The sequence below is a fragment of the Asterias rubens genome, chromosome 3, assembly GCF_902459465.1.
Source record: "Asterias rubens chromosome 3, eAstRub1.3, whole genome shotgun sequence".
Taxonomy (NCBI): Eukaryota; Metazoa; Echinodermata; class Asteroidea; order Forcipulatida; family Asteriidae; genus Asterias; species Asterias rubens.
This window is the reverse complement of record NC_047064.1, coordinates 18,634,083-18,778,261: the sequence shown is the minus strand read 5'-3', so window position 1 is coordinate 18,778,261 and position 144,179 is coordinate 18,634,083. Positions and strand designations below refer to the sequence as shown.

General features: G+C 39.4%; 3 protein-coding genes across 5 annotated transcripts in view; 1 reads left to right on the top strand and 2 right to left on the bottom strand.

Moving 5' to 3' along the window:
• The window catches only part of LOC117288159 (atrial natriuretic peptide receptor 1-like), a 62,243-nt gene extending 13,274 nt beyond the window's left edge, over positions 1-48,969 (bottom strand). The window contains exons 1-16 of the mRNA XM_033768880.1: positions 47,765-48,969; positions 39,929-40,093; positions 37,277-37,407; positions 33,205-33,337; positions 28,834-28,942; positions 20,668-20,786; positions 18,542-18,620; positions 15,791-15,920; positions 11,156-11,332; positions 9,956-10,057; positions 8,654-8,725; positions 6,948-7,113; positions 4,091-4,240; positions 2,850-3,024; positions 2,148-2,288; positions 1,296-1,419 (exon numbers count right to left, since the gene is read on the bottom strand). Of these exons, the coding sequence (XP_033624771.1) occupies positions 1,296-1,419; positions 2,148-2,288; positions 2,850-3,024; positions 4,091-4,240; positions 6,948-7,113; positions 8,654-8,725; positions 9,956-10,057; positions 11,156-11,332; positions 15,791-15,920; positions 18,542-18,620; positions 20,668-20,786; positions 28,834-28,942; positions 33,205-33,337; positions 37,277-37,407; positions 39,929-40,093; positions 47,765-48,515 (2,724 nt within the window). The 5' untranslated portion in view covers positions 48,516-48,969. The remainder of the gene's footprint in view (positions 1-1,295; positions 1,420-2,147; positions 2,289-2,849; positions 3,025-4,090; positions 4,241-6,947; positions 7,114-8,653; positions 8,726-9,955; positions 10,058-11,155; positions 11,333-15,790; positions 15,921-18,541; positions 18,621-20,667; positions 20,787-28,833; positions 28,943-33,204; positions 33,338-37,276; positions 37,408-39,928; positions 40,094-47,764) is intronic.
• Positions 48,970-68,555: 19,586 nt separating this feature from the next.
• Positions 68,556-100,099, bottom strand: LOC117288271 (glutamate decarboxylase 1-like). 2 transcript variants are annotated; one of them, XM_033769055.1, is made up of 16 exons: positions 99,282-100,099; positions 93,616-93,693; positions 90,954-91,187; positions 86,807-86,897; positions 85,967-86,073; positions 84,901-85,019; positions 82,891-82,970; positions 82,203-82,257; positions 81,273-81,389; positions 80,067-80,131; positions 79,147-79,225; positions 77,266-77,415; positions 76,049-76,098; positions 75,265-75,319; positions 74,403-74,492; positions 68,556-69,858 (listed from the first exon to the last, which is right to left on the bottom strand). In XM_033769055.1, the coding sequence occupies exons 1-16, from the start codon at positions 99,700-99,702 to the stop codon at positions 69,685-69,687; spliced, it is 1,965 nt and encodes a 654-aa protein (XP_033624946.1). In that variant the 5' UTR covers positions 99,703-100,099; the 3' UTR covers positions 68,556-69,684. The 2 variants fall into 2 exon arrangements, with proteins under 2 accessions (XP_033624946.1, XP_033624948.1); XM_033769057.1 differs by lacking the exon at positions 93,616-93,693 and having other exon boundaries at positions 69,685-69,858.
• A 17,769-nt stretch (positions 100,100-117,868) lies between these two features.
• Positions 117,869-143,432, top strand: LOC117288607. 2 transcript variants are annotated; one of them, XM_033769526.1, is made up of 12 exons: positions 117,869-117,961; positions 126,590-127,016; positions 129,455-129,666; positions 132,647-132,908; positions 135,722-135,766; positions 136,918-137,051; positions 138,282-138,651; positions 139,197-139,318; positions 140,260-140,401; positions 141,076-141,273; positions 141,811-142,063; positions 142,459-143,432. In XM_033769526.1, exons 2-12 carry the CDS (start codon positions 126,665-126,667, stop codon positions 142,622-142,624), a joined length of 2,256 nt encoding a protein of 751 aa, XP_033625417.1. In that variant the 5' UTR covers positions 117,869-117,961; positions 126,590-126,664; the 3' UTR covers positions 142,625-143,432. The 2 variants fall into 2 exon arrangements, with proteins under 2 accessions (XP_033625417.1, XP_033625418.1); XM_033769527.1 differs by lacking the exon at positions 117,869-117,961 and adding an exon at positions 127,863-127,992 and having other exon boundaries at positions 126,936-127,016.
• The last annotated feature ends 747 nt before the right edge of the window (positions 143,433-144,179 follow it).

The following is a 144,179-nucleotide window of genomic DNA, read 5'->3' as shown; positions in this document are numbered from 1 at the left end:
AAACTACATCATTTATAAGGCGCACTTTACAGAAAAAAGAAAAACATTCAAAGGCGCCGGTTAAGATTGTCAAGATGTTGGAAAGCAAACTGGGACAAGTATGGTTTGAGTTTCTGCTGGAAGAGAGTGATGTTGTGGATTTGTCTGAGGTATTCCGGAAGTGAGTTCCAGAGTATTGCTATGTTGGAGTAAGCTACATTGAAGTTACACACGGCTTACAGTAAGCCTTACTCGGTTGTTTGGGGATAAATTGCATTATTGATCACGGTACGGTATAAATAAAGTACGCCCTCTGTGCCGAAAATGCACAGTTGCACACGCAGTAACGCATTGAGTAGACTGACCCCTGTCTATATCCACTAGGATGGTCTTAAAGGCAGTGGACACTATTGGTAATTACTCAACAAATTACTCAGCATAAAACTTCACTTAGTAATGAGTAATGGGAGAGGTTGATAGTATAAAACATTGTGAGAAACGGCTCAATCTGAAGTGAAGTAGTTTTCGAGAATTTGATTTCGAGACCTCAAGTTAAGAATCTCGAAATCAAGCATCTGAAAGCACACAACTTCGTGTGACAAGGGTATTTTTTATTTCATTCATATCTCGCAACTTCGACTACCAATCGAGCTCAAAGTTTCACAGGTTTGTTATTTTATGCATAAAAAATATGTTTAGATACACCAAGTGAGAAGACTGGTCTTTGACAATTACCAATAGTGTCCACTGTCTTTAAAAGCACAAAGATTTCATTGAATATAATTATTTGTTGTAAAAATGGTGCGGTGACGTAAGCTTTTCATATCTGTTTTGTGATTGGTCGAAGATGATGTTAATTGACATGATGTTAATCGCTCGCCTGCATACAATGTGTATATAAATGGAAAAGTGTCGCCCCATACAGCAGTAAACCACTCTGGTTGAATACGGGTACAAATCTATTCAATGGTGTGGAGGCAACCACTTGTAACAGCGCCCTCTGGAAATTTTTTGTTTTATGTACCATCAAGCTCGTAGCCACTGCAAACAAAATGGCAATCCCACTTTACGCTGAAATTCATTTAAGGCTGTAAAGTATATGCATTATTGTTTCCCATTATTTCCATCCGGATCGGAAACGGGTAAACTTAGGTGGGACATTTTTAGACACTATTTCGAGTTATTCATCTGCTGAAAAACGAATGCTTGTTTTAAAATCGAACGTGTTGTTCTCGTTTGCAAAAATGAGAGGAATGACCTATGACATATATCTGATAAATTTACCCTTTTGTTATTAGTTTATTTGCGAACTATACCTGCAGTGGAGAGCTAGCGGCAGCTAGCCGTGTGAACCCCACGATGTCACTGAAGAACACGCTGACTTGTTGAAACGTTTCAGGCTCGGCGCATTTGCCTTGTTTCAACTCGTCTGCGACAGATCTATGAGTAGTACAAAAAAAGAAAACACCATAAACATTCCATTAATTTAATGCACGGATTGTGTAACTGACTCTAGATTTGTCACCTGCATGGATTCGGTACCATGTTTCCATGTGCTTTGCTTCTAATAAAAAATAAAAAAGGTACTTTCACGTTGGGATTTTTTGTTTCAACGATGAACATATAGGCCGACCATAGCCTTGATTTGATAAGGCAAATGAATTTGAAAAGCTAACTGTACACGTACAAACAAGGTTGAAAGACGCCAGTCGCTCGGTATTAAAGTACAATTACACAAAATTTCGACACTTCCTGCCAAAACTTTCACCATAAAAACAATGAGTTAATGAATTGACCCCCTTGCACGCGCGTTACATGCGGCGACTGTGCAACGCTCACAATTTTGGTGGTCAATAGGTTTACGTGTACACGCCGCGTCACCTAAAATGTGCACTTCGCTGAATAACGCACAATTAATGACGTTGCCCACCAATACGGCGCACTGATGATGACGTCAGGTGAATTGGGTTAATAGCTGTTTTTCCCCCAGATTTGGATACTGATCCTTCTACTGTTTTCTTCGCTCTACATCCAGTACTTGAAAGTGTCATAATACTAAGTGTGGAACCCTGTACCTGTATTTCATTTCATTAACCATATTCTAGATACCAATCAAGGTGACTCCACTCTGTCTAGTATGCACTGACCCAACCTTTAATCACACCCACCTTGGCAATATCTGGTACAAGAGTTCGTCTGTTTTCTTCTTTTCCTCCTCGAGTTGTTTCGTTCTTTCTTCAACCATTTCCTCCAGCTGGTCTGTGTATTTCTCCATCATGTCAACCATGTTGTCGATCAGGTTTCCCTTCCTACACAGGTGAACGAAATCGAAATAGTTTAACACCAACATGGCGGTAGAAATTAACTTGAGGGCGCTGTTGGTCGTTCGTACAACCACGGGATTTTACGTTGGATTGTATAATAAAGAGTCACAGGTGTCTTTCAACATGAAGCTCGTTTTTCGGCAACGAACGTTTGTGTTGATTACCGCATTACGTATTGTGTCCATTCTGTAAATTGTCTTCTCCCTTGTATCATCCGATTGGAAATCAATACTGCACATTTATCTAAAAACTGTTTATTTTTTGTTTCAATCAATACTGTTGATTGTTATAATGTTTGTTTTTGTGTAAAGCGTTGTGGTAACATTTCTGCGCAAGAACGCCATATACTAGCTTAGATGTTTATTGACTATACTAGTAATTATCTTGTCCTTTTGAGTGTTAGCGACTCGAAGAGCTAGTAAGGTCAGCGGGTTACATACTGGAGCAAACCATTGCCCTTTTCTAAAACAAAGCAAATCCAAGTAAAGAGATATCTACAGTTGAAAATCATTTTGAAATGTATAGAACCATCATTGACCATCATACCTCCCATGTGAGCACTGCTGTAATGCTTTAACAATTGACGCCACATTTGGTCTGTAGTCCGGCTCAGCATCCCAACACTGCCTCATGAGTTTGATGACCCGACTGTCCATAGATGACTCCGGGACTACAGGTCTGTACGGTGGGTCCTTGCACGCTTTTACCAACTTGATAATATCTACCAGGAAAAACAAACATTAAACGTCCCAGTTTAGGTTTTACTCTAACGAGAAGCTTCTCTCGTGTATCTTATTTTTACTAAAAGGTGTTAGGTTGTATAATTGGGGCACGCAGTATTCTAAGTGCTGTAGCCATTAATATCGACGAAGGCTTAATTACTTCTTATAATGAAATTAGCATACAAACATTATGTGAAGTCAGAAAAGGTGGATAACGTTATTCTGTGCAACCTGCCAGAGTTTGTCCCACCATACGGCGAATTGTAGTACATAACTATTATGATAACGCCCTCTGTTGAGTTATCCACCTTTAGCCCCGCATATCCATTTCCAAGGAGATCCTACAAACGTATGGCTATAGACTAGTCCTAAGTTAGGTTGAGTAACTCGTCCTGACTCGAGATACAACTAGTCTTAATTCTTTGTGAAATCGACCCCAGCATATTTTTGTCAATTACCCCGCACAATAATGATGGGCCTGATTATTGCGAACGGATTTAAATGGAGACACGAAAAGACCAGACTATTACATTGCCCTTCCAGCCTCGCTTTAGTTACACTGAATTGAATGGAAACAATACAAGGTGGATGCCCTATGATCAAGTTCGATTAGTTGACGCAGATTTTACAGAAAAAGAAACGAAATTTGACATGCTCTTCCATAATTTGTTGAAGATGATTCCCTCAGATCGTTTTATGTGTATATATACAATCAAAATCAAACTTCTGTAATGAAATTGCAGAAGTTTACTTTTACTTTACACAGACGAGTGTTACTTTGTATCCTCACTGGGAAAAAGGATACCATTATCTCATCCCTATACAAATTGACTGCACTTCCGTAAAGTTGTTAAGAAGATTCCCTCAGTTCGTGTGATTGTGTTTATAAAATTAAATTAAAGTTATATAATAACATTACAGAAAGGTAATAAGATAATTTGGTTGTGCACACACGAACGTAATTATATAACCCCACTGGGAAAAAGGTTACCACTATTGCATTCAGTAACTCTCATCTCTATCCAAAATAAACTTAATCATCAAACATCAGATTGGCAATGATACCTTGAGCAGATAGCTCCACCATGCAATAAGGCGAGTCACGGAGGAATATTTCCTGTAGCAGTATCCCGTAGGAGTAGCAATCACCGCTCTGGGTCCCTTGCAGCGGCGGGGTCGCCATATTCAGAAGCTCAGGTGCGACTATCAGCTTTTCTGGTGGTAAGGAGTACGTGGTACATGAATATAATCAAGTTAATGTTGAGTGGATTTTAAGAATGTTGACTCAAAACACGAAACACATGAGTTGTCTACTCGTCGCAGATGTTTGAAAAGAAATTCGGCAATGACAAAACACATTTGCAAGAAAAAAAACCAAAGAGTTTTCAGGAAAGGAATATACAACAAACTAGTTATCGTCTGTATTTAATATACATGCTTCTCCTTATTGAACCCAAGTCTCGACACTCATGGGGTGACAGGACTCTTTCTTCAGCCGCGCCCGATCTTGTCTTTGTACCGCAAAACTCAAGTCTCTTCTCAAAACTTATCTTATGTCACAGGTTTTCAAGGATTAATTTTGTTGTGTCTGTTTTTTTCTTTGTGTTATGTTTTTTTTTACCGCGCCTGAAATTTAAATGAAATTTACGGCGTGGGGTCCGGGGCCCGCTTTAGGGCCCCTGGATTTTTTTTTAGCCCGTAGATGCTCTCTGGTGCAATCTAGTGAATCTGAGGGGTGATGTTCCCCCCTCTCAGATGTTGGAATGTAATGCCTATTTCAAGCTATGATGCACCTATTCTTGCTATCATGGTTATTGTACCTAAAAAGCAACTCAATTATAGCTTCGTTATATCCATATTGTTTCTGCATTCTAATGCTCAGACGGCGTTTCATCCCTACCATCACCAGACCTAAGACACAAGTTTTATGGGGCAAATCTGTCAGAATGGAACAGAATATCTGTAAAATGTGAGCAGCAGTAGAACATTTTGGGTTGACGGCATCTTCAAGTGCGGATCTATGAACCAAATGTTAGGGTGGAAATCTGTCGAAGAGTGAGCTCACGATTGCGAAACCTTTACGGCATGAGTCCGGGCCAGCTTAAGGGCCCGGGAAAAGTTTGCATTCTAGATGCTCTATGGTGCAATCTTAGGCCAATAAGAGGCATACAGAACGAAACAGAACATCTGTAAAATGTGAGCAGCAGTAGAACCTTGTGGGTTGACAGCATCTTCAGGTGCGGATCTATGAACCAAGTTTTAGGGGGAAACAGTGTCAAAGAGTGAGCACGTGAGTGTGAAACCTTTGCGGCATGGGTCCGGGCTCGCTCAAGGGCCCGGGAAAATTTTGTATCTGTAGATGCTCTGTGGTGCAATCTTTAGGCCATTTAGCGGCCAAATGGCAAACGAAAGAGAACAATGACCTTTGGGAATATTGTGTTCCAGTGCTCCACAGTTCCACAGTGCAAAACACGATTTTCATGATAAAGGTGGTCAAACGACACGGGGAACATTTGATACTGTGTCCCCCACCCTTCGAAAATGGGGTAGGGTGGGGTGGGGTACACGTCCCTTCCACTCTTTAAAGGGGGAGCAAATCTGTCAACGATGGAGCATGCGTGTGAGAGGCCTTTACGGCTCGGGGATTGAGGGCCCGGGAAAATTTTGCATTTTAGATGCTCTGTGATGCAATCTAGGGCCAATTTGAGGGGGGATATTGTGTCATCCTTTGCCCACAGGATTAATGCCCATATAGGGACACATGGTTTTGTCTTACACAGTGCAAAACTTGGGCTTCATGATAAAGGTGGTCAAAAGGGTGGGGGACATTTGATATTGTGTCCCCACCCTCCAAAAGGTGGGGGGGGGGACATGTCCCCCTGTCCCTCCACCCGGATTGACGCCAATGCCTTGAACACCCAGCAGGGTGGATATGTGCGCATTACAAGTCTTATTATTATTATTGTTATTATTAATATTGATGGTTTGTTGTTGTTTTTTTGCTGTTGCTAAGCAGAATCAGTATGACTCCAACCCTTGGGCATGTTGAATAAAACAAAATAAAAGAAATCTACGAATAATTGAAACAATGAACTTGTTGCGATTAAAATATAAACACCTTTTTGTACGAAAACTAACTTGGAGAACCAAACACCGTTCAACATCCTGAGAAAAGATTTGTATTCCCCATTCAATTGTTATAACCGATAAATACAATTTCACTTAAAAAAAAGGTAGCGTTTTTGTAATATCACCTAAAGTCCGGAGTGGCTTTAGTCCAGGCAGGAAGAATAATTCGTACACGGAATTATACGAGAAACATTTCTGACAGTTAACGTTTCTCACATAATCACTATCTTGGGGGATAAAAACTTTTTTTCTGTTCCCAAACCACATCACTTTAAGGTGAAATTATTCTCAAAATACTTTATACTATCGATAGCGGCTGTACTTCTAAGTTCTCACCAAGTTAGTTTTGTTTTACCATTAATTTAAGAAGTGGTTACCAGTACACCTTCCATAAAAGGCAGTCGACACTATTGGTAATTACTAAAAATATTTTTAAGCATAAAACCTTTCTTGGTGACGAGTAATGGGGACAGGTTGATGGTATAAAACATTGTGAGAAACGGCTCCCTCTGAAGTGCCATAGTTTTTGTGAAAGAAGTAATTTTCCACGAATTTGATTTCGAGACCTCAGATTTAGAAATTGAGGTCTCGAAATCAACCATCTAAATGCACACAACTTCGTGTGACAAGGTTGTTTTTTTCTTTAATTATCTCGCAAGTTCGATAACCCATTGAGCTCAAATTTTCACAGGTTTGTTATTGTATGCATATGTTGAGATGCACCAACTGTGAAGGCTAGTCTTTGACAATTACCAAACAGCCAAACATTGTAACTGATGAGGTGACCACTCACTTGCGTATATCGCCTCTTCGCTGAAGCGGTTGTCCACCGCTCCCTCTCTGAGTTTGACCAGTCCGAAGTCTGAAATCTTGCAGACCCATCGACTGTCTACTAAGCAGTTGGATGAGCAGAGGTTGCCGTGGGAAATGATGGGAGAGGAGTGGAGGTGGTTCAAACCCTGTAGAATGAGCAACATAAAATGTAACCCCAATGAAATCAGTTCTAAGTAACACCTCGTACTTAATAATAATAATTATAATAATAATAACAATAAAACGGATTTATAATGCGCACTTCTCCAGAAAACCGATCAAGGCGACACAAAATGAAGACAGCATACAATAGAAATGGTTATACCTCGGTAACAAACTGTTTGATTGGTCGAGAACCAATCATGTGACGCGCAACAAAAACGCATGTTACATGGCTCGACGGGCCGGGTAACATGAAAAGTCATGTACACCCATTGATCTCATAATGGAGATCAATGTGTACACCGGTGTACATCACCTTGATCGTTCCCAGCGTTGGTCGATTTCCAGCGCTGTGTACGAAACAACGGCGGACTCGAGGGAATTGTTTCTTGTCGGTCTGCTTATTAAACAATGAATAAACCGTCGTAATAATGTTTGAAGATGACAACAGAACTTTTAGAAGAGGAATAACAATTATATAAAGGTATATCAAAATAATTGTTGCACGCTGTGATTGGGGTCCATGGGTTTTGTACACCCTCGGGGGGAAATTGCACCCTCGGCTTCGCCTCGGGTTCCATTTCCCCCCTCGAGTGTACAAAACGCCATGGACCCCGTCACAGCGTGCAACAAATGTATAATGAAGCATAAAGACAGATTCACATGGACAAAATTATAGTAGTACAATACAAGCAAAGAATCAACATGACCATTGATAATGATACTGACAAAAATTGTAATAACATACGTTGTGAGTAAGGAGCCTGTTCAAATAAGCCGAGGCAAAATACAAAAACAGTAGGCAAAGACAACATAACAAAACAAACAAACGGACGGGAGAGAATTAAAAAAATGGACCGGTATACTGAGCTAAATTCAATTCAATTCGCATTTATTTTAGTATACAGATAATAAACATTGTTCAAGACACGTTGTTCACCATGAAAATGATTCAACTTAACAGTAATGTTCTATAAAGCATCATTCATAATGACAGAAACGTATATTTAAAAGGATGTTTATAATTTGAATTGAACTGTGAATGAAGCCAATTCTGGAGATGCGAATGGAGATATCAACAATTCACACGCACACACAACTGTTTGCTTATTAATTGGTTCTTCGTCATGGTAATTGTGTATGGTTACATAATAGCACATAGTCATCCAAAAGTGTGCCCTATAAATGCACTATCCCCGGTCAATGGCCGATACTGACCTTTTATTTAGTTGGTTTATTTATTTTAAAATGCCATCGCAGCATACCGCTGAATTGCGGCATAATTTACAATAATTAAAAATATTACATTCGTTATTAAAAAGCTTTACAATAGAAAATACATAGTGAACATTAAAAAATAAAAATAACAAAAGCAACGGCCTACCAGATATGTACAAACAGGTTCACTACATTTGTATACATTTAAGACCAGAAAATGAAGTAATCAAGAAAGTGAAACTTCAGTACCTCTTCGTAAGTTGACTCTTATTATAATAATTGATATTGAATTAATTGTATTCTTACCCTGGCAACATCCATTGCAAAAGACCACTTGAAGAGGTAGTCCAGCTTGATATGATCATTGTTCAGCACATCCTAAGACACAATGTGAACAAAACAGACACAAAAGGGAATTGTTAAGTCCTGGCATGGATACCTGCATGGTCCTCCATGGTCCTCCATGGTTCAGCAGAACACAAAGGTAACATGAGGCGGATCCAGATCCCAGAAGTGATAGTTAAGGGCTGGACTTTCCTTGAGCTACTTCAGTGCAATTGTGTTGTGTTAAATTGTTTCAAGGACGTTGTCTCTTTTACCATGGATGAAGAAAATATTATTCCATGCTTCTACTTGGAACATCCCCTGTGTGATCCACAATTACAGCTATGTATAAACGGAAAGCAAAAGGGGTGCAAACATAATGCACAAATTGGCGTTTTTGTTATTAATAGTCATCCTGCTATTTGAATTTGAGTTACTATAGGTCAATAAGAGTGACTTTTCTGTGCACTTCTGGACTCGGGGGTCCGTCCTTTTGTCAGACTGTTTTGTTTGACTGCAATTAGTCTGGTTATGGCATTTAAAAACATATGTATTGAGTAAGAGCTTTCTAGAAGAAAAACATGTTGTAACTGGTGTTGTTATAATCGTACATTCGTACATCAGTGGAAGAGTTATTGGTTCTTATTGCCAACCCACTGTAGTATTGTAATGCTACCTTGATTGGAATGACGCCACGATTGTATTGTTTATACAAACCTGCAAGATTTGTTTGCTGATTGTCCCGTGAGAGTTTTTCTGGGATCTGAATGGGTTCGGAACTCTCCGTAGATTGAATTTTACTATTTTAACTATTCAAGACGTTTAGGCATAGTTGTTGCCTTTAGAATGCTTGCTTCCGTTTGACATTGAGTACTTCAGTGTCGAATGTTAAAGAAACATTGCAGAATCGGTTTTGCTAGCGAAATGGTTGCTGGCAGTGTAAGCACTTTATGTAATCCACCGTATACATAAACTGACAAGTTTGAGATCGATCGGTCATCTGGGTCACGAGAGAACAGTGACAGCCGATTACACTTTTTGCAGCGCATTGATGCCAAAACAAAAATGAATAAAACGCTCACTTGGCGATAAACTCCTAACGCGAAATTAGATTATTCATTTCTCGTCAAAATAAGAAATTTCAGACAAAAATATTTCAATTTTCTACTATCATCATCACTAGACCGTGTAAGTTTTAAGTAAATCTGTAACGAGACCTGATTCTGACCAAAAATGAATCTACCAAAAACATCAAAACCTTGTGTGCGAGTTGGACTATCTTACCTGCAAACTGCCCCGACTGCAGTATCTATACACGATACAGATGGGCTGTTCTACGCATGCTCCCAGAAATTGGTTGATGTTCGTGTGTTGGAGATCGCGAAGCTAATAGCAAAGAGAATAAAATAGAGGAACACATTATGACTATTAAAAAATGTGTGATTGGTTTGATGTTTCAGTTATGGGGACACCAATGGGTGTGGATCCACCCGAAGAGGACGATATGCTTTCCACTGAAATAAACAGTTTATAAAACAACATATGTACATGATAGGTCTTCAAAACCTGTGACACTGGCAAATACCAATTGGCAGTTAGATAAGTAGGCAATCCCATATTATTGTAAACAATATCTAAAACAACTATGACAAACTAATGTTACTGGCCAATAGACCATGTGAGCCCTGTTACAATAAGTGTGACCTTGTACATTCTTTCAGAATTCTGGCAGGCAATATTTTACACTGGCCCTATGGGAAAGTTGACATTTTGTGTCATAACTTCCACATAAAACCAAGAGTTATGAAAGTAAAAGCTGGTCAAACTTTGAGATGTGCCCCCTTTCATCATATCAAAAGTTGATGAGAATTAGACAGTGCAATCCCCATTAAAATATATGATGTTATGCATGCCTGCAGGAAGTCCATGGCTCTGTGGCTCTTTTGTAAACATGTGATGTCACAGGTCACATCGTCTATAAAAATGGCAGTTAACTAAATTAAGCAACATAACATCATTGTATACTAGCGTCTGTTGCATCTATAGTTTTAAATCTTTAGACACCCAAAACCATGTTCGTATAGTGATGGACAGATGTTGTTTTTCATTGTAGGTTTACTCCACTGTTTCAAATTGTATACGCCATCTCGATACTCTCGTAGATGAATTAATGTTCAATGTTACAGATAACGGAAAAGATTTGTAAATTATGCCTTTTTAATTGTGTACTTTAGATTCATGGTAAAACTGATATAAGAAAAAAAAAAAACAATTTAATAAACTCAACCGATCTTTTGGTTTGTTTACTGACGGCAACTAATAAGAAATTAAAACAAGTTATTTTTAAGGGAAGATAACCTTCGGTTTAAAGCCTTTCAATCGTTTCTAACAAGTGCGAAAAAAACTAGGCCCCCTGATAATTAATACAAAATAATAAAAATATAAAAAATACACTCATTTCAAACGAAAACAAAAAGTATGTACCTCTTTAAAATCCTTCAGAATCTCTCTTGTAATGTGAACACTGGTTTTGTTGATGGATTTGATGGCCACCCATGATCCCTGGTAACGACCTACTTTCGTAAAGGCTTTGGAGCTGAAGAGAGACACGTTACTGCCGTCCGCCAACCCTCGTCCCTGGTCGTTCATTTGCGATGAAAACTGTCATGGTTATACAAAGATAGCTTGAAATAGTAAATACTTACACAATGCGGCACTATCATTCTTTACCTTTTCATACTGATTATTTAAATAAACAAAGACATACATGATTAAAGACTCTGCCGTCGATTTCACAAAGAGTTAGGACTCGTCTTATCTCGAGTTAGGATGAGTAACTCGTCCTAACTTAGGATAAATCTTAAGGTCCGCATGCTACAGTGCAGGGTTGGGACTCGTCCTAAGTCCTAAGATTAATATTAAGTTAGGAAGAGTTTTGTCGACGGCAGGACTCTATTGGTAATTGTCAAAGACCAGTCTTCTCACTTGATGTATCTCAACATACATAAAATAACAAACCTGTAAAAAATCGGTCATCAATCGGTCATCGAAGTTGCGAGATAATAATGAAAGAATAAACACCCTTGTCGCACGAAGTTGTGTGCTTTCAGATGCTTGATTGCGCGACCTCAAATTCTAAATCTGAGGTCTCGAAATCAAATTCGTTGAAAACTACTTCTTTCTCGAAAACTACACTACTTCAGAGGGAGCCGTTTCTCACAATGTTTTCTACTATCAACTTCTCCCCATTACTCGTTACCAAGTTAGGTTTTATGATAATAATTGTTTTGGGGTATATGCCAATAGTGTCCACTGCATAAGCAATAGTAAAGTGCTTTACGCAAAGGTAGTTTAATATGATTGGTTAAAGGCACGGAACATTATTGGTAACTACTCATCATTGTTAGCATAAAAAACATACTTGGCAACAAGCAAAGTAGAGCTGTTGGTAGTATAAAACATTGTGAGAAACGGATCGCTCTGAAGTAAAGTAATGTTCGAGAAAGAAGTAATTTTCCACAAATTTCATTTCGAGACATCAGATTTAGATTTTGAGGTCCCGAAATCAAGCATCTGAAAGCACACAGTTTCGTGTGATAAGGGTGTTTTTTCTTCCATTATTATCTAGCAACTTCGACGACCATGTTTGTGCATATTATGTTGAGATACACCGAGTGAGAGCACTGGTCTTTGACAATTACCGAAGGTGCCCACGGTGCCTTTAAGTCATACTATTATTATTTGCAATGTCCTTTTATTGTCGCCAGAAAATTGATGTCGATGTTTATTCCATCGACGAACTATGACAGATGATGTTCTTTCAAGACGAAAAACATACACACTTTCCAAAATGCCATGCACAATGCACACAATATGGATGTAACATCAATGCAACGTTATTTTTGTGCACGGCTGAAATCAAACGTGCTATAATGTCAGCATCCCAGCCCTAAGTCAAATTAGTTTAATTATTCGCGGATTTGCTTTTGTGCAAGATACGTTGAATGAAGGCTTATAACTGGCTTAAGGCACTGGACACTATTGGTTATTACTCAAAATAATTGTTAGCATAAAAAACCTACTTGGCAACAAGCAAAGTAGAACGTCAATGCAACGTTATTTTTGTGCATGGCTGAATGTACGCGCCATGTCAGGTACCCGAAAATCAAACTTAATTTGTCCCTTGCGTCTTTATGTTTTGTTGCAATATACGTTGAATGGAGGCTTGTTACTGTCTCAAATCTTTGAGGGAGACAACATATATATACGATGAATGATTGCCTGTACCTGTTTCAAGTATGCAAACAAAAAATGTTATCTAAAAAGTAAATCAAAATCAAACCTAGCATCTCTACGCGCACAAATGTGTTCCTTCACACCTTCGGGTTCGAAGCTCAATCTGGTTCAAACAAGATGTCGCGACGTTTACAAATTGAAACGGACATTGCAAACAAGTGTCGGGTTGAGACAATGTAGGGTGTCTCTAACCAGACACGAAGGGAAGCGTGTTGGTGCAATATTGACACTTATTGAGAACTTGAAACCCGACTGAGAAAACATCGCCGGGGTCTTTGTTTCCCTAATTGCTGATTGGGCCGCGTTCAAATTGATAGTGACTTTGGTTGCAGCGGCATGCAGATCACTATATTAAAGATGCATTCTTTAACGTGACATATACAGTTACAGGCGCTAGACACGTTTGGTATGTGTCAAAGACCAGTATTCTCACTTGGTGCATCCCCACATGTTAAAAAAATAACGAATCTGTTAAAATGTGGACTACATGGGAAATCGAAGTTGCAAAGGAACAATGAAAGAAAAATTATCCTGTTGCAAAATTGTGTGTGCTTTCATGTGCATAATTAAAGGCTGCATGCCTGAAGTCTTTAGATATTTGAGTGAGAAATTTACACATTTCGTCAAAAAACTACGTTACTTCAGAAGAAGCCGTTTCTCACAATAAATTTTACCACCAACATCTCTCCATTGCTCTTTATCAAGTACGTTTTTATGCTGATTTTTGTTTGAGTTAAATTTCCACGAGTTGCAGTGCACTTACGATGCCTCACTACCACAGGCACGGTCGTGGTCGCTCATTAGAACGCAATATCATTGTCGTGTCTTGCTGCGTGTGTTTAATATTGCTGCAGATTCTCTTGCGACACTGATATGAAGGGCGACTCGAATCTCGGTCACGTCGCCGGCTACTTAGTAATATGCCATTAATTGACAGTTATTAAATCCACAACCGCTTTGTCCTTCGAAAAAGCCAGATTTAATGCAGCTCGGTGTATGCTCTTTTTTTTCTTCTTTTTTTGTCATTAATTGTAAATCGGTGCCTTTCTAAACAATTTGTCAAAGCACACGTTTTTGGTTACGGTTCTAACGAAATGGCTGTGAAACTGACTGAACCTACAATCACAAGCCGTGGTTTTAGAAAGAGTCTAAAACTGGTACCTCTATATTTTGATAAGTCTGGATCAGGTTATTTCAGCTACGTGCTCTCGGTATCCGTTGTCTAGTATACCCTGCATGGTCTCATTAAAGTTCTGGTATACTACACCGGATATAATCTAACCCCGGGTAAACTCATTCACATCACGGCCTGGGGAAGCTTGCTCGTTACACAACCGGCTTGCATGCTCCTCCCAATCACCGACGGGCTGTGTTATGCTACGATTTACCCGTACATTAAAGGCATCAAACAATATTGGTATTATTAATGGGCACTATTGGTATTACTAACAATAATTATTGTAAGCATAAAACCTTACTTGGTAACGAGCAATGGAGAGCTGTTGATAGTATAACACATTGTGGGGAAAGCTCCCTCTGAAGTAGGAGGTAATTTCTCACTCATAATAATAAAATACTTCAGGTATGAAGCCATTTTAGGCATCTGAAAAAAAAAAAAAAAGTGTGCAAGCAAGGTGCTTTTTCTTTCATTATTATTTTGCAACTTCGTTGACCAATTGAGTCAACGTTTCCATTGTGGGAGGTATACAGCACTGTGAGAAACGTCACCCTTTGAAGTACGTAGTTTTTGAGAAAGAGATAATTTCTCACCCACTTCAGCTGAAGCCATTGCATCTGAAAACACACAAAGTTCTGCAACAAGGGTGTTTTTTTTTCAATCATTATTCTCTTGCAAATTCGATGACCAATTTAGTCCAAATTTTATCAGGTTTGTTGTTACTTTGTATGCATACGTTTGGATACATCAAGTATCAACAAATTTCAATTGAAGAATACTGGTCTTTGAGGGTTACCAAAGGTGACCAGTGCCTTTAAGCGCTTATGTACACGACGTTTCTAATTGATCGCGATAGTTTCGAAAATGCAACAGTAGTCACGATCGATTATAGTTTAGGCCAGGGCAGTTGGCTGCTGCCACATGCAGTAATTGTATTGAAAAATAATGACAGACTGCGTAACTCTGGACTGTATACGTCACTACACTTAGTGTAACAATTGAATCTGTCTACGTAAATCCATTATAAGCTGATTGAATATACGAAATGAAGGATGGGAGCACACTCTCAATTACTGTTTCAAAAGGGTGAAACAGTAATTAGTGTCGAATGTGTAGTGCTTCAACACTTATTATTGTTGTCAGTACAAACGCAACACCTACTGTTAAAGTCCAAAGCTACGCAACCTCGCGAAGTTACGTCTCAATCCACTACGGTGGCCCTAAAGGGACATTGCAGTCGGATTATCACCTGCGCATACATTTGCTATGTTGTGAACCTCGTTCTAAGTGTATTAGCGCATTTATATATATTTTTCCCTGTAGGCCCACTATTACATAAGACCTACGAATTTAACAGATGTTTCTATGTGATAGTGTAAACGTTTCATTGACCGCGCATTCATTTAAAATGGAGATTTGCAGTGAAATCCTACGTTTCATAAAAAAAAAATGCACGCTGCTGCCTGCAGACGACCAATCAAAACAAACACGAATGGCTTACGTCACTCCACATGTATCCAATTAAGTGATTGTATGGTTCTAAAACCCATACCTGTATTTATCTTTGTGGACAAAGACATGGTACCAGTCTAGTCTGCAGCCACTTAGCTATCCAAAGTCTCCCATTATATTACTGTTGTGTATACCTTTGCCATGCTGAATTCATAACTGGTGCCGATTTTCCTTCTTGAGTGTTCAGCGTGGGAACTGAAGATGATGTCATCGTAGTTTATCTTCCACACTTGCCTTCTCAGCTCTGCTTCGTATTTACGATTCCTGGCCAAAAAAAAAGAGAGACAAAATACTCGGTCTTAAGGTAAAACCATAGTTAATAACTATAATAGCGCATTTCACAATAAACGTGTATTAATTCATTTTACACTAGTGCCCTGGTCATTGGGCCAATAACGTCCCTTTAATCTGTTTCAGCTCCCTGGGAAGTATACAACCCGGGGGCAAACGTAGCGCTCTAAAAACTTTCTTCATACAAAATACTACCCTTGAAGGTACCCATATATACCCCCTGGGTGAAGAGAAGCAACTATAGTAAAGTATCACGACCGGGACTCGAACCCACACTCTGATAACTTTAAGTCGATGCTCTAAGCCACTCGGCCATGAAACCCCTATCAGAATTATATACGAATTATTTGGGCACTATTGCCATACGGTATACGGTTAGAAACAATCGGATATAGACAACAAAAGGCCCGGTCACACAGGCCCCGATAACGAGAACGATGACGAGAACGATAAAAATGCACGCCCTCGATTGGTTGAATGAGCGTGGGCGTATTCTGCGATGGAGCATTTCAACCAATCGAGGGCGTGCATTTTTATTGTTCTCGTTGTCGTTCTCGTTATCGGGGCATGTGTGACCGGGCCTTTAATCGTCGGTGTTTTTATACGATCTATCTAGAAAAGCAGGCACGTCAACACATTAAACGTTGCTTTGGCTATTTTTGCCCAGCCGTAAAACCACAGACTAGAATGTGTCCACACATGGCTTATTAAACTGGATATGCAATCGGCTCATTTATTTTGTGAGATTTGATTGTCGTTGTTAGGCAGCAAGCTGCTAGATTCATAACCATGTACGCCCGTTTTACGAGTTCCTTGTCAATAGAGAGAATTCAAGATCAATAAAATCAAATAAGTTTTGTGTTGGCAGAATGTAATGTTTCCTTACCACCCTTAGCAGTGTAAAGTTTGATTCTTTCCGGTATACGTGACAGCCATGGTGTCCAATTTCACACCGATTTTTTTTTTTTTTTAGTGACGGGTAGCATGCCTCATATGATACCATTTAACATCAATCGTGCAGTAACACTGGTAAGCATTTCAAATGAACGACTGTTCATGCAACACATAATTGTAACTTTATCGACTGTTACAAATGTATTGGGACAACCTCATGTTTCTAGTTCATGTGTGGCAAGCACCATTGTTTGGAGGTTTTATACGGCTTGCGAGCTCAGCTCACTTAATGAAGCATCCTTGGTTTTTGTTATCCAGCTTCCAATTTCATATAGCTGCTTCAGCCAAGTTTGCAAATATTGCTTGACACATATCTGCTTAGCAGTAAGGAGCAGGATACCAGTCACAAATTGTACATATGTCATGTGGTATTTTGGCCGGTAACCTTATTTTTGTAAGCATAATTTTGTTTGTGCTTAGCTAATTTGTTTTATATTAAAGCCTCTGTTTAAAATTGGGCCAAGGTTTTCCTAAGGTTTGCGAGTGATTACAGCTCACTTCACAAGGCATCCTTGGTTATATTACCAATGCAGGACCTGACGTCAATGATTGGGGGCGTAATTATTAACACAGTGTCTTTGTCCTATATTAAGCTTTGTTTGAATAATATTACTGGGTGCAGACAAATCAAACAAAAGGGGTAGTTTCAGTAAATAGATGAAACTATAAACCGAGGCCATTAAAGGGAAGGTACGTTTAGTAACCACTTATAAAATCAATGGCAATAAAACCTTCATTGGCAAGAAGTACAATAGCTTTTGAGAAGTGTAAAGCCGCGTTCGCACTGGACTTAATTTGTGCAAACTAACCGAGCCAATGGGTAACTTTACCAATTTTAAGTCCAGTGCGTACAGCCCAGGTAACGGTGGGAAAGTTTAATCCAGTGCGAACACGGCTAAAGGCTTTTTGAGAATCATTTTGTCTTCGAAGTAAATTGGTTATGGTATAATGTATCAGTTTACATCTCACCCACACGCTGAATTTGAGACGTTAGTGTTAGAAGCAAAAAAAAAATCTCAAAAGAAAAATACCACATTTTGAATTACAATTTTCACAGGTTACAGTTTGTCTGTAAACCTACATTTATTAATTGGGATTAAGAAAAAATGGACACTTGTCAAAGACCAGTTTTCCCACTTGGTGTATCTCAACATATGCATACAAATAGCAAACCTGTGAAAACTTGAGCTCAATTATTGGTTGTCGAAGTTGCGAGATAATAATGAAAGAACAAACACCTTTGTCACATGAAGTTGTGTGCTTTCAGGCGCTTGATTTCGAGACCTAAAATTCTAGATATGAGGTCTCGAAATCAAATTACTTCTACGTTCCTTCAGAGGGAGCCGTTTCTCACAATATTTGATACTATCAACACGCGTTACCAAGTAATATTTTATGCTAATAACTATTTTGAATAATTACCAATAGTGTCCACTGCCTTTAAATCAATCGAAGGATTCTAAAAACAAACGCTACCACCCTTTAAAACAAAATTTTACATACTAGGATAGATGTAGTGTATAGCTACACTTCGGACTAAAACAATCGAACGATTCTAAAAACTAAATGCATATACGTTCCTTTCAGGCAATTGATAACCACGGTTTGTATTAGCCCCCGTGTGAACGCAGATGGTTTACCTGTAGATGAATAATGCAACGATGCACGTGATGATGACGAAGGTGATGGACGAAACTATAATAATGGCGAGTTCAGGAGCTGTATAAAGGAAATAGAAACAAAATCAAATGAGTGTCAATGTAATGCAAACTCAGACAGAGGAATTCTAAGAACATTATTGAAACACTGATTCTTATAATTCTGCTATGGATTTTGATGCACCAATATCATAATTATAGCTAATTGTCAATGATGGACCATGTCGCAAATGCGGGGAGGGGGGCAATTCATGTTCTGAAACGTGTATTATTGTTTTCTTATCGGGATTTTTTTTTATTTTATTTTTTTCGTTGTTTCCATTTTATTTTATGAGACAAATTCCCAATATGCTGCAGCGGGAGTCCCATCACCCATTGATGCTCCAAATTCTTCGCGTTTAGAAGTAGAACCGACCCCAACATTTCCTAAAGAATTCCAAAGAATTCCGAAACACAATGAATGTACAATAGGAGAGGTCTAAAGAATTCCAAAGAATTCCGAAACACAATGAATGTACAATAGGAGAGGTCTAAATAATTCCAAAGAATTCCGAAACACAATGAATGTACAATAGGAGAGGTCTAAATAATTCCAAAGAATTCCGAAACACAATGAATGTACAATAGGAGAGGTCTAAATAATTCCAAAGAATTCCAAAACACAATGAATATACAATAGGAGAGGGGGGAGTGTACATAGGTACACCTTGTCACATATTGAGCACCTAGCGTCTCTTTAAACCAAAAGGTACACGGTTTTTATAAGGACCCTTTAGGGCCATAGACATTCAGCAATTGTGTGTATGTATTGTGTGTGGGTTTTTTTCAAGATGATTTTCTTGTGAACGGAATTCGGCAAACTCTAAACACCAAGCTGGCAACTCTGCCAATCTCTCTCCTACAAGCATCCTGTAAACGTCTTTTCAGCCAATCTGTATTTCCTACATGTCTGAATCCGTTCACTATGATTGATATGTTCTGGAATGCTTCAGGTTGGTTTTTGAAATAATCAATTTTTAGATACACAGCAATTTCACCAGCTGCTCCCTCTTTGTTCTGATCGCCAGTGTCGTCTGTAATGGGCGGGAAAAAGTCCAACACTCTCCCGCCCGGATGCAATATTTTCTGTTAGTAAAACGAGGGAAGGAAAACCCGGTCTCAAGGACGGAAATGCTACTGTCAACAATGTGGTACAGTGGAGCTGATTATGTGGTGTTGCTGAAAAATTGGTATTTTCTTCAGTGTCGCAAGACTCCAAGCGTTGTTTGTACAGGTAAGCCTATGCACCATGTCAATATTTGGAAGAGGTTGGTTTTATGGTCTTCAAGAACTCTGTGACAGTAACCTTGATGTTGAAACGATTTCCTAGTTCATCATTGGTGAACCGGGAAATAGTTATTTATTCACACGTTTCGCTTTGGTGAAATATATGAACAAGGAACTTTTATTGCCACACTAAGATTACATGGCGTGTTTATTATAAACTAATTATGTGGTATCTGCGGGAGTGGCGCAAGATTCAAGGCATACTTGAGAGGCCTCTATGGTATTGTCATCATTAGTGAACCGGGAGCCGATGTATTTACTTATTATGTTCCGATGCAATGTATCGAAACGGTGCAATGTGACGATTTCCCAGTTCATCTTTAGTGAAATAAGAGATAGTTTTTTGTTCACATGTATAGAGGCAAGGTATCGTAATTGTGTAATGTGAAGATTTCCCAGTTCGTCATTCGTGAACCGGGAGCTGAGTTATTTATTCACATGTACCGATGCAATGAATCGCAATGGTGCAATGTGACGATTTCCCAGGTCATCGTTAGTGAACCGGGAGCTGAGTTATTTATTCCCTTCTACAGAGGCAAGGTATCGTAATGTTAATGTAGCTATAACTTTATTGCCACACTAATTCTAAACTGTTGTCCATGGTGGAAACCTCCAACATAGAAGAGGTTAACACATACTGCCATACAACCTAATAACAGCACTTTTATAAGGGTATTGAGTCTTGTGCGTTTTATGACAAGGGACCCCACAAGGAAGTAGAATAACAATAGCAGGACCCCACAAACCCGGGATCCGTACGGCTGGCGAATAGTGACACTTACTTGTGAGTCCCTCCGGGCAGAATTCGCTGCTCCAACCGCAGTCGGGGCCGTTTGCTGGTGGTTTCGTGCCCCCTCCCGGCCAATAGATCGTCCTGTTGATGTCCTTGTATTGTGGGTTACTAAAATCGAATGACATCAAATATTTAATTGTTTAGTTTAACCGTTTTATGTTTAGCAATTATTAACAGCTGATTGGAAACTCGAGTAGGAAGCCATTAATAATTTATGTGACTTTCATTCGCCGTATAATTGTGGTATTAAAAATGACAAATGTCTATTTTTATGGCGATAGGTCAGGTTTTTTAGTAGTGGCATCTTGCCTTGCCTTCCACATCTAGAACTTACCCTGCTCAAATCCCAAATGGTGGCATTACATGGACTGGGTTTTCAGTCTGATTGCGTGTGTTTTCCCTATACAAAAATAACCTCTTGGGTTTTACCTTTCACATCTAAAAAAGGAAACTTCCTTCATTGTCATCTTTCTGTTTGGTTCCTGTGGGTAATTAAGTTCTCTTTTTTTCTGCGTGTACTTGGCTTAAAAACCAGAAGTAATAATGAACTTTAATGAAAATACAGACACGGATCAGAAACAGATTAATATGAGCCTTTCGGGGACGATAGGTGGCAGCAGAATTACCGGGTAAATCCATTGTTTTCAGAATTATGCGCATTTTCAGAACTACGTAAACAATGTAAATTTACCTGGTAAGTCTGTTGCCACCTAGCGTTTTTTTTTTTTTTTTTTTTTTTTTTTTGTGGGGGGGGGGTGAACAACACCGTTAGTATTGTACAGGATGGTATAAAATGATCACAAATATCAATATTTAATTTAGTCCGAAAGCTTACTGACTAAAAAAGTTCATCTAGAAGCTTTTGTTTCCTTTATTGAAAAAATAGCTCCTTCTGAAAGGAAGTAATTTTCAAGAAAACTGTATCTGCAAACTAGAAAAGGCCGCAACACCTGTTGCGCTTGTTGTACCAACAATAAATACAAAGCTTAAATCCTGGAAATTGTCCCCCGATTTTCTTGTGACTCTTCTTTAAACCCACATCTTCAGAGACCACAACAAAACAAAACTGTTATCGGCTCTAACCATCCCGTATAACACGTATAGGCTTCAACATTACACGCGATTCAGACTTTCGACTCGTTAAAGATAACCATAATATGACTTCCAAATTCCACAAATAAATTCATGGGTTTCTTCATTACAGTTTGTTACTGCAGACGCAGTAAGCATTGTGAAAAATGAAGTATCATTTGTACCAAAATGCAAGTTGCCGGCCGGACGTCATTACTAAATAATTGTGGGCGCCATTAGTCTATCACGATACATTATACTTTGGTGATTTGATAATCGAGCAATAAACCGCGGCAGTGCAATTTCCCCTCGGCTAAATGAGCACAATGGTCACGGGCCGCTTTGCGTTTTTTAGCAAAAGGCCGAAGACCCCTTGATGTTATTGAACGTTTTTAATGAGCGCATGACACACAGCAGTAGTTGCGTGATTCCATGCGCTTTTTTAATATTAATATCTAAGTCTTACATGGCCCACATATCTACCAACAAGGTACTGAAGGCGCTTAGTAGAAAGATGGGTTATTGAAGTTATGAATTTTTAGACCCAAGCAGCACCGTTCAAAGGTTAACAAGGTGCTACGGCGCATTCAGCAGCCACAGCTAGGAACACCGGGGCGAACCCCTTCTCTTTTCGATACGTGCACTGGGTTCTTTTACGTGCGTTACACAACACACGGGACCAACGGCTTTACGTCCCATCCGAAGATGAGCATACAGAACAGAATACAAGAGGAACAGAAATTGTGCACTGGGTCCATATTTAAACAAAATGTTTCACAAAATACTAAGCAGGCGTCTTTTCAAATTACTTCTGAACTGTTCGTATATGTCCCTGTTTCTTATGTATCCAGGCAAGCTATTCCATAGAACAGTAGCTGCATGTGAAAAAGACCTTTCACCCTATAATTTTGTGGAACACAAAACAAAGATTGTTTACTGGAGCGTAGCATTGTTGTTGGTTTATACTACCGTGTCAACAATTCAGTGAGGTTTAACGGAGCAAACTGATAGGTTAAAAAGGTAATTTCTTAAAGCAAAGAAGTAAACAAAAAAAACACTCGTTTTGTCCGCCATACCACTCCTGCAAAGAGCCATTGTCCGCCATACCACTCCTGCAAAGAGCCATATTGCGGGTATTTTCAACTCGATTTAGGGTGAAGTTCGTTCCACATTCACTCAGAAAGAGTGACACAGTTTCACTCTCACAAGAGCGAGACTAACGCAACTCGGATAAGAGAGTGAAATGTTCACTCTCTTACATTGAGAGAGTACTTTAAACCTGGATACGGGACTGGGTAGGTATAGCCAGTGTAAATGCCTTATGAATGAGGACACTAAATTCATTTTTATTTTGTGGTGTTGCAAGTTATTCAGAAACACTGTTGTGTTGGCTAACTCTTTGTATGCCAAGCTTCGTCTACCTTGCCTTATGTATAAACGGCCACCACTCAAAAGATGCAAGCTAGTGTACCAGTGAATAATTCATGAAAGCACCAAGCCGTCAATTAATCCTGACAGTAATTTACTCAGCGCAATCATTCTTCCTTTTCTTCGACCTTTACCTTTTCTTCTAACCCCACAGTGTATAATTGGTATGCATGATGACTAGGAAGACGCCGTGCATGTCATTAATCCGAATCTCCATTTTCTTAAAACAATCAACCATAATCAATCCACTTGTGGATTTCCATTTAATTAATTTATTCAGAGTTTTCAATCAGCGGGGGAAATCAAAGCATTGCCCCAGCGGTATCCATGGACGAAAAAAGACCACACCAATGACGCAGTTCGTTCTTCGGGAAGACGTATAGTCAATTTCCAAGTGATTGAATATAACCACTATTGGACCTCGCAATATGCCCTACTCAACCTCATCATTCTGCTGCCTGTTTCTCATGAGAAAACTATAAGCTGGGGTTGTCACTATAAGGTTTGTACAGTAGAATATCTAGAGAAAATTGGCAATACATGGGTTACCACTCAATAAATTTGTTCTAGCTGGACGCGTGTACTCGCCTTTTTTTGTTATTCACGGTCGAGTTCATTATTACGAGAGTATTCCATGGCCAGCCTCTGCATGTACCTGATGCTGCTTTGTAATCGCATTTCTTCGGCTACGGCTAGGCAGCAATGACAACTTTGGACAATAACACATTTCGACGATTCAAAAACAGCCACAGCTGAAGCCATTAATTCAAACTCGGCCTAATTCAAACATGGCCTAATACAAACTCGCTGCAATTATGCTTCAGTGAAAACGAAAAAATCTATACGTTATGTTACTCGGTTATTTTATATAAAGACAATAGACACTATTAATAATTGTCAAAAACCAGACTTCTTACTAGGTGTATCTCAACATATGCATAAAATAACAAACCTGTGAAAATTTGAGCTCAGTTGGTGGTCGAAGTTGCGAGATAATGAAAGAAAAAACACCCTTGTCACACGAAGTTCTGTGCTTTCATATGCTTGATTTCGAGACCTCACATTCTAAATCTGAGGTCTCGAAATCAAATTCGCTGAAAACTACTTCTTTCTCGAAAACTACACTACTTCAGAGGGAGCCGTTTCTCACAATGTTTTCTACTATCAACTTCTCCCCATTACTCGTTACCAAGTTAGGTTTTATGATAATAATTGTTTTGGGGTATATGCCAATAGTGTCCACTGCATAAGCAATAGTAAAGTGCTTTACGCAAAGGTAGTTTAATATGATTGGTTAAAGGCACGGAACATTATTGGTAACTACTCATCATTGTTAGCATAAAAAACATACTTGGCAACAAGCAATGTAGAGCTGTTGATAGTATACAACATTGTGAGAAACGGATCGCTCTGAAGTAAAGTAATGTTCGAGAAAGAAGTAATTTTCCACAAATTTCATTTCGAGAGCTGTTTCTCACAATGTTTTATGCTATCAACCTCTTCCCATTACTCGTTACCAAATAAGGTTTTGTAGTAATGATTGTTTTGAGTTATTACCAGTATAGTGTACACTGCCTTTAATCTTTCATATTTTCATTCCATTCTGAACCAATTATTTGTACTCTTTTCAATAAGCAACATTAGTGACAGTAAAACAAAAGCTATCATTGTCTACCTTGCAAGCAGACGGCAATGGTCAACTTAATGGTCAACCGATAATTGAGAAAAGCACGTCAAGCCGTTTCATACAGCTAATAAAAGGCATGGGTTGGTTGCGACATAAGGAAGCCGAAAAGTACCCAAAAGTTCATTTGCATCCGCTGCAATACTCCTCAACAACCTTAGTTGCTTGGTAGCTATTTGCTTGGTTCATGTGATCCAAACACATGGAGTTATAATGTAATAATTATAACTATAAGGAGTGCTCATAATACCCACTCGCGAATACAATGTCCCATAGGTTCGAATCCCTAAGGGGGAAATTCAATACAAACTCAATACAAACTCTTTATGTGTTTATGTGTTTAAAGCAATTTGAGAAATGCTTCACATCGAAGTAACGTGGTTATGTAAAAAAGGTGTTAGGTTGTTATGCCCTCAAGTTCGCCATTATCCGAAACTGAGAATCAGAGTGTGTATTAAAATGAGGGATTTTAATCCCTAATTCTTCGTGGACATAACCACTCAAAAAAATTCGGCGATATCTAAAAAAAAAAAAAAAAAAAAATACATGACCCCCTTTTAAAATGAATTTTTTTTATGTGAGTGTTATGGTTTACATCTTACATAGTTAATTCCTAGTTTAATATTTGTTATTTGTTTTTTGCTTTAGCACTATATTAATTTTGTTTACTTATGTAATGCGCTTTTGATGTTGTTATACATTTCTATGTAATGATTAATTCTCATAATTGATCTGCTTTCCAACACGTAATAAAGGTATTCATTAATTAATTGAAATGAATTAAACTTATATGATTGAAAAGATAGAAGGGTTACAACTTCAAGGCATATACTTTGCCTTTAAGGTCCTAAACACACAAATAATATCATTGACAAGTTTTAGGAAATTAACAACTAACAGTGAATGATTGTGGGGAACCTGACCATTTCTCATGTCCATCATCCACGCCTGTCACATTTATCTTGTAAATTTTCCTTTGCATTATGCTGAAGGTTCTGTACGTGTTTCGTTTAAAAAAAACAGCATCATCTGTCAAAATAACGCTACAATTTCTGCCAGCGAAAAAATCGTGACATGCGACTTTAATTAAAAATAGGCGGTCTGAGGTGAATTTCACAAAGAACTAAATATTGATCTTAAGTTTGTATCGATTTTAATATTGATCCGAAATGTGTGATGTCACAACACAAATCCCTATGATGATATTGACAACTCGTCTTGAGATGGAATTGGGCCATGTCCAGATTAGAAACAGTGGCCGAGGCTAGATGTCATCATTGACATGCGTTGAAGCAATCGGCCGCCCTTATAGGCGATAGCAACACCTTTAAAGGCACTGGACACCTTTGGTAATTTGTCAAAGACCAGTATTCACACTTGGTGTATACCAACATATGCATAAAAATAGCAAATCTGTTATTTATTTTACTCAATATTGGTCATCGAGTTGCAAGAAAATAATGAATTAAGAAAAAAAAAACTTGTAGCACAAAACAATGTGTGCGCTTTTAAAACCTGCCTAAAAACGGCTTCAGGTCGGAAGTATTTTGATATTTTATTAAGAAATTACCTCCTTCTAAAAGACTATGTTACTTCAGAGTGCGCCGTTTTCACAATAATGTGTACCAACAGCTCTCCATTGATCATTATACCAACTAACTGGTTGTGCTAACCATTTGTTTTCAGTAATTACTGACACTGTCCAGTGCCTTTAAGCAGCGGCCGCAGTCACCGCTTCTTGAAATCGGGCCATGTGCATTTTGATTAGAATATAGTGCGCTTCGTGCACATAGCTGCAGGCATGTTTCAAGCTACACCTGCGTTAATGTATCTTGCATGTTAAATGGTATACGTTTGCTAATCACTCTAAAATTAATTGCAGTACACAAATTGCTTTGTTAATTGCTCTGAAAAATAAATTGCAATAAAGACTGGGTGGAAGTTCAGTTGCTATCGATATTGGGCAGAATTTTGCGTTGAAGTAATGCGGTTATGGAAAGAAACATATATCACTGCAGGTTTTATCCCCAACATTTTGAGCTATGGAAAAGGTTACTGTGAGTCAGATTGTGCAATTCCCATTACGGACTATACGTTTTTCGTGGACATAATCTGGAGTTTTGGTGATACCGCATGAACATAAACGCGTCCACCTTTTGAAATTGAATTGGCACCAGGTTTTATTCAATATCTTTATTTTCATATTATCAAAACAGCCAAATAGTTCCAAACACCAAATTTAACATGTACTTTGCCGCTTTATACGGTAGAGGTGAAACATCTTTTACAATGTAAAATATTTATCCAAGCGAAGAGGACATGCATAATTGATGGTGTCCAGTTACGGACGGGAGCATCATTTGTCATCTTCATCAATTACTTATGATACACCTTTTGCATAAGGATTATAGGGCAATCACTCTCACTCATGTCAAACAATGAAGTTTCATAAAACACTGCTCTTTAATTATTTGCATAATCCAAGGGGGTATTAATAGTAGAGATTTAAAACCAAATCAATTTGGAATGCTTTTATTTATGACTATTGTTATCTGATGATTGTATAATCAAATTGTACCTCTTTGAAACAGTCTAATGTTACAGACTTTGTCGGCATGTAATGGAGACTTTAATTCAAAATGAGTTCAGTGTAAGTTTGAATAGAAAATTCTACCAGACCTAATGGCGGCAACTGTATACTGATCATACATCCTACACATTTTGTTTTCCTCCATCCAAAAATCTTACAAATTTCACTTTTTTTATCGAGTATCTTCTGTTAACAAGAGATGAATTATGTGGTGAATTTGAGCCTCAACAATACCTAGACGACAGGGGAGATGTTATCACGCGAACCGTAGACGTCTCTCTACCCATCTCTCGTCTTAAGATACCAACAAGACTAGTCTCGTCATCAAGATAAGGTTTTCAGTAGATAGCCCACGAAAGAACGAGCGTTTTCTGTTCTCGATGTAGACTCGTGGGTTATTATTATTGGGTGATGAATCTCCTTTATTCGCATACGGGTGTGGGTTATCTAAATAAGGTATCAAAGCAAGACGAGTGCTCGTCTTTTAAAGACTTCTGAAATGATAAATTGGATCTTAAAGCTTGTACAGAATTTTTATTTTAAGACATCTCCAGTTTTTTTTTTAGTCTATGGCCTACCAGTATATTATCACCACTGTTTCTGCCCAATATACCAGCATCACATAAATGAAGCCAACAGCCGAACTACTGTGAAAGGCACGATTATATGCATTGGGTGATTTATATTTTGCGACTATTGGACGAACGAAATTCAATGTTTGTTTTGTATAACTCACACATAACTCATCCTTTCATTTGAAGTGTGTTCACCACAAACACAATAGACACGGACAGTTGTTCACCACCACACCCTGAAAAAATACTGGTTATACCTTCCAAAAATTGTACCATATATAACATATTGCTCAAACATGTTTCGAAATATAGAAGGTTACCTGCTTGAAATTGTTTTAAAACATAAACAGCAAAAGTTAGAGGCACTGGACACCTTTTGGTATAAGATGTCAGAGATCAGTATCTTTAATTGGTGTATCCCAGCATAATATGAATAAAATAACACTTTGAGCTCAAATGATCATCGAATAAGAATTATGAGAGATAATTTTGAAAGATAGAAAACACACTGTTTAGATCCCCAATAAAAGGCTTCAAGCCTGAAGTCTTTAAATATTTGAGTGAGAAATTGCCTCTTTCACAAAAACTACATTACTTCAGATGGAGCCGCTTCTCACATTGTTTTAAACTATCAACAGCTCTCTCCATTGCGTGCTACTAGTTGTTATGCTAACAACTATTTTGAGTGATCACCAAAAGTGTCTAGTGCCTTAAGCCATAGTGACATTGTAGACGCAAACAAAAAAAAGTGACTTACTCATTTTCTATATCTTACTTCCACCATGCAAAGTTTCAAATCCTACTTACTCATTGAAGTAATGCGCAACGGTTTGGAACGCTCCATTACGAATGTTCTGCAGCATGTAATTAGGATGCCTGTCTCCAGAGTTATCAATGACGACATCACCGTCGATTCCTTTGAAGTAAAGAACAAAAGGAGACAATTACAACCAGGATCTTAAGGATCTTATTTTAATCGCTGTCTTTTAGAGGTTTTTACTTCAATCTATACATTAACGGGTAGCTATATTATTATTGATTATTTTAATGTGTACTGGAGATTTGTGTCTTCCGGTGACTCCTCTAATCCAATCTAGTTCGTCAACCACTGAGTATAGAAGTTGTCATCAACTCAGAGGTCACTGTTCGTTCACCAACTCGACTGTCAGAAGCTCAATTGGAAAACTCCTTATCCCCCGATGCAAATTGAACACCTTTTATATCAATTGGTAACATAAGTAACTGTTTAGAAATAGTTAAGCCTGATGTTAAGACCCTGCATGACTCCGCTGGGGAAACGTCAGGCCCATTCGCTAATTTTGTGTATCTACCATAGGTCCTTTTGGTTGGTAAGCAGTTTGCAACATTTCGTCATTTCATTTTTTTTTTTTTTTTTTTTTGTAAAACAGCTAGTTTTATTTTATCATCATGATAAACTATCACCAATGCGGTGGTAACACTTCGTCTATCATTGTGAGAAACTGTCATCCAATAAATGGTCCCATTTTAAGTTACAGCATTGGGACAAGATGCGTCTTATCTGACTTTCACTGCGTGCTATCTATGGAGACGCCACATCTGACATCGGTTGAGTTCATTGTGAAGATCTTTGCGTGAAGTTTTACATATATACTGTCAAACAATACCTTCATTTCGTCTAGGGTAATTTTACTTGTTAGCATTTGTCTTCAAATAAAATATGCACCATTCAAATAATATCACTTGAAACCTACGGATGCTTATAAATTGTCTGCAATTGTTTGCTTTCTGAAGATGTTCTCCGAACTCGCTGTGATTTTAGGTCCTAACTTAATAACAATTATATATGTTTGTTGTTGGCAAGGTGTTGTACACATGTAAACATTTTTTGGTGACAGGTTCAAAATGGACCCTTCCCGTGAAATATGCTAATCACATTCACGCATGCGTACAGACCCTGTTGGTTGGCAAACGCCATAGAGTTGTGCAAGACGCGCAGTCGCGTCTGCGTCACGCACCCATTAGCCGTGTACAAAACAGCGTGATGTTCCCTCATTTTGCCAACCAAAATGTTAGTGCGCAGGCGCTATGTGCAATTTACATATTTCATGGGAAGGGTCTATTGTGTATCTCTTGTCAGTAGGGTTTGTATTGTCATCTCGTAAACACTGGCTTTATAAAGACTTCTTGAGTTCATTCAAATGATAAATGACACGAGATTGGAATGCTGTGTATTAAATAACTATAGCACGGTATGATAGCTTGATTGTTGCTTGTATATCGGCCTATATTCGTCGTCTTTCGTTGTTATTATCACCTTTTTAGGACATAATCCAGTCATAATCCGTCTAGACGTACAACAAAAATCGTAAAACTGGAGAATCGATATGCAATGACTTTTGGAAGGTTTCATTCCAACACTTTTGATTATTGTCATTTTGGTCATTCTTACATTAGAAGATAAGTTCATGCACACTTCAAATGTCCCATGGTGGCACCATAGCGACGTGGTGTGGCACAGTGGATAGCACCAGACGCTAGCTCTTGTGTTTATGATCAGAGTGCAGTCAAGTCTCGGTCATGACACTTGTATCCCTAAGCAATACATTTAACCATTATTGATGCGTCCTTCGGATTGTACGTTAAGCCGTTGGTTCCGTGTGTTGTACAATGCACGTAAAATAACACTGTGCACTTCGTCCCGGTGTTCCTGGTTTGATCGGCTGCATCTTGCGCCAAAGCATCGTGTAAACCATAACATGGTGCTATGTAAACGGAAAAGGGTCTCATACTTCAAAAACGTAGCTTCACATGGGCTACCTTGCAGGAAAAATACCGAATGTTGGAGCGCCTTAAGTGTCACCGCCGAGTGTCGGTTTTGAGCGCAGTGCAATAATCTACCAATTTAATTTACCAATAACATGGTGCTACATTTACGTAAAGGGGAAAGGTGTCACACTTAAAAAAACGTAGCTCTACATATTTCGCAGGATAAGGTGCTACAATGCTGTAGCACCTTAAACGTCACCGAGTGACGGATTTTAACACTGTATAAGAATCCACTAATTATAAATCCTGTATCCAAGAAATAGCAGGCGAAAACCCAAGACAACAAGATTACTTCATTCCATGTGAAATTATCACATGAATATCCAAGGTCTCTTGGGAAGATTGAGGTTATTCTGCATCTATAGAAACGGTATGAACACTGGATTTTAATGAAAAGTAAGTCCAATCAAATTGTATTGACTTGAAGGGGAAACTGCTACAAACAGAGGTTACTGATTAATTGAATGGCCATTGGTGTGGAAAGGACATTGGATTAAAAGCGGTTCTGTTTAGAGGGTTTGGGTACTAACGTATTAACGTGTGTGGTCCATTGTTATGTTGTTGTCAGGACCCCACAAGAACCATTCCGTAAGCCCAAACTTTACGTCCACAGATTTACATTAAACTTACAAGGTTAAAAGGTAATTATGGTAGAAGGCTTCCCTTAAAACATTACCTGCTGTGGTGCTGTAGTTTTTGAGAAAATATTACAAACAATTCTCGAAAATAAGTTTTGTTTCAGTGAGATGAAAATTACTTTAGCATGTACAACGGATATACGTGACTCTCCCGAAAACATTGCTCTGTGATTTTCACTTTTTGTTCTAAAGAAATTGACGACTAATGATGTTGAAACTTCTACATGTAAATTAACATGCATCATGTCATATTCAAAAACTTGAACTGCAAAAGGTATCAAAACCCTTTTCAAAGAATTTACCTGAATGTATATACATGTAAACCTCGTTGTAACCGTACAGTGTACTTCCCATAATGTCAATATCACCGTCCTGTTTGTTCTACTTTTTTATTCAGTTCATCCTTTTACAAACTCTACGAAATGTTCAATGAAGTCGAAGGTGTGAAATAGACCTGAGAAGATGGGGAAGCCACAACCTGCAAAATATTGACGCCTCGCTCGTCTTTTGGTGCCAAACATTTAAAGCAAACTTGGAAGCAGGTAAGACATTGTGAAGTGAGGTATAGTGCTTGATGTAAAGAGAGGAAACTTGACGAGTTGTTTATTGTATTTGCTTAATAGTCACGCAGTTTCTTTTATTTGTCGCAGTCGTGCTTGACTTAAAGTGGAGCAGTGATTCTCACGCCCACTCTAATAGATGATACGCTCCAACCTAGGAGTATCATGCTCCATACACACCGAGCCACTTTTACTGATACTGGAGAATAGTATACTGAAAGGAGAAGTTCCAAATAAGCCCTTTTGAAAGTGGCGGACAGAAAAGGGGTGCACTGTTGGTGACGGTATACAGGGACAAACTTATCGAATCTAATAGTAGAGTACCATGATATTATGTCAATGATATTAAGGACAAAAGAATGGTTAACGAACGGGTGGTTTACTGGAGTAAGAGGTGGTAAATGCATTCAGTGTAACGCGGAAGCACGACATGGCAAGGTTGAGAGCAAGCTGCAACAGAGATAATGCAACTATAACAATAGGGTATAATATGGGGTAATTGAGGTAATTTGTGTTTTGAGGAACTGTACACGGTTGGGTTTGCTAATTGTGGAAGACAAATATTCTTCAATTCGAACTGCCTCTAGCTGCCGGGCAACCTCGGTAGTCTAGTTGGTAAGACACTGCTCTAGAATAGCAAGGGTCGTGGGTTCGAATCCCACCCGAGTAACATGCCTGTAATATTTTTTTCACAGGGCTCGGGAAAGTACTGAGTATACAGTGCTAACACACATCGGTGTATGGGTAAAAACCCAAATTAATATTCTTCATCCCCGATGCAAATTTAACATCTATTACAAATATTCTTACTTGGTGTATCCCAACATATAATAACGAACCTGTGAAAATTTTGGCTCAACTGGTGGTCATTAAATTTGCAAAAGAACAATGACAGAGAAAGCACCCTTATTGCATTTCTTTGTGTGCTTGGTGATATCTATTAAAAGGCTTCAGCTGAAATCTTTTGATATTTGAGTGAGAAATTAAACCTTTTTCTCAAAACTATTAGTTCAGAGGGAACCGTTTCTCGCAATCTTTCATACTATCAACAGCTCCCAATAAATGCTCGTTACCAAGTAAGTTGTTATGCTATCCATTATTTTGAGTAATTACAGATAGTGTCCATTGCCTTTAATGCATATTTTTTTTAAATACGTAATGGGGTATCATACCTGTGAAGTTGACGTTGAACATGTATTTGCTGACAACAGCACCTTCAGTTGAGTTGTCTATTGTAAGACTCGAGTTGAGTGCGTGTGCGTAGAGATGTACTGCGTTATACAAAAGGGCTGCCTCAATCGGAACCTGTCAATGGGGGGCAATTATAATTTGTTACATTCACGTAACAATAAAATCGATTCAAACCTCGAAATACATTCGTAGTCAACAGGTCACTATCGTATTGAATTGTATATACATAGAAATGCTAAAAGGTAAATTCAAAGATAATTCATATTATATACATAAAAAAGTAATACATTTACAATAATTATACATGTATTGTTTTAAATGTTGTAAATATGGTATTCGCCTTCGTAATTAATTATGTTATATTATGGTATTGAATAGGATTTATATCCAAGGTTCAGTCAAAAAGTTGTTTTTAAAACCATCAAAGTAATGAATTGAAGGATAATCATGCTTCAATGCACTGGGGATACCTTTAATTGTCAAAGACCAGTATTCGTATTACCCCCGATATGCATCAAATAACAAATATATGAACAATTGGACCTAAATTGGTCATAGTAGTTGCAAGAAAATTGTGAAAGAAAAAAACCTTGTTGCACAAATTGGTGTGCTCTTACGTGCCTGAAGGGGGCTTCATGTTTTAAGTCCTTTAATATTTGAGTGACAAATTTACTTCAGATTTACTTCAGAGGAAGACGTTTCTCACAATGTGCTCAACATCTCTTGCATTGCTCATTACCAAGTAAGTTTTTTATGCTAACAAATATTGTTGAGTTATTACCAACAATGTTCGGTGTTTTGGGGGAATTGTAAAATGTGGTAAATAGTTTGCCTTTACGTGGGAACATACATTAGAATGCCATACACGTCACACGGGGAGACTGTGCCACGCTAACCAATTTGGTCAACGTGTAAAATTAGCCTACTAGGTGTTTTCGCCGCGTCGGCTAATATTCGCACTACAGTTGACTCTAATAATCACAAGGTCGTTTTGACTGGCCTAATTATCTCCTCCTAACAGGAATACTGTTATAAGGGGACAGCAAAACAAAGAACCACAACGCAGAAATGAGATTCAGCACTTCAGAGTATATCTTTAAAGGAACGGCTTGCTCTAGATTTCGAGTTGGTATTTGAAAAGCGTTTGAAACCGTTTGTTATAAAATGCATAATGATTAGAAAGATATTTTAAAATTAGAATGTAAAGATCCACACAAGTATCACTCGAAATTGCGGGGTTTTCCTTCTACCTCTTCGACTAACACGGTCGGCCATTTATGGGAGTCAAATTGTTTACTACCATAAATGGCCGACCGTCTTAGTTCGCAACGTATAAGGAAAACCGTGCAATTTTGAGTGATACTTGTGTGGATCATTAAATTCTACTTTTAAAATATATTTCTAACCATAATATGCATTTTTCAACGGTTTCAAACGCGTTTCAAAGACCAACTCGACCGATCCAAGGCAACGTGTTCCTTTAAAAAGGCAGAATTTGTTTTTATTATACAGTGCTGTTCATAACTACTGGTCGACTGATGCACATGGTACACTTGGAAATTGTCACAAAAAGTTTACTTATGAGTGTGCTTGTGCAGTTGTTTCATTTTGAAGTTGAAAAAATGCTATTGTTGCAACGAATCAAGCTCATTATTTACGGAAATAAACCAAGTAGATCCGAATGGCATTTTTATTTTTGACTTGAGATCAACCTTACACAATGGAATTTCTAACGCGTATATTCGTTCAAACAGTGTGACTGCTTTTATATCCTGAGGTTTTATGAAGTTTCCATGGTTTATAAATACAAAAGTAAAATTTCGAATAATTAATAATGACAGGCTTTCATCTTATGTCGCGGTCACCCCGTCGTTCCACATTATCAGTTATATGAGTTGACTGTTCTTGGCACAGTCTACCCGAGATTTCATCCCTGTGATTGCGAATGCGAAGCGAATTTTAAAGGTAGTGGACACTATTGGTAATTGTAAAAGACTAGCCTTCACAGTTGGTGTATCTCAACATAATGCATAAATAACTAACCTGTGGAAATTTGAGCTCAATCGGTCATCAAAGTTGCAAGATAATAATGACAGAAGAAAACACCCCTGTCACACGAAGTTGTGTGCGTTTAGATGGTTGATTCGAGACCTCAAGTTCTAAATCTGAGGTCTCGAAATCAAATTCGTGGAAAATTACTTCTTTCTCGAACACTATGGCACTTCAGAGAGAGCTGTTTCTTACAATTTTTTTACCATCATCTTCTCTCATTACTTGTCACCGAGAAATGTGTTATGCTTATAATTATTTTGAGTATTTACCAATAGTGTCCACTGCTTTAAACGTCGCATAATTCGCAACGAATGATTCGCAACAGTTGAACTGTTGGCGTATAGAGATATCTTTCTGTGAGTTGCACCTCTAGGAACCCGGTTCCAATTTCGTGGGGTCATTCACGTGGATTGGGGACTCCTTCTGACTCTCTGGAACAAATCTCTGGGGTTCTCCCGCCCACATCTTAAACTGAAACTTCTTTCCGTATCTTCTCGTTATTGTTTGTGTTATTTGTTTATTTATTTATTAATTTATTTGTTTTTTATTTATATATATATATGTATTTTTTTTTTTTTTTTTGGGGGGGGCTAGATTGATTAAAGGCAGTGGACACTATTGGTAATTACTCAAAATAGTTATTGGCATAAAACCTCACTTGGTAACGCGTAATGGGGAGAGGTTGATAGTATAAAACATTGTGAGAAACAGCTCCCTCTAATGTTACGTAGTTTTTGAGAAAGAAGTAATTTTCCACGAATTTGATTTCAAGACCTCAAGTTTAGAACTTGAGGTCTCGAAATCAAGCATCTGAAAGCACACAACTTCGTGTGACAAGGGTGTTTTTTCGGGTGTTATTTTTTTGTTCTACCAATCGAGCTTAAATTTTCACAGGTTTGTCATTTGATGCATATGTTGAGATACACCAAAGTGAGAAGACTGGTCTTTGACAATAACCAGTAGTGTCCAGTGTCTTTAGGTTCGCTTTTCTAGGAATCCTTGGCTTCATGACCAGCCGTCGATTTAATCAAACTCTTCCTTACTTTTAGGATTAATCTTAGGACGAGTTAAGTTCCACATCTGCAGACGTGGGACGCATTGAACCCATCTTCAGTTAGAACGGGTTACTCGTTCCAATTCGAGATAGGATTAATCCTAGCGTTTCGTGAAATCGGCCGCTGAATACATGTCTTGAAATGTCTTATTCTTGGCACATGTCTTGAAATGTCTTATTTTGGCACATGTCTTGAAATGTCTTATTCTTGGCACATGTCTTGAAATGTCTTACTGCTCACTGCGAAACTCGTAAGGCATAACAGTGGTAGGGTTGGAGTGTTGGTATGTTTCCTCACCATCCACCTATAAGACCCTGGTTCACATCACATCTGAGGCACTACGTAGATTGGCATTGCAGTCCTGACTGCGTGGGTTTTCCCTGGAATATTTCGCTGGGGGGGTTTCTCCCACAACTAAAACTTAAACTTCATTCATTCACTGTAAAAAAAAAACCTGTGAAATTTACGGTCCTTTACCTAGCAGCTATGGTGCCTGTTAAATCACCGTAAACTTTACTGTGGAAGTTTTGTAAATTGTGTCTTGAAAAGGTAGTTTTCAAAACTTCCACTAATAAGGTTATTAAGTTCGTTTTTCTGGCAGTCCTTGGCTCACAACCAGACTACATGACATGTATTGTTCTTGGCACAGTTCACTTCGAAACTCATAAGGCATATAAGTGTTCAGGTTGGCGTAGTGGTATCTTTACTTGCCCTCCACCTCTAGGACCCCGGTTCACATCACAATTTGGGGCACACCATGGGAACTAAGTGGAATTGGTGACTGTGTGGGTTTTCCCTGGGTTATTTCTCTGGGGTGTTCCTTCAACATCTTAAACTGACAGTTCCATGTCTTCTCTCTATTTGGGTTTTTTGGAACAGCGATAAAGAAACCCCTTTTTCTGAGAGTTCTTGGCTCACAACCAAATAAATTAAATGAAATAAGTACCTCTCCTGTGAGGTTGCCATCAGGGAAGGCTGTGGAGTTGAAGGGGTGTTGTGACGTCACACTGCGGACCTCTTCCTCAAAAGTCATGTATTCATCCGTCTCTGGTTTAAGATTCTTGACATCTAACAGACCTGTGGGTACAGTACATCAAAATAACAATCATTTTGAACAAAGACAAACTGACTAGAGCTGCAGCCGACTTCACGAAACTCTAGGATTAATCCTATCTCGAGTTAGGACGAGTAACCCGTCCTAGGATGGGTTCAATGCGTCCTAACGTCTTTGGATGCGTACATTAACCCGTTCTAAATCATATTAATCCAAAGTTAGGCAGGATTTGAACCAACGACCTCTGGTTTAGCGTGCTGGCGCTCTACCAACTGAACTTTCTAGTCATATGTTGGCGGGTTTGATATCAGTGTCACTATCTCTGCTCGGGTGCCAGACAGAAGCCATACAACCGTTAGCTGCCATGTAGCCAGGGATCACACCCAGGTGAAATGATGAAATTCAAACTGTCAATCCACAGAAATACATGTCCTAGTTTGTTTTAACTAATTGACACATAACCAAGGGTGGTTTTGTTTTGGTTGCAGTATTTTAAATGAAAGATTAAAACTTTCTCAAATCTGTCAAAATGTTCGGTTCACATCGGCCGCAAAAATCGGACAGAGCATCTTTAACTATAAATTATTACCTGCAGTAAAGAGAATCTGATTTAAGAGAACTGGGTCATGTTGGTAAGAGGTAATGCTTTTGAATAACCACTCCAACAGCGTCAAATTGCCGCACAACATTAATGAAAAATCCATGGTCGACCTTCTTCGTTAAACATCCAGGAGGACGTCTATTTTGCGAGACAAACATTTTAGCAAACGTTTTTTGTTATTAACCTCGATAGTATAGAAGCGCTCCCTTCTGTTTTTATAGATTGGTTGTGACCGAAAACAAACGCTGTGTTTTTATAACTCGTTTTAAAACCACGCAATCTGGTGCCTGACTACACTGTGAACTTCATAGACTACTGTCTTGATCGATCGTCATTGGATCGACTAAAGGTCCTTGTGTTTCGTAGACATATTGTGATGTATTATTTACTTCCAGAAAAACTACCCAATTCACTGTTCGTAAACAAAGTTAGAGCCATTACACACTTTCGGTAAACAGTATTGTCCAAATCCCACGCTTCGTGTATCACAACTTATATAGAAAATAACAAACCTGTGCAAATTTAGGCTCAATCGGTCGAGTCGGGAGAAAATAAAGGGGAAACCCACCCTTGTTTCCGCGCGTTTCGCCGTGTCATGACATATTGTGTTTACTATAAATCCAGAATTCTCGCTATCGAGAATTGATATTGTTTTAATGTTTTCTCAAGAAGTAAAGCATTTCATGGAACAATATTTCAAGAGAAGTCTTTCACCATTACCTTCTGTAAACCCTGTAAATTATTTGTAATTTTGTTTTTTTGTCTGTACCGAAAGGGTCCAATGGCTTTAACAGTTTGCAATTGTATAATGGCTTTAACGCCCGCCAGGCAACGAACATTCCAATGGTATTGGGTTCTAACCCAACTGAGTGTGTCCATGGTGATCTTGTTGAGTGTTGCTTGAAACGTTAACGCGCACTTTAGTCTCGAGTTTAAATATTGTGTAATGTATTTTATTCATTTTAGTATCGTATACTTTCAGGTGGTGGACCTAATGTACGTGGACGTCAAATGAGATGGCGGCTTAAAGACGCTGGACACTATTGATAATTGTCAAAGACCCTCAACATATGCATAAAATAACAAACCTGTGAAAATTTGAGCTCAATAGGAGACTTTCCAACGCTAGGCGGCAGCAGACATACCGGGTAAATTTCCATTGTTTACGTAGTTCTGAACATGCGCATAATTCTGAGAACAATGGATTTACCCGGTAAGTCTGCTGCCCTCTATCGTCCCAGAAAGTCTCCCATTGGTCGTCGACGTTGCGAAATAATAATAAAATGAAAAGAAAAAAAAAACTTGTCACATGAAGTTGTGTGTATTCAGATGCTTGATTTCGAAACCTGAAAATCTAATTCCAAAGGTCTCGAAATCAAATTCGTGGAAAATTACTTCGTACTCGAAAACTACGTTAACCCCTACTTCAGAAAGTGAGGGAGCCGTTTCTCACATCGTTTTATACCATCAACTAAGTAAGGTTTCTTGTCAATAACTATTTTGAGTAACTACCAATAGTGTCCACTGCCTTATAGCCGCAATCTCAAAGGTAAACCAATAATGCAAAAATGGAAACGCACAGATTTGTACGCACGGCGCAGAGTATTAGCCAATAGAAAAAAAACCTGCTTTTTACATCTAGGTGAGGGCGCTCTACTCAAATGACGTCACGTGATCTTGTCAAAACCGTGTCTTCGGCACCGGCTTTATTGCCTCGTCTGCACGTATGAAAGCCCCGAACTATTGTTTTATATCTTTTTATAAAGTATGTCGTTTATCTGCAATTGGGTTATTATTCTCATTTGGGTACCCAAAATAATATCCCTTTGTCAACCTCGTTTTCATGGTTATACAAATTCACCGCGCCTTTCGTCCCAACATGCTGTACTCGATCCCAGTAAAGAGGCAATACAGTGATGAGGTGGGAACGACATTGATTGTACCTTCAAATGCCTCTATTGCTTCGGCATCCTTGCCATCTCCCGCTAGCCGCCCGTTTAAAGTAATCTCCATGGTAAAGAAGGCGTAGCTCCCATCCATCATACCCAAGTCTTTTGCGTCCAGTAGGAAGTTGCGCACGTCGGCCCCGTAGGCAATCACTATAAACACTGCAAAAGAGAGATCAATCAGGTTATAATCTATTATAATTTAACCATGCAAAAGGCCAAATATAAATAAAAACATGTTAGCCGTCCCTGCCCACTTCATTTTTAGAGGCAGCCTGCTTTATTTTGTTTTACCTTTTTTTGTTATGCCTTTTCTTTTACGAAAGGGAAAAAAGGTATATTTTATTTCAGACGAAAACAGCTTATTTTTAAAAACAGCACAGTCGGTCGTCTTTAAACATGTGTCGGGCGACTATTTTGAAGAAAAAAAATCAAAGGCCCTCCCCCTTACTTTTCTTTAAAAAGGAGGAGGCTCAAACATTTTCCTTTTTTAGGCCTCCTAATAGACTCCCTCAAAAAGAGATGTTAGAACTCTTGTTTCAATATGCATTGTAGATTTTATAACGAGGATGTATGCATGCCGCATTGAATGGTATATAGAGGGACCATAAACAAGACAGATCTTCCGGTAGGTAAAACCAGGCAGGCGCCGGTCGCTATGAACGATTCGACGTGGAGTCTCTCTAAATGACATTTAATTATAAGTTAAGTACGTGTGTCGTAATTGATTCAGAACTCGTCTTAAACACGAACTTAGAGTTGGTAAAGTTGTTAATACACGTAAACCTAACTGCCCACCAACATGGTGAGCGTGGCATTAGTCGCCGCGTGTGACGCGCGTGCAAGGGGTCAATAGGAGACTTTCCAACGCTAGGCGGCAGCAGACATACCGGGTAAATTCCCATTGTTTACGTAGTTCTGAACATGCGCATAATTCTGAAAACAATGGATTTACCCGGTAAGTCTGCTGCCCTCTATCGTCCCAGAAAGTCTCCCATTGGGACTTTATCTATCACCGTGTGTCTCAAAACAAACTGTACACTTTTAATCTCGCTGCCGAATAAAACAAATTATGATTCTGGTGAAACAGGTGTAGTGCATCGATAGCTTATGGGCTCAACTTTTATATGACACCAACAAGTCCGTAAATATTTTTTTGGGGTTGAGCACTGATCACTGAAGAATTAGTAGCCGACATCTTGGATTGAATTTTGTAAGCTTCAAAGGACTAACCTCTCATAAATCGTAAAACCAATTCCTGACATACCCTTTACACAAGTGAGCAGAGCTTACCCAAGCAAGAATTGTTTACAGACTAGTTGGTGCCATATGAACGTCGAGTCCATAAGCTATCCTTACATATAAAACTCTCCCCCCCCCCCTAGAATCATATACTTTTTATTCGGCAGCCATTTCAAAATTGTATAGTTTTTTTTTGTAGACACTCTGTAGAAAAAATGGATGCATCGTTTAATTGATTATGGCCTTGCCGCCCCTATCAAAAAACCAAGATAATTATTTTCACTTTAAGAAGATAAAAAGGTTTAAAAAAAACACTCAAGCTTCCAGGATATCATCCGTCATGTACTGATGTAGATTATGTCAACCCATGATATCCATTAAGGTGATTATATTGCCTAAAAGCCTCATAATGCGTCCAGAAAAATGGGGGAAAAAATGAACCGGATAAATTAAAATGTTCTAGAATCTCATATAACAATACGCTCCGTAACTTGATTAGTGTCTATGGATTATGTATGACATGACAGACCAGGGCTTTATAAAAATTAGTCTTTCTAGCGGCTCGTTGTCTCGTTATGTGTTGCTACCACCGTTGTTATTCTAATTAAACACTAATTTGCGAGCTGGTTTAAGAAATGAGTCAAAAAACGTTAACGCATCGCCACCCGGATTAAGGGGAACACGCGAATAAAGGGAAACCCAGTTTAGAATCAACACAAATCTGCACCGTTTCCATTTCACAACTTAGAAAACGTATCAAACGTTCACAGGTGACTGTTTTGATATGTACTTTTTAATCCAGGTTCAAAGAAATGAGTCACACAACCCGTACGTGAAACTTTGTATAACAAAGTCCACAATGCATTCCTTCCCTCGTAATCTCAAAAGGTCTTTTGCACGGGTTTTCAAAGAGGGCAATTATTACTACAATCAAACACATGACCTTATCACCAGTGTAACACAGCCCCGACCCACTCCAGTGAGGCAACGGGTATTGTTGACGAGAGTTTGATCGCGTACGGCTTTTGCCTTTTTGTAGGGTACGGGTTTTGTTCGCTTCGTTATTTCTAAACGCAACAAACCTGAGCAAGTTCCGTCCTCCAAGCTCCGTAGTCTTATTTTGTGAGAAACTGATCTCATTTCCACCATGCAAAGTTTCAAATCCTACTGATCTTTAGTTGTAACCATTCGTCAAATTTTGTTGCCGCAAGTTCGCAAGTGCGAGTAGGCCTACATGAGTATAGTGTGAATACAAACAGTGTTTGTTTTCCAAAGTTTAACTTTCTTCTATACAATCCTTATAAGATTGTTGTGGTGTTATTTTCATTCCTTTTCTATACTCAAGTTAACGTAGGTCTACTTCTTTATTGTTGTCTCTCCTGCTCTTATTCCATCAAAGACGGAATTGACCTTGACTTTGTAAAACTTTGACTAACGATATTACAGATTCATTTCAGTTGATGGCTTGTCAGAGTATATTTTGTTGAGGAAGCCGATGATAGGTCTAAATGCACTGACAACCACGACAGAGGATGTCAGTGCGGATCTCCTAAGTGAATTTACTCAGCGGACTTAAAAGCTTCCAAGAACTACAATTGGTTACATGTCCAAAGTGAAAAGCCAAGGGAATTGCAAATTATACATTATCTGTCATATTTTTATACGTGTTCCGGTTTACAAGATAATGCACTGCACCAGTTGTATTAAAACACCTGTCAAAGTGATGATGGTCGAATGTTCTCCAATGAACAGACAAAACTAATCAGCCATCTTTGAAAACAGTAAGAGACGTCCTAGTTTTGTCTTTTAATTTGAACTTTGTTTTTCAGTTTTGTGTTCAGTAGCTCTCCACATTTTGGCATGTATAGCCATTACAGATTGTCAATGTCAAGATTGCAATGCCCAAAACCTCACAAGTGAAACAGAGAAACTAATCAACCATCCTTAAAAAAAGGTTAGTGATGTCAAAAGTTGTCCTTCTTTTAATGTGATTGTTGTCAACTTGGTGTAAGTTAAGTCACCACATTTGGCATGTGGCCATTAGAGATTGTCCGTGGATGGATGGCAATCGAGTTGTCAATAAAACATTTTAAAATACGAGTGCATATTTCTGTCATTCTGAATGTCCAGTGCACCGGACGTCTGATATTTTTCTGGAACAAAAATAGATTTATTAGAGTTACTAAATCCAGGGCCCAGTTTCAAAGAGCTGCTTAAGCATAATTGTATGCGTAGCAACTTTCTGGTAAGCAAACATAAGCAGGATACCTGTCACAGCAGAATTGTATGCTTAAAGGAACATTACAGACTTGGTTTTGCTAGCAAAAATGTTGCTAGCAGTGTAAGCACTTTATGAAGTCCATCATATATACACAAACTGACAAACCTGTAGAAGTTCGAGATCGATCGGCCATCAGGGTCACGAAAGAATTTTAAAAAACCGATAACAAACTTTGCATTGCATCGATGCCAAACCAAACATGAATAAAACGCTCCCTGAGCGATAAACTCCAAACGCGAAACTAGATTATTTATTTCTCATCAAATATGAAATTTGACCGTGTAAGTTTTATGTAAATATGTGATCTTCACGAGTTTGTTTCTTACCAATTATGTATAACGTTCCTTTAAAGGAACACGTTGCCTTGGATCGGACGAGTTGGTCTAAAGCTTTTGAAACCGTTTGTTATGAAATCAATTGCTTAGAAAGATGTTTTAAAAGAAGAATATAATGATCAACACAAGTATCACTCAAAATTGCACGGTTTTGCTTATACGTCGCCAACTATCACGGTCGGCCACTATTTTATGGGAGTCAAAATTTTGACTCCAATAAATGGCCGACCTTGTTTATCAACGAGGTAAAAAGTAAACCACGCAATTTCGAGGCATATTTGTGTAGATCATTGTATTCTACTTTTACAATATCTTTCTAACCAGATGCATTTATAACAAACGGTAATTTTATAACAAACGGTTACAGACGCTTTTTATAGACCAACTCGTCCGATCCAAGGCAACGTGTTCCGTTAAGATCTTTCTGGTAAGCAAAATAAGCAGGTATGCCTGTCACAGGCTGTGCATGTGGCATAGTATTTTAGCTGGTAACATTATTCTGGTAAACATAACGTTGTTGTGCTTAGCTACTTTGTCTGCCTTTAAGCAGCTCCATGAAATTGGATCAAGTGGTGTGGAAGGCCCACTCGTTCAGTCCTGTATACATGTGTTGGAGAACTGCTCGCATAACTTAGTACTTTATAGTACCTGTTACTCGCCTGACAATGACAAACACTTGACTAAATCGACTGGGTAAAACTTGAAGCTGATCACAAAATCAATTAAAACGATTGCAAAAAAAAGATACAAGCCAGAACAAAGTGTTTAATGAGTAGTTCTCTTCATCAAAGGCTCGAGGCGAGCACACGATTTTTAAGTGACTAACGGAGCCAGAGCTTAAGCCAAAGCCTATACATTGTGTACATGTGTATGCCTAGTGTGTGATTTCGAAAGAGACCAACGTACTTTCGTACATCATAATGGGAATGTTTCCCAACAGATTAAAAGTGCTCGTTCAAGTCTTTTTTTAACACAAAACAACATAATCAGTTATTAATCACACAAGAAAAGGATCTGTTTGTCAGCATGGTGACACCATTATTGATTTCAGGTCCAGACAGTGTGCTGACCAATCAATTTAGGTCTAGGTGCTGCCAGCTTATGCTTGCTTTATTGATCCCACATTCAATAATTGTTTATGGGTTATAATATTTAAGGGAAATTTCAGTGAACTTTTCCTCCTGATACGTCAGAAGTACAGTAACAAGTTTTTTTTGTTTAGGGGGATGTTCGTTTGTTTCTTTCTTTGGGTGTTTTCTGTTTCTTTTGCTCGTTCAAATTTTCAACAATGTTGTCAGTTGCCTCACTTGGTTCAATTTTGTAAAACTCCTGTTTCTGAAGAAAAACAGTGAGACGATTTAATGTTAAATCTCTTTAAAGGCAGTGGACATTATTGATAATTACTCAAAATAATTATAAGGATAAAACCTCACTTGGTGACGAGTAATGGGGAGAGGTTGATGGTATAAAACATTGTGAGAAATGGCTCACTCTGAAGTGACATATGTTCCGAGAAAGAAGTAATTTTCCACGAATTTGATTTCGAGACCCCAGATTTAGAATGTGAGGTCTCGAAATCATGCATCGAAACGCACACAACTTCGTGTGACAAGGGTGACTGTTTTTTCTTTCATTATCATATCGCAACTTTGATGACCAATGTAATGGAGCTCAAAATGTTCACAGGTTTGTTATTTTAAGCATATGTTGAGATACACCAAGTGAGGAGACTGGTCTTTGGCAATTACCATTGTCCAGTGTCATTTAATATATAATAAGGAAATGTCAGCTTTCCACTGAATTATTTGTCAAATGTTCCCATTACATGTAGCGTTTTTGCTTTATTTCTTAAATTTATTTAATTATTCATTTATGTTTGTTTGTTTGTTTTTAATTTCACAATAGCAACACATGGTAATGAGCCTTTAAGAAAGAATCAGCTACGGTCGAAACGTCAGTTCATTACCTTTTTTAAAAACATTTTTGTTCTTTTGGCTGATTTTTGATTAACAGTTTGCAACTACCAATTTTCTCGAAAACGAAACTCACCCAGCTTGGTATTGCTTTGGCGGTATTTTGTGCAGCTATTTCCAACGATAACACACAATACGACTATTTTCTATGTTATGAAAACGGTTTCGCCCTTATCATAATTAATTGACTTTTCAAATGAAAGCAATAAAAAATACATACACACGGTATCATTATGCGTTAAAACGATTTGAGAACAAAGCACAGTATATAATGATTTACCGTGAGCATGGGGGATACCAACGTGTGCTGGAAGATCATACGCACCGTGTCATACTGATGGTGTTTGATGCAGTACTGGCAATACCAAAAACAAAATATTTTCATATCTGAACCTTACTCAAATAAAATATTAACTTAAAAACTGACTTGGTAACTAGCATTGGAGAGCTGTTGATATTATAAAACATAGTGGGAAACGACTCCCTGTGAAGTAACGTAGTTTTTGAGAAAGAGGTAATTTCTCGACTGAAATGATAAAATACGTCTAGCTAGAAGTATTTTATTCCTATCTGAAAGCAGATTCGTCCAATAAGGGTGTTTTTTTTTTCAATTGAGCTCAATTTTCACAGGTTTGTTATGTTATGTATATGTTGATATACACCAAGTGAGAACACTGGTCTTTGACAAATACCGATAGTGTATCTTCCCTTTAAGTTGTATACCCATTGCTTTATTTCAGTACTATATACTGTTTACCTCAGAAACATGATGTAACCAAGTAGAATTTAGCTTGCATGGGGGCCCAAAGAAGTGTCCAAAGTCTCTTCGTACCTTGCAAAAGGTACCAAAGTGTCCAGGGTTCAAAGTGGGCAAGGCACGACGTGCCCTGACACTTCGAGTTCGAGTGCCCGAGTATCATGTATTCTGATATCCGGGGGAACGAAATCCAAAACTTGGTACCAATTCATTGGATCTCCAAGTAGATTCTGAGTACTTTATACTTTCTAAATGATGCAGAACGAGGTGAACAAACATTCCCCCCGTCCTTTTGACTAGTGTTGTAGACGACAATGTGTGCTTGGTATGTTACCCATCTTGCGCACACAAATACATTATAGACTAATTACATTTCATTTCCCGTAGCTCTATTATTTTATTGATTTTCTTAAAGCACATACATATTGGCGTGTCGTGGCTGAGAGGTTAATACATCGGACTCGCGTTCTGGTTGATAAGTCATCAGGGTGTAGGTTCGAATCCCTGCCATGACACTGACGGTGTGCTTGAGCAAGACACTTCACTATAATTGCTTGTCTCCACCCAGGGGCAAAATGGGTACGTGTGACTACGTGATGGCAAAGATGGTTCTTGTGACTGATTCAGCTTAGTGCGTTTTGGCAGCACAGGCTGTATACCGGCCAGATACATTAGATAGTTTTGGGATGAAATAAATGCCACAGTGACCAGGGAAAATAGCTTGCGAAACGCAATGATAATTCTTAAGAAACGTGCTATATAAGAGCTGACATTATTATTATTATTCTTGTAGAATGAAAGTGGTACTTTGACTACGGGTACTTAAAATCGTAGCCCGAGTGTATTTTCGGTAAGAGTACTTTGCTAGCCTGGTACGTGTACAAGTGGGAGTACGGTAAAAAGGTCAACAGTTACTCTCGAGTACGAAGTAACTTGTGTATGATATTTTCTTTACAAAGTGAGTTGGGTAAGAAGTGACTTGGGTACGAAGTGACCGACATCGAGTAAGATCGTTACCCGAGTATGACTTATTCAGCACTTTAACAGCACCACCGAACCCAGGTCATTTTGTATAATATTGGCCTAAGTCGATGTTCATCTGTATCCAAAATGTTAAGACAATGTGCCGCCGCAAACAGTTTCAAAATCCCCCGTGCAAAAAATTTGAATCACACAAAAACACCGTGAATAAGTTTCTGAAATGTTCAAACTTTAAACTCGGTGAAAAACTTGAAAGATACCGACCTCTTGAATCATCCTTTGCAGCCTTCAACTGTTTGTACTTATTCTCTGCCTCTCGCTGAATGCTCACCAAATTCGCCTCTGCAAGTTTCTCCAGAGGTTCAAACTGATTAAAGATGGCCACGGTGATGTTATTCTCCTCGAAGTCCGTCTTTAAGATCTGTGCCGTCAGAGACCAGAGATGGTGTGAGGAGTAGATGATCGCAACCCTGTCGTAGTTGAAGTTCTTCATGATCGCCGTGAAGAACGGCGCGCTGAACTTGCTCGGGGAAGCGGTGCGGGCGAACGTCGGGTACGTCTCCTTCTGGGAGAGGGTATCTGAGGTGCATCCCCACGAGACAACCGGGACTTTCCAGTGAGCAGCAAGTATTCCACCGGGCTCGCAGATGATGCTGCACCCCGGGCCGATGTACGCGTCCACGGGCCGGCCGAACTCATTCTCGTCGGTGTGCAGGTCGCTAAAGACCGGCAGGCCGACTTTCGTCTCGCAGTTTGTATTTTTCCAGACGAAGTCGAGTTGGTGGCCGGCAGCGTGGATAGCCCCGTACCTATGCCTCCCTATATCCGAGTTGATCTCATCGATGGCTATCTTCGCCGCCCCACCACCCCGTGAACCGACGGGATTTGCCCCTTCCCACTGGAACAACAGCCCCAAGTTGATTGTCCTCGGTGTACACAAATCAGCAGAGAGAACCATAGTCCAGAAACACACAAACAGCGTTCGAATCCATCGAGTCATGTCTGTTTTCTGCATTTAAAATCAAATTACTCGTTTTTTGTACACGTTGAAATCCAGTGTTGCACATGTACACGCCAGGCTTTATAGTGTAATGCTGTATCGTATTACAAGACAGCCGTATTAAAATGTGGAGTGGCAACAACCATGTAGGTCTGTCTCTTGCGGCGACACTGCGTATGCGAAACTCAATTTCTCTCTCGCCAGTGAATGACCATAAATTCCTAATTCCGCATCACACAGTGCCCATCACGGACGCATAGATACATCACTCTGCATCACTCTGCATCAACAGTGCACACACACGGACGCAACCGATATTCGACGCAGCGATCTAACACACGCTTAATTTTTAAAGACGTCTCTCGTATCCACACCATCGATGAGTTCGTTCTCGCCGCACTTCAAATCTGTTAGTGACTGACAACAATTCCGTACACACTTTCTATTTCGAAGTGCTTGTCAATATTGACCGAGAAAGGTCCCGGTGCGACATTTTGTTTCGGTCGAGGTCGCCATAGCAAAGCAGCACAGACTCTTTTTTTTTAGTTTTCTTTTTTTTAGTTTGGAACAGTCTAATGCCCAACAGGTTGTTCCCCGATTCGGTTGGGCCAAGTAACAAAAAATGCCGGTTGATCGTCCGGATGTTTTCAATTTAAGGAGGACGAGTGCCTTTTTTTCTATTGTTATAATTTTCTTTCAAAGGTGGTCGCCAAACATTTTTATTCAAACTGCTGGCCACCAATTCTTCAGTTTATCGTCACCACACAACTTGTAGTTACAAGTTCTTATAAGATAGTAAGTTTAACGAGAAAGGTACAGAAAATAATGTCTTTAAAACAAAAAGGTTTAAAAAAAGAAAAGAAAATTGCGGCCTCAAAAAGGGATAAGGGAGGGGACGATCAACATTTTTTTTTTTTTTTGCCTTAAGCCCAACAGGTTGTTCCCCGATTCGGTTAACTGAACTCTGGAAAAGGGCTGATTTGTGAAGGAGACTCTTTGTCAGGATGGATTTATATCTCAATTACTTTTGATTCCATCTTTGTGTGTGTGTTGCGGAGTCATGGGGGTCTTCCATGGACTATGGTTGGTGTAACTGTAAATCAGCCGTGACCGTCCCTTTCTGATAATTAAACTGAAACCTTCCCTTTGTGAGAACACATCCTCCTCAAGCAGACTAATTCTGATCAACCTGATCGGTTGTTGTTGTTGTTATTGTTGTTGTGTTGTTTTTGTTGTTGCGGGTGGTGGCTGTTTAATAGGGGGGGATACAGAGATTAGTGGTACGTTAAGAATTCAACAATGTCATAAAACACAAGTTATTCGTTCTCTACACTGGCTACGTATTCTCAAACGGATTCAGTTCAAAATTGTGTCCTTGTTTACAAAGCACATGGCCTCGGTCCCACATACATCAATAGTCTCATTTCACAAAAGTTGCCTTCTTCATCCATGAGCCTTCGACCAACATTCACCTTCGACTTTTCAATGGCCACACAAGAATACCCGCTATGGTCAACTAAGAGCATTCTCAGTAGCTGCACCAACTAGCTGGAACAAGCTCCCTCTTCACATCCGATAGTCATTCTCAATTGGCTCATTCAAGACTCAGCTGAAAACACATATTTTCAGACAATTTTAAACGGCTTTGAAACGCCTGTGGAAAGCGCTATACACATGTGTATGGTTTTTGTATAGGTTCCTCGTCTTTGTAACACATGTTAAAACCATGGACCATACGACAAACCACCTTAAAACCCATCCGAAAAAGTTGGGATTTTTGTTCACCATGGATTTTTTTCTATTTCGTCATTGTTCATCAACAATTTTAACCAGGTCATTTGTTTTGTGAAGCAAATAAAAAGAAAAAAGTACATTTTCTCAAACAGTTCAACAGCCCTTCTTTTTTCGTATTACACAAGATCAATTTGTAGCGTTTGCGTTGGTTACGTGGTGCTACGGAACTATTTATCATCTTGCGCGGCGGTTTAATTTATTCAAGGACGCCAATGTCGCAATGCTTTTAAATAAAACAAAATTAACGTGCAAATTAAAAGGTTCCGTTGTTGCCCTGTCACGTGACTCTACTTTACTTTAAATTAATAACACGTAACCATTCATGGCGGGTGAATACATTATCTGCTCTCACTGAACAATTGAGCAAGCATGCATCATTAAGTCACTGTCCTTTTAATGTCTTTCTTTTATATTATAATTTTGTTCTGTCATTTTTTTTTTAATAGAGTAGGCTTAGATTTTTTGATAGACGATGGTATATTTTTTTAAGGTAAACATTTTGTCTTCAGAGCAGCCAAAATTATAATTGTTGGCAGTAATCATGTTTAAAAGAGCCCGGGTGCATAGTGTAGTGTGAGTTCCTAATAATGTTATGCATTACGCTTTCCTTGGATGACGGTAGAATTTTTTTTTTTTTTTTTTTTTTTTTTTTTTTAGAGCAGCTCGATTGTTATAAATCCTCGGTCAGTAACACTTTAAAGATAGGCTGGGATGCAAAGTGTAGTCTGGTTTCTTGTAATGTTATGAATTGTCGCTTTAATTGACCACTGGTTTACTGGGAAACTAAACCAAAATGTCCGCTACAACATGGTTGAATTAGCAAGGGTGTACCCCACCCGATAAGCAGAAAACAGAGCTTCGAGCCTCTAAAATGTTTGTGTAGGCCCTCGAAATATTAGACAGGTTCGAGAGCCTAGGAAAGGGATACAGTGTTAAATGTTGCCAAATCGTGACCTAGGGGTTGTTGACCTCCAACTTGAGGTATTTCGGATGACATAGGCCCTGAAATAAATGGTCCTATTTGCTGGGATGTGAAGGGAAATTTTTCAAGATTGATGTTCTGACGTTTGGAAAGTTTCACTGGTTTATGGTTTATGGGTTGTTTTTTAATGAATAACTCGACGGGCACTGGGACATCTCATATTAAAATAAGTCCATTAATAATTTCCCATATACTGTAAAACGCTGTGAGACTTCTGAGTATTGTTCGTGTCCTTTGTTTTCTTTTAATTTTGCTCTGCATGCTCAAGCAGTGTGTTTAAACATGAAAGTTTCCTATGCCGAACACTAGCTGTTGATACACACTTGACACGGTTTAAGAAGGTACGAAGTGACTCTGGACACTTCGTACCAAATTTGCAAAACTATCCGTCCCTCCTAAAAATTCGGGATTTCTGCTTCGTGTCGAGAAGGTCACGCCGAAGTGACAAACATTTTGCGAAAATTTCATAGTGACCCGGTGGTACGAGGTGTCCAGGGCCCAATTTCATAGAGCTGCTTAACGGTAGGCAAATGTTCGTGCTTACTGTAGCATAATAATATGATAGAGTGTAAATGTAAATCACAGGTCACATATCACGAAAATTAGGCGGCCATTGCGCGTTAATCTTTGCTTTGTATTGTTACGTCATTAATTTTCGTGCAGTAAGCGCCGAAATGTTAGCCTAGCCTATTCGTGTGCTTCTTGCAGTAAACACCAGCAGACAAAAATGGGCGGCCATTTTGCGTGTTTACCGTGGATTTGCATTGTGACGTCATTTAATTTCGTGCGGTAAGCACCGGAAGGTTAGCATGCATTTTCGTGTGCTTACGGTAAGCAGCGCTATGAAAATGGAAATTGCACAGTAAGCACAGAATCCGCATTATTAAATTGGGCCCATTTTAAGTGGAAACGATACAAGTTGCACTGAGAATGGAGGGTTTTACCTCCATGTGCTGACATGCAATAGTTGCCTGCTAAATATGCTACCACCAGACTAATTTGCATCGTTATGGTGCTGTCTTTTGTTAACTCGTTTGGGAGCAAGGCCTTTTTCTAATGTTCAGTAAAGCACGCTTGCTATTGTATGACTCGTTAGGTATACAGCCACCACTGCTAGCTGGGAAGAGAATTACAATAGTTAAGGACCCTCGTGGGTTAAGTGATAAAGGTAAGGTACCAGTCTAATGAACTCCACCATCCATTGTGACAGCGTCTGTTTAGAAAAAAACGTCCATCGGGGCGTAACAATCACAAAAGACGGCGTGCATTTTATGAAAAGAGTTTGTACTAAATAAAATTACCGGCACTTGACACTAATGGTATAGTTGCTAAAAATAGTTGTTGGTATAAAAATTCACATGGTAGGCCTAACGAGCAAATGAGAGCTGTTGATAGTATATAACACTGTGAGAAACGGCTCCTTCTGATGAAACGCAGTTGTTGAGAAAGAGGTGATTTCTCACTCAAATAATAAAAGACGGCTGAAGCCTTTTATCAATTAGTATGCATCTGAAAGCACACAAAGTTGTGCAACAAGGGTGTTATTTTTGTCGTTAAATTATTCTTTTGAATGACTAACGTAGCCAAAATGTTCGCAGGTTTGTTGTGTTATGAATTTGTGTCTTTGACAATTACTAAAGGTGTCAATGCCTTCAGTAACGAGAGCATTATAAAACACGTCATTCATGTGACGCAAATTCGCCTATTGTAATTATAAGTTAATCCATCAGGGTTTAGCCTGACAAGCTTCTGTAATTGCGTTATCAGCCCTAAGTTGTTCTTGCAATAAAGGGCTGACAATCTATGAAAAACTGACAAAGTAGTGTCAACTTAATGTAGACAGAAATAGATCAGAGAGTGATTAATAGGTAAATGATCTTTAGTTGAGATTGCCACAAAATGTTCCTATTCTTTATTTGGAAAGATATAATTACAGATACAAGCAGAGAGTAGGTAAAATACATAATATAAATACACGAGTAAATACAAAGCAAGACAAACCAATAGGGCACATGAAGGTACAAAAACAACCCTATTTGTGACGGCCAGGATCAACAAAAGTATAATTAAAAACTGCAGCTCGAAAGCCTGTTGATCCAGTCACATAGGGAGGCAAATCACTATATTAATTACTAATAATAATAATTTAAAATAAATATAACTAATCTGTATACACAAAGCATAACTTAAAATAACAAAACTAAAAACAAAAACCAACAATTAAAAAAGCAAATGAATAATTATGATAAATAGTTAATTAAAAAACATAAATAAAAAGTGTTAATAAAGTCACCTGGAAGTGGTATTTTTTCAAAATAAAGCGTTTGTCACTAATATATGTGTTTTGATGAGTGGAATGTGAATAAACAGTTAACTAAGGTTTAAAAAAATCAGTTCTTATGTTATTTACAAATTTAACCCCGACCTGAGAGGGCGCTGTTCGTGACGTCAATCGAGGCAGACTTTGCCTGTAATGCGTAGAGTAAACACAATTGCAAAGTACATGTACGGACCAAGTCGTGAGTTTGTACGTTTAAAAAAAAACACTGCGCGATCTGTGTCGTTTGTCCACAATTCTAACCAGACCCAAGGAGGTCGGAACGAAACTCAGTTTCCAGGAAATTTTACCGTTCACACCTTATGGCCTAAAATAGATCCGAGAAAATTTTACCAGTGATCATAAGTGTTGATGATAGTTGAGATTGCCACGAAAAGTGGGGTTATGGTTTTGGGCGACTAGATGCTGTGTGTTGGGGACAAACATGTATCACAACGGGCTGGGTGTTTGAGGGAGTACATCACGGGAATAAGGAAGAGGGGTTGAATATTATAACCTTCCTATAGTCGAGAGTCAACACTGTTTCAAGTCCAAGAATATCTCTGTTTGCTCTAAGAGAAACCACCACCCAGTCGACACACTTAGCTAATGGCCAAACACTACGGCCGGCTGAAAACGCAATATCTGTAATTGATTTCACGGGTGTTTTGATTGAAATGTTTGAGGATGTCAAAAACACATACTTGATTCATCGAATTCATTTCAGTCAAGCAAGGAATGTTGTACATGTTATTTCTAGTATTTGCCTAAGTGGATTTGACGTTTCGAGGACTCGTATGAGTGTCGTCATTAGGAGGAATCTAGAGCTTTCAAGGCAAAGTAGCAAGGGTGTAGGGATAATACAGAGAATTTTTTTCAATCAAGAAGCACGTACTTCAAAGGAGAGGTTTTCATTTTTCAATTGACTTTTTGTATCTGACTTTTCAGCGGATGATGTTTGCACTTGGGTGTCACATTGCCATTGCTCTCGTTGTCGTCTGTAAATCCCGCCCTCAAGCGCCCCCCCCCCCTTTTTTATGTTGTGGGATGGGTGGTTTTTAACTATGGGGTGGGTTTCAGGGGACATCCTTTGTGGCAGGACGGCTTTGTAGAGGTGCTGGTCACCTGTTCCTCCTCGCCACTCACTGGCTTGGTATTTTTAAGCTTTTTGGGTTCATTGTTTCTCTATGTATCGTCTTGTATATTTCTATTTTTATGCCAGTGTAAAGTTTAATAAAACTAAAACTAAGACTACATCAGCATACTGATTGAAACGTCGGCTTGTTGAACCGTTTATTCTAATGTGGCGTTCTTTTGAACTCTAATGATGAATGATGCTACGCTTGCTACTAGTGGTCTTTTTCCAGTGTTTGGTTAAAATAAAGGGTAGACTGTTCACGATTTATTTCCCTTTCGTCAAATGATAGCAAAATAATGTCAAAATTACGAGGGAAATTGACTCTATATGCCAAATTTAAGTTGGGTCTCAACTAATGCTGATGACTGATGTGTAGCTGAAACGAAATTGGTTTACTAAACAAAGTGACACATTACACACTATTTTTGTCAGTAAAGTGTCACGACGAAAGCAAAAAGTTGGTGTGATTTTAAAATAGCGTATGGAACAACCTCAGCAATCATTCAATGGGTTACTGTAATGTGCTAATACCTCGTCATTCAGGCATATAATTGGCCTTTTTCTCTAGCTTTGCAACAATAGCACTGGACACTATTTATAATTAACGATCAAATGAGAGTTGTTGATAGTATAAATATTGCGATAAACGGCTCCCTCTGAAATAATGTAGCTCTTTAGAAAGATTTCTCACTCAAATGTAAACAGAATTCAAGTCTGAAGCCTTTTATTGTGCCTCTGAAAGCACTCGCAATTGCGCATTAAGAGTGGTTTTTATTTCATTATTCTCTTGTAATTTCGATCACTAATTGTGTCAAAATGTTCACAGGATTTTTATGTTATATGCGTATGTTGGGATACGCCAAACAATACTGGTCTTCGACAACTACCGAAGGTGTACTTCAGCGCCTTTAAACTGCCATTTCGTCGCCGGGTATACTTTCAGGCACTCGTAGCTGTTGGCTGTGACTTTATGGTAAATCCCTAGACATAGCTGTATCATCTTGTCTTTAAAGGAACACGTTGCCTTGGATCGGTCGAGTTGTTCTTTGAAAAGCGTTTGTAACCGTGTGTTATGAAATGCATATAATTAGAAAGATAGAACAACATGATCCACACAAGTATCACTCGAAATTGCGTGGTTGTCCTATTACCTCATTGACTAACACGGTGGGCCATTTATGTGAACCACGCAATTTCGATGCAAATTTGTGTGGATCAGCGATTCTACTTTTAAAACATCTTTCTAACCATGCATTTTATAACAAACAGTTACAAACTCTTTTCAAAGACCAACTCGACCGATCAAAGGCAACGTGTTCCTTTACAATATATTGATTAAGGTTTAGTGAAAACGTTTCCTGCTCTTGCCCTGATCACCTGTCAATTTCTGCTGATAAGAACCTTCTTCTTTTCTCTTCTTTTTTGCGTCAAAGCATTTGCGCATTTTTATAATATTTTAATACATTTGTTGCATTAGGCCTTCAGCCGTGTTTACCCATTTAAAGGTATATGGAGCACTTTTGGCAACTTCTCAAATTAGTTGTTTTAACAACCAACAGTTATTTGGTAACGAGCAACGGAGAGCTGTTGATAGTATAAAACATTGTGGGAAATGGCTCATAGGTTTCGAGAAAGAAGTATTTTTCCACGAATTTGATTTCGAGACCTCAGAATTGGATCAAGCATCTGAAAGCCCACAACTTAGTGTGACAAGGGTGTTTTTTCTATCATTATTATCTCGCAACTTCGACCACCAATTGAGCTCAAATTTTCACAGGTTTGTTTTTTATGCATATGTTGAGTTACACCATATGAGAAGACTGGTCTTCGACAATTACTTATAGTGTCCAAGTAATCACTTACTTGGTAATGAGTAATTCAGAGCTGTTGATTCTAAACATTAAGAGAAACGGCAATTCTCTTTAAGAAAAAAAATCCATATTCTTAAACACTTTAAAACACAGCAATGGACTTACTGGTTCTTCGGACTTATTTTGTCATACAACACTCTCTATAATGCACACATTAATGTCTATGATGATTTCCTCCACGACAATTCCAATGGGAGATGCAGTACACGAGTTACATGAAAACCACTCTATCGTTTCACGTGCTCGGCCGAAGTTGTCACACTCACAACTGATATTTCAGCGCGAAGCAGTTCCGAGAAGGCCGGTGATTTGAGCCCCTTGCTCCTTGCGACTCATCGTGGCATGCGGTTTCTTCTTATTTGCATATATTTCACAACACACTGCAACCTATACTGGGCAGAGCTGCTCGCCGGTAAGCAAAGTTTCGTGCTTAGTGTAAACGCATTTCAAAATTTCTTCCTTGATAAAAACAGGATTACCAACCAAATGTCAACGTGATTTTCAGGATGAGCAAACAAAAGCTGAATACCAGTAACAAGGAATATGCAATAAATTGAAATTTGGTTTGTAATCCTGTTTTTATCAAGGAAGAAATTCCATGCTTAGCAAATTTGTGTGCTTAGCAGCTCTATGTAATTGGGCCCAGGTTTGACGGTCCCGATGGGTGAAGCATGAATTGACTTGGATGAACTATTCGCGGTCGTCTTTTTAAAGGTTTGTTTGATACTTTTTGTACGACACGAAACACCATGTCTACAGATTTGCATTCAACAGATTTACTTTAAACTTACACGGTTTGAAGATAATGACGGTAGAAAGCTTCCTCTAAAATACTACTTGCTGAAGTGATGTAGTTTTTGAGATATGAGTTTTATAAACAAAGTCACGAAATAGTTATTGTATACAAATATAATAACTAATACACAGTGATTAGGGATTCATGTCATGGCCAATAACTTGAACTACAAAAGGTACCAAAACCCTTTAAACTCCGACAAGAATTTATACCTCGTTGCTCTCTTTATAAATGGCTGAATTATGCATGGTGAGTTTTTGTTTCATTTCAGTTGCTCAGAGTGCCCAATCAATCTCAAGGAAGTGGCCATGACATATCGGTACCGTCTTCGGAAAATAGTGCATTTCGACAAAGTACATCATTAAGGCAAACAGTGTATCGGCCACGATGTCTCATACATAATTTCACATACAAAAAGTGCAAGGGTTGTTCATCAGCTGCCACCATGTTGGCCGTGTTCCCTGGATCTGATAACAGTAATGAATGCTAACATTTAGTGTACAAAAACGGAACCAGACTATGTGTTCAGTCCAACCTCGGTTTTGTTAAATTGATTTAAGTGGGAGAAAATTAAGATGGCCGCACGATGAAAATATAAATATCGTTTCAACCATTGCAGTGTCTGAAAAACAACTGGCCACGAGCATTAAACAATATTGTTCGTCAAAACGACATTAACACCATCATCAACAACAACCATTTTAACAACAAAAGCATTAACGTTGTTAACAATAACAACACCATCAACACTATCAACATCATAATCAACAACAGCAATTTCATCAACAACAACAACACAAAAACAACAACAAAACCTATAAGAGATGTTAAATTAGCATCGTGGATAAAGAATATTAATTTTGTGTTTTTTACCCATACACCGATGTGTGTTAGCACTGTATCAACAGGGGGTGATCGATCTCACCGCGCCATTTGTTCCCAGCATGCCTTACTCGATCATAACCCCTGGAATTGGCCAATTTAAATGTGCTATATGCTAGCACATTTAAATGAGCCAACAGTGAGCGTACATATTCATTATTCAATATTTCCCATGCACACACGCATGTCTGTTGTCTTAATGAATGTTTTTGTTTTTGTCTGAAAAATGGGTTCGTGTCACAACAAAACACGGGGGTGATCAACATAGGGGCCTACAAATACGCGCACGCACTTGGCATCTAAAGCATAACCAATTTCCTGAGCCAATCAGTGTTGTTTCCCAGTAAATCCTTCCCAGGGGGTTGTGACGAGCGGTATCGTTGCGGCGCGCTGCCCATGGTAGCAAGGCTGGCACTGTATACACAGTACTTTCCCGAGTCCTGTGAAAATATCTCTCCAGTTTTACTATTTTACAGCATGCATCCACCGGAATGTTAGTGCTGGTGACTGAAGAAGGCAGCACACCTCATTATGTCAGTGTTCGTTGGATCATACCACCGATTCAAAGAACCGGCATATTATACGCTAAAACGGCACACAATGGACGAAGGTAGAGATAATACAAACACTGCAGTTATGGTATTATTGATAGCTTCACTTTACTACTTTCCAGTAATTGCGTTCTCCGAACATGAGCAAATTTTTCTGCAACATTGAATCGCTTGATGACTTGACTGCTGTAATTATTCAGCTTTTGTTGTTATTCGCAAACATACTAATCACCCAATCTGTAAACAAATCTGACAGAAATACAATCTGACTGAGTTTAGGAAACATATTATGAGCATAATTTGTGAATGCATAGCCATTCACACTTAACGGAAAACTTTTTGTTTTAAAAATTTGGGTTTGCCTTATTTTTTTGTGAAATATATTTGTTATCTTTTAATGCGTGAAATCACTTTTTTTAATAACCTTTTGGCCACAATTTTGTATTGTTTTGATAAATCACATTGAAAATGTAAGCATGTGTAATTATGTAAAGACACTTTTATTTGTATTTTATTTCCCATGGAATTAAGTCAATTTGGCATAGAAACTTGACCCCGCAATTTTCAAATGGGGGATTAATGTCATAACTGGTGGGTGTATCCGGCCGTAACTAAGAATTAATTCTTAAATCAAACACCGGTCTGTTTTTCTTTCCGTGCACCACAGGGATCTTACGTCAATCGGAAGTATTTCATAATTTGATTTAACCTACTTCGATTGATGAAAAATATCTCTGGTACCCAAAGAAGAAAAAAAGCTCTTCCTCAAAGAGTGGTCATTTGTATTATACAGATCTTCAATTTGTCTAGATGCTATTAACTAAGTACACAAACCCCACGATTTATGTTAGTATTTCATCTCCATTCTTTCTGTGTTGTCCTCGGCTGTTAATGGCAGCACAAACATTCACTTCGGCGATGTAACCCAGGGATACGTCATTGGAAAGAAATAGAAAATCGCATCCACGCTTTTTTTTTTTTTTTTTTTTTTTTTTTTTGCGGTTTCGTTTTCAGAGCATGCCTCCTGTGCGTAGGCGAGAATTTAAATTCACTTGTGGTTTTTTTGGGCACGCGGGAAATGCAGAAGAAGGCGGGAGTTGCCAGGTAACGTTGAAAAGAGTGTACACATATCGAGGTGTAGACGAGGAAATTCATTAGTAAAATAGTCCGGGTGCCTTGAAATGTTGGTGGGTTGGGGGTTAAATCATCAATTTATCAATGTCAGGATGACTTTGCTTCGAGCCCGAGGGTTGTGTGATAACTTTTTGCTGGCATGGCGCCTATTATTGTTGTTTTACATTTAGCCGTTTGAAATAATTTAGCATCTGGGGAGGATGGGATGAAAGAAACTTGAAGATATGGAAAAGAACACTGGGAAGATTATACTTATGTACTTGACACGTTATTGGTAATTACTAGAAATTGTTGTTAGCTTAAAAACTGACTCGGTAACGAGCAATGAAGAGCTGTTGATAGTATAACACATTGTGAGAAACGTATGCATAAGTAATTTCTGGAAGTGTTCAATTGTTTGTATCCTATTTGAATAAGGGAATCAATGTGTGGTGAAGAGGTTTTCAACTAGTGGTTTAATCCCAACGAGGCCTGGTTCTTGATAATTTTACCGAGACCAAGTCGAGGTAAATTAACAAGAACCAGGCCTCGGCGGGTTTAAACCACTATAGTTGAAAACCGATTCAACACACTTTGATTCCCATTCATAAATACCTTTTCGGTCAAAAACACATCAACACTTATGGTCAAAAAGTAAAATAAATGCACAAACTATAATTTTCCAACGATTTTTGTCAGCACAACACCCCTCCAGCTATGAATGGTAAGGCCCAGCACAACTGTGTCGGCAGTTGCTCTCGACCAATAGGAATTAAGAAACTGTCTTATAAGCTCAGGTGCAAGCTCGCGTGTCATGCCCATGTTTCAACACTTTTTACTGGTCATAAACAAAGGTTTATACACACCCACGTGACGCGCTCTCCACCAATAGGAATAGCGAAACTGTCTGCGGTATTTATGAATGTATAAAAACTATCAACAGTGCTTCCTGAGCTTTAAGATCGGGTAGTCCTTGGAGTTGTTACCAAAGGTAGGCCCTAGACTTTAAGGTTTACAGTTGGTACTGTGAAATACCTTTTGTATTCACTCTAAGATTGATGATCGTTACTGTTAGCAACATGAATTTGTTGAGCTGTACGTGATCTGTGTGCAGCAAACCAGCCCGGTGTGGCGGTTTCAGTCTTCCGCCGTGTTCAGTTTTCCGGGTGACGTAGCCGGACATTTCAACACGTTGTTCGAACGGTTTTAGCTTTCCGGCGTGTTCAGTTTTCCGGGTGACGTAGTCGGACAAAAATACCGCCGCGAGTACCCTGGCGAGTACTGTAGTTCAATTCTCTCAGTGACCCCAAATTGTTTCTATTATCACAACGATTCTTTTCTGTGTAGTCACATTCTCTTGCCCCATCTTAACACGTATTCATGCGTACAACTTTAAGCAGGTCACACTGCTTGTATAAAAAATAAAAATAAAAACATTTCTCATTTAAAAATATAAATTCTCTCGTAACGATACACGCGTTCGCCGCTCGTTGTAACCTCGTGGACGCCGCCATGACAGCTACCGGAGGGTAACACGGATGACTCAATACGGCACTAAAATCACATAAGCTATCATAACGGCTCCAGCCCGAATTTTGAAATAGTAAGAAATCGATGTAAAAAAAAAAATAATAAAAAAGTCCAGAAAACTATTCCAGACTTAACTTAAACTAGAAGATTTTCATCCTTGAAATGATTTTGTTTTCCTCGAATCAATTTCAATGCAGACGGATTGTCATACTTCTCTGTTTGTTTCATGTCCGCTTTGTCCCGTCTGGTTATTTTAACCATTCTTTGACTGGCGTAGTTGCATATAAGCTGCTCCTACTGGTGAATTTACACTTAAAGGCACTACCGTCGATTGAACCAAACTCTTTCTAACTTTAGATTAATCTTAGGACGAGTTAAAAGTTGAATCCACAGACGTTTCGACGCATTGAACCCATCCTAAGTTAGTCCTAACTCGAGATAGGATTAATCCTTTGTTATTGTCAGAGACCAGTGGTGATACTTGGAGTATATCCCAAAACTGCAATGGTTTACATTAGTTTATTCATCACCAGCTCTGAAACTCCATTTCAGAGGCAAATGTCTTCGTATGAACTTCGTAAGCAGTAACGCTTTCAGACTAAAACCCTTTCACACGAGAGCAATTTAGCCAGGGTCCCTTCTAGACACTGGAAATTATTGGTAATTATCTAGGACCAGTCTTCTCACCTGGTGTATCTTAACATATGCACACAATAACAAACCTGTAAAAATTTAAGCTCAATTGGTTGTCGAAGTTGCGGGATAATGACGAAAGAAAAAACAACCTCGTCTCACGAAGTTGTGAGCTTTCAGATGCTTGATTTCGATACCTCAAAATCTAATTCTGAGGTCTCGAAATCAAATTCGTGGAAATAAATACTTCTTTCCGAAAAACTTTGTTTCTTCAGGGGGCCATTATCCAAACGGCTCCCAACTCCTCGTAACCAAGTAGGTTTTCATGATACCAATTGTTTTGAGTAATTACCAATAGTGTCCACTGCCTTTAATTGCTAAAGTGTAGCACTGTTCTACAAAATGTACCTTATGTGAAAGGACAATATTAGTTGTACTGTTCAAGTTCTCATGCAACATCTTGTCAAACATCGCTACATTTTACAACCTTAAGCAAGGGACCCCAGTTAAACTTGTGTCGTGTGAAGAACACTCAAAGTAAAACAAAGATGTTGTTTATCCTCACTAATCCTTTAAAATGCTTTTTAATTCACGTTTTCTTCGTCTGGGGATTGTGGCAACCACGCACTGACCGCATGCACATTCCCTCATGAGTGTTTAGGAGTAGTTTGGGTAACCGGTGCATCGACTGGAATTGGTGGAGTGGCCAATTAACACGCTCCATTAGGGCCAACCCCGACCTCTGTTTATCTTTAAAATTGTCTCGTTATTGAAAGAGAACCCTCATGCTGAAATAATTTTGTTTTTTTATACATTGCCGTTTTATGATTTCATGCATTTTAAACAATTAAAAATATACCGACAAAGGGCACACACACAATCACTCCAGGGAGTCCCGCTAGATTATGTTTCTCTTCAAATATTAATTAGTTTTTATACTACAAAAGCTCATCAGGTACGTTGTAATTGCTTGAGGGCAGTAGAAGCACTTAAAGACGAACTAATTAAGGTAATAACGTGCTTAAAATTGATTATTTAAGTGCTGCTTCCTCCTTTTTTTCTTTTTTAGAAATAACCTCTTTCTCAAAAAAAACTTCAGAGGGAGCCGTTTCTCACAACTGTTATACTATCAACAGCTCTCCGTTGATCGTTACCAAAGTAAGTAACTTGTTATTCTAGGGTATATTTTGAGTAATAACCAAACGTGTCTAATGCAAAATGTATTGTTTTTAAGGACGCAAGTCATTGAGCATACTCACCCCCATTACTCTGATAAATTAACTGCATTAAATTTCGACAGTTTGTTTTTTTACTACACTAAGGGACCGGACCTATTATACAGTGCACTGCTTCCGAGGCCAAAGTCCTTCGCACTCCCGCACTTCGAAATAACACAAGAACACAACACTTGTAGCGGCAAGTGTTTTCTCCGTCTTCTTCTTCCTCTTTTGCTTGTTCTTCTTTGTCTTTTACTTCTTCTTCTTCTTCTTCTTCTTCTTGTATGCTTGAATTATCTGTTTGTTTTCTTTTGAAAGACAGTTAATGGATAACTTTTTTGACCGCTAAGATGGGGAAATTGATTGAAAATTTAGTCGCATCTGACAAATCGGTACACATCAGTGAGGAAGTTGGCAGCGTCATCTATTTAAATGCACTGGACACCTTTGGTAATATTGTCAAAGACTTTCTCACTTGGTGTATCCCAACATCTGCATCAAATAACAAATAATTAGGTGAAAATTTTGACCGCTAAGATGGGGAAATTAATTGAAAATTTAGTCGCATCTGACAAATCGGTACACACCAGTGAGGAAGTTGGCAGCGTCATCTATTTAAATGCACCGGACACCTTTGGTAATATTGTCAAAGACAAGTATTCTCACTCGGTGTATCCCAACATCTGCATAACATAACAAATAATTATGTGAAAATTTTGACTCAATTGGTCATCGACTGGTTGCAAGAGATAAATAAAAGAAAAACACACTTGTTGAACAAATTTTGTGTGCTTTCAGATGCCTAATAAAAGGCTTCAGACCTGTAGTTTTTTAATATTTGAGTGAGAATAAAGAGGACCTCTTTCTCAAAAACTACGTTACTTCAAAGGGAGCCGTTTCTTAAAATGTTTTATGCACATTGAAAGAAACGTGAATGAATTTTTCTTAACAACATTGTAGAAAAACCCTGAACCCACCGCTCACTTTTTTAGTACCTATCCTTTATTTGTTGTATCATATAATATATAAATGCAGTTGTTTTAACAATAAAATTAGACCGAGAAAAAATAATTTCAAGAGGTGGTCGCGTTTTTGATATTATCGCCGAAACTTCTACGCGAATAGTGTCCACGCTGGAAGAATAATCCTTTTAGGTACAGGAATTAAATGCACACTCTAAAAAGCGTTATTGCGCGAAGTTAATTTCTTAAAGGGAAGGTACACGTTTGGTAATAACTCAAAACAAATATTAACTTCAAAACTGACTTGGTAACGAGCATTGGAGAGCTGTTGATTTAGTATAAAACATTGTGGGAAACGACTCCCTCTGAAGTAACGTAGTTTTTGAGAAAGAAGTAATTTCTCACTAACACAATAAAATACTTCTAGCTAGAAGTCTTTTATTATTATCTGAAAGCACACAATTTCGTCCAACAAGGGTGTTTTGTCTTTCATCATTTTCTTGCAACTTCGATGACCAATTGAGCCCACATTTTCACAGGCTTGTTATTTTATGGTTATGATGTGATACACCAAGTGAGAAGACTGGTCTTTGACAATTACCAAACGTGTACCTTCCCTTTAATACAAATTTGGGGAATATCTTTTTCCATAACTGCATTACTTCAAAGCGAAATATGTGTATGCATTATACTATCCAGAGCTTCTGTACTTCTTGCCACTACACCTAAAACTAACCGCTGCAGGCATACCAAACGGAGAAGAATATGACATTATACAAAAACTATAATAGAAAATAAAATAACAAATTAGTATAAAGTGGGTTATCTTTCGAAGCTTTATTAGACAAAACGAAGATCTCAAAACGTGCATTTATAATTATAAGGGGTTTAACAATAACTCTAATTGGATACAATCCGGGTTGGGTTGAATAAGGTTAAAGAATGATTCATTAAACAAACCGAGGCAGAAGCTTTTTTTTTCCAAATCAAATAAATAAATCCGTAAATTAAGACTTGATGCGTGCTTGACGGTTTTTATCTCGGGGGATATTCTGGGGCAGTGAAATTGAATTTTGTCTTATTGGAGTCCTAATTGCTAGTTCGCAAAGTGCTGTTATATACCCCCCCCCCCTCTATACCTATACGCCCCCTTGGGTAATTCCAACAGTATCAGCGAATCCTCAAGGTTGATATCAAAGAATATGTTACAACGCCAGCTCAGAATTACGGCCCTTCCTTGGACAAGATCTTTCAGAATGCAACTTTCATTAATATAATCAACTAAAGCCCGGTTCCTACTTCCTCCTGCAAATGATAGTGTGATGCAAATTTTGACGGATCACGGGGCTGCCATCGCAGCGAATGTGTTTCGGGATTTGGGCTTGTCCACTTTATCAATGTAATGGAGTGAAAAGCACTCTTTACATTTCCAGCTGTCCCTCATATGGCTCTTCAACAAGAGTGGTGGTTATTTCACTCTTTTAGAGGGGTTTCACTCCAGGACAGAGAGAACAAATCACTCAAAAAAGATGCAAACCTCAAACTAAAAGAGTGGAAGACCACTCGAAAAAGAGTTGTCCTTCATATGGCTCTTCAAAGAGTGCTTTTTCATTCTTTTACATAAAGAGAACACAGCTCAACTCAAGCGAATGATTCGTTGCAAATTGTGTGACGTCAAAATTCGTATCGTTTTCGCATTCGCAGGAAGTATATGAACCGGGATTCAGTCTGTCTGATTGTTTGATTCCTTTTGACCTTCTCTCACATTCAGTGAGACAGACACATTTACAGAGGAAGATCTTCGTACAGTCATTTCTGTTCAGTCAACTTTTGGAAAGATGGTTACCAACATATCTGGCATAGTGTGCAAAAAACTCTGCATGCTGTAGTGGCTGGACATTAACTGAATCAAATGGTTACATTGCGTCGTGTGCAAGGGAACGAACTACAGTTCTAAGACACACGAAGAACTTGTTTTCAGTAAAACACAACAAAACATCATCAATGAAGCGGCTCATGACAAAACACGATTATGTGGCATTACGGTTACATTTCTGTAAATAGAATTACCCCCAAAGAGATGTTTTCTATTGAACAATGCAGATAATTATGTATTAATGGCAGAAAACCTACCAAACTTTCACTTTCAATTCTCAAGAAACACAGCTAAATTTTGCATACTAACTCATAATTGCTTACACACACTTTATTCAATAACTTTCCAATGCATCATTTTCCCCTGCTTAGTATACGTTTGAAGCATTATTATTCACATTATTGTGCGAATTTTACCACTAAACCGGAAGACCGTTAAGTCAGTTTGACATTGAATATTGGACATCGGTTTATTCAGCAAACGTCTTCTTGTTCTTTTGATATTGGACACTGTACATTCATATAAGTTTGTACAGCAATCTCAAGTGGGAAGTAGACGTACACCTTTAAAGGAACACGTTGCCTTGGATCGGACGAGTTGGTCTATTAAAAGCGTTTGAAACCGTTTGTTATGAAATGCATATGGTTAGAAAGATGTTTTAAAAGTAGAATATAATGATCCACACAAGTATCACTCGAAATTGCACGGTTTTTACTTTTACGTCGCGAACTATCACGGTCGGCCATTTATGGGAGTCAAAATGTTGACTCCCATAAATGGCCGACTGTGTTAGTCGACAGGGTAAAAAGAAAACCGTGCAATTTCGAGGCATATTTGTGTAGATCATTGTATTCTACTTTTACAATATCTTTCTAACCATATACCTTTTACAACAAACGGTTACAGAACGATTTTCAAAGACCAACTCGACAGATCCAAGGCAACGTGTTCCTTTGAAGGCAATGGTAATATTATTGGTAATATTATTGGTAGTTACTCAAAGTAATTTTTAGTATAACAATTTAATTGGTAACAAGCAATGGAGAGCTGTTGTTAGTAAAACATTGTGAAAAACTGCTCCCTCTGAAGTAGCGTAATTTTCGAGATATAAGCAATTTCCACGAATTTGATTTCGAGACCTCAGAATTAGATTTTGAGGTCTCGAAATCAAGCATCTGAAAGCACACAACATCGTGTGGCAAGGGTGTATTTTTATTCCATTTTTATCTCACAATTTCGACGACCAATTGAGTTCAAATTTTCACAGGTTTGTTTAATTATTTGTTTGTTTGTTTGTTTGTTTTTTGTTTACTTACGCATACGCTGAGATATACCAAGTGAGAGACTGGTCTTTGAACAGCAAGGTGTAGACATCCGCTGTACACACCTGTGTAAATTTCCAATGTCAAATATCAAACTAACCGTAATCTTATATTCAGGTTGTTGGCTAATTATTGTTGTTTAAAAACGTAAACGAGAATTATAACAACCCAATAATGTTGTTTACTAGATCGCTGTTTTACTCGTCATCGGTAATGCTGAGGTGTAGTTTCCTCAAATCACCATTTACTTTTGTTGTTCTGGCGGCATTCTGGACAGAACGGGCTACGATAAGTTGGTGTTGATGGCGTCACTGACTTTCACAGATTGCTTTTTATTGCATGGCAGTGTTTAAATAGTTTCAAAATTGTTTGAAAATAATAAACAATTCTAGTCATATATTTATTATAACTTGTTAAAGCTGCATATGCAGCAGCACCTATATAACAAAAAAACTTTACATGAATACAACAACCAAATACATAATTATGCTTTACTTATTATATTAATATTATTCCATTATTAAATTATAATCATATCGCAATATATTATTTATAGTTGTTTGTTTATACTTATTTATCTATTTGGATTTTTACAAATACATTACAAATTATTTAATGCTTTTATTTTGTTTTAATTTAGGAAACAATATAGCGAACCCGCATTTACAAGATTACAAATAGATCTGATATGATGGTAAACCTAAAATTAACAATATTTTTATTTGCTATTTATCTTGATAATTATATAGGTTTCGTAGCCATTCGCGGGCAAAAGGGTAGCCTTACTTGGTTCCATACCTTCTCATGAAAACGACTTTTACTTTTTCGGACAGGAATTTGTGTTTTTATCACCCAATTTATTATATAACCACACTCATAGCACCTATGGTTTCAACATATTGTGTGTATAACACATTGTGAGAAACGTCTCCCTCTGAAGTAACGTTTTTGAGAAAGAGGTAATTTCTCACGAAAATAGTGTTGTGAAAAACAGTTTTGTTGTATATTCTCTCGCAACTTCGATGACCTTTTGAGAAAACAATGTTCACAGATTTGTTATTCTATGTCGGGATACACCAAGTGAGAATACTGCGCTTTTATAATTACAAAAGGTGTCCAGTGCCTTTAATGAATACATCCAAGCCTAAGTAACTAAAAGAAAACTTATGGAAAGTTTTCCCCCAGCGGCATTTTTGTCTAACTTAGCTACAAGAAGACTAGACATTGGATACAACAAACAAGATGCTAGGAACCGACGTAATGTGCCATATTAGGTCGGTTATTGGTGCTTGTCTTTGCACCCCGGCAACATCTCAGTTAAAAGCAATATTATTTTGTTCTCTTGGGTCTGCGTCTTAAGCAAGTGGGATAGGCTGGGGTAGATTTCACAAAGAGTTGAGACTAGTCTTCTCTCGAGGTAGGACGAGCTCGTCATAACTTAGGACCAGCCGTATGTTTTTAATAACTCCCGAAGAGTCCTATTGACTGTTAGGGACCATCTTTGTTAAATCAACCACTGGAAGTATTATTAATGTGAACAAAAACATTGGGTTTTCTCTCACCCCATGTGGAGTCCCGAATCGCACCCCGAGTCTCCATTTGGTGCTCGATATATTGCATGTCTTCATAGTGATTGGGAATGTTAAGATTTCCTCGAGTGATTTTAAGGAGGGGTTACTTATGTTCACGCGTTTAAACATTAAGAACACTTGTAGAACATCGTATGCCTCATATTGAGCATGGTATATGAATCCAAACTCCTGACTCCACAGCGTGTTTGCATGCGGTTTTAGTTTCCCGTGACTGACTTGAATATGTGGACTCCCCCTTCTCCCGCCCCTCAAATTATACAAAGGATTTCCACGTGCCCGATACCAATTTTTATTCAATAACTAAACATAAGCCACGAATATTGCTCAGTGTTGTAAGATTTTTCTACGAACTTTTGCGCGTTGTATTAAGGAAGATATATTCTTTAGATCGACATTGTGAAGTTTTCCCATTTTGGGTTTAATGTGCCCTTCTTTTAAAACCTTCTTGTTAACAACATTGTGATGTTAACCCTAATGTATATAGGAAAAACACAGGTAATGTTCCTACCTTAAAACATAAAGAAAGACATAATTAATAATAACCTCATTTTTTAAGAAATTGCTCTCTGTTTTGATATGCAGGCTCACTGTCCAGTTCCATCTATTGATCACAAATCTCGTCCCAGTCTTTCCAATTCGTCCAGCAGAAAGTCCACGTCCGACTTGGTGGCGGCTGGGTTGGAGAACACACTACGGAAGAAGTTCACCTTGTCCCCGAGCGGCTGGTAACCAACCATGAGAGTACCAGTGGCCATCATGCGGCCTTTGATGGCGGGGGCGACCTAGAGATGGGACGAAAGGGTAAGTGATAAATGGAGATACCATTCCTTGTTGCAAATAATTGTTATAACCGACGTTTCGACCCTAGCCTTTCTCGAAGGCTAAATATAAAGCCTTTCAAAAAGACTCTGTTTTTTGTGCAAGTCGCCTGACACACAAGGCCTGAACGATGTGACCTCTGACGTCACACGAAAACCATAACATGACTCGCGCGCATACCGCCGGGCAAAACCTTTGTGTTTTGGCAGCCAGCTAGAAAGTGTACGCAATCTTACTATGACTACGCAACTCAGTGCCCGGCGAAACATGACGTATATAGTGTTTTGTCAACAGAGGGCGGTTTGAATGTAAACACAGGTCACATCGTCTATAAGGTGTCGGCATCAATCAACTTTTTTTTCCAGGGGCCGTTTGCCGCCTATACTCTTGGGGCTGAAACATGGTAACACCTTTAGAGTCCATATACAGGTGTAGGCTTGGGTATCATCCGTCAGAAGCCTGGCTGATAGAGCATGCAGAAAGCACTACCTCCAAACTTTAAGAAGCAATCCTGGTTAAGTTTCTTGCTTGAAGACAGTGGACGCTATTGGTAATATTGTCAAAGACCAGTCTCCTCACTTAGTGTATCTCAACATATGCATAAAATAACAAACCTGTAAAAATTTGAGCTCAATTGGTCGTCGAAGTTGCGAGCTAACAATGAAAGAAAAAACACCCTTGTCACACGAAGTTGTGTGCTTTTAGATGGTTGATTTCGAGACCTCAAATTCTAAATCTGAGGTCTCGAAATCAAATCCGTGGAAAATTACTTCTTTCTCGAAAAATATGCCACTTCAGAGGGAGCCGTTTCTCACAATGTTTTATACTATCAACCTCTCCCGATTACTCGTCACCAAGTAAGGTTTTATGCTAACAGTTATTTTGAGTAATTACCAATAGTGTCCAATGCCTTTAATACACGCAACCACAGGTTCGAAACGTCAGGTCATCAACTATTGTTTGCATTTATACCATAGATCCTTTTGGTTGGTAAGCAGTTTGCAGCTAATTATATTTGCTCGTCATTCATTGTTGTTCACTCAAGCTGATAGCCCATTAACGTATTGTTCTGTTTTCTCTCAAGTAATGGTTGCTTTGTAATTATATAATTAATTTTCTTCAAAAAAAAATTCCGGTTTACTGCGCCGTGATTATCATTGATGATGGATATCGGTGCATTATAAATATTCATATTATTATTGTTATATTATAGTCATGACCATCCCAAAGGAAAGATCAGTAGATTGCTGCGAAACAGATACCATGTTATGTAATTCTCATGCTTGTGTTTGTTGAGTGAAATTGATCTTGAAGAAAATGGTTAAATTGTATTGGAGTTGAGATGTTTGTGATTACATGGCGTTTAGAAATGACGGATTTTCAAATATTGGTGTAACAAAACAACATTGCCGTTCTGGCTGTGAGTGAACGTGTTGAATGCAGGAATTTGTACTCGATCTGTAATCAAAATCTCACATAGAGCCAGCTCCAGAGCAGTAAGCAAATTAATGTGTGTGCTAACTCCAGAGCAGTAAGCAAATTAATGTGTGTGCTAACTACACGAGAAAAAAATGCCTTTAAAAAGGCACTGTAAACGTTTGGTAAATGTCAAAGACCAGTGTTCCCTGAGCATGAAATAACAAGCCTGTGTAAAATGTGGGCTCAATTGGTCATTGAAGTTGCGAGAAAATGATGAAAGAAAAATCACCCTTGTTGGACGAATTTGTGTGCTTTCAGATAGGAATAAAAGACTTCTAGCTAGAAGTTGTTTTTAACATTTTAGTGAGAAATTACATCTTTCTCATAAACTCCGTTACTTCAGAGGGAGTCGTTTCCCACAATGTTGTATACTATCAACAGCTCTCCGATGCTTATTACCAAGTTAGTTTTTAAGTTAATATTTGTTTTTAGTAATTACCATACGTGTACTTTCCATTTAAGCGTAAGCGTTTTTCACAGGTTAGCATTTCCATACAGTAAGCAGCTGAAGGTTAGCATGCCCTTTCGTGTGCTTACGGGTAGCAGCACCTGAAATGAAGATCACACAGCTATGTAACGTTGCGCCATTAAAGCTTTTTAATTTCACGAATTTGATTTCGAGACCTCAAATTTAGAATTGGAGGTCTCGAAATCAAGCATCTGAAAGCACACAACTTCGTATGACAAGGGTGTTTTTTCTTTCATAGTTATCTCGCAACTCCGACGACCAATCGAGCTCAAATTTTCACATGTTTGTTATTTTATGCATATGTTTAGATACACCAAGTGAGAAGACTGGTCTTTGACAATTACCAATAGTGTCCAGTGTCTTTAAGACGGTTATAAAACCGCAAGGCCTTTCTGTTTTATATATTGAAAAGTTCGATCGTAGTTCGCGCCATTTCTTAGGTCAATCTCGACGAGACCCTAACCGACAACCGTTAGTGTTGTCACAAGAGGAAAGATCGTAAACCGCCATCATTTCTTTTAAATATTTTTTTTTTAATGTAAATTGTCAATAAATCGATCTCAGTTCGCGCCCTTTCTTAAAACAATGTTGATAGGAAAAACCTTACCAGGCAATCGTTACTGTTGTCGCAAGAGCAAAGAGGCAAATATACAAATGGTGGGATATGTGCATGTGTTCAACAGAGTTTGTATGTATTGAGAGGGAAAATATTGATTATGTAGACCTTTCAGTTGTATTTGCTTGACGACTGCGGTATACGAAACGGCGTCTAATGGAGGTCTCCCCTTACAGCAAATCAGGTCTACGTCAATGGTTAAAAGCTATAGGCTTTGTGCCTGTTTCTAGGTCGCCTTTGTGAGAATTTTGAAAGGATAATGTACATTTGGACAGCATCTCGGTGTAATCATAAAGGTATATCTTCACTCATTGGAGAATCTGACACCAATTGAGAACTGTCCACGAAGAACAGTTCTTTGATAACTGATGGGGCTACACAGTAGAAAAAAAATCAGAAAAATTTACGCTGCTTCACCTGGATGGCAGCTAGGGTGCCAGGTAAAGTGCCGTAAATGTCACGGTTGAAGTTTTGCAAACTACCCCTTTAAGGCACAGTTTACAAAACTTCAACTGTGAAATTTACGGCACTTTACCTGGCACCCTATAGCTGCCAGGTAAAGCAGCTGCGTAAACTTCACGGTGTACCTTAGACTGGTCCCCTGATTTTATCCGCAAGAATAGAGACAGGTACCTGCTTTTCAAATCCAGCGATTTCATTGGATACAGTTATATCATTGGACAAACGTGCGGTGACGTAAGCTTTATCTGTGGTTTGATTGGTACGAGGTGATATGGGTGCAGCATATCTTGGTAAATCAGATCTCGGACCCCAGTTTTCATTACATTGCTTTGTGAACTATATAATTTAGAATAAACACATATTTTCCATCATAACAATGCTGCGAGAACTATATAATTTAGAATAAGTACAGATTTTCCATCAAAACAATGCACCAAGAATCAAATCAAGCGTGATTATAATGTCAAAATACCGTGCCATATCCAAGCGTTAGAAACAGGTGACAGATGTTTTATTTGTTTGTACCCGTACTACAACAATTTGTCTTATTCATATCCGAAGCAAAACTAGCATCTATTAAAGGATTTGGGTACTTTTCCAAAATGTCCATAATTCGATATAATCGCGATTAATTAAATTTGACATCATCAGTCTTCAAACTCCAAGTGAAAGTTGTAGAAGAGACAGTCATAGCATAAGAGAGGTGTTCTAATGACCCATTATTCTGGTTTTACTCCAAACCTATGGGCTGCAAGATGTCTCAGCTAGCAAATACATCGCGATATTTAATCGATATCGCGATATATCGCGATATATCGATATTTCGATTAAAACCAAATCCATCCGATATCGAAATCGTTTCCAAATTAAAATCGCGATGTTCGATAATATCGTGATATCGCCCAAGCTTAATAGATTTACATTAAACTTACAGGGTTTGAAGATAATGATAGTGGAAAGCTTTCCTTCAAATATTACTTACTGAGGTGCTGTAGTTTTTGAGAAATGAGTAAAACAATAACATGAAAATACGTTTGTAAATGCTTAACATCATTTTCGTCTCATGAGACGAAAATTATTTTCATGACATTGTTTTACTCATTTCCCAAAAACTACAGCACCTCAGCATGTAATATTTTTAGGTAAGCTTTCTACTATCATTATCTTCAAACTGTGTAAGTTGAGTGTAAATCTGTGAACAGAGAGGCCTCCGGATGTGCCGGCGCTCTCCATCCAGGTGGTACTTAGACCAATTTGTAGCATTTTTTTTTTCAAAATTTTGCCGATGTCAGTTAACGGGAGTTGTTTTTGTTTTGGCTGCTAGAGATGACAACAGACTAATGTGCGTGTGCTCAGGAACATTGTAATCAATGAAAATTTACTTGGTAAAGTCTGCTGCAACCTAGCGTACCAAAGTCCCCCATTGCCGCCTGGTGCCATAGTTGTTGATGTTTTTTGTTTGTTGATGTGTTTGTCCTTACCTTGTGGAGACGTAGTTGTTTTTCTGTGCCTTCCTCCATTGATCTGAGACTGGGAGGGATGTACCAGAAGCAGACGTTGGTGTATTCTGGCTGGAATCATATCATAATATAAATACAAAAATGAAAATGTTTAAAAGCGGCAACGAGTGAATTTTGAAAAGAAAAAAAAAATCAGTGTGGAAATTTTGTTCAAGGGTGAACTAACTGATTTTAGTTGTCAACAAAAAAACACCCAATCATTTTAAATATTTTTTTTTTTCCAAAAGGAGAGTACAATATCTGTTGAAACAAGCTCTCGATTGAGTCGAGGTTTCGGATCAGACTTTTTGTTTTATTTAAACTAAAAAATAAATTTTGCGAAATATATTTAGTCGGTTGGGGGCGTTATCAAAACAAATTCGTTAGAGTTAGACGAAGGAAATTGAAGATCATGCCTGCTTATGGGGACATTGCCTTGAATTTGAGCGATTTGAGGCTATTTGTGGGCTATAAAATGCGTCTAGGCACAAGTTAACAGTTGGGTTTTACAAAGTGGCGGACCGTGTCTGTTCACGGAGTGAACCCAAAAACCACAGGCTCATTTGTGGGCATCGTTGTATTCTACTTTCAAAACCTCTTTTCGGCCATTATTATTAATTTCATAACGAATGTTTTTAATCGCCCGATCAAAGGTATCGTGTCCCATTAAATGGGAGACTATCTGGGACGATAGAGGGCAGCAGACTTACCGGGTAAATCCATTGTTCTCAGAATTATGCGCATGTTTAGAACTACGTAAACAATGGAAATTTACCCGGTATGTCTGCTGCCACCTAGCGTTGGAAAGTCTCCTATTGGAAAACCTTACTTTTAAAAACCTTACCTTTTCATGAACTACTTTGAATCCTTCCCTTGACTTCAACTTTTCAAGAAGATATCTGAATACAAAGGAGTTGAAAAAAAAATGGTTTTCAAAATTTGTATTTGTAATGTTTCAAGGTTGAATAGTGTCGTTGTCTCATCAGATTATGTCTTACCGGAGATTCTGTCCCCCATATGGCAAACTGTGCTCACACTTATTCTGATAGCGCCCTCTTTTGAATCCTCCTCCTAGAACCCACGTTAATTTCCCATTAGGGTGGACCACGACGGACAGAACTCCCTGGGACACCGGTATCCCAGTAAAATCTATCCTGGGAATTTCTGCCACTCCAATGGGAAATTAGCATGTACTTGAAGAGGAGGATTCAAAAGAGGGCGCTATCCAATACGTTTGCACACAGTTCGTTGTATGGGTGGGGTGGGGGGCACATAATCTCCGCAGGCAGAATCTCTTGCCACACCAGTGTCTGTCTCTAATACGGTTTGGGCTGAGGAAGAAAGTTGAATGATTCACAAGAGGGCGCTATCAGACGAAGTTTCTACTCAGTTCGCCATTTTTTTTATATATATTTTTTAATTGTTCTCACTCAGTCGATGTATTCCTATGCCTGCATGCTCCTCTTTTATTCATTCATTATTTAACCAAACGGCTCCTCTCCTCCGAGACAACACTCCTCAACCAGAGATGTTAAAAAGTTGTACCAGACAAAGTAAAGGCCTAATGGGGGCGTCTCTCTTTGTTCATAGACAATTACAATACACAGTTGTAATTTTGTTTTACTCACTGTGCTAAATCAAAGAGCTTGTTAATGTGGTTTTCAAATCCGCGTGTTCCCTGTAATAAAAAAAAAATACAAACGGTTCGACATTTATAAAGGTTCAAATGTTTGACCACAATCTGTAGTACATTTTTTAGATTTGGCTTAAAATGGAATGTTATTTGGTTTGTTAATTTCTGTGGCAACCTCATCAGTGTCTGAATGTATCCCCCGCAGAGGACAGTGACTGAGGCTGATTTAGGTTACGGTGTTGTCAGGATGTGGGTTTTGGGATCTCCGTCATGACACTCCACCTTAAATTGCTTAATCGTCCTTCGGATTGGAGGTAAAGCCACATGTCCCTTGAGTTGTCTAATGCAGGTGAAGATCCCGGCCCCTGCACTCGGTAAATGAATGGGTTTGTCACGGTAGTGTTTCAGGCTTGGCCTGTGGCAAATTTCACTGCATTTTTGTAAACCCTTACAATGTGGTATTTTGAAATGGGTCCCATAATTCAAAGCATAGCTCTGCGTTTACCTGTCATAAAAAAATATTGAGAGCTTTGGGGATTCCCGGCAGCTTTGTCTGATAAAACGATGTTTTTAAGAACCGCATATTTCTATTATGAATGTCAATATGCTTTTAGGTGCACCCACATATGAATATTTCACCTAGCCTATCATGTGGTTACGCGTATATTTTACCTGTCCAAAACCATCACCTTGTTCAAACTAACAACAAAAAAGTGCTCTCCATGGAACTTGCTGGCAGGCAGTTAGTGTATATCACTTTTGATAAATGAAGCTTCTTAAATTCTACGAAGGCCTCAATCCAATTAGGCATTAGGTTTTCCTTATACGTCGTGAACTAACACGGCACGCCATTTTGTGGAGTCAATTTTTTACTCCACAAAATGGCCGACCGTGTTAGTTCGCAAAATAAAAGGAAAAAACGTGCAATTTCAAGGCTTTGTGTGGATCATTTTATTTTACTATTGGAATATCTTTCCAACCTATGCATTTTATAACAAACGGTTTCAAACGCTTTTCATGGACCCACTCGCCCTATCCAAGTCAACGTTCCCTTTATTATAGGAAAACAGTCGTCAGCAAAATAAGCTGACGGATTTTTATTCCACAGGAGAATAATAACTTGAAGCCCGTGTACTTCTTTGTTCTATATATACCACCCATTAGTCTTCCACCACAGAATAAACGGGGAGTTCAAAATGCACCCACGCTTACCTTCGCCCGCCACATGAGCCAGAATTTGAATACGTCCACGTGTCGGCCGCATTGTATCGCCTTATCGCCGGTATCGTAGGAGACGTCGTAATGCTTGTCCTGCTGGAACAAGTAGGGCGCCCTCATCGAGTTTGCGTCCTCTAAAATCCCCTACAGAGCGAAGAACAAATTTAAGTCAAAACACATTATTGTAACTTTCACTTTCTACCTTCCGCCCGCCCAGCCAGGTGTAGTAAAAAAACAGGACTTTTCAGAACTGAGAAGTCTCCCGAACTTAATCCAAAAAAAAATCATCTCCGCGGTAGTAGCAAGACAGTTCTCTAAAGAACAAATTCTACCTGGCAAAAGGATGCACATAATGGTGTTACCGCAAATAACATTGATAACTCATCACAATGCAATACATCAAATACCATAAACTTCACATTAAATTTGAGCAAAAAGAAGAAAATGGACGATCTACAAGTTGAAATCTTCCATGGACAGTCCGTTCCAAGCGATAACAATGAAAATGACAATGAATTATTTCTGTCTCCCTGTACATCCTCCACTGAGGCAAATGGAAACTTACAAAAGATATAACTTTACAGAATATAAACAAAGTCGCTATTGCATTAACATTTCCGACTGTCACAATCAAACAATGCACCGGTAAACATACAACCCCCCCCCCCCAACAAAAAATAAATAGATAAATAAATAAATAAATAAAATTAATAAATAATTAAAATCTTCAACCTATGTGTTCATGTTAGACCAAAATATTTGACGAAACATTCGCACTTGAGATTTAAACTTGAATGGTATACTTTTCCCGTTGTAATTGTGTTGTCACTTAAGTTTTGTTTTATATCACGCACTTGCAGGGACCCTTTTCGCTAATTGGTTTTCCTTATTTATGCTCGTATTTTGTAGTAGGCCCTAAGTCATATTTTGTTAAATTTTGATTTATTGAAATGTCACAATGTATTAGTTTTTGTGCTGCCTAATGATAAACAGGATGGTTATCAAATTATTGTTTAAAAACATGTTTGTAAATAATTAGTCCGTACTGTTTTTAAACTTGCCTTGATCAAGCAAGCAAAAACATAGTAAGGTCACACAACAATGAAGGTCTTGGATTGGGTCAACCTATTCCAGATCAAGGTCCAGGCAGGCTCTTCTTTTATGTGTTCTTGTTGTCCTTGTCGTGCCTTCTTTTACTTATTTAATTTGCGGAAATTAATGGGTTATTTTAAGGCACTTTACACTATTGGTAATTACTCAAAATAATTGTAAGCATAAAAACTTACTTGAAAACTATCAATCGAGTGCTGTTAAATGTCGTGAGAAACCGGCTCCCTCAGGAGTAACGTAGTTTTTTTTTAAGAAGCAAGTTCTCACTCAAATATTAAAATACTTAAAGTCTGATGTTTTTTTAGGCATCTGGAGGCACACATTAATTTGTGCAACAAGGGTGTTTTGTTTTGTCGTTATTCTCTTGCAACTTTGATGACCGATGCAGTCAACCTTTCCACAGGTTTGTTATTTTATGCATTTTGGGTCGGATACAGCAAGTGAGAATACTGGTCTTTGATTAATACCAAATGTGTCCAGTCATGCCTTTAAGCTTTTCTTGTTGTCCTGGTCGTACCTTCTGTTATTGTCATACGTTGATTACGAAAGTTAATGGGTTTTGGGGGGATTTAAACTAATGGTCTAATCTATGGTTTCAAACCATTGAAAAATAAAACAATCACAACGAAGCAAAATTAAAAACATTTATAGCAAAAGGGTCACAAGAAATGCCAAAGTTAGCCTTGCGTTGTCGTGTCTGTTATCAAATAAAACAAATAATGACAATAAGGCCTTAAAACACTCTTTTTAAAATGGTTTCCTTACGTCTTCCTTAAGGAGTATTGCCGAGCACTGCAGCAAGGCACCCATCACTTTGTGCGGATTCCACGTCACCGAGTCTGCTCTACAAAAACCAACCAGTCAAAACACTTCAAATTAATCTTTAAAAAAAATACATGTTTGTAAAAACTGAAAATCGTGGTCTATCTGTATCCCTTTTCAATGTGGCATCTTACAAGTAAGAAATATGATATGGTCTGTACCGTTATCGATGTGTATGTACTGTATACACAGTATTAGTGGATGGGTAAGAGTTAACAAACAAATTATATTCGTTATCCCCGATGCAACATCTAATTATTAAAGGAACGTTACAGAATTGGTAAGAAACAAAAATCGTGAAGATCACAGATTTACATAAAACTTACACGGTCTATTGATGATGATAGTTGAAAACATCCCTTGAAATATTACTGTCTGAAATGTCATCATTATTTGATGAGAAATAAATAATCTAACTTCGCGTTGGAGTTTATCGCTCAGTTAGCGTTTTATTTTTATTTCGGCATCGATGGAATGCAAAATTCGTAATTCTCTCGTGACCCAGATGGCCGATCAATCTCAAACTTCTACAGGTTTGTCAGTTTATGTATATGATGGCTCACATAAAGTGTTTACACTGCCAGCAACTGTTTTGTTAGCAAACACCAATTCTGTAATGTTCCTTTAAGAAAGAAATAGTATCTGAAGTTTAGTAGTCTGAAAATGTAATATGATTGTTCTTTAAGGAGGCTGAGAGTCAGTAAAATATTTTTAAGAATTGTTGAATATTTTGCGTTTGGTGAGTTTATTAATAGTGTGTTGCACCCATGTGGTATATCTGTCATTTATAGCGCCCTTTCTGGTGCAATGAATCCTTCAATCTTGAAGGTAAAAAAACGCATTAATTAATTTGACCACCTTACCTGTGGACGCCTTCAAGCTTGTGTCTGTGTTTACGGGACATCAGTAAACCGCCTCCCCACGCCCCCTACGACCAAAATTTAACAAGTGAGGAAAAATAGCAATGGCATAATGATTAGGTAGATTGCGTGTGTCACTTCGTGTTGGTGCGAGGTTTTCTGCAGTGGGAATGTATGTTTCATAAAATTCAAACGTAGTCTCACATACTTGAGTAGGGAAATGTATTATGTTAAACGCACACGTCGCCTTGGATCGGTCGAGTTGGTCTTTGAAAGCGTTTGTAACCGTTTGTTATAAAATGCATATGACTAGAAAGATATTTTAAAAGTAGAATATAATGATCCACACAAGTATCACTCGAACTTGCGTGGTTTTCCTTTTACCTCGTAGACTAACACGGTCGGCCATTTATGGGACCGACCGTGTTAGTTTGCAAAGTAAAAGGAAAACCCTGAAATGTCGAGGCAAATTTGTGTGGATCATTGTATCCTACTTTTGAATCATCTTTCTAAACATACGCATTTTATAACAAACGGTTACAAACTCTACCGATCCAAGGCAACGTGTTCCTTTAAAGCGCCTTAAGTGTCACTGAGTGACGGATATGCGCACTATATGAGAAGCATAAAACAACCAGCCCTGTACATGAAATATCTCAAGGGAAAATTACAGAGTATCTTTTTGTCTAAAAATAATTGCCGTCAGAACGAAGTAACTTTTTCAAAATGCTTATTATAGGCGACAAACCAGCTGATCAATACAAACAAAATTAATTGTGAAATGTATCTTTATATAACACATTTTGTTTAAAGTTTACTATCTCAAAAGGTGGTTTTTTTTAGATGCACTTTGCCAAAACTGTGCCGCCCTCATGTTGTTCCACTCCTCTGTCTTCCCCTTCCTCCGCCACTGTTTGCAACACATTTATAATACAAACTGAATCACAAATAGCTGGTTTCAAACGAGTACTAGTAGTAGTTTCATTCGAAGCCCGAGTCTGTTCTGACCATGTTCTTCGTCGGCCCAAACCGTCAGTGAAAGATAGTTGATAGTCTATGCTCGGTTGTATCGCTTAAGCGCGCCCTCTTACGGTATGATTTCTAACCAATTTGACTAGAGGGCGTGCTGTAGTGATTTTATTACAACTGAGCGTAGTACACTGTCCACTAAATCGATCACTGACGTCTTGGGCCAAGACTAGTACTTACGTCGACATGCATCCATAGGTCGTACTTCTCACATATATCGGCCACGGCATTGATGGGGTCGAAGGCGCCTAGAACGGTAGTCCCCGCGGTTGCATTGACGAAAAACGGCTTGTCACCCTGGAAACATAATCCAATAATTCAAAGTCATAGTTAAAGTTGACCCCAAAAAAGTTATAAATAAATGGTGATATATTTTTTTTTTTGCAAGTGCCAAGTAAAAGTAAAAGTTATGGCAGGAGTTTCAGAAGTTGCTTAGTCGAATAAGGACATGGAATCACTTTAGTTTATAAGTGGTCAAAGGAAAGTGTAATCGACCAATGTTAGTCTTGGTAATTATGACCTTCGCAATCATTATTTCCCAACCTCGCTACCGATGCGTGAGCAGCGAGCCGTATCCCCCACTAGCTTTGCGTAGGTCTATTCTCTCCACCATGGGCAGCGCGCCATTATTGCCTGCTAGCTTTGCCTCAGGCCGTGTCCGAAACGACGACTTCGGCTACAGCTACGTCTAGATCAGCGCGTCTACCAGTGTTGAAGAATAGCAGACGCGCGCGATCTAGCCGTAGCTGTAGCCGAAGTCGCCGTTTCGGACACGGCCCCCTATTCTTGGTTCGATTTCCAGAATTCAAGAACAATAGAGCGCCCTCTGTAGGGTGACGCTATTTTGTGTTACCCTATGTTATGTTACGTTGTGTTACATAATGTTACGTTACATTATGTTACGTTACATAATGTAGGCTGATGTTAAGTTGTGTTGTGTTGGCTATGTAAGTTACGTTATGATACGTTACGTTATGTGTCGTTATGTTACGTTACGCTACGAGATAGTGCCATCTTGGGCCAATACTACCAACTGGTGTACTTTGTAATACAAAATGTATTGAATGAATTGCTATATTTGAGTAGTTTTGACAAGAGGGGTACACTTACTCTGGCAATAGCTTGCTGTATCTTATTTTCCAGATCCTCCATCTTCATTTTACCCCTGTGTTATAAAAACAGAAACATAGTGGTTGATAGAAAAACTAATGTTTTGAAAAGTCAATAAAATGAGACCACACATGAAGTAGCTTGAACACACCAGCGAAACAGACATGCCTATAAAGGATGTGTAAAAAAATACACCCTTTTGAAATGGCTGCTGCATACAAAGTATATGATTTCTTGGAGAAAAGGTGTATATGTATGGATAGCTTATGGATTCAACTTTTATATATGACACTAAAAAGTCCGAAAAATTCATCATTGGGTGACGCTGCTCACTTTTGTAAAGGACGTGAAAATTAGGTGGCGCGGTAGTTGGCCTTCCAATTTGTGAGAGGTAAGTCCTTTAGAGCTTGCAAACTTCACTCCAAGATGTCGGCTACTTGTTCTTCAGTGAGCAGTGCTCACCCAAGCATGAATTATTTTGGGGGGTTTTGGTATTATATGAAAGTGGAATCCATAAGCTATCCATACATCTAATCCTTTTTCCCCAGAATCATATATTTTTTTTTCGGCAGCCATTTCAAAGTGTATAGTTTTCTGTTTTGAGACACATGGTAGCTATTCTGTAAAATCCGTCCACTTTTACTCTTATAGTACTATGTAAACAAAACTGTACTGCATTTTAACTTACCTTACATCGGTGTCAACGTACACCACATTATCTGTTCCAATGCCCAAGATTGCAGCAGCCCGTCGCAGTGAGAAATGACTCTGGAAAAAAAGTAATTACGAATAAATAAAAAAAAACATAAACCAAATACCAAGCTAATAAAACATGTAAGCAGCCGCTTCGTGCTTATGGAGCGTCCCTTAGCAGAAGTTCTACTTCTTGTTTACCTTTATACGCAAGGATAAATGCTGGCTTACCCGCTGATAAGTGAGTGACGCATCAAAGTAAATCCATGCTGAACAAGCATGCGCGCTTAGAAATGTCCTGCTTACTTGAGAAATCACATTGAAATACGTTTATGCTAACGCACATTTTTCTGCTACAGTATAGGCACCAACAAAGTTGCTTACCGGTTAACAGCTTTGATGAAATTCAGCCCAGGCTACAGCCTCGTGACACGTGCTTGCTACCACAGTTTTCAAATTAATTTTAGAATTACCAACTTGCAAGTACTTTCATATTTTGTTTCCTTCCATCGCATGTAATTCTATAACTGTTTGCGACGTTGCAGTCATTTTTTACCGTTTGCACACCACACACTAGTCATCTCGCGGGACACGAGTGTCGTGCCCTTTTATACCTCTGTTCAAATTTACTCCAATGGGTCATAAAAGTGCAGTGAGTTGCGCAGAACGGGTGGAAAATATGATTTCGAAATGACTGTGTCATTTTGTTTGTAAGAAAGAGGAGACTTGACCAACACCGTGGAGTGCTCGTCACCTTTTGCACATAGTAAGCAAGTAAACGGTCGATTCGGTTTTTTGACCTTCCCGTTTTCGTAATTGTTGTTTGGGGGTAGTTAATTGATGTTTCATTATATAATTGTACGCATTTTTCTTGATTTCGTCTGGGGTAGATTTTTATATCCAAGACCAGTTATGATTCTTATTTCTCCTCAAGACATTTGATGAAACCCACAATGTTTAAATGTATCAACTCCATTGCGAAATGTTGAGATAGTTGTACAGATGCAATGTGGCTGACGTTGTTCGGAGTTGTCAATTACCAATTGATGTGTTTGATCAATATCACATCGCCTGTGTCTCTGTCATGTCAGCCTAATTCAAGTGCCACTCGGGATACGTTACCACCCACTTATGATGGGGCCTTCACAATCATTAAGGATGTATGACTACGTGTCACTGCAAGGATATCAATAGTAGGGGCCTGGCTGGTAGAGCACACATCACTAACTTATCTACTTTTTACGAAGCAATAATTGTTTAAGTGCCTTGCTCAAGGGTCCATGTGTCATGACCGGGATTCGGACCCACACTCTGCTACTGACAACGTGACCGCTCTGTCACGACACGCCATGGTGTCATGAAAGCACACTCATTCTCATGTTTTAACTTTGTTTTGTAAGAAAGCCGTGTTCAAATGTTTTCAAGAGATCAGCTTCGGCTCTTACTTCTTGCTTTGTGAGCCAATAACCGGAGCCATAAGCCCCAAAACCCCATATTGCTCTTAAACCATTTTGATGTATAGACTTGCTTTTTAACGAATATCCTTTATGTGTGTATATCTGTGTATATCTATGCTTGTTTGCCTTTTATAGTTGTTCAGTGATTTGTATTATCTTCTGTGCTTTTTAATATGCCCTTTCTTGCCTTTATGTATTTTGGGGGATTTAGGAGACATACGCCTTTTGGCGACAGTTATTTGTTTAACCTTTATGCTCTCCTGGGCATTCCACTGTTGTTTTACTTTGTTTTCTTAAATATTTTTAACGTATGTACATGTGCTTGTGAATGTGATTGCCCAAATAAATATTATTATTATTATTATTATAAGACGACAGGGCACAATCTCACAAAGATGTTTAGCAGAAACTACTGCTAAGCAATTTGTTTGCTATAAAGCGAAAAATAAGTGGGGCACCACTTAAAACAATGTACACATTACGTTACGTAACCTAATTACGCTACGTTACGTTGTGTAATTACTATTCGTTACCAAGACGATACTTACATGTTCCGAAGTAAAAAGTACCAGATTCCTCGATGAACTCTGCAACCCTCTTCGCTTGCAGGACGGGACGTACTTATGCCTGGCACACTGCACGGCGTACAGATTAGAAACTGCGCCACCTGCGACATAAACGGAAAACGATAATTGGTTTATTTTCGATCAAGATCAAAATTATATCAAGTGCATTTTTTAAGACAAAATATTTGCTCTTCAAGCCCCCGTCACCATCAAACTCAATTTATAACGTTTTGAAAAATGCGGCCGAACGGGCTTAAAGACAGTGGACACTATTAGTAATTGTCACAGACTAGCCTTCACAGTTGGTGTATATCAACATATGCATAAAATAACTAACCTGTGAACATTTGAGCTCACTCGGTCATCAAAGTTGCGAGATAATAATGAAAGAAGAAAACACCCTTGTCACACGAAGTTGTGTGCGTTAAGATAGTTGATTTCGAGACCTCAAGTTCTAAATCTGAGGTCTCGAAATCAAATTCGTGGAAAAATTACTTCTTTCTTGAAAACTACGGCACTTCAGAGGGAGCCGTTTCTCACAATGTTTTATACCATCAACCTTTCCCTATTACTCGTCACCAAGAAAGGTTTAATGCGAGTAATCATTTTGAGTAATTACCAATAGTGTCCACTGCCTTTAAACGGTGCACTAAACAAATCAGTAAAATGTACGATGCTTTACTTGGCAGCTAGAGTCAGGTAAAGTGCCGTAAATTTCACAATGGAAGTTTTGCAAACTACCCCTTCAAGGCACAACAGTGTGTGCAAACGGAGTGGACGAATTGGCAACTTTTTACCATCTGTTTACAGAACAACTTTGTGTTTGGACGTATGGGCAACTTTTTTTTTTTTTGCAAACGGAGTGGACGTATTGGCAACTTTTTACCATCTGTTTACAGAACAACTTTGTGTTTGGACGTATGGTCAACTTTTTTACCATATGTTTACAGAACAGCTTTGTGTTTGTTAACAAACACCCACTTATTGTCTAGTTTATCTTTTTGTTTTTACTCATAGGTTCCCTGTTCTTACAAGAACCAACACTCACCGGGCGCGAAGATGCCGTCGCCGTCTTTGTAGCCTACCATCTCCCGCATCTTCTTCAGTATGGCACGCTCCATCAACAAGAAGACCGGGGCAATCTCGTAAGTAAACCTAGGTATCAGACAAGAATGAGAATGGCATTTTATTCAAACTCTTACTCGCCAAGACCTTGAACATGTGAGTACTTTTTGGCGTAACTGTGCAGTTTAAAGCCTTAAAGGTACTGGACACTATTAGTTATTACTGAAAATAATTGTTACCATAAAAACTTACTTGGTAACAAGTAATGGAGAGAGGTTGTATAGTTTTATGTCGAAAAATGGCTCCCTCTGAAGTGACGTAGTTTTTTAGAAAGAAGTAAGTTCTCACTAAAATATTTCAATTGAATTCGAGGCCACAGTTGATGTCTCGAGTTCAAACATCTAACAGCACAACACTTGTGTGACAAGGGTATTTTTTTTCTAGCATTAATCTCTCGCAACTTCGACGACCAATTGGACCCCAATTTGCACAGGTTTTTCATTTGTTTGCATAGTTTGGGATACACCAAGTGAGAGACAATTACCAAAGGTGCCCAGTGCCTTTAACTGCACAGTGACGCCATAATAAAACGGGTTCCGGGACCTGGTGGCATGGAATCAGAATAAGACTGACCCGAATCCGGGGTATGTCCCAACGATGTTTGATTGCAAGTTTATTTTTGTACATCAACAATTCCACTGTCGTAGTGCTTTTCGATGGTGATTTGTTGTCTTCTAAATCGATTAAAAAACTCTACACTACAGAGAAGAAAAATTGCAACCGGGTTCCGAGTAATTTGTACAACAACTAATATTCAACTCACATGTTCGTATTGGCAGCTGCCGTCACCCATTCACCGGCCAGTGAAATAATGTCGAGCCCCGTTGATAACTGATTGAAGAACCTAGGATGACCTGAGGAGGAGGGTGGAAAATGAGCAAAACCAAATTGAAATTGTTTAATAATTGAAGGACGCGGTTCTATCCCTTTTTGGGGGTTAAGATTTGATTACGTTTCTTTTTGAAGTAAAATGAGTTGTTTGCAGAATATTTGGAGATGCTTATAGATACCAGAATATTTGGAGTAGTATACAATCGCATAGGCCTACTACACCCAATATTCTGCAAAACATCTCATTCTACTTTGTTTAAAGAAAAAGTAATTTAATCTTATGGGGGCACTGTTCGGCACAGTCTGTCCTTGACAATATTATGTGAAAAGGTTGCAATGTGTGAGTTAATAATAGGGACACGGGTATGTGAATGAGGAAATGGGTGCTGTACCGGGTTGTCCTAAAACCCCCTCGACCCCCTCGACCCCCACGACCCACGACTCTCCGACGTCCGCCCCGTGTTCGAAGATTGTCCCAATTCCGAATTCATAAAATGTCGCTTTACGGCCGAGTAAGAATTAAGTCCCCGATTTAGAATTCACAGTGTGTGATCCGCGACGCAACTTCCTTCCACGACTAGGCTTGACTTCAAGTCTGAGACTGCGGTTATATTTATCTGCATCAGCCACACAGAATTGGGAGTACTCTCCGCTTCCGCACGACAAGTGCACACCGATTGGGGACCCCAAAGAAGTCCGTGTGGCCATTCGGTCGGTCGGGTCTACAACCTTGATCGGCCGGAAATGGGTCCGCCTGATCATCACGTAATGAATTGGCCGTAATCGTAGTCGGGCGGTACACGCAGGTTCCCAGTTGGGATAATAATCTTGGATCGGCCAAGAGCTACACGTGGAAATACCGCGGTTTTTTATTTGTATATCACAATTGCACAGGCCCGATCTCGGCAGCCAATCATGCGAAGTTTGCTTCGTGCATACTACGTGTCTCGTACGCTGTGTTGTAATGTGCGAGGCATGGTAGTCGATGTCAGCATACACAATTTTGTGTGTGATTGGCTGAGGTTGTGAACTGTGGCAATTTCGGTGTACAAAAAAAAAGATCGCGCAAAAGTCGATGGTCGAGGGGGTCGTGGGTCGTGGGTCGAGGGGGTCGAGGGGGTCGAGGGGGTTTTAGAACAACCCTGCTGTACCTGAATGCTGTTTCAGACTGGTAAAAAATTGTTATGTAGAAAAAACATGCGTCAGCAAGAGTGTATTTTTTCATAAACGATCCAGACGATTTGACATCACGTGTGCGCGTTAGTTGCGTCACTTAATGGGACATTCAATCGTGTTTTTAACAGATGTTGTCTCCAAATTCAACGTAGTCTTTTGAATTTGGAGACACCATCTGTTAAAAACATGATTGAATGTATATATTATTTGGTTTGCGGCAAGTAGATACACACAATGGTGTTACCGCAAACCATATTATAGGCTATATTGATGTGTACATCACCACGCAATACCTCAAATCCCATGTTATATGTATGGTGTCTTTTACTAAACCTTCTTATAAGTGTTTGACAAGTAAATATCCACTCCCACTCGACCCGTGTTGTAAAACATATGAGATTATGACAATAAAACGAGAAGTATTTTTTGTATTATTATTACGAAACATGACAAACGTCTGATAGCCGTCGTTGATTACTTTAATCACCTACGACAGCGCATAAAAGTTTACGAAACACTGCGACCCCCGTTCGGGAAAACATACATATAAAAGCTATCCCGATTCCAGTATGTAGGCGTCACACTGTCCCACAATCGAGACGTCCAGATGGCCATACAAATAATATGGAATTTTTGAAATTCGCGCCAAGTTGGCTCAGAACTGGATCAACAGCGATCAACAGACAAAGCAAGTACGAATCCTACCAGAGGTCACACGAAATAGGTCACAGTAGACTTGATTCAAGTCTCGCCCCGAGAGAGTCCCTTCATTTTTAGTCCAATCGCCTAACGTCAGAATTCTCTTTCTCAAAAACTACAATTCTTCAGAGGAAGCCGTTTCTCACATATACTTACTACAAACAGCTCTCCGTTACTCGCGTTACCATGTAAGTGTCGTTAGCATTTTATGCTCAAGATTATTTTAGTAATTACCAAGTGTGACTAGTGCTTTTAAGCCAGGAAAAAGACCTTAGCTATCTTGCCCCCCCCCCCCCCCCCCCCGTTCAACGATTTCAAGGAAGTTGGGTAAACAATTCATAAGATTGCCGGTTGTTTAAATTCCCTAAGATTCGACCTGTGCCCAATTTCATAGAGCTGCTAGCATAAACTTTCTTCATTGATAAAAACAGGATTACCAACCAAATGTTCACGTGGTTTTCAGGATAAGCAAACAACTGCTGAAAACCAATAACAAGTAATATGCAACAAATGGAAATTTGGTTGGTGGAAGAAATTTCATGCTAAGCAAATTGTTTTGCTTAGCAGCATTATGAAATTGGGCCCTGATGTATTTACCGGGCCACCCACAGTTTCGCCAACCACGCCCGTACCCCCTGCTAAAAAAAATTATATTTCAAGCTTAAATAACTTTAAATTAGTTTTGTTCACATTTCCAATGATGACATAGTCAATAGTGGAAAAAACCCCATTAATTTAGTCTGGTCTCCCCACCATTTTCGATCCCCACTTTAAATATCTAACATTTTCTTCACATTTCTTATCTTAAGGGGAACGTACCTGTTTTGGTAATTAATGTCAAAGAAAACTTCTGATGAGTCTACCGTATTTTTGGCTCAATAGGGGTTATTACTCCTGCGTTGACGTTCGCTCCGGATTCTTGGCGATATCTTAAAAACACGACTACTTTTTAAGTGAAATTTTTCTCAATCCGTAATTCTCGATATCGAGAATTTATGGTGTTTTAATCTTATCTCAAAAAGTAAAGCATTTCATGGAATTTAATGGAATAATATTTCAAGAGAAGTCTTTCACCACTACCTTCTGTAAACCCTGTGAGTTATTTGTAAATCTGTGAACTTTAATTTTTTTCTGTTCCGAAAGTTTCCAATGGCTTGAAGAGTCGAAGGCCTTTCCAAATTACCAGCCCTCATCTCCCGAGACGCAGGGGTTCTATGATAGACTAGTGTTCAAGTCGTTATTGGTTTGTCGCAGTGAGTGTCGTGGTGGCGGCGTAACGAGTCAGGTTTCCGCGTGAATTTCATAAAGAGTTAAGACTGGTCTTATCTCGAGTTAGGACTAATACTCGTCCTAACTTAGGACCAGCCTAAAGTTGTTATATCTCCCCGGACAAGTCGGCCCCTGCTCTCGCGCGAAGCTGCTGGCTGCCTACTTCTACTCCCCCATTAACGACTGCATGCACAGCGCGAGAGCATGCCAGTAGTCTCGCTCTATGGGGCCAGCAGTCTCGTGAGAATATCGCCAGTTTCGCGGGAATCGCGGAGAGAGTCGGAACGCTATCATCGCGACAGACATATTAACGGCTTGTCCACAAGTCTTGGTTTGCTCTTAACTTATGGGGTGACTGGCCAGAAGGATAGAGCTTGTCATTGGACAAGTCTGTCAGCTTCTTTGATATTTCATATAAAATATATTAAAACCTTGTGCGAATATTACGTAATATTACTGATCATAATTATTAAATGGTTAACAAAAGTGTGATGGGCGGCCTTCAGTGCAGAAAAATGTGACTGTTTATCATTTTAAGCAATAATAATGCTGTCAAAATAAGTCCCATGTTAGGCTACTGAAGACTATATATAAATACAATAGGCCTACTGTACAAAAACAGTGTTAGTGTTTCACTAAACAAACAAATAAACATGTTTGCCAAGCCCGACATGGCTTTGCCATTCAAGGCCTTTGTGTTCAAGATGTTCGTGCGTTCTGACGGTGCACATTGATAAAACCCTGAGCAACTTTCCCGTGTAGAGACATGCCCAGTTCATACACAAAAAGAAACATATAATACAAGTGATTCGTTTTTACCCGCACGGTGAACGCAATACTTGAGAGTGTTCTTAAAAAATAGCGAGAATCTGGTCGTACTGACATGCCAAATTCGTAAACAAAGGAGATATCTATAAACAAGTGTTTTTTTTTACCAGTGTGAACGCAATACTTGAGAGTGTTCTGACAATCCTGAAGAATCTGGTCGAGGTTCTCAGGCTTGTCCGGTATCTCAAGGTGTAGTCTCTCCCTCAACTCGTTGGGATGGTGGAACTCCAGGATCTTGGTGGAGCGGTCGAAGGTTCCCTGGACGTACTCCACAAGTATCTCAACCACCTCCTTCAGGAATTTAGTCGTCAATCCGGCACCTCCCTTACTCGGCAAAAGATCTGTCAAATAAAAAAAATACATGTGTCGGAGTCAGAGAAAGAAAGAAACAGTTTCAAACACTGGACTCTTAAACAAAATCCCCGGCCACACTCGTAAAAACAGTGATTTGACTTTCACAATTTGGAATGATAAGTTGTTATCCACTTTTTTACATGTATAACCTTAAACATGTTTAGATAGATTCCTGTGTGTGTGTTTGACTGCTACAAACCATTTAAGCAGGTGTCTAAAATAGCATGTTTATCGTTTAAAAAATGTTTTTAAAAAGTGGGTACAACATTTTGCGTTTTGACTCTGAACAGATTTGTTTACAATTGACCCGGATTGGGTCCGGGGCATGATCAATTTTCGGGTCAGACTGACTCGGAAATGGTTTATACATTGTATTTGAAACTCGAACTGTGCACCATTTCGACCCTATACTGGTTCACTGTATACCAAAGACTGCCGGTCACACCGACCCAGAAATGGTTCCAAGGAAACTGGATCCAAGTCAACTCTGACCCGGAAGTTTGTAAAGTTTTAAAAGTTGTTTCATTCTTCCCCCCCCCCCCTTCTCCCCCTCCTTCCCCCTCTCTCTCTTTCGCTCCCTTTTTGCTTCAGGAAACACAACACTATGGCAGCATAAAGGGCTTCATGCCCCAAGCATCAAGCCGAAGGTGTATTCAGTTGCAAGACTTGCAAACTGATGAATGGAAGAAGGTACGCTAAAATTATTTCAATAAATACATGTACTTGTAAAACGAATCCGAGGAATGTTAAATTGTGTTCGTTTATTTATTTATCAAATCCTCTTAAAGTATGCCAGGCTACAACACTTGGAGTGCCGTGCTTGTAAGATCAAAGCCTAGTTTTGGTCATCAGAGTAATGGACCCGTAGTGTCTTAATTGAGCAAGATTAGCTGTGTTGTACTTCGTGTAGGACGTAGAGCCATAGGCCCCGTGTGTTTCGTGAAACAGATTGCGCTGCACCAACTTGTACACGATTCTCTTAATAAATGGCTCACCATTTCACATAATCAAAACTAACCCTTTTTGACATTCCCGTAGAAAAAGTGTCGTGTAAAAAAAAATCGAAACTAGGTAAACTTTTATTAGGGCACGCTCGAGGGGCCGCACCATTTTTTCTTCTTGCCGATTAAACTGTAATTTCCATTTGCAATTTTTTTCTTCATAAACAAGCCTCTAATTTAGCGTAAGGTATTCTGTTGTGGAGGTACAAACAAAAGCATTGTCCCTTTGGAGAGATGTTGATAGTATAAAACAATTGTAAGAAACGGCTTCCTCTGAAGTCTCGTAGTTTTTGAGACAGTAGTTTTTGAGAAAGTGGTAATTTCTCTCACTCAGATATTAAAAGATTTCAGGCCCGAATAATTTGTTCAGCCATCTGAAAGCACACAAATGCAACCAGTGTGTTTTTGTTTTGTCTTTCATTATTCTCTTGCAACTTCGATGACCAATTGAGTTATCATTTTCGCAGATTTGTTATTTTATGCAAACTATGTTGGGGTACACCAAGTGAGAATACTGGTCTTTGACAAGTACCAAAGTTGTCCATGCCTTTAAGATCATCACATAGACTTTATACACATATTTCCCTCTTTCGAATTGAATTACCCCCATGGGGAAATTATTGTTCCTACCATCTTAGACCAAACCAAAACTCATTTTAATCACAACAAAGCATTTCAATTCACCCCGTGATTCCAGAGTTAAAAATAGTCATCCTTAAGGTATCAAATAAACCACGGGGGGGGGGTATTCTTCTTCTTTTTTTTTTTTTTTAAACGGCTAGACAAAAAGAAACGGCGACAACTTGCCGCTCTCAGAAACCCATTCACTTGGTACAAATATCAAATCACATAAACGGGCAGCTGCAGGTTGCCGTACGCACTTCATTAAACCTGCAAAACATTTTCAGAAGGGGTTGGAATCGATGAGGATTACACTCGGCCCCGCGAGGGGCAAGACTGCAGTTGTACAAATAATTATAAGTAGTTATGATTTCGGAATCGAATTATTTGCGATAGGAATTTGGGTTGTGGCAGGAGGCGCTTGTACCTAGCGGCCCCGAATGCGTACATTCGGAACACAACCAATGCACACACCGTGATAGCAATGTAAATACTAACTCGGGTTTATCCAAATAGCGCCATGTACTTTCAGTCTGTAATTTTTTTTTTTGACAAGCTAGACTGGATTATTTTGTTCTGGTCGTCCTTTTGCGAAACCTTTTTTTTTCACACAGATTGCTCTAGACATAATGTCGATTATTAATGCCTATAAAGGAACAAATTTGCCAGCTTGTTTGTTTCAGCTAAATTGTGAGAAATATCTAAATATCGCTATGCACTTTTAGTTTTTTTTTTTTTTTTGGGGGGGGGGGGGTGTTTAGCTAAATTGTTAGAAATGTTGTTGAAATCCTACCTGAGGCGAAGGGGGTGCTACGCAAGGCCCACCAACTCATGAACGTCTGGTGCAACCAATATGATTTCATTACGTTGTCTGCAAAATAGGGCGGGGTGAAAATGGCGGGGGGTGGAAAATTAATTGAGATATGGAAATCGAAAAATGTGTAGTTCGTGCTTTTTTTATTGACTGTCTACCTAAAATTATGATGTGGACGTTGTTAAGCTATAAAACAGAAACTGTTTCATAGTTTAGGACATCATGAATATGGTCCCCGGGTCATTGCACTTTGGATAAAACGCTCAACCCTTTAGAGTTCATAGCGGCCGCAAACGGCTTCTTTACCAACCGGTTACTCAAGAAATTATGAATTTCGTATTCGACCTCCCTTGATAGTTTTAATGAATCAATAAAGCACTGTTCGGTATTGTTTTCGTCGAGATTTTTATAAATTTTTGTTTCCGCGTTAAACCCCACTTCAGTTTGTACAAGTTTTTTCCTTCAGGCCTAATATCCATATTGTAAAGATAAAAGAGTTAAAGCATAGGCCTAATATAAAATTGAAGATTAGAAAATAATAAGCTTTACTCTTTATGTGTTTTTTTTAATCTTAATTAAAGTCACCTGGAAGTGGTATTTTTTCAAAATAAAGCTTGTGTTTTGATGAGTGGAATGTGAATAAACAGTTAACTAAGGTTTTAAAAAATCACTTCTTATGTTATTTACAAATTTAAGAGTAGACCCCGACCCGAAAGGGCGCTGTTCGTGACGTCAATCGAGGCAGACTTTGCCTGTAATGTGTAGAGTAAACACAATTGCAAAGTACATGTACGGACCAAGTCGTGAGTTTGTACGTTTCAAAAAACTTTTTTTTTTTTTTTTTTTCCAGGTGTATTGCTGCTGAATGCAGAAAAACACTTTTTGAAACGTACCAACTCACGACTTGGACGTACATATACTTTGCACGTGTGTTGCCTCGATTGACGTCACAAAAGGGGTAGGCGGAGTCAGCCCCCAAACAACTTTATATATTTTTTAAACATATGAATCGTGACAAACAATTACTAAAAAAAATTGTTTTATTGTTCGTAAGCATATACTCTTATGTTTGAAAGAAAACAAATTATATTTACAAAGTAATAGGCCAGTGATATATTATAGATTGAGTTGCCCCGGTCTCTGGGAATTATTTCAAGCAGAGACTGGCCAACGAGCCAATGTACGGGTCACAGCCCCCCGATGACTCTGCTTCGTCGAGCAGACGGGGCATGAATTATAGCAGGCGAGGCCTTGCGAAGCACGCTCTTCAAGGGTAGAATAAACCTGACATAGGGCGACGATTCTCGTACTGTGGGGTGTCAATTTATTCAACCGAGTTGTCATAAAGGTTGTTGATGAAATCCGTTTGCTACGTGAACGGGAGGCCATGTATGTGTTGAATACGTCTCTCAACCCCCCCCCCCCCCCCCGCCCCCATACTATACACACATACCCAAGTATAATGACCTGCAATCGTGAACCCCCGTTAAACTCCCTGACCTATTGTCTTTTTTTGTTATAAGTCCTCAATTTGAATGTCACTGAAATTGCAACCACATACAGACTTCCAACAATGTACCTGCTGTTCAAATCTTTGTCCTGACAAACAAGGACGATAATTGTTATCCGTTGTTATAGCAAATAACCTGCAAATTTGAGCTCAATTGGTCGTCGAAGTTGCGAGATAATAATGAAAGAAAAAAAACCTTGTCACACAAACCTGTGTGCGTTTGGTTGATTTCGAGACCTCAAATTCTAAATCTGAGGTCTCGAAATCAAATTCGTGGAAAATTACTTCTTTCTCGAAAACTACGTCACTTCAGAGGGAGCCGTTTCTCACAATGTTTCATACCATCAACCTCTCCCCATTACTCGTCACCAAGAATGGTTTTATGCTAATAATTATTTTGAGTAATTACCATTTAAGAACACACACCGTAAGACATATTTCTAACAAGTAGCTATATAGGCCTATGTTGGTCTGATAAAAAGATGGGTAGAGCGCTTCATCTGATTTCAGAAAATTTTGTTTCAATTTTATGTGGTGCTGTTATTTCAACAATTTATAAATCATTCCTATACAAAAAAAGTGAACAGGCAATTTGTATGTATTTGACTTTAAGTCAATTACTCGTTTTTTCAATTAAGGCTACCTCATTGTGTAAAAATATCTTTGTTTACAAATAGTTTCAAACGCTTGTTTGTAGACCCAACTCGCCCAATTCCAAGGCAAAATATCCCTTTAAAATTTTTATCTGTATACACTAAAAGGGCAAGGATGAAAATGTGATGGTTAGAAAAATGTCAGCAAACAATGTTGGACAAGTGATCAAAACAAAGGTTAAATGCTTTAGAGAGTTTTTTTTATATTCATATATCAGTCATTCAAAAACCTATATCTAATAGAATTACTAGACATTAGGTGTTTGTGAACAAACACAAAGCTGTTCCGTGTTCTTTTGCTTTGATTATGTGTTAACATTACCAAGGAGTCTATAACTGAATGTTTGAAAAATACTGTACAGTGTCTTGAGTTACGGGGCCACTTCATGGGGTCACGGTAACCTAAGGCTAATCTCTAACGCCCAAGGAGTCTGTAACTGAAAACAAGTTAGAAAATCGGTTGTGTAGTTCTTGAGATATGGTGCCACTTCTGGTTGACCCGGAAGTAGAGGTCAACTTGGGGTCATGGATTTTCAAAGTTTATTTTTAATGCCTTAGGAGGATAAAACTGAACAAACAGGATTGAAAATCGGTTGTATAGTACTTGGCGTATGGTCCCACTTCCGGTTCACCCGGACGTAGAGGCCAACATGGGGTCATGAGTTTTCACAGTCAATATTAATGTCAAGGAGTCTGTAAGTGAAAACAAATTGAAAATCGGTTGAGTAGTTCTTGAGATATGGTCCCACTTCCGGTTGACCCGGAAGTAGAGGTCAAATTGAGGTCACGGTTTTTCCAAATTTTTCTCCTATCCCCAAGGAGTCTTATAACTACAAACAGTCGACATTCTTAAAGAAGAATGTCGTCTTCCTGTGATAATTTATCTCGGAATGTCGACATCCTAAAAGTAGGATGTCGTCTTCCTGTGATAATTTATCTCGGGAAGTTGACATCCCGAAAGTAGGATTTTTTTTTGTTGAAAGGATTTTTCTTGTATACGTTTTGTTAACTAGTATTACATTTCCAACAATATTTATAATATTCATGGTCATAAACTACGTTAAACTAAAATAATGGACGAAACAAAATGTCCCACGTAAAACTCCATAAGGTTTGGAACATAATGGTCCCGCAAGTTCAAATACGCGCGAGACTTGCTTAGTCTACACAGAAGGTAATAAATCATTTATTACAAGCAAATGCAATCGTACAATAATAGAAAACAAAAACTAAAAATCAATGCAAAACACATGTAGGGAATGGAGGGGCCCATAAAAAGCAAACCTTAACGAGTACGGACCCCCCCCTTTTTTTCTAACGAAGAAAGCAATGTAAGCAATTCTATTTAGTGGGTGTAATCTTATGTAGCGGCAAAACAATTCAAATTTACAGGAAGAACAAACACAAAAACAGTTAGCGTAAAATAAAACTTAACCATATATTTAAATGAAACAGAAAAACAAAATACCAAAAATAAATACTAGATAAATTGGGCCCCACAACTCTTGCTGGGAAAAAACCATGTCGAAATATACCATTGTTATCCATTAGAGACGTTTTGTAGTCACTTTGGTTGGGGAGCGAGGAATCTAGCAAAAACACACGAAAATCCAATGGCTGGGACATCAGTTTATACACCAGACAAATCTATTATATTGATATTCTTTTGAATATTTTATTTTGTGCATGTGGTCCGTGATTCATGGTCCGTTGAATATAAGTGGGCGGTTGTATCGACAACAGACTTTTATCCTTTTGATCACCATCAGCCCCATGTATAATAAACTTTAACGGCTGACGATTGCACTTTTGCTGGTATTGTCAATGTTAAACTCCGGTTCCATTGTGTGCTGTATGTTACCCTCCACGCATAGATTTTCATGTGAATAGTAGCTGTGTATGATTCATGGTTCGCTGAATAACGTGGCAATAACAAACTTTTATCATTTTGAACTGAATGCTTGATTTATTATCTAGAGGTAAATGCTTGAGGCCAGTAAGAGTATTGTGCACGTACACCATGTAGTTTTTGTTGGAAACCGTTCGCTAACAGCCATTTATGTTACCCTTTGAAATAAAATCAGAAAATGTATAAGTTTGCTTGTTGCATAAAATTAAATTGAAGATGATGCCTGAATTGATTTTTACGATCAGAGTTGGACTCCAGACTGACGTGTTGGACTCCTTGAACACTCCAAGTGGTTCAATAGGTAGTGCAATTCCAATACTTATGCTGATGTTCTCATGATGTCAGCATCAACAGGAAGTTCCAACAACTTTGTCCCCTTGTACAATTAAATATGCAAATATGGGTCACGTGGTTAATTAATTACGATTTAAAAAAAAATTTTGGGTCGGTGGTTTGATGTTTGATCTAGTACAAGTTGATTTCACAGAACTCTTAACCACCAAACTCTGCGCTTATGATCACCATTTTTTGCTTACTGTGTTTTTAAACATCATCGTGTCATGCATGCACACAGGTTATGTTGGGCTAACATTTGAGAAAAAGAAAAGGCAACACTATCGATATAAAGATAAGAATCAAACTTAAATATTACAAAAAGAAATATATTTTTAGTTTTGGGGATACAAAAATATTGATTTCGGACGGAGATTCGAGCTCGCAATTCTCAGATGTGTAGTCGCGACTGATGACCACTAGGCTAGAAGGGCACGATGTAAAAATGGTGGGTTTTTACATGTGTGCATCAACAGAGGGGATTATGATCCGGCGAAATAGTTCTCGTTTCATGATTTTGCGACCATTGTCACTAAATATGAACTGCTAACGCCTATAACTATTAAGTAGGGTTGAAATGTAGTATTAGATGCCTTAAGGGGGTTTTTGACGACGACGTCGATGTCGTCAAAAACCCCTATCTAATTACGCACGTTCGTTTTAACGAAACCCATGCACAGAGTAATTGGTCCAGAACGCGGTTAGAAAAACAAGGACAATATTTAACGCACGTTCTAACGAAAATCCCAAACCTCCGTACTTTGTGCGTGTACAGAGTAATGTGTCCAGAACGCGGGTAGAAAACAAAATAGTATAGACTCCTCTCAAGAAGTCAACAACTCATTGAGGTACATACTGTGTTGTATTACCAAAGAGAATGTTTCACAATAACATGAAAGTGACTGCATCAAGTTTACAAATTAAAAATTCAAATGAAGACCACGTGGTTAATTAATTAAGAATTTTAACACTTTTTTGTTAGAATAAAGCTTATGTTCTAAGCTTCAATTTGATATTTGATTTAACTCTTTTATGCTCATACTTTAGGAGACGGGGCCTGAACAAAAACGCTGTACAAACGCTATGGGGTTTTAGGCGGAAACAAAGAATAATAATAATAATAAAAATAATAAAAATCTCGACGAAAACAACACCTGTTCCGACGGTAGGTCGGAACAGCTAACAATAAAGGGTAACGGATGAAAACAACGAAAAACAGAAAAACAACTTCATAACCAACCTTTGGCGCGGAATTCATAAAAGTCCGGGCGATCTTCCTCATCTTGGAGTGCGATGCTCTTTTTCGGTACCAGGAGTTGGCCCTCACTGACGGTACGATCGACCAGCCGCGGCCGGTCGCCAACTAGACGCCTCTTCGGTACCGCTACATTGGAGGTGGCATTATTCTTAGCCACTTGGTTCGGGTTATTGTCATTGTTGGGGCTGGGTTCGTTCTCCTGATTACCGCAGTTTTCTGATTGGAGCAGCTCCACTTCTTCCGAAACCGTCTCGATGAAATTGGAATCGCTTAGCATATTGTTTTGGGTTGTTGTTATCCTTGCAAATTGTTTAAAGATGTTGATGTAGTCTTGTGACTGGAGGTAGAAATGTGAGTTGCAAATACAGGAGATTCGATTGAGACAAATAAAAACTTGCACCATAAAACAAAACTGTCATACCAGTTGAGTACTAAATCGTTCGAGTTCCAATGACATCACTTGGAAAAGTTCGTCCAGCATAGTTGCTCCCTCAAGTCGTAAGTGCGGACATACAGTGTGGTTTTACAGTTCGAGTCTTGAAGCTGAGACCATTATTTCAAACAATAAACACAAGTTCCGATACCATCTGATTAGTTTGATCCAATCTTGACTAACCACTGCAAATCATAAAAAAAGCAGAGACGTGTGTTGTTTTGAAAAAAGTAGAGACGATTGTTTTTTTCATCAAAAGTTGTCCTGGACGCGCCAAACATTAAGCACTCGTAATCAGCTGACGACCAACTATACAATGACACAGAACCACGCAGCGACACAGCTTACGGTTTTCCACTTCACTCCATCTGTGGTACCAGCAAGCATGCCATCATCAGCCAACCGCTCTGCTGTGAAACACGTCCTGACCCAAACTCGTCCAGGCCCGTAATTGAAACATGTGACGTATTACTAAGGAGGTCGGTGATTGGTCAGGCATGAGCGCCGGCCGTGAAGCTTAAAGGCAACGGACACTATTGGTAATTACTCAAAATAATTGTTAGCATTGTTAGCATTTACATTGCCCAATAACTGGTATTGGGCAGTGTAGAGCTGTCATAGTATACAACATTGTGAGAAACGGCTCCCTCTGATAGTAACGTAGTTTTTTGTAAAAGGGGTAGTTTCCCACTCAAATAATAAAAGACTTCAATCAGCTGAGGGCTTTTATAAGGCATCTGAAAGCTCACAAATTTGTGTAACAAGGTTTTTTTTCTTTCTAGCAACTTCGATGACCAATTTAGCCCAAATTTTCACGGTTTGTTATTTTATGAATTTGTTATGTTTGGATACACCAAGTGAGAACACTGGCCCTGATTTCACAGATCTGCTTAGCGGCCGATTTTGTGCTTACTGTGCGATTTCCATACATAGCGCTGCTAACCGTAAGCACACGCAAAGGCGTGCTAACCTTGCGGTGCTTACTGCTGCACGAATATAAATGACGTCACAATCCAAATCCATGGTGAACGAGCAATATGGCCACCTATGCACCTTACAAAAGTTGTCTACCACAGCTAGGTACGTATTTGACATGTATTACCAAACGTGTCCAGTGCCTTTAAAAACGAGTTGGAGCGAGTGTTTAAACAGATGCAGGAGCAAGACTGATTGGGAGAAAGGGTTGATACTAGTACTACGGTCTGAGTAGGAGAGAAGACGCTGTTGTTGTCTTAAGTCCAATCGATTGCCTTCTTCCGAGGCCGGCCGGAAACGCAAACAAAAATACGGCGGATATGGTTTGGGTTTGGTGGGTCCACGCTCCGGAACGATTGTCAACCATTCCATCACAGTGTTTTGACACCTTGCTACAGTACAAATAAAAAATAATCGCTTACAATAATTAATTATTTGTGAACGCATTTTTTTGCAATATACTTCTTGATTTATTATTTCAAAAGGAACGCAATATGAATAAGGATTATCAAGCAAGGTCAACCTGCATCAGTTTCATCCAGTTTTTGTAGTCGAAATATGTTGTGATGGTCGCCTAGCGATTTTTTTTTTCGGGGGGGGGGGGGTTAGAGGGGTACTGGAAAAGTTTGTTTTTCTCAATTTGTCGTCCATTCATGTCACTTTTGGAAACTATATATTGATGGCATTGTCGCTGTCATTTTCGTTGTCGCTGTCGCTGACGTTGTCGTTGTCGATGTCGCTGTTATTGTTATTGTTCTTAATGTTGATTCAAACTTTGGAATAACATGAATATTCCAGTGTCACAAAATTTTCATGCTGTGAATCCACCTCCTTATCTTAAGCAGCATGCATGCATCAGAGTCCAGCTTTCTCCAGAAGACGATCAGAGTATACTGATCGAAACGTCGAGTTGAAACCAACGGTTCTTTTCAGAACCACCCCCAACTCATTAGAGATAGTCATTACATGGTGTTACCGCAAACCTTTCTATATCGTATTTCCACCTTACGAAGTTCCAAATCCTACTTGTGACTAGCGCTGTTGGATCTTGCTCGGCTTAAAACCCAAATGGTTACAGACTAACAGCTTAATCATCCAGGCCAGGCACTGGATCTTTCGAGTCTTGATAGTGTACCTAGCCCCATTTCAAAACATGGATTGATAGTTTTAGCTGTGGCGTGAGGTATCATCAATCAAACGCACACCATACTGCCACCTGGATTGTGAATAAGTTTACAAGAATAAAACCGGAGTGTTATTTAGCGCAAGTATCTACCATAAGTTGATCATTTTGACACTGCTCTAGAATTTCAAAGGTCTTGGGCTCGAATCACACCCGGTTAATGCCTGTGACTGGGCATGGAAGGTACTGAGTATACAATGCTAACACACATCGGTGTATAGTTTGCATTTAATTTAAATATGCCGTGTTTTGCCTTTTTCAACACAACATGAATGCAAACGCCCTGTAAACGCCTTGGTCTCTTGAAACCCTCCCAAATATATAGTATAGGAAAGAAAGCAAGAATGGGAAATATGCAAAATTTGCGGATAGTTAAAACTCAACACTTGACTCGAGATAAGACTAGTCTGCACTCGTTGTGAAATCCACCGCTGGTCGTTAAAATATATATTTGTGGTTTATTATTTGATATATATATATAATTATATATTTATTTATTTATTTATTTATTTATTTATTTATTTATTTATTTATTTATTTATTTATTTATTTATTTATTTATTTATTTATTTATTTATTTATTTATTTATTTATTTATTTATTTATTTATTTATTTTTGGGGGGAGGTTGCTTCAAAAGTGTCCTCGGCGCAGTTTGTACCGCCTCGTTTCGCAATTGAGACGGGCCCTAACGGGACGGTGAGTAGAGGGCCGACGAGCGACACAATGTGAGGACGATTGAATAAAAGATCCGGACTATCAAATGAACTTGCCGAACCTGCAAAACAGCTGTGCATTAATGAAATCATATCACTGAATGAATTGCCTCACATTTTCTCCACGGCTCATTGCAGGTGCACTCTAATGTTATACTCTTGATGTGAGGTGGTGGTGGTACCAGCTGAGTGACAGTACTCGACGTTTCGTCTGTGTCTTCATCTACATGGAGACACCCAAAGCTATATCCGGTGGTCTTGGTAATTATCATCTTCGAGCCATTGCCCTCAAACAATATTTACTGCCATACACATCACCGTTGCTGTTTTCCTCCATTGTTTTTGTAATTGAAATGATCGGTTCAACTACTGTGTCAGTCGTTGGGGGCACGGGGTTCGGACCACAGAGGTGCCCGAAAATAGGCATGTCTGAATGTCAGTCACGGTCTTAGGTCGTCATCGTCACCGTTGTCGTCTGCCGTCGTCGTCGTTGTCACCGTCGCATTCCTCCCTGTCGTTACCTAATTCTAACCTAATTCTTTTACCACCCCCTCCCCTTCCTCCCCTCCCCCCCCCCCCATGCATCCGGAGTTCACTCCCCTTCCCCCTGAGAAGAGAGTTTTCTAAACCCGTTAATTGACACGTCACAATCGATTTTTTTTTCTCGGTGCAAATTTGTCACACAGATGCATGCGGCCGGGGCTCTCTCTCTGGCCACGCATCGATCTGCACAGTGATTTAGATTCGATCAGCGAAGCAAGAAAGGCGTCTTAAGCCTTCGCGCCTTGTCTCTTTCTTCAAACACAACCGCATCATTTTGTGTTTTCCGTCCTCCTTAAAGGTTTTGGGTACTTGTTGTACAACACGAAACACAAACGTCCATATTAGATTTTTAGCATAAAAAAAACAAGCATTGCAACAAGCAATGGAGAGCTGTTGATAGTATAAAACACTGAGAGAAACGGCTCCCTCTGAAGTAACCTAAGGTAATTTCTCACTCAAAATAAAAAGACTTCAGGCCTAAAGCATTTTTAGGCATCTCGAAGCACACAAGTTATTGTGCAACAGGGTTTTTTTTTTTTTCTTTCAATATTTTTTTGCAACTTCGACGACGAATTGAGTCCATATCTTCAAAGATTTGTTATTGTATGCAAATGCTGAGACACAGCAAGTGATAATACTGGTCTTGGACAGTTACAAAAGGTGTCCTGGGGTGGATTTCACAAAGGTAGTCCTAACTTAGGACTAGTCCTAGGCAATGCTAAGAGATGGGACCAGTCCTAAGTTAGGACCAGTAACTCATTCTAACTTAGGACTGGTCCTATCTCTTAGCATTGCCTAGGACTAGTACTAAGTTAGAACTACCTTTGTGAAATCCACCCCAGTGCCTTTAAAAAGTAGACTGAAACTTTTCAGCCTTAATAGTTGGTTGTCCCTGGTACTCAACACTATTTGTAAAGACTGTGTACTCAAAATGGGTACCCGCTGCCAAAACATAGAATTCGAACTGCCTCTAGCTGCCGGGCAACCTCGGTAGTCTAGTTAATAATAATATCAAATAATAATAAGACTTGTAATGCGCACATATCCACCCTGCTGGGTGTTCAAGGCAGACTAGTTGATAAGAAACTGCTCTAGAATTGCAAGGGTCGTGGGTTCGAATCCCACCCGAGTAACATGCCTGTGATATTTTTTTCACAGGTCTCGGGAAAGTACTGAGTATACAGTGCTAACACACATCGGTGTATGGGTAAAAAAACAAAATAAATTAATATTCTTTATCCCCGATGCAAATTTAACATCTAGTAGATTTAAAAGTAATAGTCCAAAGGATTGTAATTAGGGACCAAATTACTTTAACAATTAAAAATGTATCCTAAGCATTTAAAATTCAAATCTACATTGGAGTGGTCCCTATATCCTTATAATCCTTCGAATTAACTTTGAAATCCCTCCCATTTAGAGTTAGTATTATGTTATTTATCAAACATTAATGTAATTGTTTGTTGCCTTCGATATCTCCCAAGAACGTTTGGTAATAACTAATTAACTTATATTAACGATGGCAACAAAAACATGGTTAGAGGCCTGCAGTAGCTATTGATAGCATTAAGCATAATTAGAAACATTGAACTTCGAAGTAATCCTGTTTTAGGATCTCAATCCGTCGGATGGCACTTTCAAAACTCTGTAGTAATTCATGTTTGTGGAAGGCGGGAAAAAACATACCGGCAGCACATTATGTCACTCAACAGCCGCGACTGGATATAAGACTAGTGGAATTTGGCGGCCACTTATGGGAGTCAAAATCTTGACTCCCATTAATGGCGGAGCGGAGGCAATTTTGTGTGGATCATTACATTCTACTTTTTAAACATCTTTCCGACCGTGTTGATTTTACACCAAACCCTTTTTTAAAGCCCCAAAACGCCCAACAGAGGAAAACCCAAAGTCAACGTGTTCCTTTAATGGATGTGGTTAGAAACCTATATAATTAAGATGATTTATGGTGCGTTGATTTCTGTTCTTCCAATTAGCACAGAGCCTATTATCAGCGGTAATTATAACTTAATTAATCTCTTAATCAAATTATTGACGACACAGTTGGCACAATTATTTTCAAGCTGAAAGCCCTTTAAGTTCTAAGTGAACTAATGATTTGAGCGGGGCAAAGATTGACAACTAAAATAGTAATGCAAGAAGTAAACGATAATCAAGATTTACGGTTTTTCACGAAACAACCAAACAACCATGTCACATGTACACTTTGTGACTGGTATTTCTGCTCATTTCTGCTTCATTTGTGGCTCCCATAAATGGCCGACCGTGTTTAAAGTTCGCAAAGTAAAAGGAAAACCGCGCAATTTCGAGGCAAATTTGTGTGAATCACTGTATTCTACTTTTAACATCTTTCCAACCATAGGCATTTTTTTAACGGTTACAAAACGCTTTTTATAGACCAACTCGTCCGATCCAAGGCAACGTGTTCCTCTTTAAGCAGCTCTATGAAATTGAGCCTGGTAAACAAAACCAACCCAAGGATTTTGTTTCCCGCCGCCCCGGCTTCCCTCCCGTTACACCCACTCCTTGTTTTACTCGAGAGAGAGAGAGAGAGAGAGAAAAACAGAGATAGATAAGTCTGTTGATCCTTATCATTTAACGCTGATGTACTACTACCCCTTCGAACTATTGAATTTGCGATGAGATTTTTAATTGCACCTGATCAAACAACGAGTAGCGAGTGCTTAGCGGAGCGACGCAGAGCAGATTGATGGGACGATCGGAGCACCTGCACCCACGAATTCGATTATTCCGGCGCGGTCGTAGACGACCGGAGAGAGAGGGGGGAAATAGATGATGTTTTGAAGGATAATTGCGAGAGACGATTTGGTTAATCCAGCAAGGCTGCATTTTATAAATGAAGCCTTAAAGGCACTAGACTTGATTGGTAACATGTCAAAGACCAGTATTCTCACTTGATGTATCCCAACATATGCATCCAACAACAAATCTGTGAACAAATTGGCACAATATTGTAATTTGAAGTTGCAAGAAAAGAATGAACGAAAACACATTTGTTGCACAAGTGTCGGCTTGTAGGTGCATGCCCAAGAAAGGCACAGGACGTGTTTGGTAATGATGCCAAAGACCAGTGTTCTCACCAGTGTGTAAACCCAATATTATACATAAATTAATAACAAATCTTTAACAATTTGGGCTGAATTGGTAGTCGAAGTTGCAAGACATTTAATATAATGATAGGAAAACAACCTCAGGCCTGGGGTCTTTTCTCAGATTCAAATATTGTATAGTTAGAAATGACCTCTTTCTCAAAACCTACATTACTTTAGAGGGAGTCGTTTTTCACAATGTTTTATCAACAGCTCTCCGTTGCTCGAACACCAAGTCATTTTTTTGCTCAAAATAATTGTTAACAGAAAACTTATTGAGAGCTGTTGATGGTATTAAACATTGTGAAAAACAGCTCACTCTGAAAGAAGCAATCTAAAATATTTGAATTGATTTCGAAGCACACGACTTGTGCGACAAAGGTGTTTTTTTCTTCCATTATTCTCTTGCAACTTCGACGAACAATTGAGTTCAAATTTTCACAGGTTCGTTAGTTTATGTATGGATATACCAAGTGAGAAGACTTGTCTTTGACAATTACAAAAGGTGTCCAGTGCCTTTACGACGATGAAGTCCTTTCTCTTCTTCCTCTTCGTCTTCAACTTGTCTCTCCCATTTCTCTTTTTGCTTCTCCTTCTTATTATAATATTCCTGTTCTTGAGAACTGATTAATGCGGATTTCTTCCCAAGGCGAGGTTGAATCCTGGACCCAATTTCATAGCGCTGCTTAACGGTAAGCAAACAAGTTTAGCAGAAAATTTGTCTAAGGTAGACAAGCGGGCTGGCAGAAAAACTGGGCGGCCATATTGCGCGTTTACCTTGGATTTGCATTGTGGCGTCATTTATTTTCGTGAGGTAAGCACCGGGAGGTTAGCATGCCTTTTCGTGTGTTTTTGGTTAGCAGCGCTATGGAAATCGCACAGTAAGCACAAAATCGGCCGCTAAGCAGCGCTATGAAATTGGGCCCTAATCTGCTGTCACTATTGATTAATCTATGTAGACCTTGTTTATGAATAGCTCGGCGTGTGTACTATTAATGCCTCTAAAGGTTTTAGCTGATTTGTGTTTTGACTGTGTATATTTTGGGGCTTTTCTTTTAATGACGTTTCTTTAAAGGCACTGGACACTATTGGTTAGTAGTCAAAACAATTGTTAGAATAGAAACTTACTTCGTTAAAATGAGCAATTGGGAGCTGCTGATAGTATAAAACTAAAACATTATTAAAAGCCTTTTATTAGACATCTTAAAGCGGACACATTGTGTGCAACATGGGTGTTTTTCTTTCATTCTCTTGCAACTTTGATGACCATTTGACTTCAAATTTTCACAGGTTTGTTGTTCTATATGCATATTATTATTGGGAAACACAAAGTGAGAATAATATCCTTGGTCTTTGACAATAATCAGAGGTGGCCAGTGCCATTAAAGGTGATTTTAAGTTGGTGGCTTTTTAATTTGATATGTTTTTTTCCAGTCTTTGAACGCCGTCGTCGTCGTCGTTGTAGTCGCTGAAGTGAAACAATACTTTCGGGTGAAACTATATCATTTTAGTGACACAAGTTAAACAAAATTCCCATTAGTTCTGTTTCGTCCTTGTAACTCCATGATTGAAATGAGTCTCATCTTCATTTTGAAAATTAAACATAATGCCTTCGCCAAGGACCTTGCTGATCAGCATCGTGAACGCCAGCCTCATCGGAGCATGCTTGGCCTTAAAGAGTTTCCAATCTAGAGACAGATGAGTCAGGCAGGTAACGGAAACAATAACGTAAGATCACATGAGGTGTGCTCTGACGGGAAGAATGACGTAAGAAGCACATGAGGCACGCTCTGACTGAAAGAATGGCGTCATAAGAACATGAGGGACGCTCTGACGGAAATAATGGCGTCCGAATGACATGGGGGTACGCACTGACAGAAATAGTGACGTAAAAAGCACATGAGGTATGCTCTGACGGAAAGAATGACGTAAGAAGCACACGAGGCACGCTCTGACGGAAAGAATGACGTCATAAGAAGATGAGGCACGCTCTGACGGAAATAATTACGTAGAATCACATGCACGCACTGACGACAACAATGGCGAAGCAATAACATTGGTCAACCACTGAAGGAAATGATAAAGTGATAGTGTCAGAAATCTCACAGTGACGAAAATAATGGCGTACGAATTGAGTCGGGCACTAGTGCCGGAAATAATGTAGTAAGCGTCACATGAGTCAGGCACCAACAGAAAAAAATTACATAAGAATTACATGTGGCACGCACTGACGGAAAGAATGGCGTCATAAGAACATGAGGGACGCTCTGACGGAAATAATGACGTCCGAATGACAAGGGGTACGCACTGACAGAAATAGTGACGTAAAAAGCACATGAGGTATGCTCTGACGGGAAGAATGACGTAAGAAGCACATATGGCACGCACTGACGGAAAGAATGGCGTCATAAGAACATGAGGGACGCTCTGACGGAAATAATGACGTCCGAATGACATGGGGGCACGCACTGACAGAAATAGTGACGTAAAAAGCACATGAGGTATGCTCTGACGGAAAGAATGACGTAAGAAGCACACGAGGCACGCTCTGACGGAAAGAATGACGTTATAAGAAGATGAGGCACGCTCTGACGGAAATAATTGCGTAGAATCACATGCACGCACTGACGACAACAATGGCGAAGCAATAACATTGGTCAACAAACACTGAAGGAAATGATAAAGTGATAGTGTCAGAAATCTCACAATGACGAAAATAATGGCGTACGAATTGAGTCGGGCACTAGTGCCGGAAATAATGTAGTGAGCGTCACATGAGTCAGGCACCAACAGAAAAAAATTACATAAGAATTACATGTGGCACGCACTGACGGAAAGAATGACGAACGAGTCGCATGAGTCGCATACTTTGGGGAAAACATAAGAATCAGATGAGTCGGACACTCACGGAGACAATGATGTAAAACTCACATGAGTCAAGCATTCACAGAAATAACGACATAAGAAACACATTGAGTCAGCCACTCGCCACGGAAATAATGGCGTAACAACCACTGCTGGAGGGGCGTATAGATCACAGTAGTCCAGACGGAAACAATGACAAAGACATTTATAAACAGTTACTTCTTACAAACCGCAAACCGTTTACTCACTCAAATGTGACCACCGAAAGTAAAACCATTATCTGATAACAAATGGTGTCTTTACTGAAAACTAAAGAAAGTCGGAAAAAATAAGGATTGCAATTCTAGAGAAAAAAATGCGTCCGGGAGACTGCCCCGTAAAGCAGAGAAAGGAAGCTGCTACCTAAATAACTGGCTCCATTTATTTGCCTGAACATTATTTGATACGCGTGTTAAAATAAACATGTGTTTGAAGTACAGATCTGATGTTTTCCAAAAGGCATTCCCGAGCGAATTGGAATTCAGTTATCAAACGCTTGCATAATTATCCGGGGGGGGGGTCTAAAAACTGAAATGCAATCACTTTTTTACTGATTGCGTCTACGGATATAAATTATTGGGTGATGCATTATTGAATTACAGGAATGAAATTCTAATTCGATCTGATTAAAGTCCCCCGCCTCTCTGCAATGGTCCATAAAAAAAAACATAGCTCGTCAAATTGTCCTATCCTCTGACGTCACTTTGACGTAGCGTCGGCGACAGTCACAGGCAATTGTTTTAATGTCAAGGTGGCCCATTTGGAATAAAAAATGAAGCAAAACACTGTCATTATGCATGGTTTTGCTGGGTGAAAAATAGTAGTTTCAAAAATTACAGGCTTTCTATTTTGATGAGATCACAAATCGAGGTGACCGAGGACGCAGACCTTACATAATACAATTATTATCTAAATCACATTCAAATCAATTATTAAGGACCTGATATCAACAGACCAATTTGATTAACGGATTTATCAGGGCCTGATTTCATAGAGCTGCATAAGCACAAGAAGTATCTAAGCACAACAACAATGCTTACCAGACTATAAGGTTACCATTCAAAATACCATGGCACATGGACAAATTGTGGCTGGTATCCTGCTTGTTTCTGCTGAGCAGGAAATTGTTTAGCAATATTCTGCTCTGTTAGCAGCTCTGTGAAATTTGGCCCTGGTGTGAGCAAACAGAGAAAAGCTCAGATGGTAACCATATCCTGCTGAGCAATAATTGTTGTGCTTTTTATAGTGCAGCTGCTAAGGTGAACAATTGTGCACTTTGTGGTAAAAGCATGAAATTTGCTATGATGGTTGGTATTGGGCTAATTAACAATTTAAGACCGGGACCCACCTTGGGTCTCGCCTATTTAGGGGCGGAGCCTCATTTGCATAAAAAGGGGAAGGGTCTTTGATATAAATATTGGGCAAAATCATACTTAGAATAATTTTTTTTGTTCTTTGGACCAGAAATATAAACTTGAAAATCATAATTATAAGTTAGAACATAAATTAGTGAAAAAAAATTCCTTTTTGTGGGCGGAGTTTCAATATTTCTAAAAGTGGGCGTTTTAAAAACAAAGTTTTATCTTCAGTGAACTATTACTGTTTTTTAATTGTTTTTTAAGCTGATTCATGTTATTTGAATAGAAATACTATAAAAGAATACATTTTTCCCATGAGTTTAAATAGTTTCTTTATTTATCCCCTCTTTTGTGGGCGGGGCCAGAGTAGTAAACGAGGGTGTGTCTAAATTACACATGTGTAATACAGCCAAGAATGCACAAGCAGCCAACAATCTCATCAACAATACAGGAATGAAAGTATGTCCTGGGCCGGCAAAATCTGATACTCTGTCATAGTAATGACATCAGACATACATGTGCTGTAAAATCGTCGGTTATGTATGCTATGGCTATGGCAAACTCAAGCTCTCAAATCACGCCATTATACCCACACAGTGTGATCTGGCACCATGCCATGCAGGCCAGAACAATAAGTAAAATTTATATTAGCATTTTTTTTGCAATTTTGAGAAAGGTTTGCAGGTTGGCGATGAATCCACTCATACAGTGTAGTTATTCGGTTGGGATGTGTTGGAATGATCACTGAGCTGTAGCATACATGTCGGAATACTGAAATAGGTAACATGTACAGGGAAAAGGAAAAGTGGTGAGTTGGTATTTGATGAGGCCATTAGAGAGGCCATTGAAATCTACCAGTACGACCCAAGTTAATGGGGGTTTAGGAAAGGTATTGTGGATAGAGGGTCGATATCCATGGTCAGGAAGAGAAGAAGCCAAATGTCATTTAGGTGGAGGCTGATGTTTTGAAGAAGAGTGTCGTGAAATTTCAATGGCCTCTCAAGGCATTCGTGGTGGCATTCGTGGCTTCTTGTTCTTCTTATCGTGTCCACACACACTATATATTGTGTTTCAGCAAGGTCCTCAGTTCTGTATTCCTGCTCCATAGTTTGTGGCTCTGTCTTACATATGCAGGTAACGTCTTCTAGATATCCCCACTTCTTGAGAGACACGTTGCACCGGCCAGTTGATGTTCTAAGTTTGTTGAGGCACTTCTATTCAGCCCAACCTGAGTCAGCATCAGGGAGGAGTTCTTCCGAATCACTTATGTCCATGGATGTTCTAGGTGGAAGTTTACCAAGTCTCTCATGTCACATGGCAGTTCGAAGAGCCCCGGCTTCTGCACTTGGTTTGACTTTGTTGAGGAAGCTTTTCTTGGACCGAGTCTATTCTTAGCAGGTGTGTGGCTGAATGGAGGGTTTCGCTCGTGGTCTGGCTATACCAGAAAGTTTGTACAGGCTATCAGTTGGTGTTGGTCTGAGGCATCCAGTGACGAGTCGGCATGTAGCATTGATGGCTTGATCAATCTTCTTAGCGTGGGTAGATCTTTCCCAGACTGGGCACGCATACTCTGCAGATGAAAAACAAAGGGCTAAGGCTGTTAAACGAAGAGTGTCTGGGCTGGCACTCCATCTTGTTCCCAGTAAGTTTGCTGACAATGTTGTTTCTTGCACAGACTTTGGCTTTGGTCTTCGCAACATGGGTCTTAAAGGAGAGGCAGCGGTCTAGGGTGACACCTAGATACACTGTAGGGTCACAGTTGTCAAGAAGAGCCCCAGACCAGGAGACATTCAGTTGGCATTTGGCTTCTCGATTACAAAGATAAAAGGCTGAATGAGAGTGTAGAGCTCTGCAGCACTAAAGTCAATTCGATGGTCGGTTAAAGAATCCCTCGTTTTATGATGAAGATTCTTGTGAGCGGAGGGTATATTGGCCTTATGCCTGCTTGATTGAACATAGACGGAAGAAAGTGAGTAGTGGTATGTGGTTGACCTTGGGTGTGGGAAACATATAGTTAAGTTTAGGGCGGCTTGGTGGTGTTAATCTGGTTGAAACTGTCCATACCATTGCGGTGACCCTACAATTGCCTTTAAAACTCGTCTGCAGAAGGTGGCTGTCAAAATTAGGACCAGAAACAATATGATCCACAATCTCACTGGTAAATTCTTGGTAGCAAATGCCGAAACACTTTGCTCATCGGCGCTAGCTATCTGCCACTGTGGGCTGAGTATTGTGATCCAGTTTGGAGAAACTCTCAAGCCTACTCGATATTCAATTGAACAGCACCATGAGGACCATCGCTGGTGCTGTTAGCTGCACAAAGACTGATTGGCTACCAGTCCTGAGTAAGGCAAATTTCCCTATTCAGATGATCCAAAGAGAGTGTGCCATATCAGTGATGGTTCTGCAAAGCTAAAGCAGAAAAGCGGCGCACGCAGTGGCAAGGTCTAGACGGCACAAGTTCCTGATGAAATAGGATCGCACCATCCAGTTCCCGGGGATAGACCTTCCCAATGGTAAAATGTACCTCCTGAACCGATTCCGCACTAACTCGTCACTCCAACTAGCCAATTCTCTTCACTCTGACTCAATTAATCAACTGCAGAGACAGCAAGGGTCAGTCGCACCGATCTCCTGTGTCCACGTCCTATAGAGCTTTGTGGTCGATTTCAATAGGCCAGGCAGTTGTTTACCCCAAGATGATCTTGGACGGCCTCTGGATATTTTCCAGCCAGGAGCTGGTGCTAGGCCTCCCCTTGAGTTGCTGGCGATGCGAAGAGCGTTTTTAGATGGGGTGTTGTCAGCCAGGCGAGCGACATGACAAAAGAAAGCAGAAAGGCGGCGTTGAATCACTCAGACTGGCAAACCCACAACTCCAACAGACCAACTCCGACAAAGGCTTTCCTGTCCTATATATTGAACACCAGAGACACAAGTTGTAGGAACCTTGAACAAGAGGGTGTGTTTAGATGCTAGGGTAATGGAAGAAGAACTGGTGTACAACGGTCAATGTTGGTTATTTTTCATTGGAAACTGTGGTGGAGGGTGTTGTCTTGTTTCTTTGTGGTGGGGATCAGGCATCTAGACAGCTATTGCCAGACTGCCCTTGTCCCATTGTGAACATGGTGAACTTGATGCTTGGGTATTGCTGGTTGAGGTATCTGTATAGCATTTTTGGGGCTGATAGGTAGAGTCGGGCCACATCATCAGTTCGAATGAGCTCTTGTGGGAATTTGGAGAGGCAAAAACTGTATAAGAATATCAAGGCATCACTGCTGGTTCGATTTGTTTAGCACCCAATCGTTTACTCTCAAGAGGCAGCAAAGAAGTGCTGTGAGTAAATTGTAAACACTGTTACTGCAAACAATTATTCAGTGCATACTGAAAATGTAGACATATTGTAATTAAATGTCTATACACGTATTTACATGGTTTTGCATGCATCAGTACAACAATCAAGGGGCTAGAATGGCATGTTTTATTTTATCCCCACTTTCAAAAAAATGTGACTCCCCCCACAAAAGGGGCAGGAATAAAGACTATTTAAATAACTATTTTACTGTTATTATGTATTTTAGTCTAAAAAAAATTAGCAGAGAAAAGCAAATTTAGTCAAAATTAACATTATTACATTTTTTACCCCCTTCTTTCTTAAAAAATTGACTCCGCCCACAAAATGGGCAGAATTCAAGACAGTTAATAATTTTCAAATAATTATTGAACTGTTATCATGTATTTTAGTCTAAAAAAATGAGCAGAATATTTTTTCAAATAGTCAAAACTGACATATTAAATTTGTTACCCCCCACTTTCTTAAAACGTAGCCCCACCCCTAAAATGGGTGAGATCCAAGATGGGTCCAAGTCTTAAAATGATCTTTAGGGTGTATATAACAACTGCAGGAAGTTTCATGCTTTTACCACAAAGTGCACAATTTGTCCACATATGGGCCTTAGCAGCTGGACTATTAAAGGCAGTGGACACTATACAATTGTTGCACGCTATGACGGGGTCCATGGCGTTTTGTACAATCGAGGGTGGAAATGGAACCCGAGGCGAAGCCGAGGGTGCCATTTCCCCTCGAGGGTGTACAAAACCCATGGACCCCAGTCACAACGTGCAACAATTGTTTTGTTATACCTTTGAATAATTGTTACTCCTCTTCTCGAAGTTCTGTTGTCATCTCCAAACATTATTACGAAGGACTATTCATTGTTTAATAAGCAGACTAACAAGAAACAATTCCCTCGAACCCGCGGTTGTTTCGTACACAGCGCGAAATCGACCAACGTCGTGTTTTGAAGCTGTAAACAAACATTCCATTCAAAGTTCTGAAGCAACAAAATTGTTAGAACGCAGTTTGGTCCGGACTCAGGATGTAGATTTTGCCAAATCCGTTTTGTATTAAGAGCCCTCATGTGCAGCCCTCATGTGCAGCTGAATCGGGTACTTTTTACGAATTTCTTCATACAAAATTAACCAAACTGGCCTACAAACCCTTAAAACAACAAGGCAAATGTTTTCTGAAAGTGAATTAAGTGAGAGGATGTAGGGGTAGCTGGCATACAAACCCTCAAAATAACTAGGCAAATGTTTTCTGAAAGTGAATTAAGTGAGAGAATGTAGGAGTAGTTATTAAAGACCAATAAAATTACCAATAAAATAGGGTTCCACAGATAATTATGATAACATATAAAATTGGATGTTTTACCATGGGACTTCGTCACGCGGGGCGCGCGCCCCGGCGGATGTTGACCAGAAAGTTTACATGAGAATTAATTGATATGAGAAAAAACTAAAAATTAATGAGGCCGACGCTCTGTTACTCCCAAAAGCGGTGGTAAAAACAGTAGATAAGATAATGCACAGCATGTTCCGAAAACTCGCTTTATTTGGTGCTCAGACAACTTTGTATGCGTCGTTGGACGTACGCTCAATAAATCACGATGAACGGGGCCTTAGATTCTAAAATCGTGTACACGTCATTGGAAACAAAGCAAAAATCATTCAACAGTTATAGCAACCAATCATTAAATATATTTAGTTTAAATACAATTTTGCAGAAATTGACTTTGTCGTTCAAGTCCATACCAACTGGCGCGTTTTTTTATATTTTTATCTGCTGTATACCAGAACTTCTTCGAAGCTTCCTTTTCAGTCAGATAAACTCCGCGGCTATTAGTGGCTGGGATTATGAGTTTGTTTTAAAAGAGGGCACCACTTTCATACAAGCCTTTTTAGTCAGATTTCTCCTCTGCTATTAGCAGCGGTGATAATTGATGAGGGGGGAGACCAGACTTAGACCACTCAAATCCGTGGCTATCGGTGACTATGGATTTGTTGCTAAGGGAACAAAATACCATTGCTGATTCCAAATTCAGCTTGTTATACATTGTCCGATTGGCCCATCTCCATATAAATTAACCAGAACTGGACGTACAGACCCTCAAAATAACAAGGCAAATGTTTCACAAAGTTCGTAACTATAATGAAAGCAGTTTGGGCGGGACTCAGGATGTACATTTTGCCAAGTGTAACTGAATTATTAGTACCTGAAAGAATACCTCCCTTGCCCCCACATTACCTTTTACAACATTTTTATACCAGAATCCTCCTCATCTAGCGGGATGCCGCGCGGTTAGTAATTATTATTACCAATAAGTGTCCAGTGTCGGGAAATCATTAGACTTGACTCAAGTCCCAATCCCGTCCCACCCCCAGAAAACTACTGTTTTGTGATGCTCTGCATTCCAAAACCTGACGGCGAGCGCGCACTGTACTTTATGCTACGGGTTGTTTCATAGTAAGTTGGGGTAAGTAATAGCTTAGGGACCTCTCACACGATAATGGGACTTGAATCAAGTCTAGGAAATCATGGACTTCGGGCGGTTGATTCAAAAGAGGGCGCTATACACAGTTCGCCGTAACGGTCAGGCCTTCTCACACTACAAACTCCGACGAGCCACACCGATGTGGCAGGAGATAATTTTGTCCCCGGAGATTCAGTCCCCTGGGAAATATGTGTACAAACAGTATAACAAACATCACAGTTAGTGTAGCTAGGATGCAGTTTAGTCAGGTCAGGTCATTTTTGTAAGTCACCTCATCAGTCAGTTTGGTTATAAGCATCGGTCAAATCATGGGTCAAATCAGCTGGTCGAAGTAGTCGGCACCGGCAGTCAGCAGTTTTTCGTTTAGTTTTTGTCAGTCTGTCAGGTCTTCTTCTTTTGGTTCACTGGTCGGTCAATCGGTTGGTTTATTAAAATTATCGGTCAGGTGGGGAGTTTCACCCGCCGTCAGTCTTTCAGCTGAGCGGTCTGTAGATTCGGACACGATAGGCAGTCAGTCAGTCAGTCAGGCAGATTTATGTCTGTCAGTTGAATAATTTTTGGTCTACTAGTCAGTCATGTTGGTTGTTGGCGAGATGTCCAGGTATTGCGGGAAGTTTCAATGGTTTTTTTTTTGGGTTTTTTGAGAACGTGATCGTTGTTTTGTATTAAGTGTTTATAAAAGTGATTCATTTGCTGCCGCTTCCCATCGGGTCAGGTTAGTTGTATATATCGTAAACTTGATTCAATATAAGCCACAAGGGAAACTGACTGGGTAAATTTTGAAATGATTTTTGGGGTTGAACAAAGAATTGACTAGAGTGGGATTCGAACCAACGACCTCCGGATTAACGTGCCGGCGCTCTACCAACTGAGCTATCTAGCCCTATATTGGCGGTGTCCCATTCTAGTCAATTCTTAGGCTTGGTTCCAAGACCATTGGTGTTGCGCGGTCACACACAACCAACGTTCCGATCATCACGGCAAAGGAGATATTAAATCAGAGAAACAGAGCGCCCGCTAGCGTTCGTTCATTACAAGAGTGTACAGTTTTTGCCGTGCATAGATCGGAACGTTGGTTGTGTGTGACCGCGCAACACCAATGGTCTTGGAACCAAGACTAGTTAATTCTTTGTTCAACCCATAGAGCTAAATTATAGCTCTATGGTTCAACCCCAAAAATCGTAAACTTGATTCCATAGGCCTCCAAAGGTATGGATTCTTACCATCTCCTGTACAAAGATATTGACAAAACAATTCGGGAGACCACCATAGGCCTAGATAGCATTTTGCAGAGCTCCGTCACCATAACCCGGATGACTCTGGTTCATATCCTGCTATGATAAATGTAGTTCATCCTATTACATTAGAAAAAAAGTTTTTTTCCAGAGTCATTCCCTACTTCTTGTGGTTTCCCGTGTTTATCATTCAGTAGAGGGCGCTGTTCTAAACTGACACTCCATAAACAAAAACTAGGGAGTCGAGTACGGTGAGAGAGCACACACACCGCGTCAGCTGTCAGCAGACCGAGTGTCACTTTTGTCCCATGGAAATCAAGAAAATGCTGAACATGCAGGTTCACCGAGGTTTACAGAGTAAGTTATGTGCCGTATCTGTTATCATCAAAGTGTTGGTAAATTTTGTGGGTTAATTTCATGCGGTTTTCGTTCCTTTTTATTGTTTTGTGTAAATTCTTGTCCAGTTTCCGGACAAGGGGAAGTTCAATTAGTTAGTACTAGTACTAGTAGGCAGTTCCATCAAGTTGATTTCACGTGTACCAAAACACACACACACAGCCCCGAAAAAAAAGAACGAAATATATTAAATCATTACTCACATTTTGTACAACTCACAACTATAAGACTTGACAGCAGGCAGGAGCATTCTCTCCTCGTGCTTACATTTAAAAAATATTTGAAATCGGATGAATAGTTTCGGAGATATTGTGAAAATTAGAGAGCAATGACAAAAACCGGAGGCTTGGCCTCGCGTGCAGCGCCCATTTGTTTGTGCATGACGTCACCTATGAACCCCGTGGACTACGGATTTCGGAAATCTTCGGAAAGCGCCGAAGAAGCCCGAAGACGTTTTTTTTGCGATGAGGGAGCACATCTTTACGCAAAATGAGATAACCATTACATCATCGTGTAGCCGATATAATTCCGCACATGGTACATCTAGTCGCATAGCTTTTACCATAAAAACCTAGTTTTCCGTTTTTTGAATCAAGATTTCTTCCAGAAAAAATCATCAAAATTGAATGCGACTTTGTCAGTGCTAATTCCCATACTTTTAAGTTTAACTTGTGAAAATTTGGTGTAATTTGATTATGTTTTCTTCTCCCTCCAAGAGGTTTTGTTCAACCATTTCTTGCAAAGTTGTCCTAAATACACACGATTGTACATGTACTTCCGTACATCTTCGTGTTTCCGTGATGTTAGATGTACGTACTGTATGTTGAGATACAAGTGAGATTACTGGTCTTAGACAATTACCAATAGTGTCCAGTGCCTTTAAAAGACAGAATTATTTTGGTGACAGGACTTCAAATCGGCAAAATTTGTTTCAAGCCACGCCAACTCAGGCCTGGCAATCTGTGGGACAAGGAAGTTTTTCATTTGTGTTTGTAATGGAACATTCCAAGATGCATTACGGCACTCACCAGGAACATCTCCATTGCCTCTGTGATTATGCCTGCCTCTAGCACAGAGTTCCAAAAGTTGTTAAAGGCAGTGGACACTATTGGTAAATACTCAAAACAATTATATTAGCATAAAACCTTACCAGTTTAGTAACGAGGAATGGGGCGGCTGTTGATGGTATAAAACACTGTGAGAAATGGCTCCCTCTGAAGTAGTGTAGTTTATGAGAAAGAAGTAATTTTCCACGAATTTGATTTTGAGACCTCAGAATTAGATTTTGAGGTCTGCAAATGAAGCATCTGAAAGCACACAACTTCGTGTGACAAGGGTGTTTTTTTTTCTTTCATTATTATCTTGCATCATCGACAACAAATTTAGCTAAAATTTTCTAAGGTTAAATGTTGAGATACACCGAGTGAGAAGACTGGTCTTTGACAACTACCAATAGTGTCCAGTGTCTTCAAGCCCCAGTGATCCAGTGTTCGTTTTAGCAGATCAAACTCGCCCGCATTTCACAGGTCCCCCTGACTGTCATTTTGAAAAACGGTCGAGATTATTTTCAGGCTGGCAGACTTGAGATACATGCAATCAATTAGAGAGTGAATTTATTTAGCCTCGGCTTAATAAAGTTTAAGAATATTTTAAGTCCGCATTAACAGAGGAAAGTCTTCTAAATCCAGCGAAATCCACATGTAATTTGTGTCTTCCTTAAGATCGGTGAAACTTCATCTAGATATCTGTCAAATTTAAGACCCGGTTAAGCACAGTGTGCTTAACGTATCACTTAGCACAGATACAAGGACAAAGGACAAGATCACAAGGGCAGTGCACAAGGGTGTCGTCGTACATGTAGGGTGTCGCTCCATGGTGGTTGTGAACTTTAGGCCAGGAACTGCCCTGTTTTTCTGGGCGTGGCTACTTTCGCCAGACAAGGGCCATTCTACCAATATCCAAAGAACCCAAGAATATCTTGAGGAACCTTTTTTTTTTAATGCTCAATCCATCAAAATCAGCAAATAAAAACTAAACCAAAGATTTCTTCAACTTCTAAAATTAGTTGATTGAAAAATATGTTTCCTCTTAAAAATAATGTCATAAGACTTATCGGTATACCGGTACTTTTAAAGAAAACTCACTTTGAGAAGGTTAGCCTTTGAACAGTGCACCAAACACCAAGGATCAGACATGTCATACAGAGGACTAAATGTGGACTGCATGAAGTATAAGGCTTGTGTGCCAAACCCCTCCCCTCGGCCCCCTCCCCTCTTCCTCCCTACTAGCCCCAAAAGGCAAGCGTCCCGTCAACCAGGCAACGTTGATTATCCTTTTCCTGGTGGGCGGTTACTCCAGCCATTTGTACTGTCTTAGATCTTACAGCGCCGGATAAATAACTTCCTCTTTCCCAGACCGGGCTTCGTAATTGTAGCTGGAAATCAAGTCGATTCGTTCATTAGTAGTTTTGGTTGCTAGCTGGAGAGCAGAGTCTTTGAAGACAGTTGTGTGTTTTTTATTCCATGAAGCGAGAACACAACAAAGTGACTCACCGTGTATCGTTGTTGAGAGGAACCTATGTGGAAGCCCTTTGTTGAATTTGTAAGTTTTATGATTTTATTCACCTTTACATGTGCATGTACATGTATTTTGCTTTTAACGTTAAGTTTGGAAGTTGTACGATTAAAGCCATTGGACACTTTCGGTAAACAGTATTGTCCAAGGCCCACACTTCGTGTATCACAACTTCTATATAAAATAACAAACCTGTGAAAGCTTAGGCTCAATCGGTCATCAGAGTCGGGAGAAAATATCGTGAAAACCCACCCTTGTTTCCTCACGTTTCGCCGTGTCATGACATGTATTTAAAATAAATACGTAATTCTCGATATCGAGAATTGATATTGTTTTAATGTTTTCTCAAAAAGTAAAGCATTTCATGGAATAATGTGAGTTTTTTTTTTTATTGATTGATTCAATCTACGATAACAGTTTAAGCTACCCATGCACGGTGGAGGCAAGTGATGAAGGTATAACGTACGTAGGTTTCTGGTGACATCATGTAAAATAAATCTCTTCTGAGTAGTGACCAGTGGCTGTAGTGTTAGGAGAGCCGTTATAACTTGATGTTTCAAGATGTTGCCCTACTGCCAGCAGTGTGTTATAAATATAAACTCATGGCATGTTTTGAAAAATTATGGAAGACAAGAAACTGTGTTCGCCGTCAGGTGATGTGCCAAGGCACACTGGACAACTTTTCCAGGCAACTTGGAAGCAGTCAACTGCAGTGCATGCTACACAGCATCACTTCGCTAGCGCATGTAACTTTTGAGTAAGCAGCCTTTGTCTTCCGATCCCAAAGAAAAGTATAGGTTATTGTTCAAATGTGAATACCTTTTCTTCTTGGAGATCGCCTTGAACTGGTTGCCTGTAAATTGCCTCGTGTGACAACTGACAACATGGGCCTTAAGAGTTAATCCAACGGTTCTTTTCAGAACCACCCCAACTCATTTAGAGATTGTTATTACATGGTGTTACCGCAAACTCTTCTATATATCTTATTTCCACCATGCAAAGTTTCAAATCCTACTTAACATGGGCCTTTAAAGACACTGGACACTATTGGTGTCATACTGTATCTCAACATGCATAAAATAATAAAAATTTGAGCTCAATTGGTCATTGTTGCACTCGTTGTGTGCTTTCAGATGCTTGATTTCCAGACCTCAAAATCTAATTCTGAGGTGTCGAAGACGAGTTCAAATATTTTAGTGAGAAATTACTTTCTTTCTCAAAAACTCTGTTACTTCAGAGGGAGCTGTTTCTCACAATGTTTTATACTATCAACAGCTCTCCATTACTCGTTACCAAGTAAGGTTTTATGGTTATAATTGTTTTGAGTAATTACCAATAGTGTCCAGTTCCTGTAAGGTTACTTCAAGTCAGTCTTGTTGACCTTGTATGAGATATTCTGATTCAGTACAGTCCTGTAGGATACCTGTTGGAAATGATGACTAGAATTATAAGTGCAGGAGTCTACACTTAATTTCAAGTTCAAACTTTAAACATTTTAACAGTTAAACATTTTAACAGTTGATTATCAATCAATTTCAAAAAATTATGGACTCATAAATAATATTTATAAAAACAAAGAAACTAATAGTTGAATCATAAACTCACTGAAGTGTACAGGCACAGTGTGATTGATCTTGATCAGTGGAGAACCCCAGAGGACAAACAAAATGTCTTCCACGGAGGAAGTTGCCTTAATTTGCAAAATTTTAGTTGATCATATTTTGGATTAGATTGGAATGGTTGAACTGTACTGACATGCGATACTGTTCTGATTTGATCTGTATATCCGTAGTGTCCATGTGGTTTAATTCATACATGGGTATCCTGAGGTGTTGCCCAGTACACCTGGAAATCTGTATCCTGCAGTTGCTCTTGTAAAGCATGCTTTAAATTACATTGTATATTGAACAACCCTCCTTCCCCCCCCCCTCCTTGCCCTGACCCCCCTCCTTGTCCTGACCCCCTCCCACCCCAATTCACCCATGACTGCATGATGCACATATTGTACACGCAACCTTTAGGATTGGGTGAATTTTTGTTCACTTCAGGGCCCAATTTCATGGCTCTGCTTATCCGCCGATTTCCGCGCTTACCATCACTATTCTCTGCTTACAATGCCCTGCATCGCCAGTTTTCTGTGCTAGCTGTGTATGCCTAGAATGCCTAGTAATGTGGAGTACGCAAGTGCAGCTAAGCCAAAATTCCCCGCTTAACTGTGAAACATGCTTGACGTTACCAGAATTCCCTGCTTTAGTTAGAAAACGCCGATTCTTTGCTTGCGGTAAGCAAAGCCATGCAGTTAGAACCTGTTATCTTGCTTATGTACACGTATGTACATTGTAATCACTAACTGGAACCAAACCCTTAAGTGCATTTATGGAAAGTTTTTGCATTACACATTACACAGCTAGACCTGTAATGATATTCCATTACAGTACCTTGATTCACTGACTGGATTATTCATGTAGACTAGAGCCTACCTTATTACTAATGTATGAGCTAAATGCTTCACTGTAAACCCCTTTTTTATCCTGTCCTTGAAAGATGTACACTGTACTATGTAATGTACACGTAAGGTTTAAGTGTCCAGCAGTTCAGAGCATCAATCTCAAGTTGTGGTGGTTAAGTCATCAGGGTTTGGGTTCGAATTCCGGTCATGACACTTGTGTCCTTGAGCAAGACACTTCACTATAATTGAGTTTGTCGACCCATAGGGCCTATGGATCCCTGCAAGGGTAGGGGCTGATTTGTGTTTGAAAAGCCTTCTGAGTGCTATACAGCAGCCTGGGGGGGGGTGTGCACACACTCCCCAGGGACCTGAGAAAGATAACAGGATTATGTACCGCCCATTAATATTTTAAAATGTGCGACAAAAAGAACTAGATTATTTATTATTATATTATTAAAATGTGCACTTGAGTCTGTGTAACACACACAAAAAAGTGAAAACATCCTCTACAGTATTTATCATTTAAAACTATCCCTTAAATAAATATTTAATTTGTATGAATTTTTAAGTGTGAATCATTTTCCTTTTGGATATTACTAAGATTTAGTATTCTGTATTTGCACTAAATGTAGTTCCTGTGACATTGCCCCCCAAATTTACTGCCAAAACTGATCTAAACAACTTTACTTGGTGTACGTACATGTACATGTGTCAACCTTAAACAATTAATCTTCTTCCTGACAATATCAATGCAGATTTGTTTTGTTTCTGCATCACAAACTCTGGCATTTTTGCAGATGCGTTGAAATCATCTGCATAATTGCCCGCGCCTGGCATTAATTGCCGACTACATTACCGATTGCGCGAGAAATCGTGAGCGTGTCATACAAAACCAATGATTCATGACGGACCTGTCTCGGCTCAGATCGGATAATCCTTAACATTAACATGAATATTAAAGGGTTTGCACAACATTTGTTAGAGTGAAAATATAAACTAACTGTTTCCAGATTTGCACAAACTTCCATTTTCATTGATTCTTCCCTTGAAATCTACTTTCGCTTTTTAAAAAAAAAAAATCAAAAATGATTTATACAAAACAATTTGAACTCGCGAGTCCAAAACTCAATTCGGCGGGTAACCTTTAACATGTTTGAACTGGTAAACATTTATCACAGTTTTGTGCTTATCACAAGAAGCTAAGATTATGCTTTATGAAATTACAGGGCCTGATCTTTTGAGTCAGAAATTGGACATTGATTTAAATTTCTCCTCGTCTTTCGCTTTTTAAAAAGTTTTTTTCATAAATGATTTACAAAACAATTTGATCTCCAAAACTCAATTCGGCGGGTAAACATTTATCACTGTTTTGTGCATTTTAACATGTTTAAGAAGCTAAGAAGCTTTATGAAATTACAGGGCCTGATCTTTTGAGTAAGAAACTGGACATTGATTTAAATTTGCTTAAAAAGATATAATCTGAGTAATCAATTGTACTACGCATTCATCCCCAAGCCGGTCAAATTACATGTATTCAATAGTGCTTCGCAATAATCCATAGATGCCCTTGGGAAATTGATGCCAAGTTTGAAAGACAGCTCACCGGCATCGCACAGGACAGCACTAAACAGTTTATAGTGTACTTCAGTAAAGTAGGCTATGTGTCCAACATGCCTTAATAATCATGATAATACCTGTAGACATGAACAGGGAACACAATCAATTTCTCCTGTCAATATGCGGAAGGTTTTTTTTGTATTTGTTTATTTCCTCTGTGAGTTCTCCTCGTCTCAGTACAGTACAGAACACCCCCCTTTGCCTAGGTAGACTTGATTCAAGTCTAAGATCGCGGTTATTCTTCTGCGTCTCAGCCACGAAAAACGCCCCCACATTATTAGCTAACACGTGCCCTAACTCGCAATCTAATCGATCGTAGGCTAAATAACGAAGGTTGATCACAAGAGGGCGCTGTTTGTAGCGGCTATCAGGACTACTAAAAAGCCGCGATTAAAGACTTGGAACCAAGTCTACCCTTTGCCAGATGAAGCGCATCAGCGTTGGCCCTTTGATTCCCTCAGGAAATTGATGTCCCATTCAGGAAAAGATTGACTGCTTTTGTCGTGGTGCATCCTGCATTTCATGCTGCATTCATGTAGATGCAGTACTGACCAAAATTAAGTAACCCCATAGCGACACGGAATGATCACTCCTTGGGTTTTACATGCAGGGCCGTGGACAAGTAGCAAGGGATCACCTGTTAAATGATTAAAGGGGTCGCTTCACTTTGGAACGTACTGTACGAACAGTGTACCATACTCGAATTAGGCATTTAACCTCACTCGTGAAGCTTTTCCTCTGGGGGTACACGTACTTCGGGGAACATGTAAGTTTGTGTTGGAACCTTGTAGAGGGCACCCTCCAGCAAAAACCCAGGGCACCACGACATCTGCTTTGGTTGCCGTCAGTTATTACGGGGCCTGCATATTACACACAGTGTTTGTTCTGTGGTGTGTGTGGTTTTCACTGTGCTTTTGAGGATGAACTGTCATTCCCCATAGTAGGCTATGTAAAGCCTTCTCTCTGACGGCACATTTACGGGAGGTCGCCATGCTGGATTACTCTGTGACACAGGATGTTGTATGCGCGGTACGGACTTTTTGTAACGCATATTCCTGCAGTTCTAGTACATAGACATGTAACAGGTGTGCGTGAGGTGTAAACTGTGTCAACACTCCAGCATGGAGCAGTTAAATACATCATCTGAGAAGGGGTCTCAGGCCAAACCCACAGCACCAATCAGCATTGCTGTGGTGCCCAGTGCTTTTGCTGCCATGCCTTTTTTTTTCAGTTTAAGTTTAAATTTAAGTTGTCCTCATTATAGAGTTCCCCTTGCCAGAAGAAAATATGCTGTGCCCATTCAAGATCTAACCGAAATTCAGGTCCTCAGGTCAACTCACGGATGTAACCGTTTCTTTTAGTCAGCATAATATTTTCCTCTTAAAATTTGTCTTGAGCATTGTGCTCCTTTCTTCCCCTTCCTTGTCTTCAAAACTGTTGACTTAATTAAATATTGGAAGTGTCGTGGTCGAGCGGTTAAGAGCACCGAATTCAAACTCTGGTGTTTCTGATCAGCAGAGTGTGGGTTCAAATCCCCAGCCGTGACACTGTGTCCTTGAGCAAGACACTTTAACCATTGCTTCGTCCTTCGGATGGGACGTAAAGCCGTTGGTCCCATGTGTTGTGTAACGCATGTAAAAGAACCCAGTGCACTTATCGAAAAGAGAAGGGGTTCGCCCCGGTGTTCCTGGTTGTGGCTGCTTAATGCGCCGTAGCACCTTGTAAACCCTTATAAGGTGCTAAATAATTGGGTCTCACAATTCATCACTGCAATAACCTATCTTTCTGAAAGTTTGTATATACTCAGCGCCTTGAGTACCTTGTTTGGTAGATACGTGCGCTATATAAGACTTCGATATTATTATTATTTCTCTTGGTTTCTCAACATCTTTGTATTTAACTGCTTTTCAAAAGTATTTTTTTATGTTTTGTGTTTGTTTTTTCCTCAGATCCTGTTTCCCCTAACCTGCGGCATTGACGGACATTTCCCAAGTGAAACGTTGTGACCACGTTCACTCTTTGAAATGTGCATGGGTTCAAAGCTCAACTCCTTGCGCAACACCAAACCCAAGATGGACGAAAATCAACAACAACAACAGGAAAGTAAACAGCATGAAGAAAAACACCAACTCCCTGAGAAGCAGCCGCCGGAGAAACAACTCGTCGGCTCGCCTCGTCAAGATCGCGAGAAGGGAGACAACAAGAATCATTCCCCGCTAGAGGCCGTGAAGGAGGCCCTTCACCATCTTCGCGTCATGAAGGACTATGCCAACCTTGAGGCCAAGGACAAGATCAAGCGTATTGCCGATTGCTTCTGGAGATCCGAAGATCAGCGGGAGGAGATTGCTAACGTCTTTGCGAAGGAAAAGGGACCGGGTGAGTTAATTGCTATCCCGAGTGTTCTGCATGGCTTTGTAAAAGTTTACTCAAATGCAACTTGATCGTTCTGTATCTTTACCGGTTTATGTACACTGTTTTGTTTTTAGGCTGTGCCTTGAACATATTGTTTCAATAACTTGCATCTGATGGAGTAGTTTTTGTTAGGCCTTGGCCCAATTTCATAGAGCTGCTTAACCATGTTAACCAGTGTTAACAATCGCTTTTGTGCTTAATGGGTGCACGGGCGCACCTAGCAAATTTGTTCATTTAATAGCCTTGCTTAAGCAAGGTTTCTTCGCTTAAGCAAGGTTTTTCGTTTAAAGCGGTAAGCAAGCAAAAAAGGGTCCTTGAAGCCTCTAATTTGTGCTTTTAAAGCACTCTGTTTAAGCACAGCACATAACATGTAGTGCAACATTGTTGCAATACGTCGTTAGTGTGGCGGGGCAGCCGTGTGTATTTTACTTGTGTGTGTGCGATAGGTGCAGCGAAGTAAATGACTGTATAAAATGTTTCGGAAATGTTGTAGGAATGTATCTTCTTGTTTACTCTCAAGTTATTGTGTAAACATTTCAAGGGGCGCTTTGAACCATTCCAAATAATACATACAATTATCGGACAGAGAAGGTGTTTTTTTTTTATCATCACTCTGGGGGTGATTTTAGTTGTGGCAAAATGCTGAAAATGCTCTTAGTAGTGTATGTCAAGTCTTTATGCACTTAGTGCAAAGCCCTTGTTAACTTATTTTCTGTCTGTTTTGATCTGCATTATTGTAATAGAGACTATATGGCTGGCTTGTGACCGCTGTGCATGAGAGTCTTTTTCCTTTTGTGTTTCCTTTTTCAGTTTGATATCTAGTTCTTCACTAGATAGAGTCTGTTTCTGGCCGTTACTGTAGATGCATGCAAATGCCCTAATTACCTTAGCACATCTCTGCAAGCTCTGTGCCCCAAATTGTGCCATGTCCAGCTTTCCGGTAAGTGCCCCTTTACTCCCTGTATATAATGCCTTATATGTTTGTTTTTGTATAAGCTGGTATACATGTAGTATCGGGTGTTGACGCTATCTACATACTATACACATTTGTATTGTCCCATTCCACACCGGATGGATGCCCGGGCGTCTTTTGGATATCCCAGGGTATCCCTTTGGACACCCTGGTCAACCTTGAGGATACCCTGGGCACCATTTTAACTCTCTAAGTGTTTTGGGGCACCCATGGTGTCCTTGGACTTCCGTGGCATTGTTTTGATTCTGGACACCCTGGGCTTCCTTTGGGCACCCTGGGTTTCCTTGGACTTCCTGTGCATTGTTTGGAGTCCCATTGTGTCCTTTGGACACCCTGGGCTTCCTTTGGGCACCCTTGGTTTCCTTGGACTTCCTGTGCATTGTTTGGAGTCCACTTGTATCCTTTGGACACCCTGGGCATCCTTTGAACACCCTGGGCTTCCTTTGGGCACCCTTGGTTTCCTTGGTCTTCCTGTGCATTGTTTGGAGTCCCATTGTATCCTTTGGACACCCTGGGCATCCTTTGGACACCCTGGGCTTCCTTTGGGCACCCTTGGTTTCCTTGGACTTCCTGTGCATTGTTTGGAGTCCCATTGTATCCTTTGGACACCCTGGGCATCCTTTGGACACCCTGGGCTTCCTTTGGGCACCCTTGGTTTCCTTGGACTTCCTGTGCATTGTTTGGAGTTCCAGTGTATCCTCTGGACACCCTGGGCTTCCTGTGGGTACCCTGGGTGTCCCTAGTCTCCCTTTGCAACCTTTGGATTCTTTGTGTGTCCTTTGTAGACACCCTGTCTGTATTACGGACACCCTGGTTTCTCTGGGCACCTTGGCCTTCCTTTGGACTCCCATGGTGTCTTTTGGACACCCTGGGCTTCCGTTTGGGTACCCTGGGTTTCCTTCGACTTCCTTTGCATTGTTTGGAGTCCCAGAGTGTCCTTTGGACACCCTGGGCTTCCTATGGAAAACCTGGGTTTCCTTGAACTTCCTGTGCATTTTTTGATTCCCAAAGCATCATTTGGACTCCCTGGGCTTTCTTGGGGTACCCTGGGTTCCCCTAGTCTCCCTTTGCAACCTTTGGATTATTTGTGTAGACACCCTGTGCGTATTAAGGACACCCTGGTTTCTCTGGGCACCTTGGCCTTCCCTTGGGCACTCTAGGCATCCTTTGGACACCCTGACTGGGCACCCCGGTTGTCCTTGGTCTCCCTTAGCATCCTTTGGAAACCCTGGGCATCAATCAAACTTCCTTGGCAACCTTTGGACACCCTGGGCGACCTGCAGGTACACTGGGTGTCCTTGGTCTCTCTGGCGGTCCTTTGGATCCCCAGTACATCCTTCGGAAACCCTGGGCGCACTTTGGTGAAGTTTTCTAGATCCATTATCCCTCCCAGCTTTGTGATCGAACTTAATTTTTTAATTTCTTACAGAGCTTGTTGTCAACATGCTGACTGCCCTCTCCAAGGACGGCCTCTTCAAGAACGACAGCGTCTGGTTCACTGCCTACTATGTGTACAACACTGCCTGGAATCTCAGTGACGCCAGTCTACAGTGCGCACAGAGCTTTGGCGAGGCGGGCATGGTGAAGTTATGCGCACTCAATATCTCCCATAAGGCGTACAGAGAAAACATGAAACAAAAGGTATGCAAAGAGTTTAACTAAAAAAATTCAGTTTCTAGTAAATGCTATAAATAATTTTTTACAAATCAACAAATAAACGTTTAATTTAGAAAATGAATGTCCATTTTGACAAAGAAATACTTAACTTTAAAGAGCTTTCTTGATCAATAAACTCCATTTCCAAGCAGCTCGAATATTTGGAAAAGCCTTTTTATGAAAGCCATACAAACTGCACTAATGACTTTATTAAGCTACTCGAAAAATGAAAAATAAAAAAAATGTATTCTGCTCTTTGATAAACCTCTCTCTGTCTCTAGTGCTGAAAAGCTCCTTGGCATCGATCTCCCTTTTTGAAAACGACGGTTTCAGCTTTGGATGCGGCTAAGGCTAGCTCGGCTCCGCAGGTTGTTTTGTAAATTGCGCGTGCTTTGCGTAGGCGCTCAGGGCTTCAGACGAGAGAATGTAGCCTCAAGCAGAATCCAAAGCTGAAGCCATGGTTTCGAAAAGGGCCTTTAACTCCAGGGGTTACCAAAATGTGGAATTGCCTTCATTTCAACATACACCTGTACATATGAACCTTCTAAAAATCACATCCTTGTTTCAGTCCTTTTAGTCTGCATTTATTGTCATCCCTGTTTTTTCCACTGCATCATTTCGCTCATTAAATTTTTAATGGGAAAATTATTCCATTTCAATTACGATCCGAGTAATGGAGATATTCAAGGCCGATCTATTGAGGATTTTTTTTTTTTTTTTTTTTTAAATTTTGAGATTGATTAATATCAATACGTAATTTGACAAGCTTTGTGGTCATAAATGGAGAGGTAATTCAACGCCACCAAATTATGATTTCCCCCTGGTATGATCTTGTGTCAAGTCTCAACTTTCAAAGTGCACGGAAATCACCCGGGAACCCATTCACATGCCTCATTGTCTGGTCATTTTGAATGAAAATTAAGCATGGCATATTTATGTGCGAACAGCATTCATTTCACAATGGGGGGAAAAAAAGCAATTTGCCAGGAAATTTAGTAATTGGAAAAACAGGCGGCGGCTGTCGAACACACCCTAAGCAAGCGAAACACCTTTCCCTTGGCCAAGGGTTTTTGTAGGTATTGTTCCCTGCATGCAGTTACATAGTAGTTTTATAATTCTAATGCTACATTTATTAAATGGGTCAGACTCTATTGGTCCCATTGATTGTTTATAAGGTGTATTTACATCATGTAGCAGCCCCCCTCCCCCCCAATGTGTCACACGTAATTTAGATGAAGTAGGATCAGTAATCATTTTGCTTATAAAAACTAAGTGAAAGTTTAAATTCTTAGACTATTGCTTAAAAGCAATAGTCCAAGAACCCCATTTATAAGATTGACCGAAGTACATGTACTGTACATGCCTGTAAAAACATCAGTCTGTAATGGGCTCTTGTACTTTCTGAAATCCTTAGGCCTAATATGTAAACCTGCCTCCCAAAAGAATAATAATAATTTACATGATTGATGCTAACTTCTCCAGAAAACCAAATCACACAGTGTCACTAACCAACCTTGTGTTTCCCTGGTTGTTCCCCCTCGTTACGGCAGGGTTATCAAGGGACATGCTGGGCACCAGGAAGGAAGCTATCAGAAGCTATTACAACTCTAATCCGTCTAATCCCAGCCCCAATGCTATATTAAAGTTAGTCTCCTGCTCCAGTCTGATGCTGATGTGATAACCTTTTATCACCGGTGACATTTTGTTGAGGGATTCTGTAGGCCTTAGTGCTTAAGTCGTATCGTTGTTGCTGCGGCTTTAAATTTGTGATTTGATTATTAATTGGAATGAAGTAATTTACTTTGGAGCGTTGTACAGATTAAATGATTAGGATTTATACTTCTTATAGAACAAACCAATATACAATGTACAGTGTAAATACTCATACTGTATTTGTAATGATTAAGCAAAATGGTGAAGCGACATTGACACCCCCCCCCCCCTTACATGCCTTAAATGTCACTTTGGCCATTTCCTTGAGCCTGTCAATCAAAACCTATTTTAATTGCCAGTATTCGTAATGTTCATAGAGGCTTTGATAGAAAATTTAAAAAATGCTATACAGAATTTTGAATTTTACACACAAAAGGAGCTTTCAGTTTCATCTAGATAAAGCCAAATTGTGATTTTGCTTCCTCCGGGCCTAGGCACATCTTTAAAGAGCTGCGTCAGCAGAAAACATTGCTTATGTTTCTGCTAAGCAACAATGAGCAGGATACCAGTCGTAAATTGTTCAGTTTATGTGAATATGGTATTTTGACTGGTAAATCATATTCATAAATTTTGTGTTTGGGCAATGGAATGTCGCTTGGGCCATTACCTTCTCAGGCAGGCAATCAAAACTATTTAACATAACAAAGAAATGTTCAAATGCGCTTTGACTGTTTGACAAAAAAAAATGCTTCTACAGATTCGTCTTGAAAATCTTCTCATTTTGCAAAGTTTTGTAGAGAGCTAGAAAGTAAAGTCTGTTACGAGCCAATATGGCCCATCGGTTGTTTCCCAACTCAGAGAGTAGCCTTCCTGATCAGGGCGTCCCTCAGCATCCTCCACAACCTCGCCAAGGCCCAGAATAAAATAGGTATTCAAATGGTTACCATCTGTTTGTTGTTTCCCCATCTTGGAATGTAGCCTTCTTGATTAAGACGTCCCTCAGCAACCTCCACAACCTTGCCAAAGCCCCGAATAAAATAGGTTTTCAAATGACAACCATCTTGCTAGTTTCCCATCCACATGTTTCAGAATGTAGCTTTCTTGATCAAGGTGTCGCTCAGCATCCTCCACAACCTTGCCAAGGCCCAGAGTAAAAAACGTTTTTCAAGTGCTCAACATCTCGTTTGTTTTCCCATGTCAGAATGTACCCTTCCTCATCAAGGCGTCCCTCAGCATTCTCCACAACCTTGCCAAGGCCCTGAGTAAAGTAGGTTTTCAAATGATAACCATCTTGTTTGTTTCCCTGACTCAGAATGTAGCCTTCCTGATCAAGGCGTCCCTCAGCATCCTCCACAACCTCGCCAAGGCCCCGAGTAATCGTCACTACTACCGCCAGGAGCAGGTAGAGGCCAAGATACAGCCCTTCGCCCAAGGGAGCGGCAACAGCGACGACAGCAGCGACGATGACGACAGCGCCGCCTACCTCAAGGCCATCACCATGATGACGCTGGCTTACATCCTTGAAGAAGAAGAGGGGAAGGCGGAGGAAGGGGGAACAACGTCAGAGGTCAAAGGTCAGCCAGGGGTTTAAATACATGTACACAAGCCCATTTCATAGAGCAGCTTAAAGGTGCTGGACAAATTTGGTAACTGTCGGATTAATCTGGGGTAGGACGAGTAACATGTATACAACTTTAGTTACATTTGCTACAAACAAAAAGGAGCCAATCTCCTCTTTTGTTTGTATCCTCAAGTTAAAGTTCAAGTTCCATGGTTCTGTATGTAAGAAAGCTAAGATTGCTAAGCCTTGATAACATCATCATCTTCCTTCATCCTTGGAAGGAGTAGTAGAAGCAGCTTTGACGAAGTAAGTGGTGTCAGATTGCTTTATCCCTCATGAGTTGTTGGGTCTTGTTTATTGAGATGTGTGTCTCTGGTGATGGTGTCTGGATAGCACAATTTCCTCCGGTCGTGATTTGGATGTCCACCAGAAGGATTCCAGAAGATCAGGCCAGGTGTGATATAGGTTGATCAGCTGTACGCAAACAGTGTCTGGCAAACTGTAGACATCTCTGCTTTTAAGGTTTCAGATAGTGGCGGTAGACTGTCATTTGTCTTATGGATGAGATTTATGGATGAGATTGTAAAAAGATGAACACTAAACAAACAGCATGTTTGATATTCTTAGTGTCAGTGTCTGACAAAAACTACCCAGCAAAAGACCAGCTGTCCAAACAGGTGGAAATGTTTACAAACTCTCTTTTGAGGCGAGTGTGCAGAATTCTCACTTAAAGGGGAGATAGGGGGGGGTAAGTTTGTATCCTCAGTTTGTTTGATAATGATGAACGTGCTAAGTGATAAACCCTGTCGGTGTAGATGACAAAATGGAAAATGTGTGATGAAACTGTTATTGTGTACATAGTTGACGAAGCCTAGCGTTTCGATAATGGGCCATGTCCTTGGTGTAGAACTGCTTGTAGGGCTAGCTGCTCAAGATCATTGTCGACATACAGTGTAATGAGGATGTTCTTGATTTGAACTTAGGTAGCTTGACGGAGTACAGGCATGACAGACATGACACAGGTGTCGGTGCTGAGGAAATTGTGAGAATTTTGTTACACAAGTTTGCCCCTAACAAGACTAAAAGCCACTCTAGGTAAGGGGCTACAAGAATAAAAACTACATGTATGGTCTACAGGGTTAGTCAGAGGGGAGTGTGGGTGTCTTTTGGATGCCCTGTTTTCAAGTGTCAGCACCATGATTTACCTTTATGAGTATTGACATGATTGAAAGTGAAAAATGTGAACGCCCCATTTATGAGGGTTTATCAATTTTGGAGTACCAATTTCCAGATTTTGGCCCCCACATTTCGTAGTTGCTAGGTTGAAATAGAAACCACTTTTAATGTACATTTACCAGCAGGCTTTTGTATCTCTGACAAAGTCTGAATTTGTATAAACCACACACAACAAACCTGACCAAAAACGACTGTGTCCTTTCCAACTGTTGAACATTGAATGATTCCCGTCGTCTTAAAGGGAAATGGAAGATGAAAGTGGGGTGGGAGTTTGAGGAGCATTTCCTGGCTGTGGTTTCTTGCTTTAAGTCCCTGTGGTTTTGTAGTCCAATAACAGATGCTGGGTTTTATGTGTAATTGGTTTTGTGAGTTATGAAGCAAGTGTGACTGACAACTTTGTATCCTGTTGACTTTCCTTTTGCTGATTAAGGCAAGACAACAAATTGATTAAATACTTATTCCTTTCTTTTGGAGTGGAGACAGATTTGAATTAACCTTTTTTTTGGGGGGGGGGGTGTTCAATGGGTCATTCTGAAATATAAATAAAAGGTAAATTCTTATTATAGACAAGATCTCTGTTCAAAGCTGATTCCTTTGTACCAAAACAGTCCCTTGTGGCTGAAAATGGTCGAAAGATTTCACATAAACATAAAGCGTAAAAATAATCAAACTATTTTTTGTGTGCACACTTTAGCTTTATTTAAAACACTGACCAAGCAGTCAAGTGGAAAGAGATTAGAAAAGAGAGAGAGAGTCCAAAGGCACCAAGAAAAGGCAAGGGATAGACAACGTAGGAGACAAATGGGCTAGAGGGAAGGGACTGGTTAGAGATTGAAAAAGTAATAAAACAAATCAACAAGCCTTTTGGGTGTAATTTTATTATTTAAAGGCAGTGGACACTATTGGTAATTGTCAAAGACTAGCCTTCGCAGTTGGTGTATCTCAACATATGCATAAAATAACAAACCTGTGAAAATTTGAGCTCAATTGGTCATCAAAGTTGCGAGATAATAATGAAGGAAGAAAACACCCTTGTCACACGAAGTTGTGTGCGTTTAGATGGTTGATTTCGAGACCTCAAGTTCTAAACTTGAGGTCTCAAACTCAAATTCGTGGAAAATTACTTCTTTCTCCAAAACTATGGCACTTCAGAGGGAGCTGTTTCTCACAATGTTTTATACCACCAACCTCTCCCCTTTACTTGTCACCAAGAAAGGTTTTATGCTAATAATTATTTTGAGTAATTACCAATAGTGTCCACTGCCTTTAAACTTTGCTGGCAATTCAGTCACAACAGGAAGCACTTGTAGGGGATTAAAGTCACCTGGAAGTGGTATTTTTTTTCAAAATAAAGCTTTTGCCACTAAGATGTGTTTTGATGAGTGAAAGGTGAATTGACGTCACAAAAGGGGTAGGCGGAGTCTGCCACCCAAACAACTTTATCTATTTTTTAACATATAAATCGTGACATACAATTAAAAAAAAAAAAAAAATTATATTTCCAGTGACTTTAATTACGGGAAGACATCTAAATCTTTATGTGAACCTTACATGTAACCAGAAACCTCTTTCTGTTTTGTTCGTTTGCAGTCGGTAAAGAAAATGAAGACACTGTCAAGATGACCACGGAAAAGTGTAAGTTGTTTTGGTGTTTTTCTCCCCGATCCATTCAATCAGGTTTCAACTCTTAAAGTCGTTTCTCAAAATGACAATTTGTCTCTCGCTGACTGATGACGCCTGCTCCCAGATAATTAATTTTAATTGAAATAAATTAATTACTCATAATTTGTTGTATCCATGTGCCACTGTTAAGTGTAATCCAGTTGTCGTGTGGCTTCCTATTGGCAGATCAATCTTGAATGTGGTGATCAATTTAAAGAAAACAAGAATATATTGTTCCGAAAAACCTGGGTGTTTTGGGTGTTTTTTTTCACCAGCGTGACAAATCTTTCTTTTCCTTCAGTTTTTCTTTGAAGCCATGATTGTACATGTACCTGGCCTTGAACCTCCCTCTGGCATTCTGGGAAGGGGCCTCTCTAGGAGATGAAATGGCTTTTCTTCTTCGAGATTGCCATGAACTGGTGAAGCCTGTAAATTGCCTCGTTTTAAAAAAAGCACACTAAACAAGTTTTGTGAAAATTCTGTCTTTGTTCCTCCGACTCGAATCTTCTTTGAGTGCCGCTCTCACATCAGTTCTGGGGGAAACCGATCTTTCTCTCTGTCCAGTCCTTCCCTATGGAACTCACTACCGATCAAACTGAGAAAAGAGACTTCCTGCCTCACATTCAAGAATGAACTCAAAACCAATCTCTTTTCATAAGTTGTTTCACCTTCTGTTTGTTTTGTATATAGTTCCCAGAAGGCAGCTCAGAGCAAGTTCGGGTGGCGACTAGACTTGACTAGATCGACTAGACTAACCAGAAACCATAAAGCACAGGGAGATCGACTATATCAAATCATGCACTGGAGCATGGTCAATTTGGTCGACTATAGTCAGGGATGCATTTTCACGGCTTTAACCAATAACTGTTTGGGTCATTGGCTAGTAACCAATGGCCAATTGTTGTTTGTACGACCGTGAAATGGCCCCAATGCGAGAGCTACATGTACATGTACGTCACAGTTTCTAGTCAAGTCTAGTCGCTCACCCAAACTTACTCTTAGCTATGGTTTTTTGCACTAGGAGTGTCACTTTGTCTCCAAAGTCTTATAAGTCTCCATTATTAATTCTACCGTTAAGGTTTCAGTGTATTTTATTTTTTTATTTGTGTTGTTCCTTTTTTCAGCAACCATCGAGTACATCATCGGTCTCTTGAAGGAAGCCCAACAGAGTAAAGACAGAAGGAGTCAAGGTCTGTCCTGCGCTGAACTGGCTCAGGGTCTGGGCCGGCTAGCAGTGAATGACCACAACAAGACCAGGGTAAGGCTTTCAAACCAATGGCCAACTTAACCCATTTAGTTGGTCTGGGCCGGCTAGCAGTGAATGACCACAACAAGACGAGGGTAAGGCTTTCAAACCAATGGCCAACTTAACCCATTTAGTTGGTCTGGGCCGGCTAGCAGTGAATGACCACAACAAGACCAGGGTAAGGCTTTCAAACCAATGGCCAACTTAACCCATTTAGTTGGTCTGAGCAGGCTAGCAGTGAATGACCACAACAAGACCAGGGTAAGGCTTTCAAACCAATGGCCAACTTAACCCATTTAGCTGGTCTGGGCAGGCTAGCAGTGAATGACCACAACAAAACCAGGGTAAGGCTTTCAAACCAATGGCCAACTTAACCCATTTAGTTGGTCTGGGCTGGCTAGCAGTTAATGACCACAACAAGACCAGGGTAAGGCTTTCAAACCAATGGCCAACTTAACCCATTTAGTTGGTCTGGGCAGGCTAGCAGTGAATGACCACAACAAAACCAGGGTAAGGCTTTCAAAGCACTGCAGCCAATTTCACAAAATGCTAGGATTAATCCTATCTCGAGTTAGGACAAGTAACTACATTGTAGTCCTAACTTAGGATGGGTTCAATGCATTATAATGTCCTAAGATTAATCCTAACATGCCTAAGTTGGTAAGAGTTTGGTGAAATCGACGGCTGGGCACCTTTGGTATTGTCGAAGACTAGTATTACCACTTTGTGTATCCCAACATATGCATAAAATAACAAATCTGTGCAAATTTAGGCTCAATGGGTTATCAAATTTGCAAGGGAATACTAACAGAAAAAGCATCCTTGTTGCACAAATTTGTGTTTTCGGATGCCTAAAAGCATTTTGGTACAAGCCGTTTCCCAACACTACGGTCTCTTAAGGGTTAATAATTGACAATTGCATTTAGATAGTTGCTATTTGGCAACAGATTGTGTTCCCCATGAGAGAGCTTTTTACTAATTTACCAGACAAAAATGCAAGGTAATGTACATTGTTTGAAACAGGTTCCTTGCAAATATTTGTCAAGCTACTTACTACAAGAGGATTGCCCTCTGCCAGACAGCTCAATGATATGTAGTCCTTATTTCTCATGTTTGTTTTATTTATTTGTAAAAAGGCCATTTTAATTTCCCCAGTGAGGGATAATCAAGTTTTATCTATCTTCATGTGTCTATCTATCTATCTATTTGTTAGTAATATTTTGTTTTTGTGTGGCGTTACAGATCCTGCAAGCTGGCGCTCTCCCTCTCCTGACCTCCATGCTTCAGCAAGAGAGTCTGGAAGAGCAAGAAGCTGCGACGCAAGCCGTCTGGAACCTCGCCTTCGACAGCGCCGTCCGGCAACAGCTCGCCAAGGACAAGGCGTGCCTGGAGGCGTTGCAGACGCTAACGCAGAGCAAGGAACAGTCTATCAGGACCGCTGCTAAAGGAGCACTGTGGGTCGGACAGAAGCAGAACGGGGTGCCAAGGATAAGTACGTCTGCCACTAACACGGCGGCTGAATACACAACCGTAACAAACTCGACTGTCACAAACTCGACCGTCACAAACTCGACCGTCACAAACTCGACCGTCACAAACTCTGTAGCATCAAGTGAGTAAATATACATGTACATCATTGAGACAGTGTTAAAGTCAGCTTTCGTCACAGACAATAATATCATCGTTTGTTCATCTGTTGATCTGGTAGGACAGGATTGGGCATCATCCCTTGAACCTCTTACTGTTAGACGCTCAATTCTCTTCATAAAGTCCCTTTTACAGGTACTTTCATGGTACTTATATTTGTGTAGAAGGTTCTGTGTATACCTTCATTCATAGCGTCTGCTTTGCCATATCTACTAAGTTTCCCGTTTCTATTCCAAAGGCCAATACAGACAAATATTTTGAAAGTATTTCCCCCGTACTGCTGCTCTTTGGAACTCCCCGCCGGTATCGTGTTTTTCGCCATCTCAAATCTCAGTTTAAGATGAATGTGAACGAATACCTCCTCTCTCTCTCTTTAAGTTTTGTCTTTTTGTTTTGTAGTCTTCGCCTTGATTGGCCCCTTGGTCTTGTGTGAAGCATTTTTCTGAATAAACAATTTGAAAAGGAATGCTTTCCAATTAACCATTTGATATCTTTGTTTAATTTTTCCAGAAGCTCCAAGCAGGAGTTGGTCCAGGGGAAGCAGTGCCAGTAGTAGCCACTTACCACACATCATGATCAGCTATCAATGGTCTGCCCAGAAGGTTGTTCTTCGAGTACGAGACCTGCTGGTGGTGAGTTGAACACATAAATGGACAGTGAAAGTCTTAAACTTGATTACATTGTTCTAGTTTCACCACAAAAAAACCTCAGGGGGCCAGTTTTATAATGCTGTTAAGCAGAAAATACTGCTTGACAACATTATTTTGTTAGGCAAAAATTTAGTGGGGCACCAGTCACAACAATAATAACTTAATGCAGTTTTGGTTGGTAACCTATTTCTGTTAGTTGTGTGCTTATACATGTACAGGCTTTATGAAATTTGGCCCTGCAGAAACTACATGTGTACACTCTTTCATTCTTTTCTCAAGTGGGTGCGTTAAGTTTCAATCACTCGGTTCTTTACCATTGACACCTAATGGATGAGCATTTAATGTCTACTGGTTTGTGCACTATCCAATTAGGTCTACTGTTAGGGAAATGATTTACATGCAGATAACATGTATTAGTTGTCAGATAAAAAGGATGTTCTATTTTAGCTTTATTGTTTTGTTAAAGCTTTCCGTAATGTCATACAAACATTTTGGGGGTAACTTTGGATTCCCATGCTCAATTCTTTATAACCATCGGTATTTTTAAAATTTTCTTGGAGCTTCTTGAGTAATCGTGATCCTTTGAAAATATCGTTGCCACAATGGAACTCTAACTTGACAAAAAAAAGATGACAATGTCTCTCATAATATGCTCTGGAGTTTGATCTTCAAGTAACAAAATGGAGTAAGGACTCTTCATACTTCGCAAAACCTCAACCGAAAATCTGCAATGGTATGCTGGAATCTCTGAACACTCGGACTCTAGTCATTGTTACAGTTTACTTTTTTATAATGTTTAATATTTTTGGTCATCCTGCAGTTGTCGCTTGCGCTGTTTGGATATTGAATAAAAAAAAATTAAAAAAATATTGTAAAGAGACTGATTTTTCTACTACATCTATTGACCTTGATTTTCATTGCAGAATGCCGGTTATCGTGTTTGGGTTGACGTCGACTGTATGTATGGTTCGACCCTCCAAGCGATGGCCGAAGCAGTGGAGAACGCTGAAGTGATGCTAATGTGTATTTCTGAACGCTATAAAGAGAGCCCCAACTGTCGCACAGGTACAATATTCAAGCAACAAATAATTCACATGGGGATCCAGTTCTTTCCAGGTAGCTGTAGTGAAGGTGTGGAACGGTCCACCTCATTCCGTCAGAGCCAGCCAGACAATAATCACGTTCAAAACAACCCTAAAGACCCATCTATTTTCAAAAATATTTCCGTAACATTCCATGGACTTTGGTTTTTTATTAATTTTTCTTGGTCTTTGCTCCCTGAAGGACAACCAAGAGGGATTTTTTTTTATTGAGTTGAAGCAAGCACCATGAGTACTTTTGTGAATACCTGCGATATGGAAGGCCTTATTATTATTATTAACATAAACCACAAGGGAAACTGACTGGGTACATTTTTGGGGTTGAACAAAGAATTGACTAGAGTGGGATTTGAACCAACGACCTCCAGATTAACGTGCCGGCGCTCTACCAACTGAGCTATCTAGCCCTATATTCATTGGCGGTGTCCCTATTTTGTCAATATCTTTGTTCGGGGGTGCCAGTCAGAAGCCATATAACCGTTAACTGCCGTGTAGCCAGGGATCACACCCAAATTACAATATTTTATTTACGTTACTATGCATTCTCTACAGAAAGAGACATGCCCTCTGTAATTCTAGACCTGTATTTATTGATTTGTTCTACTTTTTGACGCTCTTTGTTTTTTTTTGTGTCCCCAGAGGCGGAGTATGCCTACCAGCGTCGTAAGACCATCATTCCCTTGATGATGGATAAACATTACCAGCCCAACGGATGGTTAGGGATGATCCTTGGAACCAAGTACTACATTGACTTCTCAGGCCGCCACATCTTCTCCGAGCAGTCGCATAAACTCCTGCGAGAGGTTTGCGACATTGGGAGTGCTGCATTGCTGGAAGGTAAAGAGTCTAAATAGAGGAGAGGGGGGGGGGGAGATAAATTTTATTGTCAGGAGGAAGTGGGAGGTGGACATGGAGTGTTTATTGTAACATTGCGAATGGAAGGCCCAAGCATTTTGGTCGAGATTGTAGACAGAATGACTACTATGACAGAATTGTGACTGGTCCTCGACATGTTTGCCTGTTGTTTTCATTTCCGTGTATTGTATCACACATGGGTGTACATGAAAAACCCAAGTAAAAAAAAAGAAAAACATTATTTAAAATAATAAATTATTTCATTGATTTTGCTCTTCTACAGATCCAGTGTATAATTTTGCCGAACACTAATATCCATTTTGGTTTTACCCATACACATGAACACCGATGTGTGTTAGCGCTAGAAACTTGGTGCTTTCCCAAGTTCGGTGAAAAACAGACATTGGTGTATAGGGGTAAATAAAACCAAAATGTACATTCTTTTTCTCCGATGTAAATTTAACAATAAAAAAATAAAATAATAATATCAAAATCATAAACTTTGTTGGTGTTGTACAGATCCGGTGTTTGATTTTGAAGACTCGCTAACGAAGATTGAAAGCCCTCGCAACCACGTCACCATGAGTCCTAGACCACAGAACCTGATGAGTCCACGACGCCAGGTGGGGAGCCCAAGACATCACGTGTCGACCCCTAGACATCAGATGCCTAGTCCCTTACCTGAGTCACCGAGTCCCACCCAGCCGGCCCACGTCAGGGAATGGAGCATGGAGAACGTACAGCAGTGGCTGGACCACGTCAAACTATCACAGTGAGTTATTGGCGGGATTTTACACCAAGACCCAAATTCAGTAGATCAATGGTTCTAAAAAGACGAGGAAGAATTTGTAAGCAGTTTGCTGCGGACAATCCAATAACAGGCAGAACTTTTTGTACGCAAGTTACAGCAGAGGCAATTGCATAAACTTTGTTTACCTGAATGTTTGAAAAACATTTATATCAAAATGATAATATAAAGCATTTATATAGCACCGAAATCTGTCTAAAAAGATAAAGATGCTCAAGGCATTTCTCTGGATGATTGGTACTTGCATGAATTTTACATGCCTTGAGCTTTCAAATTAAATCTACTTTTTTTGTAATTGCTAATCCTCAACTCCATCTCTAGTTAAATTGTTTATTTGTTTCTTTTTTTGTCTTGTGCAGCTTGAAGCATTCAATGAAGGATTTCGACGGCTCGTTACTCGCCCAGCTCCACTCCATGCGACAGGAAGCTCCCGAGTTCTTCTACACCTCGCTCCGTCAGGATCTCAACATTCAGAGTCTGGTAGACATTCTGAAGCTTACTGAAGCCATGGACAAAGTCTTATGACGGAACACTCCAAGGAAAGTCAATTGAAGGTGCTCTGTAGAAAAAAAAGAAACAATAATCAAGCAACTTTAGACGGCTTCAGAGTCAGATAGACATTCTGAAGCTTACTGAAGCCATGGACAAAGTCTTATGACAGAACACTCCAAGGAAAGTAAAATGAAAAGAAATAACCTAGCAACTTTAGAGTCTTGTAGAGATTCTGAAGCCATGGACAAAGTCTGACGGGACACTCCAAGGAAAGTCACTTGAAGGTGCTCTGTAGACAAAAAACCGAAAAACTTCAGCAACTTTAGACAGCTTCAGAGTCTGGTAGACATTCTGAAGCTTTCTGAAGCCATGGACAAAGTCTTATGACGGGACACGCCGAGGAAAGTCAGTTGAAGTTGCTCTGAGGGAACATGGCATGGGGAGTTGTGTTCTATTATTGGATTCCATATTCTGGCCATGCTGTCTTGGACTTGATGGCCACCATATGCCCCATTTGGAAACCACGGCTTCAGCTTATATCAAAGCGAGGACGTTTTTGGGCAAAATAGTCTGGTTTCTCTTTGTGATCTGATTACTTGTATCTGTTACTGTTGTTGCAATACAATGAATATGACAAACATTTTAGGACATAGAAACACCTTGCCTGAACAAGGTGTACACAGTATGTCCTATTAAAACGTAACTTATTTGATTTTGGTAAACCAAGCCACCCAAATCCTACTTAATACCCCAATATGCAATCAAAGTAACCCACCTTTCTTTTCAAAAAGCAAAAAAATCTAGACAGTTTTAGGGTGGCACGGTTGGCTTGTGTGTAAAGCGCTCGCCTCTCACCAAGGTGACCCCCGGTTCGATTCCCGGTCGGGGCCATATGTGAGTTGAGTTGTGCGTTGGTTCTCTGCTGTGCCACGAGGGTTTCCAGACTATCCGGTTTTCCTCCCTCAGGAAAAAATCAAACACTTTCGATCTTGGCTGTGCTCCGTGGTCATACATGTCATAATGGGTTGATGTGGCTGGCAGCTGAATGCGCCCTTGCATGCCTGCTTCTCGAACACGTAGCCGCGTCCTTCGCAATTCAGCTCTAGCTGCGAGTAAGGACGATTAGCCCCCCAAATTAATATTATTATTATTATTATTTCAAAATAGAACAAAACATTTCAATGGGGGAAAAAATTGATGTTACTTTCACGCCTAAAGGTTCCGTTGTAAGATTTGAAAACAAAATTGCTAGTTCTTTTTAAGAATAACATTAAGATTGTAAATGAACTATCATCACTTTTATTCCTTCTTATAACCTCTTTATTGGCTGTAATTAATATGTGCAGTGTCTTCGTGTATATTTAGTTCAAGAGATTGGGTTGAACAATATTTGTGATGAAAAAAAAGGAAACTTTTGAAAATTGTAAGAGAAGTTGAACTTCCTTTTTTACCCCTGCCTTACAGTTTAATTCAGTGTTTTATATATGAAATGTAAATATACAAAATGTGATATTATTTTTTTACTTTTGAATTGGTTCAAAGAGAGAATTTTCTTCTTGCCAAAAAGGACTGTTATCTTAATAAGTAT

Bases quoted from the DNA above. Each gene is read 5' to 3' on its own strand.
- LOC117288607 (XM_033769526.1), top strand. From the start codon at position 126,665: ATGTGCATGGGTTCAAAGCTCAACTCCTTGCGCAACACCAAACCCAAG. The intron at 137,052-138,281 runs GTAAGGCTTTCA...GTGGCGTTACAG, and splicing joins ATGACCACAACAAGACCAGG to ATCCTGCAAGCTGGCGCTCT. The intron at 139,319-140,259 runs GTGAGTTGAACA...TTTTCATTGCAG, and splicing joins GAGTACGAGACCTGCTGGTG to AATGCCGGTTATCGTGTTTG.
- LOC117288271 (XM_033769055.1), bottom strand. From the start codon at position 99,702: ATGGTGCAAGTTTTTATTTGTCTCAATCGAATCTCCTGTATTTGCAAC. The intron at 91,188-93,615 runs GTAGGATTTCAA...TTTATTTGACAG, and splicing joins TAGCACCCCCTTCGCCTCAG to ATCTTTTGCCGAGTAAGGGA. The intron at 77,416-79,146 runs GTAAGGAAACCA...TTCGCTCTGTAG, and splicing joins CAATACTCCTTAAGGAAGAC to GGGATTTTAGAGGACGCAAA.